This window comes from Salvelinus namaycush, chromosome 21 (genome assembly GCF_016432855.1).
Source record: "Salvelinus namaycush isolate Seneca chromosome 21, SaNama_1.0, whole genome shotgun sequence".
In the NCBI taxonomy this organism is placed as follows: domain Eukaryota; kingdom Metazoa; phylum Chordata; class Actinopteri; order Salmoniformes; family Salmonidae; genus Salvelinus; species Salvelinus namaycush.
In genome coordinates, this window is record NC_052327.1 from 6,857,336 (window position 1) to 7,001,514 (window position 144,179).

Sequence of the window (144,179 nt, forward strand, 5' to 3'; positions counted from 1 at the left end):
ACTCAAACTAGTGCGCCTGGCACCTACTACCGTACCCCCGCTCAAAGGCACTTAAATATTTTGTCTTGCCCATTCACCCTCTGAATGGCACACATACACAATCCATGTCTCAATTGTCTCAAGGCTTAAAGATCCTTATTTAATGTGTCTCCTCCCCTTCATCTACACTGATTGAAGTGGATTTAAATGGTGACATCAATAAGGGACCATAGCTTTCACCTCGATTCACCTGGTCAGTCTCGCGAACAAAACAGCAGTATAAATTATTTCGACATTGTTGAGGAATGTATACTCCACAGGAGGTTGGTGGCACCTTAATTGGGGAGGACGGGCTCGAGGTAATGGCTGGAACGGAATAGGTGGAATGGTATTAAATACATAAAACACACGACCTGTAAATAGCACACCCGACTACCTCATCCACATAGTAGTATTTATCCTCTTGCTCTTTTGCACCCCAGTATCTCTACTTGCACATCATCATCTGCACATCTATCACTCCAGTATTAATGCTAAATTGGTATTATTTTGCCTCTAGGGCCTATTTATTGCCTTACCTCCCTACATTTGCACACACTGTACATAGATTTTTATTTTCTTTTGTGTTATTGACTGTACGTTTGTTTATGTGTATCTCTGTGTTGTTGTTTTTGTCGCACTGCTTTGCTTTATCTTGGCCAGGTCGCAGTTGTAAATGAGAACTTCTTCTCAACTGGCCTACCTGGTTTAATAAAGGTGAAATAAAATAAAACATAAAAAAATATATATTTTATGCCATTCCATTGCTCCATTCCAGCCATTATTATAAGCCGTCCTCCCTTCAGCAGCCTCCTGTGGTACACTCCAAAAACAATGTTAAAATCTGTTGGTCATTCATTTCTCATCTTTATTCAGCACTTTGCATGTAACAAAACAGTTGTACAGTGAAGGACAATGTTAAGCACCATTCATACACAAATTGGAATTGTCCCTCAAGTCCCTTCTATCAACATTTTGAAAAGTGCATTAAAAACCTTGCAGGTTCAGACTAAAACCATTATCGATTGACAATGAAATAATGGGGCCATCCTTGAGTATGTAATGAGGTATCAAATGTTTGTCTCGAAAAAAGATATATTGAAGCTAAATTTCATATTCTGTTTTGAATGTTAACTTCAGATTTGTTCTGTATGACAATTGAAAGAGTGTCCGTCTGACATGTATTCTATCACTTTATATTGGAGATCTAATGGGCGCCGAAGACGTGGATGTCCATTAAGGCAGCCCTCCCCACCTCTCTGATTCAGAGGGGTTGGGTTAAATGCAGAAGACACATTTCAGTTGAATGCATTCAGTTGTACAACTGACTAGGTATCCCCCTTTCCTTTTCCCTTAATGTACTATGGCATTAGTTGTATAACCCTTATACGACTCATGCTTTTGCCTCTCAATATCAAACTCTGAAAGGGCAGAGAGAGAATAGTACATTGGTTATTACAACGCCTTTTGTATTGTTATGTTAGCGTATATTCATTATTTTCAAGAGGTAGCCTATGACAAATCTACGTATAAGTGTCCACCATGAATATCCAGAACGAACAAGAAGTATTTCATTTCAGATATGTCTATCTGTCTTCTTGATGTCTGAATTGTAATGTAAAAATGGACCGACACAGACTTTGCTAAAAATATCTGTTACGACTTGACACAGTGTCAGTGAGTTGACAATATAGTGCAATGCGGAATTGCAGAGAAAAAAAACAAGTTAAAAATGAACATATTGGCCATAGCTCTTATATAAAGACAACAATTAAATAACTGCTTTAGGGAGAGTCACCCTAGGAGATACAAGTGTAGAAAGGTTTCATTTCACTATGAATAAGACAACAACAGTCAAATGTCAAATGAAAGGTCACATGAAATTGACAATCAGTCAAAGTACCCAGTGAGGTCTGCAGAGCCACCTTGTCTGTCTTTTACCCCCCTACAGAAACACAACATGTGATATATACCATTTAACAGACATTTTTATCCAAAGCGACTTACAGTGCATACATTTTTTATGTATAGTTGGCTCTGAGAAATCGATCCCACTATGTTGGCATCACAAACGCCATGCTCTACCAACTGATGTCTTATTAAAATACAGAAATTATAGAACGCTTTTGACAAATCGAAAAGGTCATTCAATTGGCATTGTGCAATGTAAATTGTGACGGCGAAACCTGGCGCAGATGCGTTAAATGATGCATTATGCAATAGAAAACGGCAAAGAGAGGTCGTATTAATATAGCATTTTGTCTCAGAAAATACAATGTTTTGTTCATGTACATCAGCACACTATCTTTCACAACAATCGCTGTAAAATATTATAAATATAAAATAATACTCACAAGTTCTGTTAACAATACACCGCTAGGGTCCTGTGAGGTAATGAGAGGTACAGAATCATAGGTCACACTGATTAACTTATCACAACAAACCAAGACCAAGGATAGAAGAATGGATCTGAAAGTAGAGAAATACAAAAAGAGAAATGCCAACATACCAGTGTGGTAGTAGGTAGCCGATGGTGTGGGCTGGAGCTGGCATGGTGTGGGGACCACATGGCTGGTCATTCCTCGTCTCTTCATCTGGCATCAAAATGGAGTCAGGCTTGAGGGACAGAGTAGGCCGGTTCCTTCAGCAAAAATAAGGCAGAGACCTGGAACGACACACACATAAATCATTACAACCACATTGAACAGAGCAGAGAGTCTGTTTGACCCAGATACACACATTACAACCACATTGAACTGAGCAGAGAGCCTGTCTGACCCAGATACACACCCACCCAGAGACACACATACACAAACAAAAACACACAAACACACACAGTCACAAACACGTCCCAATGTCAGTACACCCAAAAACACACAGAATTGTTCTGAAACTACTAGTGAAAAAAGCCCAATAACAACAGCACTGTTTAAATAAGAGAATATTGCCAAGTCACCGGGCAGAAATCGAAGCAAAGACACTTTCTTTACCCCCTCTTTCCCTCTCCTGTCCCCCTGTCCTATCCTAATTTACAGGGGTACAAAACCCAAAACCCTCAAGATGGGGTTTGAAAAAAGCTACGGCGAGCTAGAGACGGCGTAAGGTTGAATGCAGACGGTGAGATATGGTCGAGGAGGAGCTGCTGTAGCTGCGCAGGGCTGGCTCCAGAGAAAGTGGAGTTTGTGACCATGCAAATTAAAGGGTGGTGTTTTTGGGGGGGGCCGCTGTGTTGTTCTGCCCAGGGATTTTGGGACACCAGCAGTGTCCTTGGCTGCGGTTCTGACTCTCCTGAGCCGTGCCAAAATGTTGGATGTTTCCCTTTGTCTTAAACTCCCCGAATCAAATCAAACAAGGGGATGACGAAAATACATTTCCTCGAACAGGCAGGGGGAAAAATGGAACCACAAACATTAAAAAAAGAGCGAAAGTCAGAGAAGAAAAGAGCGGGAGAGAAGGAGAGAGAGAGAGAGAGAGCGTGAGAGTGTGCAAGACTAAAAATAATAGAAGCTTAACAGAAGATTGAGGGGAAAAAACGACAGAAGATTCTTAGGAAAAGTGAAGACTGAAAAGGACTGCTTTTCGCAGCAGACTTTTCTCTGCTAACATGCCTCCTATCTCTCCCCAAACGCCAGCGAGCCAGCTGCCTAGTGAGTCTCCTCTCCTCCGCCTGCTCCATAACACAGCAGACCACGCCTCAGCCCCAGCCTGTCCAATCCATGCCGTGTAGTGAGAGACAGAGACAGAGAGAGAGAGACTTTCCAAAATGGCTGAGGGCCGAGGCCGAGTAGACACAGAGTGAGAGGCATAGCTACAGCTAGCAGAGAGGGATAGGGAGAGTAGCACTCCTCACACACCCCATCCTGCTCAAGAGATGGCTGGCCCAACCCGTCTGAACGCTGCCTCACCCCGCCTCACCCCGCCTCACACCGCTGCTGCTGTAAAAGAGCATCACTCTCTTTCTCCTTACTCTCCTCATACACCCTTTGTCCCATTCATTCACTTTCAGGCCAGAGCAATGGTGCACAGCTGTCGTCACCCCATAGGAAGAAGCTTTATTCAGCTCGGCCGAGCCCAAAATACATGGATGCTGCTAGTACTGCCAGGCTGTATGATGATGCTTGAGTCTGGCTCAATATTGTCTGTCTGGGACACAGACTGGCAGTTCCATGTAGCTACCCTACTCCCGATGCAGTGACATGGCTTTCTGGCTGTCTCACTATGTCTCTCTCTCTGTCTACGTGTATGACCCATATATTTAACGTTTCAAAACCAATGCAGGTTAGGAAAATCAAAGAGAGTCTGGATCCAGAGGGAATCGTTTCAGGGTTGCACATGCAGTAAGGCAGTGCAACACCGAATTTCTTCCCCATGGTCAGGGGGACATACAGTATTTACCAAGCATTTTGGATCACTCAACATTTTGGATCACTCTTTTGTTTTGAGAGTAAATCTGTACATACATGAAAACGGTAAATTTTTCAATGTCCAAAAAGGCAGACGAGGAGGCTAGGTTATTGTTCATCCACATTCTGTACATTTTCTTTCAAATCATACAAAAAATATATATTTTTTGTGAAATTATAGATTTTTTTTCTGAAGCCGAAAAAGACAGGACATTGTCGATCTAATTTGACCTATGCACTAACAAGGCTTTTCATCATCAGCAACTTGACTACTGCTAGAGTACTGTACCTTTGTTGATCTACTGTACCTCAACAACAGATGTACTCACATTGGATGGGTTGATTAGCATTCAAATCTCTCTAATACATACTCTTAGAGTAGGTTTAACCAATTAATGTACTTGGTTATGTAAATGTGTTTTTTTCATCTAAGACATCATCCCAATCTACTCATTAAAACATCATGGGGATGTTTTCCCAGACACAGATTAACCCTAGTCCTGGACTAAAAAGCAAGATCAAAGAAAAATCTCCAGCCAAAAAGATTTCTATTCTAGGACTAGGTGTAATCTGTGGTAATGAAACCACCACTTCACCCTACATTTGACCTAGCCTAACACATAAGCCTACTCAGACAATGTAGTTGACAGCTTTTGCTTTTTTAAAAGCTATACATGGTTCATGTTCCTGTTATAAACAATAGAGTAATGCAACCTTAAATTGAGTTATCAAATCAAATCAAACTTTATTTGTTAGATGCGCCGAATACAACAAGTGTGGACCTTACCGTGAATGCTTACTTACAAGCCCGTAACCAACAGTGCAGTTCAAGAAGAGTTCAGAAAATATTTACCAAATAAACTAAAGTAAAAAATAATAAAAAGTAACACAATAAAATAAGAATAACGAGGCTATATACAGGGGGTACCGGTACCGAGACAGGAGATGTGCAGGAGTACAGGTTAGTCAAGGTAATTTGAACATGTAGGCAGCAGGGAAAACAGTCTATGACTTGGGTGACTGGAGTTTCGTAAAAAAATGTGGGCTTCCTCCTGGATTGCAGGAAACTTGGCCCCAGTGATGTACTGGGCCGTACGCACTACCCTCTGTAGCGCCTTACGTTCAGATGCTGAGCAGTTGCCATACCAGCCGGTGATCCAACCGGTCAGGATGCTCTCGATGGTGCAGCCGTGAGTCTTAGTATGAAAGTCAGGAATCAGATTCTGACAGTGACAGTGAAGAGCTGCCCCCCCCCAAACTTCTTGCCATTGAGAACCCTGAATCTGAGGACCCCTTGTCCACTGACGAAGTCCCAGGTCCCTTTGAAGATATTGGTGATGGAGGCAGACCGACAGTGGATGAAGTACATGAGGCCTATGGTAGCTGGAAAGCCACCAGCCATTTCACCCCTCCTGGCCCTGCTGTTTGCTTTGATGAGTCCCAATCTGGAGTGCAAAGCCACTTACCATTTCCCTCTGAGGCAGAGTGTTTCATGTTGTTTTTGACAGAGGAGCTGGTGGGAGAGAGACCAATCACTATGCCTTGGAGCTACAGGTGAAGAGAGAGTCAGGAGTGAGGAGGAAATTCGCTAAATGGGTGACAACCACAATTAGTGAAATGTATACCTTCCTGGTTACAGTCCTTCTCATGTGAATAGTGAAGAACTCCCTAAGAGAATACTGGAGCACAGATCCTATGTTTGCAACTCGCTTCTCTTTTCCCAAGACCGCTTCCTAGTTCTGCTGTGATGCCTGCATTTCCTCAACAATGCTCCTGCCAACCTAAATGACCCAGTGCACAAAATAAGAAATGTTCTTACCAGCCTGACATCAGCATTTGGTCGGGTCTTTGTGCGATACAATGACCTATGCATTGATGAGTCCCTGATGTTATGGAAGGGTAGGCTGGTGTTCCGTCAATATATTCCCTCTAAAAGGCACAGGTTTGGGGTCAAGTTCTTTGTCATGTGCGACGTCAAGACAGGATTTGTCCAGGACATTATAGTTTACACAAGGTCCAACACTGACATCCAACATTATGAGGGGCTTGGGGTGTCCGGGTCCGTGGTGATGACCATGCTGGCTCCTCATCTCGGCAAAGGACACACTTTGTATGTGGAAAATTGGTACAGCAGTCCCACACTCTTCCAGCATCTGCTCTCCAACAGCACAGGGGCCTGTGGCACAGTCAGGTCGAACAGGAAGGGGATGCCGGCATTCGGAAGCAGGAAGATGCAGAGGGGGAGGTTGAGTTCAAGGAGAAATGTCAACAGCTGGCAGTAAAGTGGCATGACAAACGAGACATCCATGTGTTCTCCACTGTCCATACAGCAACCATGTCGGCCACAGGGAAGGTGGACCACCTGACGGGAGAGAGAGAAATCAAACCAGACTGCGTGCTTGACTATAACGTCAAAATGGGGGCAGTGGATAAGGCGGACATGATAAATGTGGAATGCGTTCAGAAAACTACCAAGTGGTATAATAATATATTTTTCTATCTGATTGAGACTGCTGTTCTCAATGGCCACATAGTTCACCGCCAACTAACAGGAGGGAGGAGGGCTACTGTCACGTCTACTCCCGCTCCCCGATGCTGGAGCTCGACGTTGCCGGTTTACTAACAAGCGGTCCTGGCAACTCTGTGACAACCCTCCCAATCTGTCTGCCGAATTTTTTCTCTTTGCTCTTGTTTTCCTTAATAGGATGTCGGTGGGCGGAGCCGGGAGGGTCGTCAGCGAAATGGGACACACCTGGGCTCGGGTGTGTCCCAGGATAAATGTACCACTTCCCCATTCATTGGGGAGACTCTCTCCATGCAGACACTGATAGATTTTGGTTGTGGCATTTTTGTGGCCATTTTTGTTTGTTGCGTTGGCGCCTTTCAACATCTTTCATTATTACATTTATGCACGCAACCACTCACTTACACTACTGATTACTGACTACACGCACCATTGTTAATTGTATTTAGTTTACTTCAGTTAATGAATATATTTTGTTATTCCTTATCTCCACGTTGTCTCCCTTTTTGTTACGAACTTCGAGCCAGTTCGTGACATTACGCACACCTGCGCCCCATCATGAGGCACACCTGGACTCCATCACTACCCTGATTACTCCCCCTTTAGCTAGCACTCCCTAGCATCACTTTTCAGGCAGTATTGGTTCTGTGTTCATGTCCAGACGCTTCTCTTGTGTTGTATCGCCAGACCACGTATTCACCCTGCACACCCTAATTGACAAAGGAACAGTCTTCTCATGCTTTGTTGATTTCAAAAAAGCTTTAGACTCAATTTGGCATGAGGGTCTGCTATACAAATTGATGGAAAATGGTGTTGGGGGAAAAATAAATATTATAACATCTATGTACACAAACAACAAGTATGCGGTTAAAATTGACAAAGAAACACACACATTTCTTCCCACAGGGCCTTGGGGTGAGACAGGGATGCAGCTTAAGCCCCACCCTCTTCAACATATATTTTTTATTTAACTCTTATTTAACTAGGCAAGTCTGTTAAGAACAAATTATTATTTACAATGACGGCCTACCCCAGTCAAACCCTAAAGAAGCTGGGCCAATTGTGCACCGCCCTATGGGACTCCCGATCACAGCCGGTTGCGATACAGCCTGGAATCAAACCAGGGTCTGTAGAGACTTCTCTAGCACTGAGATCCAGTGCCTTACACCGCTACGCCACTCGGGTGCCCTCGCCAATATCAACGAATTGGCGAGGGCACTAGAACAGTCTGCAGCACCCGGCCTCACCCTACTAGAATCTGAAGTCAAATGTCTACTGTTAGCTGATGATCTGGTGCTTTTGTCCCCAACCAATGAGGGCCTTCAACACCTAGATGTTCTGAACAGATTGTGCCCGACGTTGGCCCTGAAAGTAAATCTCAGTAAGAGAGAATTAGGCCGATACCCACTAGTTATCAAAATCCAGAAAAAAGCCATTCAATTCTACAACCACCTAAAAGGAAGTGATTCCAAAACCTTCCATAACAAAGCCATCACCTACAGAGAGATTAACCTGGAGAAGGGTCCCCTAAGCAAGCTGGTCCTGGGGCTCTGTTCACAAACACAAACAGACCCCACAGAGCCCCAGGACAGCAACACAATTAGACACAACCAAATCATGAACAAACAAAAAGATAATTATGTTCAATGTGTCAAGTAGTTAACAAAAAAACAGAGCAAACTAGAATGCTATTTGTCCCTAAACAGAGAGTACACAGTGGCAGAATAAATACCCGACCACTGTGACTGACTCAAACTTAAGGAAAGCTTGGAATATGTACAGACTCAGTGAGCATAGCCTTGCTATTGAGAAAGGCTGCCTAGTCAGACCTGGCTCTCAAGAGAAGACCGCTCTGGCACACTGCCCACAAAATGAGGTGGAAACTGAGCTGCACTTCCTAACCTCCTGCCAAATGTACGACCATATTAGAGACACACATTTCCTTCAGATTACACAGACCCACAAAGAATTTGAAAACAAAGCCAATGTTGATAAACTTCCCATATCTGTTCGGTGAAATACCACAGTATGCCATCACTGCAGCAAGATATATGACCTGTTGCCACAAGAAAAGGGCAACCAGGGAAGAACAAACACCACATTGTAAACACAACCTTATATTTATTTTCCCTTTTGTACTTGTAACTATTTGCACATAATCTGACATTTGAAATGTCTTTATTCTTTTGGAACTTTTCTGTGTGCAATGTTTACTGTTAATGTTTTTATTTTGTTTATTTCACTTGTGTTTTATTATCTACTACACTTGCTTTGGCAATGTAAACATATGTTTCCCATGCCAATAAAGCCCTTGGAATTGACATTGAATTGACATTGACATTGAAGTGTTGGAAATGTTAGGATTGGAGGCACAGAGAAAGAAAGACACAGAAAATGGTAAGAGACAGGGTTTCAGGAGAAGGGTAGCTAATGAGAGCATGTGTGGCCAATCTCCAACCCTTGAGCTGAAATTGAACCTGAGATTTCATTTCAGACAAAAGGAACACCGTCGTATGACAAACTGGCATCCCATTAAAGAGGAATGCACTCCTCTGCAAGTCCCAGGGACCCCCCACCTCCTCCTGCCCCTTACTCCCCTCCTCCCCTCTATTTTCTCATCTCTCCCCCTCCCTCTCCTCTATGCCCTTCTCCCATCTCCCCTGTCCCTCTCTTTCCACCTCGCATTCTTTCCCAACGTTCAGCTCCCTTGACTATATTATGCAGCTCCTCTCCCTCTCCCTCTCCCTCTCCCTCTCTCTCTCTCTCTCTCTCTCTCTCTCTCTCTCTCTCTCTCTCTCTCTCTCTTCTCCTCTCCCTGTCTGCCATGTGAAATGAGATGTGTTAATATCGCTGTAGTCTTGGCAGCAGCAGTAGTGTTTTCAGGGTGATTAGCACCAAGGTACTGCCACCTGTAGATGAATAGATATTGAGTAGAGCAATTAGGTATCCCCTTCCTACAGCCTTTAGTAGGCAGGAGTCAAGTGGAGAAGATTTTTACATCATTTCTCCACTTATACTCTTTCTGTCCTTCACATAGTTTCAGAGACAAAGCCATGTGAACATAGTATCGTTCTTAAGGTTTTAATAGCTTAAATGTATGTTTTGGTCCTAGCCAAGGGCAACTTGAAACGGACTAGATGTACAATTCCTCCTCTATCTATTGTCAACTCCAACTTCAATATTGGACTATGAGTTGATATCAGTGGAGGCTGGTGACTTGGTAAATTTAGGAGGACGGGAGACCCACGGTACAGGTGCGGAATGCACGCAGACCACAAAGTGTGTTTCAAAAATCATCAAAGACTAATTATTTAAACCTAAAGCATTTAATAAAGACATTTATAGTACAATATTATGGGGAAGGGGAATGAGAAGGCTACTTACAGTGTTGGAAAGGGATCACAGCAGTGATTGAATGAGGGTATGTGGCATAAGTTGAGGTGTTCAGAGCCTTGACCAGTGCAGGACAGGATTTAACTGGGAAGACAAAAAACAATAACACAAGACACTACGCAGTTCGACAAAAGAGCTAAGAATGAGTTAGTCCAAGCAAGGAGTAAAATCTTTGATGTGTAATAATGTGATTGTGTATGTGATTGCCTCTACATATAGTAATGAGAGGATATTGATAAGGGTACTCACAGTGCTTGGAAGGGAAACATTCAATGTGCCAGTGGATGAGCGGGCACATGAGACGTGGCTTCAGTTCATGTCAGGAGAAAGTTGACAAAGGTAGTGGAGTGGAGTAGTCATCACCTCTTAATCAGAGAACATGAGTGGACTTAGCTGTAAATACAAATAGCAGATACATTCCATTACAGCTGTGCCATCGTAGGTTTGGACAACGAGTTTCTATATGAAGTTAAACTCAGACATCTCAAAATTCATAAAGTCAAACACAGACTGCACATCTCACCCACTTGACACATCAAAGTAGCGCAATAAACGTTCCTGAATGAACCTGGGGTGGCAGGTAGCCTAGTGGTTAGCCTGTTTGGGCGCATGAACCGCTAGCGGGACACCTACGACAACATCCGGTGAAATTGCAGAGCACGAAATTCAAAATACAAAAATCCTAATATTAAATATTCATGAAAATACAAGTGTTATACATCATTTAAAAGCTTAACTTCTTGTTAATCCAACCGCGTTGTCAGATTTCAAAAAGGCTTTACGGCGAAAGCATACCATGTGATTATCTGAGGACAGCGCACCACATCAAAATACTTTTTCAACCAGCACAGGCGTCACAAAATCACAAATAGCGATTAAATAAATCACTTACCTTTGAAGATCTTCCTCTGTTTGCAATCCCAAGGGTCCCAGCTACACAATGAATGGTAGTTTTGTTCGATAAAGTCCTTCTTTATATCCAAAAATGTCAGTTTAGTTGGCGCCAATGATCTCAGTAAATCACTCGTTCAACGTGCATACAAATGAATCCAAAAAGTTACTGGTAAAGTTCATCCAAACAAGTCAAACAATGTTTCTAATTAATCCTCAGGTACTCTAATATCTAAATGAATGATAATATTTAAGACGGAGAATAGTATGTTCAATAGGGAAGATAAATAACGAAGAGCGCGCACCTCATTCACGCGCACCTCAACTACTTGCTCATTTTTCAAAAAACAAGCCTGAAACTCTTTCTAAAGACTGTTGAAATCTAGTGGAAGCCATAGGAACTGCAAGCTGTGTCCTATCTATTTGTAAATCCCATAAGCTTGCATTGAAATGGCCTGTGACCTAAAAAAAAAATGTCAGGATGGATTGTCCTCAGATTTTCACCTGCCATATCAGTTCTGTTATACTCACAGACATTATTTGAACAGTTTTAGGAACTTATATCTAATGCTACCAATTTAATGCATATCCTAGCTTCTGGGCCTGAGTAACAGGCAGTTTACTTTGAGCACGCCAGTCTTCCGAAATCCCGAACAATAACCAGTATGCTAAAGATGCTAAGAAGCCTTTTGGAACTCGATGTGGCGCTCCGGTACCACTTGCCGTGCGGTAACAGAGAGAACAGTCTATGACTAGAGTGGCTGGAGTTTTTGACAATTTTTAGTGCCTTCCTCTGACACCACGTGATATAGAGATCCTGCATGGCAGGAAGCTTGGCCCCAGTGATTTACTGGGCCGTACGCAATACACTCTGTAGTGCCTTGCGGTCGGAGGCCAAGCAGTTGCTATACCAGGCAGTAATGCAACCAGTCTGGATGCTCTCGATGGTGCAGCTGTAGAACCATTTGAAGATCTGAGGACCCATGCCAGTTTGCTCTGTTTGGATGTTGCCTGTAATTCATGGCTTCTGGTTGGGGTAAGTACGTACGGTCACTGTAGGGACGACGTCATCGATGCACTTATTGATGAAGCCAGTGACTGATGTGGTGTACTCCTCAATGCCATCAGAATAATCCCAGAACATATTCCAGTCTGTGCTAGCAAAACAGTCCTGTAGCTTAGCATCTGCTTCATCTGACCACTTTCTTACTCACCGAGTCACTGGTGCTTCCTGCTTTAGGCTTTGCTTGTAAGCAGGAATCAGGAGAATAGAATTTTGGTCAGATTTGCCAAATGGAGGGTGAGGGAGAGCTTTGTACGCATCTCTGTGTGTGGAGTCAAGGTGGTCTAGAGTTTTTTCCCTCTGGTTGCCCATTTAACATGCTGATAGAAAAGAGGTGAAACGGATTTGAGTTTCCCTGCATTAAAGTCCCCTGCCACTAGGAGCACCGCCTCTGGATGAGTGTTTTCTTGTTTGCTTATGGCCGTATGCAGCTCATTGAGTGCGGACTTAGTGCCAGCATCGGTCTGTGGTGATATATAGACAGCTACGAAAAATATAGATGTAAACTCTCTTGGTAAATAGTGTGGTCTACAGCGTATCATGAGATACTCTACCTCAGGCGAGCAAAACCTTGAGACTTCCTTAGATTTCGTGGACAAGCTGTTGTTTACAAATATTGATAGGCCGCCGCCCCTTGTCTTACCAGAGGCCGCTGTTCTATCCTGACGAAAAAGCTTAAAACCCGCCAGCTGTATGTTAATTGTTGTCGTTCAGCCACTACTCGGTGAAACATAAGATATTACAGTTTTTAATGTCCCGTTGGTAGGATATACGTGCTCGAAGTTCGTCTATTTTATTTCCCATTGATTGTACATTGCTAATAGGACTGATGGTAAAGGTAGATTACCCTCTCGGTGACGGCAAGGCACCAGGACCATCGTCCACGATATCTTCGTCTTTTCCTCCTGCGAATGACAGGGATGAGGGCCTTGTCGGGTGTCTGGAGTAAATCCTTCCCATCGAACCTGTTAAAGAAGAAGAATTCCTCCAGTACGGGGTGAGTAATCGCTACCCTGATATAAAGAAGCTCTTTTCGGTCATAAGACATGGTGGCAGAAACATTATGTACAAAATAAGTTACTGGTCACTGTCCAGTGCAGGGGTCTACAACACGTTCATCGCGAGCTACCAGAAGCTCGCAGCCCACCCATGAGTAGCTCACCAAACAATTCTGAAAGTGCATGTATTTTCACATGTTCCCATGCAAACTGTCATAAACAAATCTCACAAGTATCTGACACCTCAAGCTCCTGGCTACTATTCATTCAAATCCACATTGACATATCCCATTCCCCCTATAGTGCTGAACGTAACAAAAAATATATGCCAATTAATTTCCTGCAATATTGCCCCTGTATGTCTGTGTGGTGTGCACTTTGGTCTATCATTCACTTAGTGTAGCCAGTTAGCAATAATGCTAACTGTCTTCTGGGTAATAATAATAATAAATTACATTTAGACAGAAATACTTTCCCCAAAACCTTCTCAATTAAATGTTAACTGCAAAGTAGTCTTACCTGGCACAATTATATCATCATTATTTGGGTGGGCTTTGGTTTTGCAAACTGTTTTGACGTATGCAGCAGCAAAAACATTGCTAGACCAGCACATTCCTCTCTTGCAAAATGCGCAATTAATCATATTTTTTTTCCAGCCCTCAAATGGTCTTCTGATGTAATTTAAGCATTGACATGGACTCAGAACATCCTATTTCTTTGTTTCTCTATGAATGACTGGAATTTTGAGAGTGAAAAAATGAAAAAAAACAGGAATTATTAAACACAGAACTGAATTTTGGAAAATACAATTTGAAAGCTAGGACAAAAAAATCATGATTAGCTCGTGACATGTTTCATCATTTAAAAGTAGCTCACATGCTAGAAAAGGTAGGAGACCCCTGGTCCAGTGTGTTAGTGTGTGCGTGTGTGTGCGTGTGTGTGTGTGTGTGTGTGTGTGTGTGTGTGTGTGTGTGTGTGTGTGTGTGTGCATGGGTCTAGACCCAGGCCCTGGCCCAGACTGAGGGAGCTGGAGTAGAAGCATTGCATTGTGGGAGAGTCTGTCGAGACAGTGGCATCCCAGGCTGTCTGAGGAGTGAAGAAAGGGTGCCGCAGGAGTGCGTGAGCAGAATAACTAAATGAGAGAGAGAGAGGGAGGGGAGTGGAGAAGGGGTGAAAGAGATAGAAAGGAGGGAGAGAGAAAATAAGAATAAACATAGATGACAAAGAGCATGTCCGTGCATGCGGCCACACATGCATTCCAACACACTTACACACACATTATCGCTCAACTTTACTTATTGAGAAGTGCAAACTATTTGACTTTGATGTGCATGTTTTGCATATTGATGAGGAATTACTGAGATAAAGGCAATGCATTAACTCCCCATAGAGAAAGACTACAATGTCTACTCTGTCCTAATGGGTCCACATTCAGTATGTTATTAATGTCCGTCAGGCCTTTACATCTTTAACTTGGCCTAAACTGGAACACCTGGCCTCAGTCAGGTCCTTTAGCAAGTTGACTTCTCGAACCCAGTCTCCAGTCTCAGCTACAGGCAGTAAACTGTTCAAATGAAGGGTTTTGTAACACTAAAACTAGTGGCAACTGCGGAACCTTAACTTTGTAGTAATCCAAGACTGTGTCGACCCAGTCTTCGCTACAGGGTGTACAATGCTCCAAGACTGTGTCGACCCAGTCTTCGCTACAGGGTGTACAATGCTCCAAGACTGTGTCGACCCAGTCTTCGCTACAGGGTGTACAATGCTCCAAGACTGTGTCGACCCAGTCTTCGCTACAGGGTGTACAATGCTCCAAGACTGTCTCTCAGCTACAGGCAGCAGTGCTCAAAGACTTTCTGTCTCCAGGAGAGGCAGCAGATGAACAAGATCACCATGCAGAGAGAGCAGCTGTGTTATCCCTTCACTGACTTTCTACTGCCCTCTCCTCCCCTGTCTGTCTTCTCTCATTCACTTTTCTGTTAGAAGCGCTAGAGATTTGAAGAGTATGGCAAGTAACGGAAGAAGCAGAGAGAATCAAGCATGATTTCTAGGACTGATTTTTAAGTAGAAACACTTGGAACTTGTGGTTATATCAGTATCTATGTTCGGTGATTTTCTTAAATGACTGTCCTTCTCCCTGGTTGAGTGACGGTTTGATAGTCTTTGTGCATCTTTCAAAGTGTATTGGTCGCGTACACAGATATGCAGGTGTTATAGCAGGTGCAGCGAAATGCTTATGATTCTAGCTCCCACAGTGCAGAAAAATGTCTAGCAAATGCAATTCAAATACCCAAAAGTATCCGATACCTTGCGTGCCAAAGTCGTGATTGATGAGGGGGCGTGGGGATAGACATCATGTGTTTATACCATAGGGGTTCTCAGTATATGGTTTTGGGGTCTTAATTATTTTATTTGTGTGTGAGCAAGACACCCTTGTTTGTGTGTGTGTGTGTTGTGATTGTGGAAAATGGGTCCCAGCAAACACGGGACATCCTGAGAACATTTGGAGCGATGGTTATCCCACTGACATTCTGAGAACATTCTAAGAATGTTGCGTGATGGTCCCATGGGAACGTTCTCTGGGGTTCATTTGTCTCGATCCCTGTAAGTTCCCAGGACATCACTGAGGACCATGTCAGGACCTTTTTAGGTCGTTCTCAGGTCTTTCATTTTACTAGTCCGTAGGACGTCGCGTGATGCTCCCAATGGAATGTTCTCTGGGGGATCTTTGTATAGTTTCTGGTTTGTCTCGGGGAAGTCCCAAAGGACATTTTTAACAGTTTCTTGGGACGTTGTGTTATGGTCCCCTGAACGTTTTTGGGACATTGTGTCATAGTCCCCTGGAGGTTTTTGTCACGTGATGGTCCCAGGTGTCCCAAACCATTATGAGTGAAATCATGAAATGGTATAGGGGTTTTAAGGTAAGTGGTACGCTGTTCCGATAAAATAGTGTACAAATCTTTAATCAATCACAATAGGATTACATTTGACATGTTCACTTAGTACTGACTTTTCAATATGACCCCACCAGGGATTTGAACTCAGAACCTCTGGATGTAGTGTGTGCTGATCTTTCTGCTACTCCCCAAAGTCTGTAGACTTGGAAGTCCCCTACACATTCATTACCTTTAATACACCTGCACTGCTATATTAATTATCAGTTAATCTGACTATTCTCTCATTTATTTAATTAAATTGACTTTCAGCAATTTGAGTTTGGGTTTTCAATATAGCGGTCTAATGTTGGTGGGCATATTATTCTGTTTTTATGTTACTCCTGAATAAGTGTCATAAAAATAATCATTTGTTTTTTCAGTCACACTGTACTTCACCAATCAGGGTCTTGATGAGCTTGGCAACAGTAACAAGGGGTGATGTGTCATGAAACTAGGGTGTGCGTGCCCTGCGTAAAACATATTTTTTCCATCATCAGGTGACCATCAGGTGACGTCCCCGGGACAAATCTGGAACTACACAAAATCCTCCAGGGGACCATGACACAATGTCCCTAGAACATTCAGGGGACCTTCAGGAGATCATGACACAACATCACAAGAACGTCCTAAAAACATCCTTACGTAAGTATTCAGACCCTTTGCTATGAGACTCGAAATTAAGCTCAGGTCTTTCCTGTTTCCGTTGATCATCCTTGAGATATAACTTGATTTGGAGTCCACCTGTGGTAAATAAAATTGATTGGATATGATTTGTAAAGGCACACAACTGTATATATAAGGTCCCACAGTTGACAGTGCATGTCACAGCAAAAACCAAGCCATGAGGTGGAAGGAATTGTCAATAGAGCTCCGAGACAGGATTGTGTCGAGGCACAGATCTGGGGAAGAGTATAGAAAACTGGCATGGTGGTGACAGCATCATGCTGTGGGGATGTTTTTCAGCGGCAGGGACTGGGAGACTAGTCAGGATCGAGGAAAAGATGAACGGAGCAAAGTACAGAGAGATCCTCGATGAAGACCTGCTCCCGAGCGCTCAGGACCTCAGACTGGGGCAATGGTTCATCTTCCAATCGGACAACGACCCTAAGCACACGACCAAGACAATCAAGGAGTGGTTTTGGGACATGTCTCTGAATTTCCTTGAGTGGCCCAGCCAGAGCACTGACTTGAACCTGAGCAAACATCTCTGGCGAGACCAGAAAATACCTGTGCAGCGATGCTCCCCATCCAACCTGACAGAGATTGAGAGGATCTGCAGAGAAGAATTGGAGAAACTCCCCAAATACAGGTGTGCCAAGCTTGTAACATCTTAGAAGAGTCAAGGCTGTAATCGCTGCCAAAGGTGCTTCAACAAAGTACTGAGTAAAGGGTCTGAATACTTATGTAAATGTGATATTTCAAGGATTTTTTGGTAATAAATTGACAAAAAGTTCTAAAAAACTGATTTTGCCTTGTCATTACGGGTGTGTGTAGATTGATGAGGAAAAAAACAACAATTTAATCAGTTTTAGAATAAGGCTGTAATCTAACAAAATGTTGAAAAAGTCAATGGGTCTGAATACTTTCCGAATGCAGTGTATGAGGTGAGTGTGAAAGTGTGATTGTGTGTGGTTGTGTGTGTGTGTGTGTGTGTGTGTGTGTGTGTGTGTGTGTGTGTGTGTGTGTGTGTGTGTGTGTGTGTGTGTGTGTGTGTGTGTGTGTGGCATCAGTGAAGGTATGTGTGAGTGTGTGTGTGCATAGTCAGTGCAAGAGAGTTAGTTCAAAAAGAGTCACTGCAGGTACTCCAGTTAGCCATTTGATTATCTCCTCAGGTGTCTTATGGCTTGGGGGTAAAAACTTTTGAGAAGCCTTTTTGTCCTAGACTTGGCACTCCGGTACCGCTTGCCATGCGGTAGTAGAGAGAACAGTCTGTGACTGGGGTGGCTGGGGTCTTTGACAATTTTCAGGGCCTTCGTCTGACACCGCCTGGTGTAGAGGTCCTGGATGGCAGGCAGCTTTGCCCAAGTGATGTACTGGGCCATGCGCACTACCCTCTGTAGTGCCTTGCGGTCAGAGGCCGAGCAGTTGCCGTACCAGGCAGTGATGCATCCAGTCAGGATGCTCTCGATGTTGCAGCTGTAGAACCTTTTGAGGATCTCAGGACCCATGCCAAATCTTTTTAGTTTCCTGAGGGGGAATAGGCTTTGTCGTGCCCTCTTCACAACTGTCTTGGTGTGTTTGGACCATTCTAGTTTGTTGTTGATGTGGACACCAAGGAACTTGAAGCTCTCAACCTGCTCCACTACAGCCCCATCGATGAGAATGGGAGCGAGCTCGGTCCTCCTTTTCCTGTAGTCCACAATAATCTCCTTAGTCTTGTTTACGTTGAGGGATAGGTTGTTATTATGGCACCACCCAGCCAGGTCTCTGACTTCCTCCCTATAGGCTCTCGTCGTTGTCGGTGATCAGGCCTACCACTGTTGTCTTGTCTGCAAACTTAATGATGGTGTTGGAGTCGTGCCTGGCCATGCAGTCGTGGGTGAACAGGGAGTACAGGAGGGGACTGAGCACGCACCCCTGGGGAGCTCCAGTGTTGAGGATCAGCGTGGCAGATGTGTTGCTACCTACCCTCACCACCTGGGGGCGGCCCATCAGGAAGTCCAGGATCCAGTTGCAGAGAGAGGTGTTTAGTCCCAGGATCCTTAGCCCCGGTGCGTATGGGGGTAAAGAAAGACAAACTATCAAATTTAGAGAAACCCTTGCAAGAAACTCTGTATTCGGGAGGTTTCAGAATGATTGTCAGCTCAGACCTACATATTACATCATCAGGTTTCAATTTATTTGAAAAGAAAGAGTTATTATTCACAATATAAGCTCGCAATTTCAAATAAACTTGCGGACATGAGTGCTTAGTTCAAGGATACAATCATAGTTACCATAGAAGTATTCAAATGAAACCTGTGGAGGAGACCAAACAAATTTCTGTCAGATTCTCAAAAAAGTTTACGGCACAACACCTCTAAGGGTTAAAAAACGTTTGAAGTATGGGATATTGTCAGAAACTCAAAGATGAGAGGTGCGTTTACAAAAGGATATGAAAAGGTTATACTGATGAGTTCTTCACAATAGTAGAGCGTATACTGTACATCGAGTGTATACAGAATGAAATATTATAATTGTGATGAAATACTGTAGAGGGGACATTTTATGAACAGCAATTACAAAGAATTGTTGTTGGTAAGGATAGAACTTTTAAAGTAGAAAACCACTTTTTTATGTCTGAAAAAGGCAGAAGCGGAAGATAATACGTCTTGTAAAATGGCTGGGATGGCCCAAGAAATTCAACAGTTGGATACCTTTGAAGGAAGTTGTTGCAGAGACCTTAAAAACATTACAAGTTGATGGAATTTGTCATTTACTGAGAAAACACTCACCATGGGTGATGCAGGATTTTATATTACACTCCCCAGTAATTCAACATGTCACATCTATCCAAATAATACAAGTTCTAGTTATACGACAAAGTTTGTCAAGCTAGTAGATTTGAAAGGCGAATGGGAAGTGGCTTTGATAAAATTCCATTACCCACACACATGGCCATCGTTTTAAGACATGACAGTCAGTCAATCAGTCGCAAAAACCATGAAACACTACAATGAAACTGGGTCTCATGAGCACCACCACAGGAAAGGAAGACCCAGAGTTACCTCTGCTGCAGAGGATAAGTTCATTAAAGTTACCAGCCTCAGAAATTGCAGCCCAAATAAATGCTTCACAGAGTTCAAGTAACAGACACATATCAACATCAACTGTTCAGAGGGAACTGCGTGAATCAGGCCTTCATGGTCGAATTGCTGCAAAGTAACCACTACTAAAAGACACCAATAATAAGAAGAGACTTGCTTGGGCCAAGAAACACAAGCAATGGACATTAGACCGGTGGAAATCTGTCCTTTGGTCTGATGAGTCCAAATTTGAGATTTTTGGTTCCAACCTCCATTTCTTAGTGAGACGCAGAGTAGGTGAACAGATGATCTCTGCATGTGTGGTTCCCACCGTGAAGCATGGAGGAGTTGTGATGGTGTAGGGTGCTTTGCTGGTGACACTGTCTGTGATTTATTTAGAACTCAAGGCACACTTAACCGGCATGGCTACCACAGCATTCTGCAGCGATACGCCATCCCATCTGGTTTGCGCTTAGTGGGAGTATCATTTGTTTTTCAACAGGACAATGACACAACACACCTCCAGGCTGTGTAAGGGCTTTTTGACCAAGAAGCAGAGTGATGGAGGGCTGCATCAGTTGAGATGGTTTGGGATGAGTTGGACCGCAGAGTGAGGGAAACGCAGCCAACAAGTGCTCTGCATATCTGGGAACACCTTCAAGACTGTTGGAAAAGCATTCCAGGTGAAGCTGGTTGAGAGAATGCCAAGAGTGTGCAAAGTTGTCATCAAGGCAAATGGTGGCTACTTTGAAGAATCTAAAATCTAAAATATATTTTGATTTGTTTAATACTTTGTTGGTTACTACATGATTCCATATTTGTTATTTCATTGTTTTGATGTCTTCACTATTATTATAAAATGTAGAAAATAGTAAAAATAATGAAAAACCCTTGATTGACTAGGTGTGTCCAAACTTTTGACTGGTACTTTAACTGTGCTTATTCTATAACCACCTCCTTGGAGCACACTCTCACCCTGGGGGGCTGAACAAAGCAGGAAGTCATTTTGTAACGAGGGAACAAGAGAGAGAAAAAAGAGAGGAATGGAAATGAACATACGATTATGATTTTACTGAATCTCAAGACGTATAATTGAATTAGTGATGGTTCAGTTATTCAAACAGCTCACAGTACAATCTGTGTCCCTACACACACACACACACACACACACACACACACACACACACACACACACACACACACACACAATTTATGAATAGGAAGTAGGACGGTGTTCTAAGACTATGTTTCCAGACTAGAGAAATTAATGGAAACTTTATTCCTTATAGACTGTTTCCTCAGTGGAAGTACTGAGCCAGGTGTTCCAGCCAGGTCTAATTTTATTGCTTTTCTGACTTTCGTGACCATGCTAATTTGGGGCCAGCTGTTCTAGCATTGATTGATACATTCACAAAAACTTAGATTGCTTTCGCTGTAAAGCATATTTTCAAAATCTGACACGATAGGTGGATTAACAACAAGCTAAGCTGTGTTTTGGTATATTTCACTTGTGATTGCATGATTATAAATATTTTTAGTAATATTTTGCGCCCTGCAATTCAGCGGTTGTTTAGGAAAATGATCCCGCTAAAGGGATCCGTAGCGCAGAGAGGTTAAGACGGAGAATGGTTATTGTCTTTACTGGAGATAAACAACAAAGAACGCGCTCTCATCCACGTGCATGAAAACACTACAGCCAAAATGAGAGCCACTTAGGAAAAACTACAATTTCTAGCTCATTTTTCCAAAAACAAGCCTGAAACTCTTTCTAAAGACGGTTGACATCTAGTGGAAACCCTAGGAACTGCAATCTGTGAGGTTTTGGCCTCATAATAAACATGACAGCCATTGGAAACAGTGGTTGGCTGAATTATATATATTTTTTGATGGTTTGTCCTCGGGTTTCGCCTGCCATATCAGTTCTGTTATACTCACAGACATTATTTTAAAAGTTTTAGAAACTTTAGAGTGTTTTCTGAGAAATTGGTGCCGGAGGAGATGGCCGCCGTTTTACGGTCTCCTAACCAATTGTGCTATCACATTTTTTCCGCAATATTTGTAAATAATTTTGTACATAATGTTTCTGCAACCGTATCTTACGGAAGAAAAGAGCTTCTGGATATCAGGACAGCGATCACTCACCTCGGATTAGACAAAGATTTCTTCAACAACAACGGCAGCAAGCAGGACTCACACGATATTCTCCAAACACCCCACAGGGCAGACATCCCAATTATTCGCAAAAGGAAGCGACGCAGAGGACTAAGAGCCGGATGCCTCGTCCGGACCCGCAGAAGACAACTAGGAAAGCTGCCGTTACAGTCAATATTACTCGCCAACGTGCAAGCATTAGACAATAAACTAGACGAGGTAAGATCACGAATATCCTACCAACGGGACATCAAAAACTGTAATATCCTATGCTTCGCGGAATCGTGGCTGAATGACGACATGACGACATGGATATTCAGCTCGCGGGATACAAGCTGCACCGGCAGGATAGAACAGCACACTCCGGTCAGACGAGGGGGGGGGGGGGCGGTCTGTGCATATTTGTAAATAACAGCTGGTGCACGAAATCTAAGGAAGTCTCTAGATTTTGCTCGCCTGAAGTAGAGTATATTGTGATAAACTGCAGGCCACACTACTTGCCTAGAGAGTTCTCAGCTATACTTGTCGTGGCTGTTTATTTACCACCACAGACAGATGCTGGCACTAAGACCGCACTCAGTCAGCTGTATAAGGAAATAAGCAAACAGGAAACCACTCACCCAGAGGCGGCGCTCCTAGTGGCCGGAGACTTTAATGAAGGGAAACTTAAATCAGTTCTACCAAATCTCTATCAACATGTTAAATGTGCAACCAGAGGGGAAAAAAATCTAGATCACCTGTACTCCACACACAGAGAAGCTTACAAAACTCTCCCTCGCCCTCCATTTGGTAAATCCGACCACAACTCTATCCTCCTGATTCCTGCTTATAAGCTAAAATTAAAGCAGGAAGCACCAGTGACTCAGTCTATAAAAAAATGGTCAGATGAAGGAGATGCTAAACTACAGGACTGCTTTGCTATCACAGACTGGAACATGTTCCGGGATTCTTCCGATGACATTGAGGAATACACCACATCAGTCACTGGCTTTATCAATATGTGCATTGAGGACGTCGTCCCCAAAGTGACTGTACGTACATACCCCAACCAGAAGCCATGGATTACAGGGAACATTCGCACTGAGCTAAAGGGTAGGGCTGCCGCTTTCAGGGTGCGGGACTCTAGCTTACAAGAAATCCTGCTATGCCCTGCGACGAACCATCAAACAGCCAAAGCGTCAATACAGGGCTAGGATTGAATCATACTACACCGACTCCAACGCTCGTTGGATGTGGCAGGGCTTGCAAACTATTACAGACTACAAAGGGAAGCACAGCCGCGAGCTGCCCAGTGACACGAGCCTACCAGACGAGCTAATCGCTTCTATGCTCGCTTCGAGGCAAGCAACACTGAGGCATGCATGAGAGCATCAGCTGTTCCGGACGACTGTGTGATCACGTTCTCCGTAGCCGACGTGAGTAAGACCTTTAAACAGGTCAACATACACAAGGCTGCGGAGCCAGATAGATTACCAGGACGTGTGCTCCGGGCATGTGCTGACCAACTGGCAGGTGTCTTCACTGACATTTTCAACATGTCCCTGATTGAGTCTGTAATACCAACATGCTTCAAGCAGAGCACCATAGTCCCTGTGCCCAAGAACACAAAGGCAACCTGCCTAAATGACTACAGACCCGTAGCACTCACGTCCGTAGCCATGAAGTGCTTTGAAAGGCTGGTAATGGCTCACATAAACACCATTATCCCAGAAACCCTAGACCCACCCTAATTTGCATACCGCCCAAACAGATCCACAGATGATGCAATCTCTATTGCACTCCACACTGCCCTTTCCCACCTGGACAAAAGGAACACCTATGTGAGAATGCTGTTCATTGACTACAGCTCAGAGTTCAACACCATAGTACCCTCAAAGCTCATCACCAAGCTAAGGATCCTGGGACTAAACACCTCCCTCTGCAACTGGATCCTGGACTTCCTGACAGGCCGCCCCCAGGTGGTGAGGGTAGGTAGCAACACATCTGCCACGCTGATCCTTAACACTGGAGCTCCCCAGGGGTGCGTGCTCAGTCCCCTCCTGTACTCCCTGTTCACCCACGACTGCATGGCCAGGCACGACTCCAACACCATCATTAAGTTTGCTGACGACACAACAGTGGGCCTGATCACCGACAACGACGAGACAGCCTATAGGGAGGAGGTCAGAGACCTGGCCGTGTGGTGCCAGAATAACAACCTATCCCTCAACGTAACCAAGACTAAGGAGATGATTGTGGACTACAGGAAAAGGAGCACCGAGCACATCCCCATTCTCATCTATGGGGCTGTAGTGGAGCAGGTTGAGAGTGATAGTAAAGAATGATAGTAAAAAGCTTTGGGGCACCTTAAATGACATTTGGGAAAAAATCAAACTCGGCTCCTTCATTCATTGAATCAGATGGCTCATTCATCACAAAGCCCACTGATATTGACAACTACTTTAATGACTTTTTCATTGGCAAGATAAGCAAACTTAGGGATGACATTCCACCAACAAACGCTGACACTACACATCCAAGTATATCGGACCGAATTATGAAAGACAAGAATCGTATTTATGAATTCCGTAGTCAGTGCGGAAGAAGTGAAAAAATATTGTTGTCTATCAACAATGACAAGCCACTGGGGTCTGACAATCTGGATGGAAAATTACTGAGGATAATAGCAGACGATATTGCCACTCCTATTTGCCACATCTTCAATTTAAGCCTACTAAAAAGTGTGTTCCCTCAGGCCTGGAGGGAAGCTAAAGTCATTCCGCTACCCAAGAATAGTAAAGCCCCCTTTACTGGCTCAAATAGCCTACCAATCAGCCTGTTACCAACCCTTAGTAAACTTCTGGAAAAAATTGTGTTTGACCAGATACAATGCTATTTCACAGTAAACAAATTGACAACAGAATTTCAGCATGCTTATAGTGAAGGACACTCAACCAGCACAGCACTTACACAAATAACTGATGAGTGGATGAGAGAAATTGATGAGAAAATGATTGTGGGGGCTGTCTTGTTGGACTTCAGTGCAGCTTTTGGCATTATCGATCATAGTTTGCTGCTGGAAAAACGTATGTGTTATGGCTTTACACCCCCTGCTATAATGTGGACAAAGAGTTACTTGTCTAACAGAACACAGAAGGTGTTCTTTAATGGAAGCCTCTCAAATATAATCCTGTTAGAATCAGGAATTCCCCAGTGTAGCTGTTTAGGCCTCTTGCTTTTTAAATTTTTTACTAACGACATGCCACTGACTTTGAGTAAAGCCAGAGTGTCTATGTATGCTGATGACCCAACACTATTACACGTCAGCTACTACAGCGACTGAAATGACTGCAACACTCAACAAAGAGCTGCAGTTAGTTTCAGAGTGGGTGGCAAGGAATAAGTTAGCCCTAAATATTTCTAAAACTAAAGCATTGTATTTGGAACAAGAAACACTCACTAAACCTAAACTAAATCTTGTAATAAATCATGTGGAAATTGAGCAAGTTGAGATGACTAAACTGCTTGGAGTAACCCTAGATTGTAAACTGTCACGGTCAAAACATATTGATGCAGTAGTAGCTAAGATGGGAAGAAGTCTGTCTATAATAAAGCGATGCTCTGCCTTCTTAACACTATCAACAAGGCAGGTCCTACAGGCCCTAGTTTTGTCACACCTTCATTACTCTGCAGTCGTGTGGTCAGGTGCCACAAAAAAGTACTTAGGAAAATTGCAATTGGCTCAGAACAGGGCAGCACGGCTGGCCCTTGGAGAGCTAATATTAATAATATGCATGTCAACCTCTCCTGGCTGAAAGTTTAGGACAGATTGACTTCATCACTACTTTTATTCATGAGAGGTATTGACATGTTGAATGCACAGAGCTGTCTGTTTAAACTACTGCCACGCAGCTCGGACAACCATGCATACCCCACAAGACATGCCACGAGAGGTCTCTTCATAGTCCCCAAGTCCAGAACAGACTATGGTAGGCGCACAGTACTACATAGAGCCATGACTACATGGAACTCTATTCCACATCAAGTAACTGACACAAGCAGTAAAATTAGATTTTAAAAAACAGATTAAAAAAAACACCTTATGGAACAGTGGGGACTGTGAAGCAACACAAACAGGCACAGACACACACACACACACACACACACACACACACACACACACACACACACACACACACACACACACACACACACACACACACACACACACACACACACACACACACACACACACACACACACAGATTTAGTACTGTAGATATGTGGTAGTAGTGGAGTAGGGGCCTGAGGGCACACAGTGTGTTGTGAAATCTGTGAATGTATTGTAATGTTTTTTTTTATTGTATAAACTGTCTTAATTTTGCTAGACCCCAGGAAGAATAGCTGGGGATCCATAATTAATACAAATACAAATTAATGCCCGTGATTTTGGAATTGAGATGTTCTGTTTGTCTGTTGACAGTTCGTCTTGTCCTGTCAAGTCCTTCCAGCGTGTTCCTGTGTGCTAGTTTGTGCTTTCCTTAGTCTTCCCAGTTCTGACCTTTCTGCCTGTCCTGATCCTGCTGTCCTGTACCTGCCTGACTCTGATTTGGATTACGACACTTTGCCTGCCTTGACTTACCTATTGCCTGCCCCTTGAACTATAAAAAACTCTGAGACTCGTACTATCTGCCTCCTGTGTCTGCATCTGGGTCTTAGCATGAGCCGTGATACTGTCAGTACATTGAATTTTAGCCATATTATTTGCTGTAATATATATATTCTCTCTCGTCTGGGGGATGAAATTGGAATTGTAGCATACTCTGTATGGCTTCATTTTAAGGAGTGTGCTTCAAACAGGGTTCTATTGTCAATCCACTGGAAATTGATAGTTTTAATCTGTATAACAAAAAAGATCCCATTTTTAAACATTGGATGTGCCTCTCTTCGTAGCCTACTGGATTTAGATACAGTTTCGGTATAATAGCAGCTTTAAGAGGTTTAATGCCTTGATATTAAAACATTTTAGCCCTCCAAACTCATATTCCTTATCTGGTTTTCCATTCCATATTAAATTAATTACTTTTTTTGCTCACATTAATTAAAAGAATATTCTCTTGGAGTCGGTAGAATCATGAATAGATACTGTATGCAACCTGCGGTATCACTAGGGAAATATTCAGGGTCATTTCCCTATAGATGGTTTCAAGATCCTATCTATTTTGCAAATTATTCTACCAAAATTGATAGTTGCAAGATCATTCAACTTTTCTGGAATGTGTACACCAAGCACATCAAATGCACCATCTGCCCATTTAATTGGGAGACCTGATAGCAATTTTAAAGTTTGTCACTTTTAGAGACCCAATCTGTAATATTGCATTTATTAGAGATGGGTTTTAATACAGATAAACTGGAGAAATTATCCAAGTCTTCAATAAAACATTTCAGGGTTGAAGATTGTGGACTCAAGAGAAAGCTTAAATCATCGGCACACATTAATAGTAACTGGAATAAGTAGTTTCATAAATGCGTCAAGTGCAGCGTCTGGACGTTCCTCATTACACACCACAGAGCAGAAAATATTATTTACATCATCAACATGAATCACTACAAAACTTCTTGTATGACCTCTTATACACTATATTAGGCCCAGCCTTTGGAACTTCGGTTTTCCTAGATATGGCTATTATATTGTGATCACTACATCCTATGGATTTGGATACTGCTTTAAAGCAAACATCTGCATCGTTATTAAAGATGTGATCAATACATGTTGATGATTTAATTCCTGTGCTGTTTGTAACTACCCTGGTAGGTTGACTGACAACATTATCCATGTTGCAGGCACTAGTTACAGTTTGACGTTTTTTCCTGACTGGGCAGCTTTAATGCTAAAACCAGATCTTTAAAATCCATATTCAAATGTTCCGAGCTAGCCCTCCTGATGTCGTTTGACCCCACATGGACTACGACAGTGTCAGCTCCCGGCATCTGTGATAGAACAGTCGGAAGCAGCCTTGTTATGTCCTGTACTTGTGCTCCTGGGTAGCACATGATTTTTGCCTTGGAGACCGAGATGTTTCTCACCATAGAGCTGCCTATGATGACAGCTGATGATGTTGAATGGGCCATTCTCTCAGGCAGCCTTACGGTCTGGTGAGGCTGGGAGCTCTGAGGATCTGAACCCGAGGTTGAAGCCACCGGAGAGGGAGACAGAGCCGAGGAGGAAGACGCAGGTACCTCCGGATCCAGCATTGGGAAGCCACCAAGGACGAAGGCGCGGAACCTCTGGATCCAGGGCGGCAAAGCTGATTCTGGTCTGTGTCAGTTCCGGGCTCAACATCTCCATGGAGACCCCTGTTGCCAGAGGACCCCTTCTTCGACTTCCACGGCGAGTGACGTACCTCTATGGCTGGTTGGTTGGGTCGAGATAAGCTCCGGTCTCCAGGGAAGGGAGAGACCCCTTCGGGAATGGAACCCTGCCTAGCACAGGCCAGTCGCTGTGGAGAGCCAACACGGCGGCGAATCTTCCACCAGACCAGAGCGGTGTCCGGCTACTGGGGTAGAAGAAAAATAAAAAGTAGGTGGGCATAGGTTACCCAGTAGCTTATGTAGGTTTGCTACTTGCTTGCTAAGAGTAGCTCCTGTAGTCCTCCGTAAGCAAGCTGTTGCTACATTGAAAGTCAGCGCTGTCCACATTGTCCTGGAACAAAGCAGTAAACACAGCTCCTGCAGAACTGGAAAGGTTTAATAGCGGCCTCCATTTGAGACCGGCGAGCCAGCTAGGCTAGCTGGGCTTTTGCGTCTCTCCCCCTATACGGAATCTGTCAGGATCCCGGGACAGATAGCAGCGCTCACAGCAATTTAGCCCAACAGAGCCGCAGGACTCAAAATAAAATAAAAAAATATAAAAACACTTTCAGCTTTTAAACTGAGGTTCTTAGTTCAGGTTTCAGCGTTCGACAGGTTTCAGTTTCAGCGTTCGACAGCGTTCAACAACAACAAACATATATCGTGCTCTAATGACGTGTGATGACAGACAAGGGGTTGTGTCAAGATAAATTGAATAATAATATGGAGTTGGTCCCCCCTTTTCTGCTATAACAGCCTCCACTCTTCTGGGAAGGCTTTCCACTAGATGTTGCTGTGGGGACCTGCTTCTATTCAGCCACAAGAGGATTAGTGAGGTCAGGCACTGATATTGGGCAATTAGGCCTGGCTCGCAGTCAGCATTCCAATTCATCCCAAAGGTGTTCGATGGGGTTGAGGTCAGAGCTCTGTGCAGGCCAGTCAAGTTCTTCCACACCAATCTTGACAGACCATTTCTGTATGGACCTAGCTTTGTGCATGGGGGCATTGGGGCGGCAGCGTAGTCTAGTGGTTAAAGCGTTGGACAAGTAACCGAAAGTTTGCAAGATCGAATCCCGAGCTGACAAGGTACAAATCTGTCGTTCTGCCCCTGAACAAGGCAGTTAACCCACTGATGAAAATAAGAATTTGTTCTTAACTGACTTTCCTAGTTAAATAAAGGTAAAACATATAAATAAATTGTCATGCTGAAACAGGAAAGGACCTTCCCCAAACTGTTGCCAGAAAGTTGGAAGTAAATATACATCTAGAATGTCATTGTATGCTATAGCATTAAAATGTCCCTTCACTGGAACTAAGGGGGGCCTAGCCCAAACCATGAATGACAGCCCCAGACTAGTATTTATCCACCAAACTTTACAGTTGGCACTATGCCTTCGGGCAGGTAGCATTCTCCTGGCATCCGCCAAACCCAGATTCAACTGTTAGACTGCCAGATGGTGAAGTGTGATTCATCACTCCAGAGAATGCATTTCCAGTGCTTCAGAGTCCAATGGCGGCGAGCTTTACACCACTCAAGCCGACGCTTGGCATTGCGCATGGTGATCTTAGGCTTGTGTGCGGCTGATCAGCCATAAAACTCCCAATGAACATATATTGTGCTGACGATATTGTGCTTCCAGAGGCAGTTTGGAACTCGGTAGAGAGTGTTGCAACCGAGGACAGATGATTTTTACACACTACGCACTTCAGCACTCGGCAGTCCCATTCTGTGAGCTTGTGTGGCCTACCACTTCGCAGCTGAGCCGCTGTTGCTCTGAGATGTTTTCACATCACAATAACAGCACTTACAGTTGACCAGGGCAGCTCTAGCAGGGCAGAAATTTGACCAACTGACTTGTTGGACAGGTGGCATCCTATGACGGTGCCATGTTGAAAGTCACTGAGCTCTTTAGTAAGGCCATTCTACTGCTAATGTTTGTCTATGGAGATTACATGGCTGTGTGCTCGATTTTATACACCTGTCAGCAACGGGTGTGGCTGAAATAGTCACATCCTCTAACTTGAAGGGGTGTCCACATACTTTTGAATATATACTGTATAATAAAATACAAAAACACAGTCATGGGAAGCACAAGTAAAACATCACAAATCACTGAGAAAAATAGTTACATTCCTCCAGAAATTAATACCGAATCAAACTCTAAACTGCCCGAACGGCACCAGAACATTAAGATTAAATGTATTTAGAATTTGGTTCAAGCAATACGGTGCTTTAAAACTAAAAGCAGATTTACCTAGCTCGGTGGAGACCCTAGGAACCTCAAGAGTTAACCAATATAAGACATTTATGAAGTAGGGCCTTGTAAACAAAAAGGGAGTAATATAGAGATCTTCAGGTCTTTAGCTAAGTTCAGCAAACGTTTTGATATAGAATGCAGAGATGAGTATCAAAACTCTCACATGTAACAAAATTATGGGCACGATGATAGATGGCATCCAAAGGTTTGAGTAGTAGCAGCTGCACTTTAACCTTTACTTAACACCCATCCCGGATCCGGGAGCATCCTCATCAGTAAAAGCTGACTAGCATAGCCTAGCATAGCGCCACAAGTAAATAATAGCATATAAATATCATGAAATCACAAGTCCAATACAGCAAATGAAAGATAAACATCTTGTGAATCCAGCCATCATTTCCGATTTTTTAAATGTTTTACAGCGAAAACACAATATGTATTTCTATTAGCTAACCACAATAGCCAAAGACTCAACCGCATATTTTCACCATGTTTCTACCGCATAGGTAGCTATCACAAAACCGACCAAATAGAGATATAATTAGTCACTAACCAAGAAACAACTTCATCAGATGACAGTCTTATAACATGTTATACAATAAATGTATGTTTTGTTCGAAAATGTGCATATTTGAGGTATAAATCATAGTTTTACATTGCAGCTACCATCACAAATATCACCAAAGCAGCCAGAATAATTACAGAGAGCAACGTGAAATACCTAAATACTCATCATAAAACATTTATGAAAAATACATGGTGTACAGCAAATGAAAGATAAACATCTTGTGAATCCAGCCAATATTTCCGATTTTTTAAGTGTTTTACAGCGAAAACACAATATAGCATTATATTAGCTTACCACAATAGCCAAACACACAACCGCATTTATTCACCACATAGATAGCATTCGCAAAAACCAGCAAAAGATATAAAATTAATCACTAACCTTGACCAACTTCATCAGATGACAGTCTTATAACATGAGGTTATACAATACACTTATGTTTTGTTCAAAAATGTGCATATTTAGAGCTGCAAACCGTGGTTATACATTGTGAATATGTAGCATCGATTCACCAGAATGTCCGGAGCTATTTTGGACACTCACCTAATCTGACCAAAGAACTCATCATAAACTTTACATAAAAATACTTGTTGTATGGCAAATGAAAGATACACTGGTTCTTAATGCAACCGCCGTGTTAGATTTTAAAAAATAACTTTACCATAACAAACAGCTTGCGTTATTGCGAGACAGCGCCCGCCAAAACGGCGGAGAATAGAAATAACATTTTCCACAGAAATACGAAATAACATCATAAATTGTTCTTACTTTTGCTGAGCTTCCATCAGAAACTTGTACAAGGAGTCCTAGGTCCAGAATAAATCGTTGTTTGGTTTTAGAATGTCCTTTTCTCCTGTCGAATTCGCGCCACAATGCTAGCCAATGTTGATGACGTTCCCAATTTCTCTCGACGCAAAGAACGGAAAACTCCAAAAGTCCCAATAAACGTTGAATAATCTGATAAAACTCGGTTGAAAAAACATACTTTACGAGGTTATTATCACATGTATCAAATAAAATCAGAGCCGGAGATATTAGCCGTGTATACCGAGCGCTTATCAGAAGACAATATGGAGGTGCTTCGCGTGCCTAGGTAGAGAAAGGAAATTCCTGACCTGCCACTCCAAAAGCTCTTGTTCAACCTCAGATCAAGCTAGACACCCCATTCCACCTTCCACTGCCTGTTGACATCTAGTGGAAGGCGTATGAAGTGCATGCATATCGATAAATATTAGGCAATTGAATAGGCTGGCCCTGAAACAGAGCCTCGTTTTCAGATTTTTCACTTCCTATCTGGAAGTTTGCTGCAAAATGAGTTCTGTTTTACTCACAGATATAATTCAAACAGATTTAGAAACTTGAGAGTGTTTTCTATCCAATAGTAATAATAATATGCATATTGTATGATCTAGAATAGAGTACGAGGCCGTTTAAATTGGGCACGGTTTTTTCCAAAGTGAAAATAGCGTCCCCCTATTGACAAGAAGTTTTAATAAATAATATCACCATAATCAAGAACAGATAAAAGGTTGACTGAATAATCTGCTTCCTAATGCTTAGTGCTGTTAGGGTCAGTTGCGGGCCTCAGATTTTCACTTCATCACATATAATTGGGTGTTTGCGGATGGGTTATTAGCAATTGTGGGAGGGTGTGGCTGAACAAAAAGCTGACCCGCGCACCACTAATGGCAATATCTGACCAGGCATAGCCTCCCCTCCTCTCAATGAAGGCTGTTTTTGGGGGGACTAACTAGTCAAGACTAGGGCTGTTACGGTGACCGTATCACCGCCACATCGGCGGTCACGAGTTATGATGGCAATCAAATGCCAAGTTACCGTTTAGTCACGGTGATTAGGCTTCTCCAAGCTCTGATGCTGCTGATGGTCATTGGTAGCCTACCAAACATGCTAATTGTCTGGTACTCAGCACTCTATTGTCCGTCTTATCACTCTGACATCAATGCAAATGTAATCGAAAATCTAATTTAACACTTCATGAGAGCCCATGTGCTCATGTTGCGCAACATTTCTATATGCTATGCAATTGCGTGAGAAAACAGTGATGGCTTCTATTAAAAAGAGGAGGATCCCATCAGCTTTCTATAGGCTAGGCCCACTATATATTGCTTGTCTTTACAACAGGAGTATAGCCTACCTGGCTGGCATGAAAACAAACCAGGGGAAAAGTGTCGTCCATTTGCTACGTAACTGCATAGATTACATGTACTTTATTTCCCCTGCCCGTTTCGAGACAGGTGCATGACAATGGTCCATTCTAAATCAATACAAATGTAAAGACAAGATTAAATCAAGAATAGTCTGATGGGTGACAATATAATCCTATCACTTGTGAAGGAAGTCGAAAGTTTACATACACTTAGGTTGGAGTCATTAAAACTCATTTTTCAACCACTCCACACATTTCTTGTTAACAAACTATAGTTTTGGCAAGTCGGTTAGGCAATCTACTTTGTGCATGACACAAGTAATTTTTCAAACAATTGTTTACAGACAGATTATTTCACTTATAATTCACTATATCACAATTCCAGTGGGTCAGAAGTTTACATACACTAAATTGACTGTGCCTTTAAACAGCTTGGACAATTCCAGAAAATGATGTCATGGCTTTAGAAGCTTCTGATAGGCTAATTGACAACATTTGAGTCAATTGGAGGTGTACCTGTGGATGTATTTCAAGGCCTACCTTCAAACTCAGTGCCTCTGAAATCAGCCAAGACCTCAGAAAAAAAATTGTAGACCTCCACAAGTCTGGTTCATCCTTGGGAGCAATTTCCAAACACCTGAAGGTACCAATTTCATTTGTACAAACAATAATACGCAAGTATAAACACCATGGGACCACACAGCCATCATACCGCTCAGGTAGGAGACGCGTTCTGTCTCCTAGAGATTAATGTACTTTGGTTCATGAAGTGCAAATCAATCCATGAGCAACAGCAAAGGACCTTGTGAAGATGCTGGAGGAAACAGGTACAAAAGTATCTATATCCACATTAAAACGAGTCCTATATCGACATAACCTGAAAGGCCGCTCAGCAAGAAAGAAGCCACTGGTCCAAAACCGCCATAAAAAAGCCAGACTACACTGTGCAACTGCGCATGGGGACAAAGATGGTACCTTTTGGAGAAATGTTCTCTGGTCTGATGAAACAAAAATAGAACTGTTAGGCCATAATGACCATTGTTATGTTTGGAGGAAAAGGGGGGAGGCTTGCAAGCCAAAGAACACCATCCCAACCGTGAAGCACGGGGGTGGCAGCATCATGTTGTGGGGGTGCTTTGCTGCAGGAGGGACTGGTGCACTTCACAAAATAGATGGCCTCATGAGACAGGAAATTTATGTGGATATATTGAAGCAACATCTCAAGACATCAGTCAGGAAGTTAAAGCTTGGTCGCAAATGGGTCTTCCAAATGGACAATGACCACAAGCATACTTCCAAAGTTGTGGAAAAATGGCTTAAGGACAACAAAGTCAAGGTTTTGGAGTGGCCATCACAACACCCTGACCTCAATCCTATAGAACATTTGTGGGCAGAACTGAAAAAGTGTGTGTGAGCAAGGAGGCCTACAAACCTGACTCAGTTACACCAGCTCTGTCAGGAGGAATGGGCCAAAATGCAGCCAACTTCTAGTGTGACGCTTGTGGAAGGCTACCCGAAACGTTTGACCCAAGTTAAACAATTTAAAGTCAATGTTATCAAATACTAATTGAGTGTATGTAAACTTCTGACCCACTGGGAATGTAATGAAAGAAATAAAAGCTGAAATAAATCATTTTCTCTACTATTATTCTGACATTTCACATTCTTAAAATAAAGTGGTGATCTTAACTGACGTAAGACAGGACATTTTTACGAGGATTAAATGTCAGGAATTGTGAAAAACTGAGTTTAAATGTATTTGGCTAAGGTGTATGTAAACTTCCGACTTCAACAGAAGCCCAGCTTAAGGCAAGAAAATATACATACTGCGACACACGCAGTATGCAGTTTCAAGTTTGGGGAGTTTCAAGTTTGGGGAAGATCATTTTCACCATAAAAATGCACCTTTTTAATAAAAGCATTTCATGCATAATTGCATTTGCTGTCACTTTTCATAATGTTGTTTTCCAGCTAATGGAACATTTGCGGTTATAGCCTACTGCCATGTGCACATTGCTACGCTTATAATGTGAAGAGATAGCCTAATAGTTTATCAACATTTTAAGCTAAACGTTCTGATCTGTTGCTTCAGCCTCTTTGTGTATATTTTTTTTTATGTGGGGGGGGGGGGGGGGGGGGGGGGTGTATTCATTTGGGATCTATCACATCCCACAACTGTCCCAGACTATGTTTGGAATATTTATTTCTCGCACAGAATAGAATACGCCAACTTTTGTATTATGATGGATAGTAGACTGACATAGGCTAGTGGTTTTGCTGTTAGGTCTACTCATCTTGTTGGCTGACGAAAAGTAAATGTGGACAGTTCTTCAATCTCTTCAACATGTGCCTTGGATTTGGATAAGGAAGCGCGCAGTTGCGTCCCCGATGTGTCTGTCTTCACTTGTAGCCTCTGAGAAAGACCAGATCATGTGAAAGAGAGCCATGTGAGTGAGATGTGCTTTGAAGCACACAGAACGCAGAGAGAAAGGAATTCAAATTATTATATTCAACCCAAGGGTCGCAAAAGGCATGGATTTTTTAAGGGGGCATTACGGCCACACAAAGGGGATGCCACCAAGAAATTCAAGGCATTATCAAGTGCTTGTCAAATTGTGAATGTCAGACTGATGAAGTGTATACAGCCTGCACAAAAAAACAAAGCAGAACTCATGCCTTTCATGCTACCTTTTTCGAATCATCATCACGCAGCCTTAGAATGTATTAGAAATCAAAACATAGCCCAACGTTTGTATCACAAGTAAAGTTACATAAACAACAAAAAATTAAGCATATAGGAGTACCTGTTTCTTTGTTAACCGCTCAACACAGAATCGCCGCATGTGTGCACTCCCTCAAATCGTTTGGAGAAAATATCCTTTCAATTTTATTCAGTTTTGTTCAATTGTATTCTTCATACTATAAATTACTATAAAAAAATTCCACGGAATTCTAAGCAAATCTTGTCTGCTAAATCAGTGTATCCCACAGCCATATCAGGACCTAACATAAGGACAACTCAGAGTATGCTATTCTGGTCTTCTAAAATAGACAACATTTTCTTCATATCATGTTTCTCTAGACCTGTCTAAAATAAATAATGGATTTATTGTGATGTATTGTTGTAGGCTATATTAAATGGATTTATTATACTTTTTAAAATGTAGATGCTCCAAAGGTCTGTATCCGTTGCTTGTTGGCTATATGTGGAAGCCAGGAGATGCTAAATGTGTTTATGTTAATTAACGGTAAATTACCGTGAGACCGGCAGTTATTTGCGTGACAATCACCTGCTGACAAAATTTTGTGACCGCCACAGCCCTCGTCAAGACTCTCAAGAAAGGGTTTGGCTCGTTAGACTGTTTTGAAATAAATCTTAATCACCAAAGCTTCATTAAAATATAAATATTGGCAGTAGTAAAACAGTGAGCGGACAACCCCTATTAATCTATGTTGGCTATTACATTACTTTAGCAAGCTCCTGTTATTATTTTGGATGTGTGTAGAAACCCCTCTCTGTAGGCTATATTCCCATCATGGAAGGAGAGATGAGATAATCTGGTGACACTCCATTAGAAACATTACAGTTTTTTCCCTGTGACAATTGTTTGTTTTCATTTGAAAAAAAGAGCACTTATCAAATCAAATATTATTTGTTACACGGGCCGAATACAACGGGTGAAGACCATAACGTGAAATGCTTACTTACAAGCCCTTAACCAACAATGCAGTTCAAGAAATAGAGTTAAGAAAATATTTACTAAACAAACTAAAGTAAAATTTGTAATAAAAAGTAAGACAGTAAAAAAACAATAATTAGGCTATATACAGTGGGTACCGGTACCGAAGTCAATGTTTAAGGGTACAGGTTAGCCAAATGTTATAGTAGGCTACAATCTGGTTTCCGCTCAAGTTATGGATGTGTCATTTTGCAGGGCTCTGGCAGTGCTCCTCCTTGCACAAAGGCGGAGGTAGCGGTCCTGCTGCTGGGTTGTTGCCCTCCTACGGCCTCCTCCACGTCTCCTGATGTACTGGCCTGTCTCCTGGTAGCGCCTCCATGCTCTGGACACTACGCTGACAGACACAGCAAACCTTCTTGCCACATCTCGCATTGATGTGCCATCCTGGATGAGCTGCACTACCTGAGCCACTTGTGTGGGTTGTAGACTCCGTCTCATGCTACCACTAGAGTGAAAGCACCGCCAGCATTCAAAAGTGACCAAAACATCAGCCAGGAAGCATAGGAACTGAGAAGTGGTCTGTGGTCACCACCTGCAGAACCACTCCTTTATTGGGGGTGTCTTGCTAATTGCCTATAATTTCCACCTTTTGTCTATTCCATTTGCACAACAGCATGTGAAATGTATTGTCAATCAGTGTTGCTTCCTAAGTGGACAGTTTGATTTCACAGAAGTGTGATTGACTTGGAGTTACATTGTGTTGTTTAAGTGTTCCCTTTATTTTTGTTGAGCAGTGTATATATTCAGGTCAGAAAACACTCATTTGACACCCATTTTGAGGGTTTATTTTGTAGCCCTCTCCCTCTTTTTTTATTTTTTTATTTTTTTTATTTCACCTTTATTTAACCAGGTAGGCTAGTTGAGAACAAGTTCTCATTTGCAACTGCGACCTGGCCAAGATAAAGCATAGCAGTGTGAACAGACAACAACACAGAGTTACACATGGAGTAAACAATAAACAAGTCAATAACATGGTAGAAAAAAAGAGAATCTATATACAATGTGTGCAAAAGGCATGAGGAGGTAGGCAATAAATCGAATAATTACAATTTAGCAGATTAACACTGGAGTGATAAATCATCAGATGATCATGTGCAAGTAGAGATACTGGTGTGCAAAAGAGCAGAAAAGTAAATAAATAAAAGCAGTATGGGGGGTGAGGTAGGTAAATTGGGTGGGCTATATACCGATGGACTATGTACAGCTGCAGCGATCGGTTAGCTGCTCGGATAGCAGATGTTTAAAGTTGTTGAGGGAGATAAAAGTCTCCAACTTCAGAGATTTTTGCAATTCGTTCCAGTCGCAGGCAGCAGAGAACTGGAAGGAAAGGCGTCCAAATGAGGTTTTGGCTTTAGGGATGATCAGTGAGATACACCTGCTGGAGCGCGTGCTACGGGTGGGTGTAGCCATCGTGACCAGTGAACTGAGATAAGGCGGCACTTTACCTAGCATAGCCTTGTAGATGACCTGGAGCCAGTGGGTCTAACGACGAACATGTAGCGAGGGCCAGCCGACTAGGGCATACAGGTCGCAGTGGTGGGTCGTATAAGGTGCTTTAGTAACAAAACGGATGGCACTGTGATAAACTGCATCGAGTTTGCTGAGTAGAGTATTGGAAGCTATTTTGTAGATGACATCGCCAAAGTCGAGGATCGGTAGGATAGTCAGTTTTACTAGTGTAAGTTTGGCGGCGTGAGTGAAGGAGGCTTTGTTGCGAAATAGAAAGCCGACTCTAGATTTGATTTTGGATTGGAGATGTTTGATATGAGGCTGGAAGGAGAGTTTGCAGTCTAGCCAGACACCTAGGTACTTATAGATGTCCACATATTCTAGGTCGGAACCGTCCAGGGTGGTGATGCTAGTCGGGCGTGCGGGTGCAGGCAGCGAACGGTTGAAAAGCATGCATTTGGTTTTACTAGCGTTTAAGAGCAGTTGGAGGCCACGGAAGGAGTGTTGTATGGCATTGAAGCTCGTTTGGAGGTTAGATAGCACAATGTCCAAGGAAGGGCCAGAAGTATACAGAATGGTGTCGTCTGCGTAGAGGTGGATCAGGGAATCGCCCGCAGCAAGAGCAACATCATTGATATATACAGAGAAAAGAGTCAGCCCGAGAATTGAACCCTGAGGTACCCCCATAGAGACTGCCAGAGGACCGGACAGCATGCCCTCCGATTTGACACACTGAGCTCTGTCTGCAAAGTAGTTGGTGAACCAGGCAAGGCAGTCATTAGAAAAACCGAGGCTACTGAGTCTGCCGATAAGAATATGGTGATTGACAGAGTCGAAAGCCTTGGCCAGGTCGATGAAGACGGCTGCACAGTACTGTCTTTTATCGATGGCGGTTATGATATCGTTTAGTACCTTGAGCGTGGCTGAGGTGCACCCGTGACCGGCTCGGAAACCGGATTGCACAGCGGAGAAGGTACGGTGGGATTCGAGATGGTCAGTGATCTGTTTGTTGACTTGGCTTTCGAAGACCTTAGATAGGCAGGGCAGGATGGATATAGGTCTGTAACAGTTTGGGTCCAGGGTGTCTCCCCCTTTGAAGAGGGGGATGACCGCAGCAGCTTTCCAATCCTTGGGGATCTCAGATGATACGAAGGAGAGGTTGAACAGGCTGGTAATAGGGGGTGCGACAATGGCGGCGGACAGTTTCAGAAATAGGGGGTCCAGATTGTCAAGCCCAGCTGATTTGTATGGGTCCATGTTTTGCAGCTCTTTCAGAACATCTGCTATCTGGATTTGGGTGAAGGAGAAGCTGGGGAGGCTTGGGCGAGTAGCAGCGGGGGGGGCGGGGCTGTTGGCCAAGGTTGGAGTCGCCAGGAGGAAGGCATGGCCAGCCGTTGAGAAATGCTTGTTGAAGTTTTCGATTATCACGGATTTATCGATGGTGACCGTGTTACCTAGCCTCAGTGCAGTGGGCAGCTGGGAGGAGGTGCTCTTGTTCTCCATGGACTTTACAGTATCCCAGAACTTGTTGGGCTACAGGATGCAAATTTCTGCTTGAAAAAGCTGGCCTTTGCTTTCCTGACTGACTGCGTGTATTGGTTCCTGACTTCCCTGAACAGTTGCATATCGCGGGGGCTCTTCGATGCTATTGCAGTTCGCCACAGGATGTTTTTGTGCTGGTCGAGGGCAGTCAGGTCTGGAGTGAACCAAGGGCTATATCTGTTCTTAGTTCTGCATTTTTTGAACGGAGCATGCTTGTCTAATATGGTGAGGAAGTAACTTTTAAAGAATGACCAGGCATCCTCAACTGACGGGATGAGGTCAATATCCTTCCAGGGTACCCGGGCCAGGTCGATTAGAAAGGCCTGCTCGCAGAAGTGTTTTAGGGAGCGTTTGACAGTGATGAGGGGTGGTCGTTTAACCGCGGACCCGTAGCGGATACAGGCAATGAGGCAGTGATCGCTGAGATCTTGATTGAAGACAGCAGAGGTGTATTTGGAGGGCAAGTTGGTCAGGATAATGTCTATTAGGGTGCCCATGTTTACGGATTTAGGGTTGTACCTGGTGGGTTCCTTGATGATTTGTGTGAGATTGAGGGCATCTAGCTTAGATTGTAGGACTGCTGGGGTGTTAAGCATATCCCAGTTTAGGTCACCTAACAGAACAAACTCTGAAGCTAGATGGGGAGCGATCAATTCACAGATGGTGTCCAGGGCACAGCTGGGAGCTGAGGGGGGTCGGTAGCAGGCGGCAACAGTGAGAGACTTATTTCTGGAGAGATTCATTTTTAAAATTAGAAGTTCGAACTGTTTGGGCATAGACCTGGAAAGTATGACAGAACTTTGCAGGCTATCTCTGCAGTAGATTGCAACTCCTCCCCCTTTGGCAGTTCTATCTCTGAAGGCTGCTCAATGTTCTTTGTGCAGCTGCCCAAATCCTACTCTATTCCTTACATAGTGCACTACTTTTGACCAGAGCCCAATGGGTGCCATTTGGGAGGCAGCTTTGAGTTTGAAGTCTGAAGTCTAGCACACCATTAATTTGGGGATTAGACACCCTGAGAAGTTGTTCATCGCCACAGTCATTCACACTCCACACAGACTCACCGGCTCTGCCCTGGGCCCGCTCCTCTATGGGGTGGGGGATGGAGGCTGAGGATAGGGGGGCTGGGGCTGGAGCTGGGGGATACGGGTTACTGGGCTGAGAATGGGCGCCGTGGGGTGGGGGCTAGGGGAGACTGGGAGAGATAGACCTTTGGCTATGGGGGAGACAGGGGGGAGACTGGGCTGAAAGAGAGTGGTGGAAAGTGGACTAGAGACTGGGGAGAATAGGATGGTAGAGACTTGGGGAGAGTGGGCCTGTGCCTATGGGGCAGAGTGAGGGAGAGTCTGGGGCAGAGACTTGGGGAGACTGGGGAAGAGAGGGGAGAATGGGGGAGAGTGGTCCAGGTCTATTGGAGCCGATGGTTGTTAATTAGAGGGAAAGCTCTGCAGAGACTGATGGAGGAGAAAGGATGTGAGTCCAGGGTGAGAGGGTTCACACACAAAACATGACTCATTCAGTTTGTGTTGTATGTGTGTGTGTGTATTAGCATGCATGTGTGTGTGTGTGTGTTGCATGTGCGTACGTACTGACGTGCATGTGTGTGTGTTTGTGTGTGTGTGTGTGTCTTACCTCACTGCTCAGGCATTCCTGTAGAGAAAGCGATATGAAGTGAAAGACTGAGGCTCTCACAGTGTGGGTATTGATGGCTGTAGCCCCTTTGGGCAGGACCGGCCTCCACTGTTCACAGGACAAAGACTGTCCAGCAGGACCCAGACAAACTCACACAGATTCCCAGAGACAAGGAGGGATGGGGGAGAGAGTGAGAGGTGGGGAGAGAGTGGGGGAGAGGGACAACGTTGAGGGGGAGAGAGATGAGGGGGATGGGAGAAGGTCTGTGGGGAAAGAGATGGACACCGGAGAGGGGGGAGAGAGGACGGCAGAAGGGGGATAGGGAGGGGGAGAGAGGACAGAGATGGGAGAAGGGCTGTGAAGGGGAAAAGAGGGACATGGGAGCGAAGGGGAGAGGGGGAGGAGAGGAGGAGAGGGGAGAATGGGAGAGAGCAAGGTGAGGAGTGAAGAGGGCGATGGGAGGTCTGTGTGCAGAAACAGAGAGAGGGACATAGGAGAGGGGTAGACAGAGGAACGAGAGGGGAGAGGTCTGATAGGTGGTCACCTCAGAGTGGCTCAATCACCACACAATGACATGAGCTGGAAGACATTACTCAGATGAGTGAGGAGGAGGAAACATCAACTTGTAGCACTAGCTCTCAAATCCAGTGCAAAAAAATGAAGCCGAATTTTGCTGGTTACAGTATTGATTCTCCCATTACTGGAAAGAGATACATGTAGCTAGAGAAATTAAAATGTATTACTGTGTGTAAGTGTAACCCCCTTGTCTCTCTCCATCTCTCTTTCTCTCACTTATTTTCTTTTCCTCCATGAACCTATCCTCTGTCCCTCCTTTCACTGCCCCACCTCATGTCTCCTCCCCTTCTCTCTTTTCGAATCCCATCTCTCCCTCCCCTCTCCCACAAGCACAGGGTTGAGCCAGCCGGTCGGTTTTGGGTTTATAGGATTATTCATGTATTCCTTCCAGCTGGCCGTCCGTCCAGTCGTCGCTCCCCCTGCCCGGCCCCTTCCCTCTGAGATTGGGTAGCCTGGTTCACTGTGTCCTTAGACAACCCATATGCATCTACAGGAAAGGAAAGGGGTCCCAATCTGGGGAGGCCAACCTCCAGCACAGCACTCAGAGAGCTAAACTCGAAAAAATAAACCCTCAACGTCTGCTTTCCTTACTGTAGCAGCCTGGAACACTATGAGGAAAATAAAAAATGTCATGATAAACGAATAAACACAGGCACACGCACACACACAAAGTGAAAACATGTTTTTAGATTTGTTTCTATGTAATGAAAAGGAAATACAGAAATATCTCATTTACATAAATTACGTATTTACACCCCTGAGTCAGTACTTTGTAGATGCAAATTTGGCAGCAATTACAGCTGTGAGTCTTTCTGGGTAAGTCTCTAATAGCTTTCCACTACTGGATTGTGCAACATTTGCCCATTATTCTTTTTTAAATTCATCAAGCTCTGTCAAATTGGTTGTTGATCATTGCTAGTCAACCATTTTCAGTCTTTCCATGGATTTTCTGGTAGATTTAAGTCAAAACTGTAACTCGGCCACTCAGGAACATTCACTGTCTTCTTGGTGAGCAACTCCAGTGTAGATTTGTCCTTCTATTTTAGGTTATTATCCTGCTGAAAGGTGAATTCATCTCCCAGTGTCTGGTGGAAAGAAGACTAAACCAAGTTTTCCTCTAGGATTTTGTCTCCCCAGTCCTTAACAATAACAAGCATACCCAAAACATCATGGAGCCACCACTATGCTTGAAAATATGGAGAGTGGTAGTCAGTAATATGTTGAATAGCACTTTGTATTCTGACAAAAAGTTAATTGCTTTGCCACTTTTTTTTGCAGTATTACTTTAGTGCCTTGTTGCAAACAGGATGCATGTTTTGCAATATTTTTATTCTGTACTTTTTTTCACTCTGTCAATTAGATTAGTATTGTGGAGTAACTACAATGTTGTTGATTTAACTTCAGTTTTCTCCTGTCACAGCCATTAAACTCTGTAACTGTTTTAAAGTCACCATTGGCATCATGCTGAAATCCCTGAGCAGTTTCCTTCCTCTCCGGCAACTGAGTTAGGAAGGACGCCTGTATCTTTGTAGTGACTGGGTGTATTGATATGGCATTCAAAATGTAATTAATAACTTCACCCTGCTCAAAGGGATATTCAATGTCAGTTTTTTTACCCATCTACCAATAGATGCCCTTCTTTGAGAGGCATTGGAAAACCTCCCTGGTCTTTGTGGTTGAATCTGTGTTTGAAATTCACTGCTCGACTGAGGGACCTTACAGATATGTGTGGGGTACAGAAATGAGGTAGTCATTCAAAAATCATGTGAAACACTATTATTGCAGACAGAGTGAGTCCATGCAACTTATTATGTGACTTGTTAAGCACATTTTTACTCCTGAACTTATTTAGGCTTGCCATAACAAACTTGTTGAATAGTTAATACCTTTGTATCTAACCCATTCATTTCTAACCCCTTGATTTCATCATTGGATCAGAATCTTATAGCTAACAATTCAATGGCCATAATAAGTATTGTGATAGAGGGCAACCTTGTTTTACACTCTTGACAATAAAAAATGTTCAGAGAAATAACCATTAATTATAATTTTACATAATGGAGTGTTATACATAACTTTCATCCATTTAATGAGAGATTCTCCAAAGTTGAAATAATCTAGGCAGTTATAAATAAATTATAGCCATACTTTATCTAAAGCTTTCCTAAAATCTGCTGTAAAGATTGTGCCTGTGATTTCCCTGCATTCTCATAGTTTTCAATTATTTTGTATAATTATCTCAGTGTTCCGCTGTAAATAGTCAGATCACTAGTTGGTTGTTTTGTCTTGTTTCTACCAATGTAATTCATATGGAAATGGCCCAAGCTGCTTGCTCTAGCTAGCTAGCTAGTCTGTCATGCAAGAAAAGTTGTGTGTGGTGGTACATTTGGGCTGCGCTTTTGAAGCGTCAACCCCAGCTGTCACTTTCACTAGCTAGCCATACAGACAACCAGCCAACTAGCCACCATAATGGATATTAGAGTAATTTGTGTATCTATTGGGCTTAGGTCAGGGTTTGTTATGTTTGCTAGGTACCGATATTCATAGGCTACACATTGCCTCGTTTTCCTATTATTTGACAGCTTAGCTGTCATGTTAGGGCAGATGCCCACGCAGTGGAGCTCATATGACATTGAGTGGCAGTGTTATTGGAAGGGATTTGGGGTATGGGGCCGGGTTAGTTATATGTTTTTTTATTGAATTTTAAAACATACAATCTACCTGCAGTGAAGCCGCTCAACATTTATATTACATTCCAGTCATCTACAGACGCTCCCATTCAGAGCAACCCACAGGAGCAACCAGGGTCAAGCTCCCCGCCCAACGGCACCTAGACAGATCCCCGACCCAGTCGACTCGGGTACCCGAACCAGCGACCTCTCGGCCACCGGCCCAACTCTCCCAGTTCCACATCCCAACCCTCGGTTTCCCTCAGGCCATTCCACCTGTCTCTGCTGTCCACCGTCTTAATGATTTCTACGCGCCATATATCTTTCAACTATGGTCTGATGTTTAACATACAATTTGAATCTATCTAATCAAATAGAATCCACAGATTTCAAGTTGAAGATAAATACTTTTACTGAGAGTATTTGTGATTGACTAACCAGGTATTTTCAAATCTCCCAAAAATGCTATTTCTAAGGTCAATTTTAAATGAATGTTATGCTTTTTCAGCCATTCCTGAACCTGAGACCAGAAACAGGCTTAGGTGATATGTCTTTTTTCCCCTGTTCCGAAAGTTGCACGACAATGGTCCATTTTAAATCAAAACTAATTTCACACATAGGCCTATAATATTTAGTATATGTAAAGACAAGATTAAATTTAGAATAGTCTGATGGGTGACAATATTTGCCTATCAATTGTTAAAATGTTTTTGATGCGAGTGGTTGTATTAATATGAAATCTATTGCATCCCACAGCTATGTTTGGAATATTTATTTCTCACACAGAAGGATAGAATACGTCAACTTTTGTAGTATGGGAAATAGTAGATTGCCATAGGCTAGTGCTTTTGCTGTTCATTGGGCCTACTCATCTTGTTGGCTGAGGAAAGAAAATGTGAAAAGTTTTTCAAACATCTTCAATATGCACCTCGGAATTCAATAAGAAGGTCGCCCGCAGTTGTTTCCCTGATGTGTCTATCTTCACTTGTAGCTAACTTTGGAGCTGAGATGCCTGTGAGAAGGACCTGATCACGTGATGGGCATTGGCTAATAAGAATTGAGATATTATCTGAGAGAGCCACGTGAGTGAGAGGTGCTTCAGAAGCACAGCGATTGGCACCCACGACCAGGGAATTATAATTATTACAGTATATTCAGCCCAAGCGCAAAACGGACGCTTTTATTCAGCTATGCTCAATTGTATTCTTTATACTATGAAATAGTATTCTTTATTCTATGAAATCATTCTAAGCAAATCTGGTCTGCCAAATGAACTAGCGAAGCCCACAGCCACATGGCATAGCCAGATCAGGACCTAACATAAGGACAACTCAGCGTATGCTATTCTGTTCTTCTGAAAGACTACATTTTCTTCATATCATGTTTCTTTAGACTTGTCTAAAATAAATCATGGACACATGGTGATGGTTTAGGCTATGTTAAATGGATTTATTAGACTTTTTAAAATGTAGATGTTCTAAAGGTCTGCATCAGTGGCTTGTAGGCTATGCAATGGAAGCCAGGAGATGCTAAATGTGTTTATGTTAATTAACGGTCAATTACAGTGAGACCGGCAGTTATTTGCTTGACAATCACAGGCTGACAAAATGTAATGACCACCACAGCCTTCAAACTGATATTTTGGGAGCGGAATGGCGGCGAGTAGAAAGGATGTGGTGATGGAGAGATGGTTGGAGAAGCAACAGCTGGATGGAATCATGATGGAAGCAGAAGTGTTGGTTGATTCTGATGGCCTGTTGAGCAAGCTTGGCAAGAGTGAATGGAAGACTGTGGCAACGTAAAATAGAGCAACAATAGCCAAAGTTGTAACTGATCATCAGTTTGTTGTTGTCGTGCAAAGTGGTAATAATGAAGTATACTTTGGCAGATACATTTGAGGTCAGAAAGATGATAAATGATGCATCAGGAAAGGTAGAATCAGTCAGGGTTACCAGGAGTGTTTTTTTTCTGATTTCATGCATCTCCGAAGAGCAGATTGAGAAAGCTTTGCGGCTCCATAAATTGGTGACATTTCGAAGCGGGGCAACGGTTAAAGGTATGATATCAAGAGTATCCTGGACATTGAGGCTTCATGTCTTAAGAAGATGATTCCAGGCGGGCTCCTGCACTGTGTAGTGGATGGAAAGAAGGAAGAAAGTCAGGCTGTTTTAAGGTGAGTATCTGCCTACACATGTAAAGATGGGATACGTGAGATACGCTGTAAGAGCCTTCATAAATAAACCGTTACAGTGCCAAAATTGCAAAAAGTAGGGCTATGTCTCAAGTGTGTCAACGGAATCAACATGTAGTTGAAGAATCTGTTGCCAAATTCCTGGAGTGTCCTTCTAGTGTAAAGGAGTTTGAAGTTGCAAGGATTCTCCTACAGAGAGGTGCGGGAAATAGTTGAAGGAGCAAGTGGAGCTGAGGAAGCTATGGCAGTGGATGACCCACAGACTGTTCAGAATACCACTCAACAGTTGAGGGGTATGGATACATTGATTGTAAAGACGGTGGATTTTGTGGTGTTTATTGCAAAGGTGATAAATTGTACTGCCCAAACAAACACGAAGTCTAAGAAACTAGACAGAATTATAGTTGCGGCTGAAAGGTTTTGGAGTCTGCAGGAATTAATATAGGTTTTATTGTCACATACACCAGAAAGGTGGAGTGAAATACTGTATGTTGTTTTAACTTAGGGCTAGTGGTCCCGCTAGCGGGACAACTTCCGGTGAAACAATTCAAATAAATAATCATAAATAATATGGAATTTAAACATTTATGTACATATAAGTGTCTTGTATCAGCTTGAAGCTTAAATTCTTGTTAATCTAATTGCACTGTCCGATTTACAGTAGCTATTACAGCGAAAACATGCTATGTGATTGTTTGAGGATGGCGCCCCACATCAAAGTATTTTTCCACCGGCACAGGTTCCATACATTCACAAATAATGATTAAATATTCACTTACTTTTGAAAATGTTCCTCTGATTTGTCATCCAAAGGGTCCCAGCTATAACATGTAGTGTCATTTTGTTAGATAACATCCTTCTTTATATCCCAAAAAGTCAGTTCAGTTGGCGCCATCGATTTGAGTAATCCACTCGTTAAACATGCAGAGAAAGGAATCCAAAAATCTACACCTAAACTTTGTTTCAACATGTCAAAATAAGTTTCTCTATACTCCTCAGATGCCCTAAAATGTAATCAAACTATAATATTCTTACGGAAAGAAGTATGTTCAATAGGAAACCGATTTTAGCAGGTGCGTAATGTCTTCATAACGCGCGCAAACACAAATTTCCAAGACTGTGTCCTTCTGCTAAAACTGATATTTCTTATTCGTTTTGAAGTTAAAAGCTTGAAACCTTGAACATAGACTGCTGACACCCTGTGGAAACCATAGGAATTGCATCCAGGGTGCTAATTTTCAACATGACCTTTCTCTTGAATTCTGAGAGGATGGTCTCTCTCAAAAAAAAAAATTCCGGTTAGATTTTCTTTGGAAGTTCTCCTACCATATCTATTGTGTTCTATTCACCTACATTATTTTAACATTTCTACAAACTTCAAAGTGTTTTGTTTCCAATGATACCAATTATATGCATATCCTGGCTTCAGCGCCTGAGTAACAGGCAGTTTCCTCTTGGCCTTAACAAGGAGTTTGACTTGAAACTGTTTTATAGTTTCAAAATGTCCAAATAGTTTTTTGTTGTTGTTCTAATTGAATACTGTATGTGTATGTATATTGATCACATTCCTTGTGTATTATCATATATGTTGATACGTTGAATGTTAAAATTTGTGAACCTATGTTATACATTTTTTACCTCCTGTTTCAGGAAGTGATGTCACTGAGTACTGCCCCTATGTATAGGACCTTCCACCCACACCTGGGATATGGATGCCTGATGAAGACCTAAGGGTCAAAACGTTGTTATAAATAAATATTACCTGGGAGCATGAGCAGCAGGGTGCAGCGTTTTCCTTTCTGTTTTTCAGTGATTCAGGAGTAACGTAAAAACAGAATAATATGCCCAACCAACATTACACAACTATACTGAAACCCAAACTCAAACTGCTGAAAGTAAATTCAATGAAATAAATGAGAGAATAGTCAGATTAACTGATAATTAATATAGCAGTGCAGATGTATTATAGCTATTGAATGTGTAGGGAAATTCTACAGACTTTGCAAAGGGCCTGAATACTTATATAAATAAGGTATTTATGTTTTAAATGTGTAATACATTTGCAAAAATGTCTAAAAACATGTTTTCGCTTTGTCATTATGGGGTATTGTGTGTAGATCGATGAGGATTTAAAAAAATGTCAAATCAAATATCTTTTTATTTGTCACGAGTGTACAACGAGTGTAGACTTAACCGTGAAATGCTCACTTACAAGTCCTTCACCAACAATGCAGTTTTACGAAAATAGAGTTAAGAAAATATTGCACAATAAAATAACAAAGGGTCTGAATACTTTCCGAATACACTGTATATGTATCATTTTGTGATGAGACTCCAAATAATATCGGAGACATGGCCTAAGAGAAGCTAATACTGACTCTCAAACTAGACTGAAACCTAGCCACTCTCTAGTTTCCTAGCAACAGTATCTAGCTACACAAGTTTTGAGATGGCTAGCTAACGTTATAGCTAAGTCTATTCTTCCCTTGATCGTCAGTATTAGCTACCCAGCTAGCAATGAGGAATCGGACCTCTTCCAGGGGGCCAGAACTGATAGAATTGGCCCGGAATCGGGTCTCGGACTTGATTTACTCGGCCCGGAATCAAAATGAACGACTGCCCAGAATCGGCCCGAGTACATCGGCTCGTTTCAGTGTACCAGAATTCAGCCGACATTGACGGCATCTTACCAGAATCCCCCCAGAAGCGGCCCGATGCAAATTCAAATAAATGTATACGAAATGACCCAATTTAGTAATTTTAAATATTACTTTTATACATTTTGTACATACAAATTATACCCATCCACAAAAAAAACTTTATGTGATGGAGGAAACACCATACACCTGGTGGCCATGTGCATGCGCCTAGCCCGCCACAGGAGTCGCTACAGCGCGATGGGACAAGGACATCCCGGCCGGCCAAACCCTTCCCTAACTTGGATGACGCTGGGCCAATTGTGCGTCGCCTCATGCGTCTCCCAGTTGCGGACGGGTCTCGAACCAGCACCTGTACAACCGCAGTTTGCACTGTGATGCAGTGTCTTAGACCGCTGCACCACTCGTCAAGTTCCATCCACAAAGTTTTTAATGCTTATCAATTGCCTTGCACAAAGTATCAAAATACAAAAATACTACACAGGGCTCTTAAAGAATTACATTTAAATGTTAATTGTATTTTTTGATCACAGAAACAATGAGAAAATATGGAAAAATAAATAAATAGTGAAACGTTAATTATATAAAGCAGCCCATGTAATCACCTGCCAGAGAGTAGCCCCAATTGGCCCAAGCCACATTTGGGCCAGATAACTCACACCTGAATCAGCCCGAGCTCAATCCCCTGCATCCTAGCCATAAGTAATACTGCTGAAGGCGGTCCAGACTCGGGCCACATGACGTTGGCCGAGTTTGACTCTCAGCCGAGTGCCCCAACTCTCAGCCGCAATTGGCCCAGATCATACACATACAGTGCATTTGTAAATAATTCAGACCCCTTCACTTTTTCCACATTTTGTTACGTTACAGCCTTATTCTAAAATGGATTAAATGCATTATGCCATGTGGCAAAGTCCCTTTACCCCTACATACATGTACAAATTACCTAAATTACTAACCTGTACCCCCGTACACTGACTCGGTACCGGTGCCCCTTGTTCAAAGCCTCGTTATTGTTATTTTATTGTGTTACTTTTTTAAACTTTAGTTTATTTAATCAATATTTTCTTAACTCTATTTTATTAAGATTGAATTGTTGGTTAAGGGCTTGTAAGTAAGCATTTCACGGTAAGGTCAGCGACATCTTTTACTGGAGTTTTTCCCACTTCCTGCACTTTTTCCAAATGACTTTGTCTGTGTGATATGTTTCCTCTTTCTCTTTCGTTCTATCATCATTTGTTCTCTCTCTATCGCTCCCTCCCTCTCTCTGTTTGTTTGTTAGTGCCGCTGCATTCCTTGCTGCAGTGCAATCTGATTGGCTGAATGTCTGTCTCGAACCACTCTAACACTGGCTGGCTGAGAGGTGCTATTGGCTGCTGCTGTCCTCCCTGGTTGGGGAGGGCTGGTCTGGCTGGCAGGGTGTGCGGGAGGGCAGGCTGGCGGGCGAGGTGGGGCTGTGCCCCTCTGTCTGTACCAGAGAAGGAGAGCGCCAGGCAGCAGGGCAGGACAGGCCCAACCATTGCTCTGGCTCAGACCCTCCCAGTCCCACATTAACTTCAATTGAGGTCTGACATAGCCAGGACAAGAGGAGGAGGAGAGTGGTGGTTTTATACGTCATGATCTGTCTCGTGAAATCTTCCCTCCCTCTAACCCTCAGAGCCGACATTGTTTTTAGTGACTTGTGCATATTTTGTCATCATTTTGAGACACATCTAAATTTGACGCTCTGTTCATTCTTCAGAAGGTATGTATCACTAGGTGGTGCTGTGTTCCATAATCTTTGGCACACACACACACACACACACACACACACACACACACACACACACACACACACACACACACACACACACACACACACACACACACATACAGTGCATTCGGGAAGTATTCAGGCTTCTTGGCTTTTCCACATTTTGTTACGTTACAGCCTTATTCTGAAATTGATTAAATTGTTTGTTTTTTCCTTCAATCTACACACAATATCCCATAATGCCAAAGCAAAAACAGATTTTTATAAATTTTAGCCATTTAAAAAAATGTATAATAATATGACATTTGACATTAACATAAGTTTTCAGACCCTTTACTCGGTACCTTGTTGAAGCACCTTTTGGCAGCGATTACAACCTCGAGTCTTCTTGGGTATGACTCTATAAGCTTGACACACCTGTATTTGGGGAGTTTCTCCAATTCTTCTCTGCAGATCCTCTCAAGCTCTGTCAGGTTGGATGAAGAGCGTCGCTGCACAGCTATTTCCAAGTCTCTCCAGAGATGTTCGATCGGGTTCAAGTCCGGACTCTGGCTGGGCCACTTAAAGACATATAGAGACAAAAGGAACACTTATTTGAGAATGCTGTTAATTGACTACAGCTCAGTGTTCAACACCATAATACCCTCAAAGCTCATCACTAAGCTGAGGATCCTGTGACTAAACACCTCCCTCTGCCACTGGATCCTGGACTTCCTGACGGGCTGCCCCCAGGTGGTGAGGGTAGGTAGCAACACATCTGCCACGCTGATCCTCAACACTGGAGCTCCACAGGGGTGAGTGCTCAGTCCCCTCCTGTACTCCCTGTTCACCCACGACTGCATGGCCAGGCACGACTCCAACACCATCATTAAGTGGTGTTGGAGTTTGCAGACGACACAACAGTGGTAGGCCTGATCACAGACAACGACGAGACAGCCTATAGGTGGGAGGTCAGAGACCTGGCCGTGTGGTGCCAGAATAACAACAGACTTCTACAGCTGCAACATCGAAAGCATCCTGACTGGTTGCATCACTGTCTGGTATGGCAATTGCTCGGCCTCTGACCACAAAGCACTACAGAAAGTAAAGCGTACAGCCCAGTACATCACTTGAGCTAAGCTGCCTGCCATCCAGGACCTCTACACCAGGCGGTGTCAGAGGAAGGCCCTAAAAATTGTCAAAGACCCCAGCCACCCCAGCCATAGACTGTTCTCTCTACTACCGCATGGCAAGAGGTACCGGAGGGCCAGTCTAGGACAAAAAGGCTTCTCAACAGTTTTACCCCCAAGCCATAACACTCCTGAACAGGTAATCAAATGGCTACCCGGACTATTTGCCTTGTGTGCCCCCCCGACCCCCCACCAAACCCTCTTTTAACGCTGCTGCTAATGTCTGTTTATCACATATCACTTTAACTATACATTCAGGTACATGCTACCTCAGTTGGGCCGACCAACCAGTGCTCCCGCACATTGGCTAACCGGGCTATCTGCCGGGCTATCTGCACTTCTGACCATAACGCGCCAATGTAAACTGAGATTTTTGGATATAAATATGAACTTTATCAAACAAAACATACATGTATTGTGTAACATGAAGTCCTATGAGTGCCATCTGATGAAGATCATCAACGGTTAGTGATGAATTTTATCTCTATTTCTGCTTTTTGTGACTCTTCTCTTTGGCTGGAAAAATGTCTGTTTGGTTTTCTGTGACTAGGTGCTGACCTAACATAATCGCATGGTGTGCTTTCGATAATACTTGTATATTTGAGGAATTCTAATTATGGGATTTCTGTTGTTTTGAATTTGGCGCCCTGCAATTTCACTGGCTGTTGTCGAGGTGGGACGCTAGCATCCCACTTGTACCAGAGAGGTTATATAGACAGGTGTGTGCCTTTCCAAATCACCTGAGCTAAATTTCAAGTCTCATAGCAATAATACTTATGTAAATAAGGTATTTCTGTGTTAAACTTATTATAAATTTGTACAAACCTGTTTTCACGTTGTCATTATGGGGTATTGTGTGTAGATTGATCAGGAACATTTTTGTATTTAGTCAATTTTAGAATAAGGCTGTAACGTAACAAAATGTGGATAGAGGGAAGGGGTCTGAATACTTTCCGAATGCACACATACACACATACACACACATACTTCTGATGCTGCAGTGTGGCCTGTATGGTGAGGTGACTCAGAGCCCTGGTTGTCTGACTGAAGAGGGTTGGCATGATTCAGAGCACCTGTCATATCACACATGTGTGTGTGTCGTCGTGTGTGTGTGTGTGTGTGTGTGTGTGTGTGTGTGTGTGTGTGTGTGTGTGTGTGTGTGTGTGTGTGTGTGTGTGTGTGTGTGTGTGTGTGTGTGTGTGTGTGTGTGTGTGTGTGTGTGTGCCATAAAACCGCTCCCTTTTGCCATTTGTTTTTTTGACTATTTCCTCTCTAACTCACGTCTCGAGCATCCAACATTCTGCTGCACCATGTGTTGAGTAGGGATAGGGGGATGGAGGATATAGAAACTGATGAGATATTTTTCCACACCTGCTGGTAGTGCTGAATGCAGCACAGACTAAAACAGGCCACAGCTGCAGGAATTGGGGGTGTGACTGCCACCTGCAGACCAGAATTGTTAGGGAACAATTAGGGTTGTAATGCCAGTGGTAATTTGCGTTCAAGTTACTGGAATTTGCGTTCATTTTGGTAATTAATCTTTGGCAATCTTACAATATATTCGGTATTTTATACTTCAATAACTGAAACGAATATTTTGATTTATACAGACTATTCCTTTTTGTATACTGTATATGTGTCCATATTGTCCACATATGTTGGTTGAAAAACGAAAATAGCATCATTAATGAGAAAATCATCTAATCATGATCATCATAATGGCATTCTTTTCAATGAACTCTGTAACTCTTCCAACTCTTGACTTTTTTTCACAACTGCCACCAGTTTGGCACCAAAACATTTACAAAAAAGACATACTGACATAACCATAAAAAAAAGTGTATACAAATATAAAGGATATTTCATGCTGAAGCCCTCAGTTTAAACATTCACTAAGTGATGGGTTATATTTAGGATAATGTTTTACAACTTTGTTATTCTATTCTTTGTATAATTTTATTTTATTATTTTAGATATTGTACATGTGATAAGGCCACACAGAGGGCCAGAGATAATTTCAGACAACTGTGATAATCTGAAGTACCCAAAAAGATCACGAGATGTCTTGTGATAAATCCCATAAAATTCTTGAAAGTTACCACAATTCTGGTAGTTTACTGGTAAACTTTGACATTTTCCTGTAATATATCCTCCTTTTGTAACCCTAGTTACAATACACACAGCCTGTAAGGAAAGACAGAGAGAGAACACTTAAGAACACCATAAAGACCACTGAACATAGACCATCTCCTCATTAATAAGACAAAGGTTGACTCAGCCACCTACAGAGGACAAGACAAAGTGGGTAGGTTAGAGGCTACACTCGGTGTTGTCTGAGTAGTGTCTTCTGATAGAGGTAGTATCGATGTGGGTAATGAAAAAAAAAAAAAAGGAATAATTCCACTAAAACTGCCTGGCTAGCTAGCTAAACATACTGTGAAGACAGATCTACAAATGTAGATTGTTTAACACAATATTTGTGACCCGTTTCAGGAAACTAGGCATATGTCGCAAGTCACGACTTCGAAGGAGAGCCATTTGAACATTTAAAAAAACATTTTTTTTATAAAAATGTGTTTTTTTGGCAGAAATGCCTTCTGGAACACATTAAATTTCATGTGCCTTAATAACAAACTTGTATGCCATCTGTAAATACGAATACAATTGTTCAATTATGAGCCTTATTGGTTAAGCCACAGAAAAAGTCAGCAACCTTTCTACTAGTCATGATTGGCTGAGATAATGAGTGTGCTGGAGGTGCCGAGAGAAGAGTTCGGATTGGTCTATAGAAGGCTTCCGTCTATTTGAGCTGGTAATTCTGTGTTGGTAATCCTGTTGAACGCAGCTTTTTTTATGCGTCGTGTAGTGGAGCTGCATAAGTGTTGCTCTCCACTTTCTGGAGGATCAAGTTTTGAAATCAGTGGAATTAGTGTATGATGGCTAAAGAGATGGAGAAAACACCTGTCTCCGGATTACATCTTCAAACTAAGGGCATCCGTGGCATGGCATCCGTGAGGATGGAGACGCACCATCATGCATGATGATGTAAGATAGTCTAGCTAGCTACATATTCAGATATTACACGTTTCTAATTTTGACAGAAAGGGGTTTCATTTCAAGCTCAAGTGTAGTGTTAGCTAGCTGGCTCCCTAGCTAACGTTACGTGTATGACGTTATTATTTGTATCCCAGAGCCGTTTTCTTTACTTGATAGAGCCTAATGTTTGCTAGCTAACATTAAACCTGGTTGGTTAGCTCCTAGCTCCCAGCATGGTTAAACTGTTGTTTAACTAGCTAACGTTAGCTGGCTGGCTCGTTAGCTAACATTACGTGACGTGTGTGATCTTACACATAGTTTACTAAGCTAGGTTCATTGTTTACCTAGCTAGCTAGCTACATGTCTTAAGCTAAAGTGTACAACACCCGTTGAATATGACCGGTGTCAGTAAACATCTGCAAAAAAAGTGTAATGAAATTGTTGCCAGCAGAGCTGGATAGGCTGTTTTCATGTTATCCATAGGTAAACAAATCATTGGCGCTCTGAACGCTCCGAGAGCGAAACGAGATGGGTGGAGCTAAAGCTTAAGAGGGTGTGAACGATGCTGAATAGGTATAGACAAAGAAGAGCTCTTCACTAGATACCAAAACATTCAAAGGGACATTTTCTCAAAAGTGAGTTAACAAGTTGATCAACTTTCAAAGCAGAGTATGTTATACCATTTTGAAGCTCGGAGTCTCTACTTTTATCCAATGTAAAAAACACCATTTCACATTTTGCTACATAAGACCGAATCCAGGTGGTGAGTCACATTTTATGTCTATCTCCCATCTCCCTGCCAGTCTCTCTCTTTTTCCCCTGTCTCTTTGCCTCTCCCCACCTGTCTCCCCCTCCCCATCTCGCTCCTCTCACATGTACAGGGGCCAAACTCCAGTAGAGAGCAGTGTCTTTTCACTATGTCCGATCCTCCCCTCGGACACATAGCTCTCTTTTAAGATACAATATAACAAGAAAATAATATTACAAGATATTCCAAAAGATCACACATAGCTCTCATTCAGCAAACACCTCTAAATATCATAACTATATAATGAACTCTTCACCTGCACTCAAACGTCTCCTCCCTCCCTTCTCTATAAAGACTTCCTTTACCAAGATGGATGGATTTTCAAGCATGTTACTAGGACCCCAATGTCAATTCTAGAGTTGTAATATGTAATTCCATGGGTGATACAGGATGGTCCAGAGGGGAATTTTTACCCAATCAGAAGAACAGATTCAAGCATAGGACTGCATAATCAAGAATAACACAACTGTAAGTGTATCTATAGCATAATGTCTGTTTGTTGCAAGGCTAGCTGGTTTAGAATACTGCTCAGACCACATTATGCAGTTGATGTAGTGTTAGTCTCTCATGGACAGACTACAAGCATCAAATTACCCAAGATTGTAGTTCTGGGATGCAGAAATGAATGTAGTGTGAACTGAAGATAAATTGCAATTGTGCCTCGTCCCGTATTCGTAACGCTTCTCAGAGTAGGAGTGCTGATGTAGGATCAGGTATCCCTTTCAGATTATAATAAACAAGATTATATGGACAGGGGGACCTGATCCTAGATCAGCACTCATTCTCTGAGACACTTTATGAAAATGGAACCTGGTCTGGGTGATGCACACAGAGTGCTGCTGCTGTGTCTGATTGTCTGTCTGAGTTCACAGCCTCAATGCTCAGACCCTACCCAAGTCTAATAGCGGGGCTAGAGGTACCGTATATTAGGGTGCAGTAGACCTCCCAGTCATGGCGGACAACGAGGCCTGAGTGAGACTAATGCTGCAGTGTCTGAGTTCACAGTAGCCTGTAGTTTACTGAACAGCACAGTCATGAGGACAGAAAAAAAATCTGTGTCTGTGAGAGGCTGAGCAGCCTCTCTATCTCTCGCTGTTTCTTTCCCTCCCTTCCTCCCTTTGTCGCTGTTGCTCTTTCATCTCTATGTTTGCTCTTACTCTTCGGTCAGCCCTCTCTCTCTCTCTCTCTCTCTCTCTCTCTCTCTCTCTTTTTCTGCCTCTCTCCCCCCTCTCTCTGTCCTCTCTCCCCCTCTCTCTCGTTCGCTCTATCACTCTTTCTCTGTGTCCTCAGATGCCCTCAACATCTTCATTTCATCTCGTTCCTGTGTGTGTGTGTGTGTCTTTGTGAGTCTGTCTCTCTGTTTCTCTCTCACCTCTCTATCTCATTAGGTTCCTGTCATTCTGCCGTTGCCAATTCCTTTTTCTCTCTCCTCCTGATGGATATCCGCATTGGTTGCTATGGCACCAGACAGAACTCTCTCCCTCCTCAGACACAGGGGTAAGTGGGATTCTGTGTGTTTGTGAGTATGTCTGGCAGTTTGTGTGTGTGTTTGTGTGTCAGCGTCTTTGTGTGCCAGACAGACAGAGAGGTGGTTGAACTCATAACTGTTAGGTGCCTCCTAAGAAGAGGGAGGTGCAGGAGTCAGGAGCAGGAGAGCAAGGAAGTCCCAGTAGCACAATGTTAATTTGAAAGTCCCAACACAACAACAACAGGTGGGGAAACACACCCAACGAAGTCGCCACACACGGAAATAACGTCACACACGGAGGAGAAACCTCTACTCCTAATTACAGTCCAAACGGCACAACGACCGTGAGAAAAAAAAACCTGTGGCGCAAACACGCACCCCTAACAGAGCAACAACAGCAAATAATCCCGCACAAATAATTAGCAGGCAGCGGAGGTTGATAAACCCACCGAAATTAACTAATAGGACACAGATGTAAACAAAAGACAGACACAAACGAAAAGGAAAAATGGATCGGTGGCAGCTAGTAGACCGGTGACGACGACCACCGAGCGCCACCCGAACAGGGAGAGGAGCCACCTTCGGTGGAAGTCGTGACAATAACATTATAATCAAGTTAGAAAAGGAATGCAATATGCGGAAAAGGAAATCCAAAGGTCACTAAGCTAAAACGTAAAACTTTTTCTCTGCCTCCCCGTCTCTCTCCCTCCCTCCCTGTCTCCCTCTCCTTGTTTCTCCTCTCCTTGTTTCTCCCCCTCCATGTTTCTCTCCCTCCCGTCTCTCTCTCTCCTTCCCCATCTCCCGCCCAGTCTCTCTCTCCTACCCGTCTCCATTCTCCCCGTCTCTCTCTATCTCCCTCTGTCTCCGTGCCTCCCCCCGTCTGTCTCCCCCTCCCCGTCTCTCTCCTCATTCCGGTCACAACTTGTAGACTTGTTTTTGTGCTGCTGTGCGGTTTGTTGCTAACATTTTTTTGCTACCTGCCAACTTCACGGTTTTGACTTTTTAATGACTGTTTTATATGTTTTATTTTTCCCTCGCTCTACTTTTTTCATTCAACTTTTTCACCCAGGACGACCTCCACCAGCCGAAGCTAAGTAGTAACATTAACATTATGCCATTTAACTGCAGTCGCTGTACTCATAATATACAGGAGAACGATCGCATTATGGTGAGGATAGGCATGCTGCAAGCCCAGCTTCAGACGCAATCGTTAGGCAAGGGTAGCGTCTGTGCCACCAGTACAGATAGTAGTATAAATCCCCTCGCACGGTCCCCGCAGCCGGAAAATTTTCTCATGTCTTCTGGAAGAAAACGCTGTAGGAATGCTCAACCGGTGTCGCTCATTCAGCAAACAGAAACTTTCAACCGGTTCTCCCCATTAAGCAACGAATCCGAGTCTTCTCTGGTCTCTCCTCCACCCGTTACGTGGTCTGAGACGCCGAAGCCTCCCACAATTAGAATTGACAAATTGATAACCCTAGTCATTGGCAACTACATTACCCGTAGTATTAGACTTAAAAAGAATCATTCAGCGATCATACACTGTTTACCAGGGGGCAGGGCTACCGACGTTAAGGATAATCTGAAGATGGTGCTGGCTAAGGCTAAAACTGGCGAGTGTAGAGAGCATAGGGATATTGTTATCCACGTCGGCACCAACGATGTCAGGATGAAACAGTCAGAGGTCACAAAGTGCAACATAGCTTCAGCGTGTAAATCAGCTAGAAAGGCCCCCTGGCCCCCTTCCAGTTAGGGGGAGTGATGAGCTCTACATCAGAGTCTCACAACTGAATCGCTGGTTGAAAACTGTTTTCTGCCCCTCCCAAAATATAGAATTTGTAGATAATTGGCCCTCTTTCTGGGACTCACCCACAAACAGGACCAAGCCTGGCCTGCTGAGGAGTGACGGTCTCCATCCTAGCTGGAGGGGTGCTCTCATCTTATCTATGAACATAGACAGGGCTCTAACTCCTCTAGCTCCACAATGAGACACGGTGCAGGCCAGGCAGCAGGCTGTTAGCCACCCTGCCAGCTTAGTGGAGTCTGCCACTAGCAAAGTCAGTGTAGTCAGCTCAGCTATCCCCATTGAGACCGTGTCTGTGACTTGATCTAGGTTGGGTAAAACTAAACATGGCGGTGTTCGCTTTAGCAATCTCTGGAATAAAGACCTCCTCCATTCCTGTCATTATTGAAAGAGATTGTGATATCTCACATCTCAAAATAGGGGTACTTAATGTTAGATCCCTCACTACCAAGGCAGTTATAGTCAGTTATCTAATCACTGATCATAATCTTGATGTGATTGGCCTGATTGAAACATGGCTTAAGGCTGATGAATTTACTGTGTTAAATGAGGCCTCTCCTCCTGGTTACACTAGTGACCATATCCCCCGCGCATCCCGCAAAGGCGGAGGTGTTGCTAACATTTACCATAGCAAATTTTAATTTACAAAAAAAAAATACAGCATTTTTGTCTTTTGAGCTTTGTCGTGGAAAAATGCAAGATTATGTTATAATGCTTGTATTGCATTATAATGGCTGTTTTATTCGACAGAATAGAATATTCTGTTAACTATTGTGTGTGTGTGTTCTACTGAGGATGGGCCTCTATGAGATAACACTGACAGAGGAGATTTACGATATCTTTGGGTGATAAAACCTAAAGAGCATTCGAGAGAACATGAGCTAATGGTTCTGTTCTATGCTGTACCAGGGAGAGACGGTTTCTGTTTGGAGTAGGAGGGCCAGACACTGGTCTTTACAATGAAAACTATTGACACAGCAGTAACTGTCTGCTATGTTTTATAGATATTTTTCATACAAATCTTAACCTTTGTGAACTGTTCCTAAGATCTGTGGTTCGTCATGTAAGTTGAGAGGGGTGTATCTTGGCTATAAAATATCTTTGTACTTTTCTGTTGGTACTTTTCAATGATTCATTAGAGGTAGCGCATCATTGAAAGTCAAAAAGGCTATTGCAAAGCTCTTATTAAAGATGTAGTTTAACCTGTTTGGGCTGCAGGGGCAGTATTGAGTAGCCTGGATAAAAGGTGCCCATTTCAAACGGCCTCGTACTCAATTCTTGCTCGTACAATATGCATATTATTATTACTATTGGATAGAAAACACTCTCTAGTTTCTAAAACCGTTTGAATTATATCTGTGAGTAAAACAGAACTCATTTTGCAGCAAACTTCCTGACCAGGAAGTGGAAAGTCTGAAATCGATGCTCTGTTCTAGGGCCTGCCTATAAATGTGCTTGATATTTATTAGTATACATGCACTTCATACGCCTTCCACTAGATGTCAACAGGCAGTGAGAGAAGAAATGGAGTGTATGTCACGTTCCTGACCTGTTTTCCCTTGTTTTTGTATTTGTTTAGTATGGTCAGGGCGTGAGTTGGGGTGGGCATTCTATGTTGTGTGTCTAGTTTGTCTGTTTCTGTGTCCAGCCTAATATGGTTCTCAATCAGAGACAGCTGTCAATCGTTGTCCCTGATTGAGAATCATATATAGGTGGCTTGTTTTGTGTTGGGGATTGTGGGTGGTTGTTTCCTGTCTCTGTGTTTGTGTTCTGCACCAGATAGGACTGTTTCGGTTTGGCACACTTTGTTAATTTGTTCTTTGTAAGTGTTCACTGTTTTTTGTTTAATTAAACATGTTGAGCACTGGCTACGCTGCGTGTTGGTCCGATCCCTGTTTCACCCCCTCTTCTAGTGAAGAGAGGGAAGGCTGCCGTTACAGTGTATAACATGATCTGAGGTCGAATAAAAGCTCTTGGCATGACGTGACCCCAATTTCCTGTTTTCTGAAACGCGCGAGAAGGGACCTGGTATTGCCTTCTGTAAAGCTGTCGTTATAGACGACTAATATCTCCGGCTTTGATTTTATTTGATAAATGTGACAATATCATCGTAAAGTATGTTTTTTCAATATAGTTTTATTAGATTATTGAAAATTTTTCGGGACGTTAGGCGTGTTGCTTTGTCTGCGTTTGTTCACGAAGGAGAGCGTCGCGCCACTTTGCTAGCTTTCCGTGCTAATTGACTGGAGAAGAGGACATTCTAAAACCAAACAACGATTGTTCCCGACAAAGGACCCCTTGTACAACATTCTGATGGAAGATCATCAAAAGTAGGACCCATTTTATGATGCTATTTCATATATCTGTCGAACATGTGTACTAGTAGTTTGCGCCCAGATTTTGGGCACTCTCTCGCTATAACTAAGCTGGATGTCGTAATGAAGTTATTTTTAGAATTCTAACATGGCGATTGCATTAAGAACTAGTGTATCTATCATTTCCTATACAACATGTATTTTTTAGTAACGTTTATGAATAGTTATTTGGTCAGAATAGTTGAGTGTCATAAAAATATCCGCACATTCTGGGAAAAAGATGCTACGTTAGCACAATGTATAACCACTGATTTCAGCTCTAAATATGCACATTTTCGAACAAAACATAAGTGTATGTATAACCTGATGTTATAGGACTGTCATCTGATGAAGCTTATCAAGGTTAGTCAAAAATTATATATCTTTTGCTGGTTTGTTACGATCGCTAACTTTTGCTGCTGGTAAATGGCTTGTGTTTCTGGCTATTGTGGTAAGCTAATATAATGCTATATTGGGTTTTCGCTGTAAAACACTTAAGAAATCGGAAATATTGGCTGGAATCACAAGATGCTTGTCTTTCATTTGCTGTACACCATGTATTTTTCAGAAATGTTTTATGATGAGTATTTAGGTATTTCACGTTGGTGTCTGTAATTACTCTGGCTGCTTCGGTGCTATTTGTGACGGTAGCTGTGATGGTAGCTGCAATGTAAAACTGATTTATACCTCAAATATGCACATTTTTCGAACAAAACATAGATTTATTGTATAACATGTTATAAGACTGTCATCTGATGAAGTTGTTTCTTGGTTAGTTTGGTTGGTTCTTGGTTAGTTAGGTTGGTTTTGTGCATGCTACCTGTGCTGTGAAAAATGTCTGTCCTTTTTTGTATTTGGTGGTGAGCTAACATAAATACACGTGGTGTTTTCCCTGTAAAACATTTTAAAAATCAGACATGTTGGCTGGATTCACAAGATGTGTATCTTTCATTTGCTGTATTGGACTTGTTAATGTGTGAAAGTTAAATATTTCTAAAAAATATATTTTGAATTTCGCGCCCTGCACTTGAAGTGGCTGTTGTCATATTGTGCCCGGCTTCGGGCTTGCAGCCCAAAGAAGTTTTAAGTATAACTCTGACTGGTGTGTGAAGTTTGTAACTCTCCTCATTTGGTAATGCAGAAATATGCCACCACAGCATCTAGTTATGAATTCTATTCAGCCTAATCGATAACTTTTTATAGCACTGTTTACAGGTCTCCTGGGCCGTATACAGCGTTCCTCACTGAGTTCCCTGAATTCCTATCGGACCTTGTAGTCATGGCAGATCATATTCAAATTTTGGTGACTTTAATATTCACATGGAAAAGTCCACAGACCCACTCCAAAAGGCTTTCGGAGCCATCATCGACTCAGTGGGTTTTGTCCAACATGTCTCCAAAACTACTTACTGCCACAGTCATACTCTGGACCTAGTTTTGTCCCGTGGAATAAATATTGCGGATCTTCATGTTTTTCCTCATAATCCTGGACTTTCGGGCCACCATTTTATTACTTTTGCAATCGCAACAAATAATCTTCTCAGACCCCAAACAAGGATCCTCAAAAGCCGTGCTATAAATTCTCGGACAACCTAAAGATTCCTAGATAAGATGGCTTTCACTTCAGCAGTGATAAATTCACGACCTTCTTTGACGAAAAGTTAATGATCATTGGAAATCAAATTACGGACTCCTCTTGAAATCTGCGTATTTCTCCAAAGCTCAGTTGTCCTGAATCTGCACAACACTGCCAGGACCTAGGATCAAGGGAGACACTCAAGTTTTTAATACTATATCTATTGACACATTGATGAAAATAGTCTTGGCCTCTAAACCTTCAAGCTGCGTACTGGACCCTATTCCAACTAAACTACTGAAAGATCTGCTTCCTGTGCTTGTCCCTCCTATGTTGAATATAATAAACGGCTCCCTATCCACCGGATGTGTACCAAACTCACTAAAAGTGGCAGTAATAAAGGCTATCGTGAAAATGCCAAACCTTGACCGAGAAAATATTTTAAAAACATCGGCCTATATCTCCCACTCCTCTCCAAATTCTTTGAAAAAGCTGTTGCGCAGCATGTCACTGCCTTCCTGAAGACAAATAATGTATACAAAATGCTGCAGTCTGGTTTTAGACCCCATCATAGCACTGAGACTGCACTCCTGAAGGTGGTTAATGACCTTTTAATGGCATCAGACCAAGGCTCTGCATCTGTCCTCATGCTCCTAGAACTTAGTGCTGCTTTTGATACCATTGATCACCACATTCTTTTGGAGAGAATGGAAACCCAAATTGGTCTACACAGACAAGTTCTGGCCTGGTTTAGATCTTATCTGTCGGAAAGATATCAGTTTGTCTCTGTGAATGGTTTGTCCTCTGACAAATCAACTGTACATTTTGGTGTTCCTCAAGGTTCCGATTTAGGACCACTATTGTTTACACTATATATTTTATCTCTTGTTGATAATGTTAACTCTCACTGCTATGCAGTGAGAAACATGGTGAAGCCCCAAAATTGCCCTCCCTGGAAGCCCGTGTTTCAGACATGAGGAAGTGGATGGCGTCAAATGTTTTACTTTTCAACTTGGACAAAACAGATATGCTAGTTCTAGGTTCCAAGAAACAAAGAGATTTTCTGTTGGATCTGACAATTACGTATCTATTGCAAAAATCAGAAACTTTCTGTCCAAAAATGATGCAGAAAAATGAATCCATGCTTTTGTCACTTCTTGATTAGACGACTGCAATGCTCTACTTTCCTGCTAACCGGATAAAGCACCTAATAAACTTTAGTTCGTGCTAAACACGGCTGCTAGAATCTTGACTAGAACCAAAAAATATGATCATACTATTCCAGTGCTAGCCTCTCTACACTGGCATTCTGTTAAGGCTAGGGCTGACTTCAAGGTTTTACTGCTAACCTACAAAGCATTACATGGGCTTGGTCCTAGTTATCTTTCCGATTTGGTCCTGCCGTACATACCTACACGTACGCTATGGTCACAAGACGCAGGCCTCCTTACAGTCCCTAGAATTTCTAAGCAAACAGCTGGAGGCAGGGCTATCTCTCGTAGAGCTCGATTTTTATGGAATGTCTGCCTATCAATGTGAGAGACGCGGACTCGGTCTCAACCTTTAAGTCTTTATTGAAGACTCATCTCTTCAGTAGGTCCTATGATTGAGTGTAGTCTGGCCCAGGGTTGTGAGGGTGAACGGAAAGGCACTGGAGCGACGAACTGTCTCTGCCTGGCCAGTTCCCCTCTCTCCACTGGGATTCTCTGCCTCTTAGTCTGAGTCACTGGCTTACTGGAGCTCTTCCATGCCGTCCCTAGGAGGGATGCGTCACTTGAGTGGGTTGAGTCATTCACGTGATCTTCCTGTCCGGGTTGGTGCCGTCCTCAGGCTCGTGGGGTGGGGGAGGTCTTCGGGGCTATACTCGGCCTTGTCTCAGGGTAGTAGGTTGGTGGGTGAAGATATCCCTCTAGTGGTGTGGGGGCTGTGCATTGGAAAGGTGGGTGGGATTATATCCTGCCTGTTTGGCCACAGTGTCTCCCGACCCCTCCTGTCTCAGCCTCCAGTATTTATGCTGCAATAGTTTGTGTCGGGGGGCTAGGGTCAGTCTGTTATATCTGGAGTATTTCTCATGTCTTATCCGGTGTCCTGTGTGAATTTAAGTATGCTCTCTCTAATTTTCTCTCTTTTTTTCTCTCTCTCTCTCTTTCTCTCTCTCTCTCTCTTTCTCTCTCTCTTCTCTCGGAGGACCTGAGCAATAGGACCATGCCTCAGGACTACCTGGCCTGATGGCTCCTTGCTGCTCCCCAGTCCACCTGGTTGTGCTGCTGCTCCAGTTTCAACTGTTCTGCCTGCGGCTATGGAACCCTGAGCTGTTCACTGGACGTGCTACCTTATCCCGGACCTGCTGTTTTGGACTCTCTCTCTACCGCACCTGCTGTCTCTAACTCTGAATGATTGGCTATGAAAAGCCAACTGACATTTTCTCCTGAGTTGCTGACCTGTTGCACCCTCTACAACCACTGTAATTATTATTATCTGACCCTGCTGGTCATCTTTGAACGTTTGAACATCTTGGCCATGTTCTGTTATAATCTCCACCTGGCACAGCCAGAAGAGGACTTGCCACCCCTCAGAGGCTGGTTCCTCTCCAGGTTTCTTCCTAGGTTCTGGCCATTCTAGGCAGTTTTTCCTAGCCACCGTGCTTCTACATCTGCATTGCTTGCTGTTTGGGGTTTTAGGCTGGGTTTCTGTATAGCACTTTGTGACATCGGGTGATGTAAAAAGGGCTTTATAAATACATTTGATTGATTGATTGACCTGTACAGGGGGCAAACACCAGTAGAGGGCAGTGTCTTTCCACTATGTCCAATCCTCCCCTCGGACGCAAAACTCTCTTTTAATGAACAATATAACAAGACAATAATATTACAAGATATTCCAATAAATCACACATAGCTCTCATTCAGCAAACACCTCTAAATATCATAACTTTACAATGAACTCCACACTTGCACACTCTAATGTCTCTCCTCTCACCCATCTCTATAAAGACTTCTCTTATCTTCACCTTTCCTCCTCAAGCTCATCAGACCTCATTCTTCTTTTTGTCCCGTTAAGTAAAAACAACATACCACACAACGCTAATTGTGAAGGTATAAGGATGAAATGAACAGTCACCTCACGTCAACTCATGGAGAGAAAGCATTGTCTATTGATAAGTATATATTTGTGTAGGAAAGAAAAGAAAAACAAGTAGACTAAGATAAACTAAGGAGAATAAACAGTTGCAATGACAGAAGATTAAAGTGTCAAGACAGGTCAGGTAATAAAACCAGACAGGGAATAATTGAACTCTCTCGCTCTCTCAACGGTGATGGTAACAAGGCATTCGTCTGACAGTATGCAGTGCAGGTAGAGACCATTACTATTCACAGCACGGAAATATCACAACACACCACTAACTACTCAAAAGAAGTAGGGGAGGTTTTGAAACAGAATGCAGTGACAGGTCTGGTTAGTGCGCTAAAAAGGAATTAGCAGAACAATTGCAGCAATGTTCAACACCTCTCTCTAGTCAGTGGTGGATAAAGTACCAAATTGTCATACTTGAGTAAAAGTATAGATACCTTAATAGAAAGTTGCTCAAGTAAAAGTAAAAGTCACCCAGTAAAATACTAAGCAAAGCAGATGGCACCGTTCTCTCATTTAAACATTTACGGATAGCCAGGGATACACTCCAACACTCAGACATCATTACAGATAGCCAGGGATACACTCCAACACTCAGACATTTTTACGAACGATGCTTTTGTGTTTAGTGAGTCTGCCAGATTGATAAGTGAATGAATCTATGCCTCCTAAGCATTCAACATGAAACGAGTACTTTTGGGTGTCAGGGAAAATGTATGGAATAAAAAGTACATTATATTCTTTAGGAATGTAGTGAAGTAATAGTAGAAATTGAAATTACAAAAAACAACTTAAGTGGTACTTTAAAGTATTTTTACTTAAGTGTTCTACACCGCTGTCTCTGGTGTCTCCTAGCGATTGTTTGTCACAAAAAATCTGTACCCATGAACACAGTTTTAATAACAAACATTTATGTGCCAGCGACAGTACTTAGGCTACATCTATAGGTGTTTTAATTAGGAAACTTCTATAGTAATTTTTTTTAAGGTACCCCTAAACGTGTTTTAATGTAGTTAGGCAACTTCTATATGTGTTTTAAAATAGTTAGGCTACTTCTATAGGTGTTTTAAAGTAGTTATGGTACTTCTTTAGGTGTTTTAAAGTTGTTATGGTACTTCTACTGGTCTTGGTACAGTACAGGCTACTTCTATAGGTGTTTTGATGTAGCTAGGGTACTTCTATTAGTGTTTTAAAGTAGTTAGGGTACTTCTATAGGTGTTTTAAAGTAGTTAGCTTACTTCTATACGTGTTTTAAAGTAGTTATGGTAATTCTACTGGTCTTGGTACAGTACAGGCTACTTCTATACGTGTTTTAACGTAGTTAGGGTACTTCTATAGGTGTTTTAAAGTAGTTAGGTGACTTCTATTAGTGTTTTAAAGTAGTTAGGGTACTTCTATAGGTGTTTTAAAGTAGTTAGCTTACTTCTATACGTGTTTTAAAGTAGTTATGGTAATTCTACTGGTCTTGGTACAGTACAGGCTACTTCTATACGTGTTTTAACGTAGTTAGGGTACTTCTATAGGTGTTTTAAAGTAGTTAGGTGACTTATATTAGTGTTTTAAAGTAGTTAGGGTACTTCTATAGGTGTTTTAAAGTAGTTAGCTTACTTCTATACGTGTTTTAAAGTAGTTATGGTAATTCTACTGGTCTTGGTACAGTACAGGCTACTTCTATACGTGTTTTAACGTAGTTAGGGTACTTCTATAGGTGTTTTAAAGTAGTTAGGTGACTTCTATATGTGTTTTAATGTAGTTGGGCTACTTCTATAGGTGTTTGAATGTAGTTTGGGTACTTTCTATATGTTTTTAATGAAAGTTGGGCAACTTCTATATGTGTTTTAGAATAGTTTGGCTACTTCTATAAGTGTTTTAAAGTAGTTAGGCTACTTCTATAGGTGTTTTAACGTAGTTAGGGTACTTCTATAGGTGTTTTAAAGTAGTTAGGTGACTTCTATGTTTTTTAACCTCTAATTCCTCCCAAACCCGGATCCGGGAGCACCCCCATCAGTAAAAAAGCTGACTAGCATAGCCTAGCATAGCGTCACAAGTAAATACTAGCATCTAAATATCATTAAATCACAAGTCCAAGACACCAGATGAAAGATACACATCTTGTGAATCCAGCCATAATTTCAGATTTTTTAAATGTTTTACAGGGAAGACACAATATGTAAATCTATTAGCTAACCACGTTAGCAAAATACACCACTTTTCTTACTCCACCATTTTTTTACTGCATCAGTAGCTGTCACAAATTCGACCAAATAAAGATATAAATGACCACTAACCAAGAAACAACTTCATCAGATGACAGTCTGATAACATATTTATTGTATAGCATATGTTTTGTTAGAAAAATGTGCATATTTCAGGTATAAATCATAGTTTACCATTGCAGCCACCATCACAACTCTCACCAAAGCAACTAGAATAACTACAGAGACCATCGTGTATTACCTAATTACTCATCATAAAACATTTCTTAAAAATACACAGCGTACAGCAAATGAAAGACACAGATCTTGTGAATCCAGCCAATATTTCAGATTTTCTAAGTGTTTTACAGCGAAAACACAATATAGCGTTATATTAGCTTACCACAATAGCAAACATCACAACAGCATTGATTCAAGCCAAAAATAGCGATAACGTATAAACCACCAAAATATATTAATTTTTTCACTAACCTTCTCAGAATTCTTCAGATGACAGTCCTATAACATCATATTACACAATGCATATAGAGTTTGTTCGAAAATGTGCATATTTAGCGGCACAAATCGTGGTTATACAATGTGATTAGTGGCCAAAACTTCAAGCAATCTGTCCGGCGCCATCTTGGAGAGGCACCTAATCTAATCGAAAACTATTCATAAACTTGACTAAAAAATACAGATTGGACAGCAAATGAAAGATAAATTATTTCTTAATGCAATCGCTGTGTTATATTTTTAAAATTAACGTTACTGCGCAATACAGCGTGCGCTAAAGCGAGACCGCACCGAAATTCATGGCGGAATTATTATTTGACATTTGTCAACATAAATACGAATTAACAGCATAAAGACTGCTTACTATTTGCTGAGCTTCCATCAGAATCTTGGGCAAGGTGTCCTTTCTCCAGAACAATCGTCTTTTGGTTGAAAGATGTCCTCTTCTCCTGTCGAAATAGCCGCTAACGTTAGCTATGTGCCGGAAAGGTGTCCAACTCCTGATAGCGCGTCACAAAGAAATCCCAGAAAATCTCAATAAACTGCTATAAACTGCTATAAGTCGGTTTAAATTAACTACCTTGTGATGTCTTTAACAACTATAACGAATAAAAACATGACCGGAGATATAGAACTGCTAAAACGAAAGCTTTGCAGGACGCCATTGTGATGTCCCTCTTGCGCCAGGCGCCCTGTTGAAAAGAACGGTACTTCCGTTCCACGGTCTTATATAGGGCCCCAGATGGTGCAATCCACTCCATTCAAATTCTCACCGCTTACTGACATCTAGAGGAAGGCGTATGCAGTGCATGTAGCCCCGTAGCTTGCATGGGGACTTATAAACTGACCTCAGAACAGGGACCTCGATTTCAGAAATCTCACTTCCTGACAGGAAATGTGCTGCAGAATGAGTTCTGTTTCACTCAGAGAAATAATTCAAACGGTTTTAGAAACTAGAGAGTGTTTTCTATCCAATAGTAATAATAATATGCATATTGTACGAGCAAGAATTGAGTACGAGGCAGTTTAATTTGGGAACGAATTTTTACAAAGTCGAAATGGCGCCCCCCTATTGACAAGAAGTTTTAAAGTAGTTAGGTGACTTCTATATTTGTTTTATTGTAGTTAGGTTATTCCATAGGTGTTTTAAAGTAGTTAGGTTACTTCTATAGGTGTTTTAATGTAGTTATGCTATTTCTACTGGTCTTGGTACAGTACAGGCTACTTCCATAGGTGTTTTAATGTAGTTATGCTACTTATATAGGTGTTTTAATGTAGTTATGCTATTTCTACTGGTCTTGGTACAGTACAGGCTACTTCTATAGGTGTTTTAATGTAGTTATGCTACTTCTACTGGTCTTGGTACAGTACAGGCTACTTCTATAAATCTAGCAGGGCGTAGGGTGAGGGTAAGAGGAAACAATTTGAGCCTCAGGAGCTGGTAGTGTAGCTGCTCTGACAGCTGTGTTGAGGGAGGGAGGGAACAGTGTGTGTGTGTGTGTGTGTGTGTGTGTGTGTGTGTGTGTGTGTGTGTGTGTGTGTGTGTGTGTGTGTGTGTGTGTGTGTGTGTGTGTGTGTGTGTGTGTGTGTGTGTGTGTGTGTGTGTGTGTGGACGTGTTTAACTATTCTTGTGGGGACCAGAAGTCCCTACAAGAATAGTAAACGAACAAAAAGTTGACCAGCTGGGGACATTTTGTTAGTCCCCACAAGGTCAAATGCCTTTTCTAGGGGGTTTAGGGTTAAGGTTAGAATTAGGGTTAGGGTTAGAATTAAGTTAAATATTAAGGTTAGGAGCTAGGGTTAGTTGTAGGGTTAGGGTTAGGAGCTAGGGTTAGGTTTAGGGTTAGGATAAAGTTTAGGTTTTTGGGTTAGGGTTAAGGTTAGGGTTAGGGTTAGGGTAAGAGTACGGGTTAGGATTAGGATTAGGGTTAGGTTTAGGGTTAGGGGTTAGTGAAAATAGGATTTTGAATGGGACTGAATTGTATGTCCCCACAAGGTTAGCTGTACAAGACTGTGTGTGTGTGTGTGTTCCCTTGTGTGCATGTGTTTTTGTGAATGTGTTCGTGTGTGTCGGCGGTGTTGGATGAAGTAGGTGTGTTTTTTTCTGCCTTGATCGGCCTCTGCTCTGGGATGGCGGGCGGGCAGCGGCGGGGTGGAGGAGGCAGCTAGAGGCTGGAGAGCACAGCATGGGGCGGCCTTTGTACAGCTGAATCCATTTCACTGTAGCAGCACAGGGCGTGAAGTCACAGAGTCCAGCATTCCTCTGGAGCACTGTCTGTTTACACGACTAGTGGTTGCTGCGCGGAGGGGATGAGGAGGAGGGCTGGGAAAAGGAGGGAAAGGAGGGGGGAACACACACGCCAACACACAAACACAAGCTCAAACATGCACACACACATACATACACTACATAACTACAGCATCAGAAAACACAATTCAATAGTCATTTTAATGTATACTAGACAGGTGATGATTGTGCCTCTCTCTCAATTGAATTTGCTTTATTGGCATGACGTAACAATGTACATATTGCCAAAGCGTTCTCTCTCTCTCTCTCACTCTCACTGATTGTATTTGTATATATGTGCCCTTTGTTAACCATGGTGCTGTTGATTATTGTTACTATGTCCGTTGGTGCGTGTGAGTACTTGTGATGTGTGTTTTAGGCTTTTGTGCCATTGTGGATTGCGCAGATGATTACGGGTTTCGTCCTGTGGGTTAATCATTGGGCTCTCGTGTTATTTATTCAAAAATACTCCTCGCTCTTTTGTTTTGGGTTATACCCTGTGTTTTGTATAGTGTTTGTTTGGTCTTTGTCCTCGTGCCTTTAAATGGCACGCCGTAATTTGGGTAAGAAATTTAAAAAAATATTACGCATTTCTGCGCATGTCTCCCGAATCATTCATACCGACGTGACATACGGTGACCGTATTACCGCCACATCAGGGGTGACAAGTCATGACGGCAGTCATATTCCATGTGACCATTTAGTCACGGTAATCAGGCTTCTCCAAGCTCTGATGCTGCTGATGGTCATTAGCAGCCTACCAAACTTGCTAACTGCCTTGTACTCAGCACTCTATTGTCCCTCTAATCATGCCGACCTCAATGCAAATGTAATCGAAAATGTAGTCAAACACTTAATGAGAGCACATGAGCTCATGCTGCGCATTATTTCTATATGCTATGCAATTGCCCGAGAAAACAGAGTTTTGATGGCCTCTATTAAAAAGAGAAGACTCCCATCAGCTTTCTATAGGCTAGACCTACTATATTTATTTCTAAACTGTCCTACTTTACAACGGGGTATAGCCTACCTGGCTGGCATGAAAATTAACCATGGGAAAAGTGTCTTCTATTCGCTATTTAAATGCATAGATGACATGTGTTTCTTCCCCTTTGTCACGTTCTGACTGATCCCTGTTACACCTCCTCTTCAGACGAAGAGGAAGAAGGCTGCCGTTACACCCTTCCCCTGTTTCGAGAAAGGTGCATGATAGTTGTCCATTCTAAATAAAAGTAACACATATATTACATAGTATATGTAGACAAGATTAAATCAAGAATAGTCTGATGTGTGACGATATTAGCCTATCACTTGTGAATTATATATTATCACTTGTGAACGATGCCCAGCTTATGTGCAGTAAGGCAAGAAACAGTGCATGCTTTCTTTCATAGTCGCACACCTCATGTAGCCTAGCCGATAGTACACACGCAGCGTGATTTTTTATAATTTGGGCAAGATCATTTTCACCATACAATTGAACCTTTACAATAAAAGCATTACATGCATAATCGCATTTGTGGTCACTTTTGAGAATGGTGTTTTCCTGCTAATTGATAGCATTTTGAATAATTTGCGTTTATACCCTACTGTGTGAGGGGTGCTTCGCAATACGCAGCCGGGAGAAGGGAATTATAATTATTATGGGATGCCGCTGGAAAATTTGAGGCATTATCAAGTGCTTGTCAAATTGTAAATGAGAGACTGATGAAGTGTGTGCAGCCTGTGCAAAAAACAAAGCAGAGCTCATGCCTTTCATGTGACTTTTTTCAAATCATCATTAGAGTGGCATCATGCAGCCTTAAAATGTATTAAAAATCAAAACATATAGCTCTAATAACGCTAAATGATTTTTTAAGCATATAGGAGTACCTGTTTCTTTGTTAACCACTCAACACAGAATAGCCGCATGTGCGCACTCCCTCAAATCATTTGGAGAAAAAATACTTTCTATTTTATTCAGGTATGTTCAATTGTATTCTTCATACTATAAAATAATATAAACGGAATTCTTAGCAAATCTTGTCTGCTAAATGAACTAGTGTAGCCCAAAGACATTTGGCATAGCCAGATCAGGGCCTAACGTAAGGACGACACAGAGTCTGCTATTCTGTTCTTCTGAAAAGAAACTACATTTTTTTCATATCATGTTTCTTTTAAATAAATAATGGATTTAATGTGATGGTGTAGGCTATAGTAAATTTACTTTTTATAATGTAGATGTGTGGAAGCCAGGAGATGCTAAATCTGCTCATGTTAATTAACAATCAATCACGGCGCGACCGGCAGTCATTTGCTTGACAATCATTGGCTGACAAAAATGTCATGACCGCCACAGCCCTAGGTCTGACTCTAAACAGTGGCCTGAAGCCCATCCCTGGCCCCTTCTTTGGGATGTGTTTATCTAAAGTACCAACAGGGAGGCCCTTTTAAGCTGCAACAAGGATATGAAATCACCTCTGGGAAACCTTTTCTACTGTTGTCAATTCCTGATTGACCATACTACCATGGTTATATACTGGAAAAAAACTGAACAAAAGAGCTTCTCTGGTGGCCCAGAGGATAAAAGACCTAGCTTGGGACCTGACGATGCAGGTTCAAATCCCATATGTGCAGATTATCAATATAAAAGGTGGAAAAAGATGCATGCTGAGAATGTGCTGGTCATATTAGGTGCAACTTTTCAATTTATTTTTTAAATTTTCGGACGACCTCAAAGATTAGATCAAATGTATATTGTGTTGACATCAATGCAACATTATGTTAAACCTAAAACACATTTGCTATGAATGTCATAAAAACAGACTTATTTCATTCTTACAACATTCAGGGAATGTCCCGTGCAACCAAACTTAAACATTTCATGAATGTCATCAAAACTGTGCATATTTAGTGTTTTTGGGATCTCTTGTAATGTACCCACAACCTCATTCTGGGAACCTTCAAAGAACATACAAAATGGGTTCTGGGAATGTTCTTGCAAATATTTTTTGCAACCTAATAGAAACATTGTAATAATCAGTACACATGCAGTTTTTGTGTTTTGGAACGTATCTCTTGTCATGTCCACACCATGTTCCCCCAACCTAATTAAATATTCTGGGAACCATTAAAGAACAGATTAAATGTGTTCTGGGAACGTTCTTGTAACATCGGGTGAATGTTTTTTTTTCACCCTAAAATAACAATTGTAGGATAATCCGTACAACTGGAAAGTTTTTTGGTTTTGAGAACATATATTTTGTGATGTCCCCACAATGTTCTCTCCAGACTTTTCCTACAACCGAATGAAACATTCTGGGAACCTTTAAAGAACAGATTAAATGTGTTCCAGAAACGTTCTTGCAACATCAGCTGAATGTTTTATATAAACATTCCAAAATCATCACCATGACTGGACAGTTTTTGTGTTACGAGAACATTTGCCGCGACCTAACGAATGTTCTGGGAACATTCACAAAACCAATTTTGATTTGCTGGTAGTACTCTGACTGTACTGCTGGCAAGGGAGGGTGGGTGGGGAATGTAGGGGGAGGGGTGATGGCGGTCTTGAGCTCTCAAAGACTCCATTGTCTGACAGGCAGGGTGGCAGAGTGGAGCGATGGCTTCACGTGCAGCGCATGACTCTCCGGCTGCGTCCAAAATGGCACACCCATATTCCCTATGTAGTGCATTACTTTTGACCAGAGCCTCAAGTAGCCATAGGGCTCTGTTCTAAAGTAGTGCACTATTTAGGGTCTATGGGGACATTTCAGACAAAGACACTCTCTCTCTCTCAGCAGCCCATCCCTGCCCCCTAGCATGGCCTGTCCGTTGGATGGGAGGAATGCTGCAGTAGCTACCTGTAGGCATCTATCCCCAGGCAGGTTAAAGTGTAGCCATGTCCGTGTTTTCTGAAACTAAGTGGAGAGGCTCGGCCCACACACACACCACACACACACAGGCAGAGAATACAGACATCGGGTAGAAGGCCAGCATCCCGGAGTCGCCTCTTCACTGTTGACGTTGAGACTAGTGTTTTGCAGGTACTATTTAATGAAGCTGCCAGTTGAGGACTTGTGAGGCGTCTGTTTCTCAAACTAGACACCCTAATGTACTTGTCCTCTTGCTCAGTTGTGCACCAAGGCCTCCCACTCCTCTTTCTATTCTGGTTAGGGCCAGTTTGCTCTGTTCTGTGAAGGAAGTAGTACACAGCGTTGTACCAGATCTTCAGTTTCTTGGCAATTTCCCGCAAGGAATAGCCTTCATTTCTCAGAACAAGAATAGACTGACAAGTTTCAGAAGAAAGTTCTTTGTCTCTGGCCATTTTGAGCCTGTAATCGAACCCACAAATGCTGATGCTCCAGATACTCAACTAGTCTAAAGAAGGCCAGTTTTATTGCTGGCATAATTGCAAAATAGTTTTCTAATGATCAATTAGCATTTTAAAATGTTAAACTTTGATTAGCTAACACAACATGCCATTTGGAACACAGGAGTGATGGTTGCTGATAATGGACCTCTGTACGCCTATGTAGATATTCTACAAAATCAGCCGTTTCACGCAACAAGTCATTTACAATATTAACAATGTCTACACTGTATTTCTGATCAATTTAATGTTATTTTAACCTGATGAGAACAGAGGGCGCTGTTGTCACTTTGGGGGAAAAACGTGCCAGATTTAAACGGCCTCGTACTCAATTCTTGCTCGTACAATATGCATATTATTATTACTATTGGATAGAAAACACTCTCTAGTTTCTAAAACCGTTTGAATTATATCTGTGAGTGAAACAGAACTCATTTGGCACAAACTTCCTGACCAGGAAGTGGAAAGTCTGAAATCGAGGCTCTCTTCTAAGTCCTGCCTATAAATGGGCATGATACCTATTAGTATACATGCACGTCATACACCTTCCCCTGGATGTCAAGATGCAGTGAGAGAAGAAATGAGGTGATTATCTTGGTCTGAGATGGAATACGTCCTCTTGGAATGACGTGTCACCGATTTCATGTTTTCAGGAAGGCGCGAGGAGGACAGTGGGATTGCCTTTTGAAAAGCTGTCGTTATAGGCGACTACTATCTCCGGCTTTGATTTTATTTGATACATGTGACAATATCATCGTAAAGTATGTTTTTTCAATATAGTTTTATTAGATTTTTGAAATGTATTCGGGACGTTAGGCGTGTTGCGTTGTGTGCCCTTTGTTCAGAATGGAGAGCTTCGCGCCACTTGGCCAGTGTGCTTGCTAATTCAAGAGGGAAAAACGATGTTCTAAATCCAAACAACGACTGTTCTGGACAAAGGACCCCTTGTCCAACATTCTGATGGAAGATCACCAAAAGTAAGAAACATTTTATGATGCTATTTCATATATCTGTCGAACTGTGTACTAGTAGTTTTGCGCCCAGGTTTTGGCCACTCTCTCGCTATAACATAAGCCTTAAGTCGTAATGAAGATATTTTTAGAATTCTAACACTGCGCTTGCATTAAGAACTAGTGTATCTATCATTTCCTATATAACATGTATTTTTTTGTAATGTTTATGAATAGCTATTTGGTCAGAAAAGGTGAGAGTCTAATAGAAATATCCGCACATTCTGGGAAAAATAAGCTACGTTAGCATAATGGATAACCACTGATTTCAGCTCTAAATATGCACATTTTCGAACAAAACATAAGTGTATGTATAACCTGATGTTATAGGACTGTCATCTGAGGAAGGTTTATGAAGGTTAGTGAAAATTAATATCTTTTGCTGGTTTATTCGCTAACGCTAACGTGCCTATTGCTATCGCTAACGTGCCTTGATGAATGAATGCGGTAGTGTGGTAGTCTATTGTAGTAAGCTAATATAATGCTATATTGTGTTTTCGCTGTAAAACACTTAAAAAATCTGAAATATTGGCTGGATTCACAAGATGCTTGTCTTTCATTTGCTGTACACGATGCATTTTTCAGAAATGTTTTATGATGAGTATTTAGGTATTCCACGATGGTCTCTATAATTACTCTGGCTGCTTCGGTGCTATTTTTGACGGTAGCTGTGATGGTAGCTGCAATGTAAAACTGATTTATACCTCAAATATGCACATTTTTCGAACAAAACATAGATTTATTGTGTAACATGTTATAAGACTGTCATCTGATGAAGTTGTTTCTTGGTTAGTTTGGTTGGTTCTTGGTTAGTTAGGTTGGCTTTGTGCATGCTACCTGTGCTGTGAAAAATGTCTGTCCTTTTTTGTATTTGGTGGTGAGCTAACATAAATATACGTGCTGTTTTCGCTGTAAAACATTTTAAAAATCGGACATGTTGGCTGGATTCACAAGATGTGTACCTTTCATTTGCTGTATTGGACTTGTTAATGTGTGAAAGTTAAATATTTCTAAAAAATATATTTTGAATTTCGCGCTCTGCCTTTTCAGTGGAATGTGGGAGGAGTTCCGCTGGCGGAACGCTAGAGTCAGACAGGTTAACAGACAAAAAAATTGTTTTTATTTAAAAAACAAGGACATTTCTAAGCGAGCACAAACGTTTGAATGGTAGTGTGTGTGTATTTCTCAGGCAAACAAATCATACTACTCATACACATACAGTACCAGTCAAAAGTTTAAACACACAAACTCATTCAAGGGTTTTTCTTTATTTTGACTATTTTCTACATTGTAGAATAATGGTGAAGACATCAAAACTATGAAATAACACATATGGAACCATTTAGTAACCAAAAAAGTGTTATCCAAATGAAAATATATTTTAGATTTTAGATTCTTCAAAGTAGCCACCCTTTGCCTTGATGACAGCAATTGGATGATTGTGGAGGCCAGGTCATCCGATGCAGCATTCCATCAATCTCCTTCTTGGTCAAATAGCCCTTACACAGCCTGGAGGTGTGTTGGGTCATTGTCCTGCTGAACAACGTCCACTAAGCGCAAACCAGACGGGATGGCGTATCGCTGCAGAATGCTGTGGTAGCCATGCTGGTTTAGTTTGCCTTGAATTCTAAATAAATCACAGACAGTGTCACCAGCAAAGCACCATCACACCTCCTCCTCCATGCTTCATGGTGGGAACCACACATGCAGAGATAATCCGTTCAACTACTCTGCGTCTCACAATGACACGGCGGTTGTAACCAAAAATCTCAAATTTGGACTCATCAGACCAAAGGACAGACAATTTGACAATGAAGGCCTAATTCACACAGTCTCCTCTGAACAGTTGATTTTGAGATGTGTCTGTTACTTGAACTCTGTGAAGCATTTATTTGTATTTGTATTTATTATGGATCCCCATTAGCTGCTGCCAAAGCAGCAGCTACTCTTCTTGGGGTCCAGCAAAATTAAAGTTTATACAATTTTAAAAACTTTACAATACATTCACAGATTTCACAACACACGGTGCGCCCTCAGGCCCCTACTCCACCACTGCCACATATCTACATTACTAAATCCATGCGTATGTATAGTGCCTATGTATAGTGCCTATGTTATCGTGTGTGTGTGTGTGTGTGTGTCAATGTTTGTGTTGCTTCACAGTCCCCGCTATTCCATAAGGTGTTTTTTTCTGTTTTTTAAATCGAATTTTACTGCTTGCGTCAGTTACTTGATGTGAAATAGAGTTCCATGTAATCATTTGGGGTGCAATGTCTGAGGCTGGTAACTCTAATGAATTTATCCTCTGCAGCAATGGTAACTCTGGGTCTTCCTTTCCTGTGGCGGTCCTCATGAGAGCCAGTTTCATCATAGCGCTTGATGGTTTTTGCGACTGCACTTGAAGATACTTTCAAAGTTCTTGAAATTTTCCGCATTGACTGACCTTCATGTCTTAAAGTAATGATGGACTGTCCTTTCTCTTTGCTTATTTGAGCTGTTCTTGCCTTAATATGGACTTGGTATTTTACCAACCTTTACCTACCTTGTCACAACACAACTGATTAGCTCAAACAAAGGAAATAAATTAAAAATACATCAGGAAAATCATTTTAACAAGGCACACCTGTTAATTGAAATGCACTCCAGTTAACTACCTCATGAAGCTGTCATCAATGCAATGGTGGCTACATTGAAGAATCTCAAATGTAAAATATATTTAGATTTGTTTAACACTTTTTTGGTTACTACATGATTCCATATGTGTTATTTCATAGTTTTGATGTCTTCCCTATTATTCTACAATGTAGAAAATAGTAAACATAAAGAAAAACTACTGAGTAGGTGTGTCCAAACTTTTGACTGGTACTGTACAACTTAAGCTAGCTAACGGTACTAGTGTGTGAAAACTACTGATGGCGCCACTGATTATTTGCTCTTGAGTTCTCAGTTGTGACCTGTTTAGGCCTTAGGCCTGGAGACGTCACATTTTTTCTTTTTCGGTGCCACCCATAGCAAGTCAAAATGTGATTGGTTCATTCCAATGTCACTCCAAAATTCTTCCCTAATACAGTTAGATCACAGAGTTTCTAATCCCAGAGGCGCAATACATCACAAGACTTCCGGGAAACCTTGTGAAACAGACCAAACAGACCAGGCCAGGGTTTGGGGTTTGAGAAGTCAATGAGAGAAGTCAAAAAATTCTTCCTTTGTTGTTCATTTTCTCAAAATCGAATGGCACAACCTAGGTTCGAGCCAATGTCTTAAGTAGATGAACATGTTATTACTCCAACCTCGTGAAAGTCAAAAGCAACTTCATATTGAAGAAGTGCCTTTGATTTAATGTATACGAAATGCTTCAGTCTGGTTTTAGACCCCATCATAGCACTGAGACTGCACTTGTGAAGGTGGTAAATGACCTTTTAATGGCGTCAGACCGAGGCTCTGCATCTGTCCTCGTGCTACTAGACCTTAGTGCTGCCTTTGATACCATCGATCACCACATTCTTTTGGAGAAATTGGAAACCCAAATTGGTCTACACGGACAAGTTCTGGCCTGGTTTAGATCTTATCTGTTGGAAAGATATCAGTTTGTCTCTGTGAATGGTTTGTCCTCTGACAAATCAACTGTACATTTTGGTGTTCCTCAAGGTTCCGTTTTAGGACCACTATTGTTTTCACTATATATTTTACCTCTTGGGGATGTCATTCGAAAACATAATGTTAACTTTCACTGCTATGCGGATGACACACAGCTGTACATTTCAATGAAACATGGTGAAGCCCCAAAATTGCCCTCGCTAGAAGCCTGTGTTTCAGACATAAGGAGGTGGATGGCTGAAAACGTTCTACTTTTAAACTCGGACAAAACAGAGATGCTTGTTCTAGGTCCCAAGAAACAAATAGATCTTCTGTTGAATCTGACAATTAATCTTGATGGTTGTAAAGTCTCAAAGAAAACTGTGAAGGACCTCTGCGTTACTCTGGACCCTGATCTCTCTTTTGACGAACATATCAAGACTGTTTCAAGGACAGCTTTTTTCCATCTACGTAACATTGCAAAAATCAGAAATGTTCAGTCCAAAAATGATGCAGAAAAATGAATCCATGCTTTTGTTACTTCTAGGTTAGACTACTGCAATGCTCTACTTTCCGGCTACCCGGATAAAGCACTAAATAAACTTCAGTTAGTGCTAAATACGGCTGCTAGAATCCTGACTAGAACCAAAAAATTTGATCATATTACTCCAGTGCTAGCTTCCCTACACTGGCTTCCTGTTAAAGCAAGGGCTGATTTCAAGGTTTTACTGTTAACCTACAAAGCATTACATGGGCTTGCTCCTACCTATCTTTCTGAGTTGGTCCTGCCGTACATACCTACACGTACGCTACGGTCACAAGACGCAGGCCTCCTAATTGTCCCTAGAATTTCTAAGCAAACAGCTGGAGGCAGGGCTTTCTCCTATAGATCTCCATTTTTATGGAATGGTCTGCCTACCCATGTGAGAGACGCAGACTCGGTCTCAACCTTTAAGTCTTTACTGAAGACTCATCTCTTCAGTAGGTCATATGATTGAGTGTAGTCTGGCCCAGGAGTGTGAAGGTGAACGGAAAGGCTCTGGAGCAACGAACCGCCCTTGCTGTCTCTGCCTGACCGGTTCTCCTCTCTCCACTGGGATTCTCTGCCTCTAACCATATTACAGGGGCTGAGTCACTGGCTTACTGGTGCTCTTTCATGCCGTCCCTAGGAGGGGTGCGTCACTTGAGTGGGTTGAGTCACTGACGTGATCTTCCTGTTTGGGCTGATTTGTGCCGTGGCGGAGATCTTTGTGGGCTATACTCGGCCTTGTCTCAGGATGGTAAGTCGGTGGTTGAAGATTTCCCTCTAGTAGTGTGGGGGCTGTGCTTTGGCAAAGTGGGTGGGGTTATATCCTTCCTGTTTGGCCCTGTCCGGGGGTACCAGTGTCTCCTGACCCCTCCTGTCTCAGCCTCCAGTATTTATGCTGCAGTAGTTAATGTGTCGGGGGGCTAGGGTCAGTTTGCTATATCTGGAGGACTTCTCCTGTCTTATCCGGTGTCCTGTGTGAATTTAAGTATGCTCTCTCTAATTCTCTCCTTCTCTCTTTCTTTCTCTCTCTCAGAGGACCTGAGCCCTAGGACCATGCGTTAGGACTACCTGGCATGATGACTCCTTGCTGTCCCCAGTCCACCTGGCCTTGCTGTTGCTCCAGTTTCAACTGTTCTGCCTGCGGCTATGGAACCCTGTTCACCGGACGTGCTAAAAAAGCCAATTGACATTTACGCCTGAGGTGCTGACTTGCTGCACCCTCGATAACTACTGTGATTATTATTATTTGACCATGCTGGTCATTTATGAACATTTTAACATCTTGGCCATGTTCTGTTATAATCTCCACCCGGCACAGCCAGAAGAGGACTGGCCACCCCTCATAGCCTGGTTCCTCTCCTAGGTTTTGGCCTTTCTAGGGAGTTTTTCCTAGCCACCGTGCTTCTACACCTGCATTGCTTGCTGTTTGGGGTTTTAGGCTGGGTTTCTGTACAGCACTTTGAGATATCAGCTGATGTACGAAGGGCTATATAAATAAATTTGATTTGATTTGATTTGACATGCACATGCACAGTTTGGCGTGAGACAACCATTAGACCCAATGACATGTTTCTATGCATGAGCTTAACTAGCCAACGTCGTGATGACATTGCCTGCAAGTGTGATCAGGGATTTATGTTGGAGAAGCAGTTTTATCGTCATACTGTACTGTCTTTGGTTGAATGGAAGAGGCCATCTGTCCAGCTTCTGAAGGCCTAGACAATGGATGGCTGATCTAACTAGCTGCTTCTACCCAGAGACCACCATATCCTGATTGGATATTTCTTTCTCTTCAGTATTACGCCTTCTGGTTCCAACACATACTAAAGAGATGAAATCAGAAGATCACAAAAATTATTGTAAAGATTACATTAAATTAAAAGAGATTAACCTTGAGAAGAGTCCCCTCAGCCAGCTGGTTCCAGGGCTCAGTTCACATACAGACCCTACAGAGCCCCAGGACAGCAACACAATTAGACCCAACCACTTTACAAGAAAGCAAAAAATATAATTATTTGAAACACTGGAGAGAATCAACCAAAAAACAGTGCAAATTGGAATGCTATCTGGCCCTCAACAGAGAGTACACAGTGGCAGAATACCTGGCCACTATGACTGACCCTAAATTAATCCTTGAATATGTACAGACCCAGTGACCATAGCCTTGCAATTGAGAGAGGCCGCCATAGGTAGACCTGGCTCTCGAGAGAAGACAGGTTATGTGCCCACTGCCCACAAAATGAGTGGAAACTAAGGCTGACCCCATTTAGTCGATTGGTCGATAGGCTGTTGGTTGACCGAGATTTCTTCAGTCGATCAGTCGCCACAACATTTTTTTTCATGGTGCACAACACAACTGTCTAACTCGCGCATGTCTCAGCGGACTAATCACAGGTACAGTCCATCACTCTAAGACATGTGCTACTGAAATTGTGTAAGAATAACGGTGCAACACTAATAAATATAACATTATTTTATAAAAAAATCTGCGTCATTGAATTGACGTCTTTCCCTATATGTTGCTTTGTGCATAATAGCGACGTTACCCAGCATATCGGTGTTGAGAGCAATGCGGTGGAGGCAGCAGTGAAGTGAGGAGACGTGGAAACAGCCCTTGCCTTAATTGTCTAAGACAATTGAGTAGAAAGGAAACCCCAACTTAATTAGGTCTATAAGTAATAGCCTAACTGTTAAATGTGCCTGGCTTTATAAATCATCCATATATATCTACAGAAATAAGACAGATCCTGCTTATGTTGCCAGTTTTAGTTTCAGTTTTATAGCCTACTGATTCCGTGTGCACCAAGCCTCATGCAACAGCAAAATGTTGGATAAAGCAATTTCACAAATGCAGCTTTTAAAAAAAATCTTTGCTATGGTATAATAAATAGCCAGGTCACCCGTGATACAAGTCAGTATTCAACGTCCATCCATGTCTGAAAATTTTGTGAGATTATGTGGAAACCGGCCACTAGGGGCAACAGTGAGCTGCCTATGATTCCAAAGGTTGCAAGTTCGAATCCAGCTGAAGAAAGTAGTTAATGCCTATCCCAAACCTTAACCCTTACCTTAACCATTTGGAGTTAATTACAAACCTTAAGAATCTGGACTTAATGTCTGAACTTAACCCTAACCTTAAAAATTCAGATTTAATGCCTAAACTTAACCTTAATCACTTCGACATTTGACGTTTGGAAAGACTTTGAACTTTGACATTTGAGAAAAATGGATGAAAGTCTTAATTCTGATGTGAGACTATTGAGAGCTGGTAGGTTAAAAGGCTATGTCTTTTTTTCTTTGGTAGACCAGGCTCTGGTATTACTTATAATTTATTTAGTCTTGTTTACACTATTCTAAAAGGGTAGAAAAATGATATTGTAATCTAACAGCACCTGTTGTTAACACATAATATGCAACTCTTGCATCTATACCCTCCTTTATCTTGATCTCCTTCTTCTTATTGTTATTATAACAATTATTATTACTACATGTCATTATCATCAGTAGGCTTCTTATTGTAGTAGTAGCCTTGTTTAACCACCATCGAGCTGTAGGCCTAAGAGAGTGTCCAGCTAAGTCTTAATACCGTAAATTACTTATGCCTATATTTCACTATATAGTCTACAGTATCAATATATCAATCATTAATTTCTTCATGTTGTTGGATTCTAGCTTGAAATATATACTTATTCATGTTTCTATACTAGAACTACTTTACATGTACAGTTAAGTCCGGAAGTTTACATACACTTAGGTTGGAGTCATTAAAACTCGTTTTTCCACCACTTCACAAATTTCTTGTTGACAAACTATAGTTTTGGCAAGTCGGTTAGGGACATCTACTTTGTGCATGATCCAAGTAATTTTTACAACAATTGTTTACAGACAGATTATTTCACTTATAATTCACTGTATCACAATTCCAGTGGGTCTGAAGATTACATTCACTAAAATGACTGTGCCTTTAAACAGCTTGAAAATTCCAGAAAATTATGTAATGGCTTTAGAAGCTTCTGATAGGCTAATTGACATAATTTGAGTCAATTGGAGGTGTACCTGTGGATGTATTTCAAAGCCTACCTTCAAACTCAGTGCCTATTTGCTTGACATCATGGGAAAATTAAAAGAAATCAGCCAAGACCTCGTTTAATCTCCTAGAGATGAACGTACTTTGGTGCGAAAAGTGCAAATCAATCCCAGAACAACAGCAAAGGACCTTGTGAAGATGCTGGAGGAAACAGGAACAAAAGTATCTATATCCACAGTAAAACGAGTCCTATATCGACGTAACTTGAAAGGCCACTCAGCAAGGAAGAAGCCACTGCTCCATAACCGCCATAAAAAAGCCAGACTACGGTTTGCAACTGCACATGGGACAAATATCATACTTTTTGGAGAAATGTCCTCTGGTCTGATGAAACAAAAATAGAACTGTTTGGCCATAATGACCATCGTTATGTTCGGAGGAAAAATGGGGAGGCTTGCAAGCCGAAGAACACCATCCCAACCGTGAAGGAAGGGGGTGGCAGCATCATGTTGTGGGGGTGCTTTGTTGCAGGAGGGACTGGTGCACTTCACATAATAGATGGCATCATGAGGTAGGAAAATTATGTCGATATATTGAAGCAACATCTCAAGACATCAGTCAGGAAGTTTAAGCTTGGTCGCAAATGGGTCTACCAAATGGACAATGACCCCAAGCATACTTCCAAAGTTGTGGCAAAATGCCTTAAGGACAACATGGTCAAGGTTTTGGAGTGGCCGTGACCTCAATCCTATAGAACATTTGTGGGCAGAAATGAAAAAGCGTGTGCGAGCCAGGAGGCCTACAAATCTGACTCAGTTACACCAGCTCTGTCAGGAAGAATGGGCCAAAATTCACCAAACTTATTGTGGGAAGCTTGTGGAAGGCTACCCAAAACGTTTGACCCAAGTTAAACAATTTAAAGGCAATGCAACCAAATACTAATTGAGTGTATGTAAACTTCTGACCCACTGGGAATGTTATGAAAGAAATAAAACCTGAAATAAATCATTCTCTCAACTATTATTCTGACATTTCACATTCTTAAAATAAAGTGGTGATCCTAACTGACCTAAGACAGGGAATTTTTACGGGGATTAAATGTCAGGAAATGTGAAAAACTGAGTTTAAATGTATTTGGCTAAGGTTTATGTAAACTTCCAACTTCAACTGTATATACACCTGTTCTGAAATGCCCCAGAGTCTGCAACACAACTAAGCAAGGGGCACCACCTAGCAAGCAGCACCATGAAGACCAAGGAGCTCTCCAAACAGGTCAGGGACAAAGTTGTGATGAAGTACAGATCAGGTTTGGGTTATAAAAAAATATCCGAAACTTTGAACATCCCACGGAGCACCATTAAATCCATGATTAAAATATTGAAAGAATGTGGCACCACAACAAACCTGCCAAGAGACGGCCGCCCACCAAAACCGACGGATCAAGCAAGGAGGGCATTAATCAGAGAGGCAACAAAAAGACCAAAGATAACCCTGAAGGAGCTGCACATCTCCACAGTGGAGATTGGAGTATCTGTCCATAGGACCACTAAGCTGTACACTCCACAGAGCTGGGCTTTACGGAAGAGTGGCCAGAAAAAAAGGAAAACGCTATGTCTGGCGCAAAACCAACACCTCTCATCACCCCGAGAACACCATCCCCACAGTGAAGCATGGTGGTGGCAGCATCATGCTGTGGGGATGTTTTTCATCGGCAGGACATGGGAAACTGGTCAGAATTGAAGGAATGATGAATGGTGCTAAATACAGGGAAGTTCTTGAGAGAAACCTGTTTCAGTCTTCCAGAGATTTGAGACTGGGACGGAGGTTCACCTTCCAGCAAGACAATGACCCTGAGCATCCTGCTAAAGCAACACTCGAGTGGTTTAAGGAAAAACATTTAAATGTCTTGGAATGGCCTAGTCCAATTGTCTTGGAATGGCCTAGTCTAATCCAATTGAGAATCTGTTGTATGACTTAAAGATTGCCGTACACCAGCAGAACCCATGCAACTTGAAGGAGCTGGAGCAGTTTTGCCTTGAAGAATGGGCAAAAGTCCCAGTGGCTAGATGTGTCAAGCTTATAGAGACATACCCCAAGAGACTTGCAGCTGTAATTGCTGCAAAAGGTGGCTGATACAAACCCCCCAAAAAATCTATTTTAATTCCAGGTTGTAAGGCAACAAAATAGGAAAAATGTGAAGGGGGGTGAATACTTTCGCAAGCCACTGTACTTATGTAAATAAGGTATTTCTTTTTTTCAGTAATTATACTTTTGCTAAAATTTATCAAAACCTGTTTTCACTTTGTCATTATGGTGTATTGTGTGTAGATTACTAAGGATTTTTATTTTATTTAATCCAATTTAGAATAAGGCTGTAACGCAACAAAATGTGGAAAAGTCAAGGGATCTGAATACTTTCCCGAAGGCACTGTAATTGATACCATGCACCTGCAACAAGATAGCTCAGATGTGTGAGTGCGTTTTTTAATGTTTAAGGTAAAACACACCGTCACTTTTTTTTTATTGCAATTGAGAAACACTTTTCAATGAGAAAACCTGAATCAACTTTAGGTTTAAAAAAACCTAAAGTTAATTTCACCAAAACCACCAAAAACAGTAGAAAATGAATAAATCCATAGCTATAAATACAATACAAAATTCATAAAAGTATTTCTTAATCATGGCCTCTAAAATGGCCATAAGGCGCGCCTCCCTGGCAGTCGCCTCCTTCTCCTGCCTCCACATCAACATTCTGAGAGGGAGAGGGGCCCACAGCTGCAGGTTCTCCCACTTCTTTTTTTAACCATGAAGGTGACAGGCTGGCCCTCCAGCTCATACTCATTCATGTAGATCCTGAAAACACATAAAATGAGGTACAACATTAACCAAAACAAGCAAAGTAGAGTTGTGTGAACTTTCTGTAGCTACACTGCCACATACATATTAAATTGGAGTGCCAAGGGGAAACAGTAACGAGTACAGCTTACCATTACTTTCACCATAACAGGGGTGTAATCATTACTCCAAATGTTTTGCAACGAAAACTAGTGTTTCTATTGAACACGTTCAGCAAACAGGGAGGGACTTACCTGTATCTGTCCAATAGAAACACGAGTCTTTGTTGCAAAACAGAAAGTTTTGCAACTGTTTGTAGTAATGATTTCAGCCCTATTTGCAATGAAACTAGATAGCTAGGTAGCTAACTGGGCTAACGTTAATATGAAGTTGTCGCACAACAGCAAGTAACCATGTAGCTAACATTACTGTTTTACATGACTAATTTCAACGAAATCACGTTGAACAAACGTGGAATAAGTGTTGAACTGTGCCCAGTGGGAAGGTACAGCAGGCCGTTTTCAAAGATGTACAATGATATTGTCGTGATAATTTTAAGGAGAAAAAACAACAACTTACATTTGAACACCACCACAGAACCTTCGCTATTTGCAATCTTCCAAGTTGTTTACTTGAAAATATCAAGCTATCTAAAGTTTCAGCCCCCCTCTTGCAAAGCATTGTGGCTGTGAAATTCCCAAAAAGTCGGAAGCGAATTTTACTAGAGGAGAAGCCAAAATGAGTATAACATCCTGGCATTTACAGCATGCTAGATTTGTATTTTTTCAAATACCGAGAATGCGTCATACGCGATTGCGTTGTTTCCTGCTTTTGGTTCATTTCAGTAACACATCCCCATGTCTAATTAGTTGATTTCAGTAACACATCCCCATGTATAGTTGGTTGATTTCAGTAACACATCCCCATGTCTAATTGGTTGATTTCAGTAACACATCCCCATGTCTAATTGGTTGATTTCAGTAACACATCCCCATGTCTAATTGGTTGATTTCAGTAACACATCCCCATGTCTAATTGGTTGATTTCAGTAACACATCCCCATGTCTAGTTGGTTCATTTCAGTAACACATCCCCATGTCTAATTGGTTGATTTCAGTAACACATCCCCATGTCTAATTGGTTGATTTCAGTAACACATCCCCATGTCTAGTTGGTTCATTTCAGTAACACATCCCCATGTCTAATTGGTTCATTTCAGTAACACATCCCCATGTCTAATTGGTTCATTTCAGTAACACATCCCGATGTCTAATTGGTTCATTTCAGTGACACATCCCCATGTCTAATTGGTTCATTTCAGTAACACATCCCCATGTCTAGTTGGTTCATTTCAGTAACACATCCCCAAGTCTAGTTGGCTCATTTCAGTAACACATCCCCATGTCTAATTAACGTCGTGAAAGATGAAATGAGTATGACATCATTTAAAGTGTACACGATTTTCAAAATGTCACCTACTATAAAACGTTATTTTATTGCATACTCAAACAACCTATTATTTAGGGCGCAAGTATCGGTGTTCAGAGACTGCCATTGCGTCTTTGTTTGAACTGTTTGCCCTGGCTGCCTATATTCTGTTGTTCGTAACGTTGTGGTTAGCATCTCACCCCGTCAACCTCATTGTCGGCTGCGGCCCTTACGTCCACGTGCTGCTTCTTTATCTGCTCTGACTGGCGGGCGATTTGTATTGCCTTCTCCAGCATCAATTCAGACTCTAGATGTAAACTTTTGTGAAACATCACTGTCCATAATGCCAATCATAATACTGTCCCTTATTTGTTCATCCTTTGTAGTGCCAAACTCGCAGTGTTCGGCTAGTATATATAAAGATTCCTCACAAACAATTCAACAGTCTCTGCCTCTTTTCGAATCCGTTTCTGGAAACAGGCTCGTTAGTGAATCACGCTGCACCGCGTCACAAAATGTTCATTCAGCTTTTCAATCATCACATCAAAGTCGAACTTCATTAAAGTCATATCAAAGGTGAAGGCATTGTAAGACGATCTCGGCATCTTTTCCCATTACATAAAGTTGTGAATTCACATGCAGCACACTACTCTCCTTGTGTAGTTTTGATGCCACTCGAAAATTAGGATTTTTTTTGGTCTCTAGATCAGCCACGCCGACAGCGGCGAGAAATCAAATGGCTCCGGTGGGTGGAATTTCTCACTAATCTTTAGTGTGTGAGTTCTTTCATTCTGTCATAATGGAGACTAGGCAGACAGTAATCCAGTTTAGTTATGTTTACTGCAGTGGGTTAAATCAGGGTGACACAAAGTTTTTCTTGGTAGTCTTAAACAAATGTACTTTGAAACAAAAGTATACACCTAAAAAACATGGTTATGAGCTTAAAAAAAAGAAGACACCTTCACCATGTCAGATATAGAGTTGAAATGTATTACATTTTACATTTTGCATCCCAATATTACACTTTAGATACATCACAGAAAACTGAAATGATAAAAAAAAGAAACATTTGACATAGAAACAGCAGATTTACAGTATTTTTTTAAATAATGTCTATTAATTATGAAAAATATTAATAATATTCAACCCATGAGGCCACTAGGTAATTTAACTGCAGGAAATGACTCGTACAGTAGGTCATTTAACATGCAGTCCACAGAGCTAATTTCTGCTAGTACTTATTGCTAGGTTAGTCATGTTAGAATAGTCTTCTAGGTTGGTAACATCCAGTTAATGATGTTGCGCATAACTAATCAATCCCAGAGAGATCAGTCATCGTTACGCTCTATCTCTCTCTTTTTCTCTTTCTCTCACTCTCTCTCTCTTACCCTCACCCCCTTTTGTCTTTAACTCTTTTTCTCTTCCTCCTTCCTTCATTCCCCCTCCCTTCATCCACAGACAGCTCTCTTGTGTGTTAAATGGCGAGTAGCCGTCACATGTCGCTACCTGGGAAGGGAGGGAGGATCAGGGTAGAGGCAGACAGTGGAACTTCAGGATATGTTCTGAAAGCCTCTAGGAGCTCGCCAACACTCGTTTCTCCATTCAGGGCATTGTTTATTTAAGTCCTTTTCTTCGGTCATTAGGCTAAGGTCTGAGAACCGCTCATCATGTTACAGAGAATGACAACACCATGAGGGCCAGGTGGGAGGGCTTCCCTCTCTATCTGCTTTCACACACACACGCACATGTGCACACGCCTGCGCATACACCCACACACCCACATACACTGGCAAAACAGAAACAGATCTGTTAGGGAGTGTGGGGAATGTGCTGCTGTTGCAGGTAGTTTGCAGTTTTTTAATGACAGCAGTCATGGTTGGGTCTGGTCTGAATGCAAGCAGCAGATGCACTGAGACAGAGCACAGAGACAGTGATTCTAAAGGTTTGAATTTATCCCAAATGGCACCCTATTCCATATACAGTGCCACTTGGAACACATCCACAGTCACTGGAGGGTTGAGAAAGAGAGTGGGTAGATTTAAGAGACAACAGAGGTAGAAAGGAAAGGCAGGGAAGAGAGGCAGAGAAGGCAGAGAGAAAGGAAAGAGTAGGAAATGGAGTGGGACGAGAGGGAAGGGCAGAGGGAGAGAGAGGGGAGATAGATGCAACGGGAGAGGGGAGAGAAAATTGTCAGAGAGAAAGAGAGGAAGAGTGGGATATGGGAAGAGAGGCCAAGGGAGAGGGAGAGAAAGAGAAGGGGCCAGAGAGGGCATATTTTACTAGTGACAGCGAGTGTGTGGTCCGACAGGCGGGCTGGTGTTAATTTATTGAGAAGTTGCTTTTATGAGGGGCTGGCCTTCCCTAGCTAACAAAGCAGAGCCAGCAGGTTCAGATATACATTCTCTAGTCGGACCATAGGTACATGGACACACACACACACACACACACACACACACACACACACACACACACACACACACACACACACACACACACACACACACACACACACACACACACACACACACACACACACACACACACACAGAGAGAGGACTGGTGAGATGGAAGGTGTGTATGGTGAGACTTTGGAATAGACTGTTGGATATGCCAACTGACAGAATAGCTAGTAAAGTTTTTCAATGGGACAGAGGGAGCCTGGGCAACAGAAATATCTGACATTTTTCAACAGTCTGACTGTGAACATCTCTACGAAAACGAAATTAAGGGAGACATAGATATGATTAAAAAACAACTTGATGCAATATGAAAAGAAATGGGTGGAGGAGATTAATCATAAACCCAAATTGAGAACCTGTTGTTTCATTAAGGGTGAATTTGTGTGTGAGAGAAATATTATGTATAACCTACCTAAAAGCAAGAGATCGCTATGTGCACAGGTAAGATCAGGGATATTGCCTCTGTGTATTGAAACAGGTAAGATCAGAGATATTGTCTCTGTGTATTGAAACAGGTAAGATCAGGGATATTGTCTCTGTGTATTGAAACAGGTAAGATCAGGGATTTTGCCTCTGCGAATTGAAACAGGAAAGATCAGGGATAATGCCTCTGCGTATTGAAACAGGTAAGATCAGGGATATTGCCTCAGTATTGAAACAGGTAAGATCAGGGATATTGCCTCTGCATATTGAAACATGTAAGATCAGTGATATTGTAACTGTGTATTGAAACAGGTAAGATCATGGTTTTTTCCTCTGCGTATTGAAACAGGTCAGATCAGGGATATTGTCTCTGCGTATTGAAACAGGTCAGATCAGGGATATGGTCTCTGCGTATTGAAAAAGGAAAGATCAGGGATTTTGCCTCTGCGTATTGAAACAGGTCAGATCGGGGATATTGCCTCTGCGTATTGAAACAGGTAAGATCAGGGATATTTCCTCTGCGTATTGAAACAGGTTAGATCAGGGATATTGCCTCTGCGTATTGAAACAGGTCAGATCAGGGATATTGTCTCTGCGTATTGAAACAGGTCAGATCAGGGATAATGCCTCTGCGTATTGAAAAGGTAAGATCAGTGATATTGTAACTGTGTATACCTTTTCCGATACAACTTAGCCAAATATATTTAAACTCCGTTTTTCACAATTCCTGACATTTAATCCGAGCAAATATTCCCTGTTTTACGTCAGTTAGGATCACCACTTTATTTTAAGAATGTGAAATGTCAGAATAATAGTTGAGAGAATGATTTATTTCAGCTTTTATTTCTTTCATCACATTCCCAGTGGGTCAGAAGTTTACATACACTCAATTAGTATTTGGTAGCAGTGCCTTTAAATTGTTTAACTTGGGTCAAATGTTTCGGGTAGCCTTCCACAAGCTTCCCACAATAAGTTGGGTGCATTTTGGCCCATTCCTCCTGACAGAGCTGGTGTAACTGAGTCAGGTTTGTGGGCCTCCTTGCTCGCATACGCTTTTTCAGTTCTACCCACACATTTTCTATAGGATTGAGGTCAGACTTTGTGATGGCCACTCCAATACCTTGACCTTGTTGTCCTTAAGCCATTTTGCCACAACTTTGGAAGTATGCTTGGGGTCATTGTCCATTTGGAAGACCCATTTGCGACCAAGCTATAAGTTCCTGACTGATGTCTTGAGATGTTGCTTCAATACATCCACATATTTTTCCTACCTCATGATGCCATCTATTATGTGAAGTGCACCAGTCCCGCCTACAGCAAAGCACCCCCACAAAATGATGCTGCCATCCCCGTGCTTCACGGTTGGGATGGTATTCTTTAGCTTGCAAGCATCCTCCCTTTTCCTTCAAACATAATGATGGTCATTATGGCCAAACAGTCCTATTTTTGTTTCATCAGACCAGAGGACATTTCTCCAAAAAGTACGATATTTGTCCCCATGTGCAGTTGCAAACCGTCGTTGGGCTTTTTTATGGCGGTTTTGGAGCAGTGGCTTCTTCCTTGCTGAGTGGCCTTTCAGGTTGTGTCGATATTGGACTCGTTTTACTGTGGATATAGATACTTTTGTACCTGTTTCCTCCAGCATCTTCACAAGGTCCTTTGCTGTTGTTCTGGGATTGATTTGCACTTTTCGCACCAAAGTACGTTAATTTCTAGGAGACAGAACGCGTCTCCTTCCTGAGCGGTATGACAGTTGTGTGGTCCCATGGTGTTTAACCTTGCATACTATTGTTTGTACAGATGAACGTGGTACCTTCAGGCATTTGGAAATTGCTCCCAAGGATGGACCAGACTTGTGGAGGTATACAATTGTTTTTCTGAGGTCTTGGCTGATTTCTTTTGATTTTCCCATTATGTCAAGCAAAGAGGCACCAAGTTTGAAGGTAGGCCTTGAAATACATCCACAGGTACTACTCCAGTTGACTCAAATTATGTCAATTAGCCTATCATAAGCTCCTAAAGCCATGACATTTTCTGGAATTTTCCAAGCTGTTTAAAGGCACAGTGAACTTATTGTATGTAAACTTCTGACCCACTGGAATTATGATACAGTGAATTATAAGTGAAATTATCTGTCTGTAAACAATTGTTGGAGAAATGACTTATGTTTTGCACAAAGTAGATGTCCTATCCGACTTGCCAAAACAATAGTTTGTTAACAAGAAATTTGTGGAGTGGTGGAAAAACGAGTTTTAATGACTCCAACCTAAGTGTATGTAAACTTCCGACTTCAACTGTACAGTTGTGGTCAAAAGATTTGAGAATGACACAAATATTAATTTTCACAAAGTCTGCTGCTTCAGTTTGTATGATGGCAATTTCCATATACTCCAGAATGTTATGAAGAGTGATCAGATGAATTGCAAAGTCCCTCTTTGCCATGCAAATGAACTGAATCCCCAAAAACATTTCCACTGCGTTTCAGCCCTGCCACAAAAGGACCAGCTGACGTCATGTCAGTGATTATCTCGTTAACACAGGTGTGAGTGTTGACGAGGACAAGGCTGGAGATCACTCTGTCATGCTGATTGAGTTCGAATAACAGACTGGAAGCTTCAAAAGGAGTGTGGTGCTTGGAATCATTGTTCTTCCTCTGTCAACCATGGTTACCTGCATGGAAACAAGTGCCGTCATCATTGCTTTGCACAAAAAGGGCTTCACAGGCAAGGGTATTGCTGCCAGTAAGATTGCACCTAAATCAACCATTTATCGGATCATCAAGAATTTCAAGGAGAGCGGTTCAATTGTTGTGAAGAAGGCTTCAGGGCGCCCAAGAAAGTCCAGCAAGCGCCAGGACCGTCTCCTAAAGTTGATTAAGCTGCAGGATCGGGGCACCACCAGTACAGAGCTTGCTCAGGAATGGCAGCAGGCAGGTGTGAGTGAATCTGCACGCACAGTGAGGCAAAGACTTTTGTAGGATGGCCTGGTGTCAAGAAGGGCAGCAAAGAAGCCACATCTCTCCAGGAAAAACATCAGGGACAGACTGATATTCTGCAAAAGGTACAGGGATTGGACTGCTGAGGACTGGGGTAAAGTCATTGTCTCTGATGAATACCCTTTCCGATTGTTTGGGGCACCCGGAAAAAAAGCTTGTCCGGAGAAGACAAGGTGAGCGCTACCATCAGTCCTGTGTCATGCCAACAGTAAAGCATCCTGAGACCATTCATGTGGATGGTCTCAGGAGACCATTCATCCATTCACTCACAATTTTGCCTAAGTACACAGCCATGAATAAAGAATGGTACCAACACATCTTCCGAGAGCAACTTCTCCCAACCATCCAGGAACAGTTTGGTGACGAACAATGCCTTTTCCAGCATGATGGAGCACCTTGCCATAAGGCAAAAGTGATAACTAAGTGGCTCGGGGAACAAAACATAGATCTTTTGGGTCCATGGCCAGGAAACTCCCCAGACCTTAATCCCATTGAGAACTTGTGGTCAATCCTCAAGAGGCGGGTGGACAAACAAAACCCCCCAAATTCTGACAAACTCCAAGCATTGATTATGCAAGAATGGGCTGCCATCAGTCAGGATGTGGCCCAGAAGTTAATTGATAGCATGCCAGGGTGGATTGCAGAGGTCTTGAAAAAAGAAGGGTCAGCACTGCACATATTGACTCTTTGCATCAACTTTGTCACGTTCCTGACCTTATTTCCTTTGTTTGGTATGTGTTTAGTTGGTCAGGACGTGAGCTGGGTGGGCATTCTATGTTATGTATTTCTATGTTGGGTTGTCAACTAGCCTGATATGGTTCTCAATCAGGGGCAGGTGTTTTACGTTTCCTCTGATTAAGAACCATATTAAGGTAGGCTGTTCTCACTGTTTGTTTGTGGATGATTGTTGCTGTGTTTGTGTTTGTTCGCCACACGGTACTGTTTCGTTTCGTTCGTTCGTTTGTTCCTTCCTGTTCGTGCGTTCATTTTTATATGTTCTCAAGTTCAGGTCTGTTCACGTCGTTTATTGTTTTGTAGTTTGTTTAAGTGTTTTTCCGTCTTCGTTTACATAATAAATAAGTATGTATTCAAACCACGCTGCATATTGGTCCGATCCTTGCTCCTCCTCAGACGAGGAGGAAGACGAGCGTCACAAACTTCATGTAATTGTCAATAAAAGCCTTTGACACTTATGAAATGCTTGTAATTATACTTCAGTATTCCATAGTAACATCTGACAAAAATATCTAAAGACACTGAAGCAGCAAACTTTGTGGAAATTAATATTTGTGTCATTCTCAAAACTTTTGGCCACGACTGTATGTACAGTATGTATGTACAGTATGTGTATATATGCTTTCTGTATTTATGTATGTGTGTATGTGTATGTATGTATCTTATTTTACTGCTTTAGGGATGTAATTATTGTTTGGATAATCTTATTGACTTATGTATTGTTTTTTTGTTGTTTTTTTTCACTCATTATGTGATGCGCAATGCAGAGAACACCGGAAAAATAATTATCATTTTATTACTACAGTGAATTATTGTAATGTTTGTTTTTGTGTCAATTAATCCCATAAGGGATGGGTTGCCAATTGGTGATTTGACACGAAAATAAAATGTCATTCAGTCATTCGTTCAGGCAGTCTGCATTCTCACACAAACACACAATGTGATTTGCACATCCACTCCCTACTGTGCACATATGCATGCAGTATTGAGCTGTTCCCGATGGGTCATAAAATGTATGAAGAGGATTACTTGCCCTCCAATTTCACCGAATGTTGTCGACTGGTGTCCCGCTAGGAGAGAATACAAAGATAAATGGGAGGAGAGGAGCTCAGAGAACTTAGAGAGTGCAAAACATAACCATTTGAGCTGTTGTCCTGGGTAACCGTCACTTGTTTACTACAGTGGGAATCTGACATTTTTATCCCTCCCCTTCCGCCTTTGTTCAGGGCCAGCTGTTGTTTGCACCAATGTGCCACTCAATTCATGAACTGTTCTCCATTTTACACTTCTTGAGTCAAAGTATCACTCATCTAAAGCATACTTTATACAGTAAAAAAAAAAACGACTTGAAATGTCAGTAGGTTGCAGTGGTTCCTAAACTTTTTATAGTCCCGTACGCCTTCAAACATTCAACCTCCAGCTGCGTACCCCCTCTAGCACCAGGGTCAGCACACTTTCAAATGTTGTTTTTTTGCCATCATTGCCTGTCACACACACACTATACGATACATTTATTAAATATAAGAATGAGTGTGAGTATTTGTCACATGGCATCAGTGTCTCAACAGCGCAATTTGCCAAGGCAGGATACTCTGAGTGCAGCCTAACCCAGAAATCTGGCAGTGGCTTCTGACTAAATTCAATTTTCACAGAACCGCTTGTTGCAATTTCGATGAGGCTCTCCTGTTCAGATATCGGTAAGTGAACTGGAGGCAGGGCATGAAAGGGATAAGGAATCCAGTTGTTTGTGTCATCCGTTTCTGGAAAGTACCTGCGTAATTGCGTACCCAACTCACTCAGGTGCTTCGCTATATCACATTTGACATTGCCGTAAGCTTGAGTTCACTTGAACACGAAAAAATCATACAATGAAGGAAAGACCTGTGTGTTGTCCTTTTTAATGCAGACAGACAAGAGCTCCAACTTCTTAGTCACAGCCTCAATGATGTCCAGAACATTGAATATAGTTGCGGAGAGTCCCTGTAATCCTAGATCAGATCATTCAGGTGAGAAAAAACATCACCCAGATAGGCCAGTCGTGTGAGAAACTCGTCATCATGCAACTGGTCAGACAAGTGAAAATTATGGTCAGTAAAGAAAACTTTAACTTCTAGTTCCTCCCAAACCCGGATCCGGGAGCACCCCCATCAGTAAAAAAGCTGACTAGCATAGCCTAGCATAGCGTCACAAGTAAATACTAGCATCTAAATATCATTAAATCACAAGTCCAAGACACCAGATGAAAGATACACATCTTGTGAATCCAGCCATCATTTCTGATTTTTTAAATGTTTTACAGGGAAGACACAATATGTAAATCTATTAGCTAACCACGTTAGCAAAAGACACCACTTTCTTACTCCACCATTTTTTTACTCCATCAGTAGCTATCACAAATTCGACCAAATAAAGATATAAATAGCCACTAACCAAGAAACAACTTCATCAGATGACAGTCTGATAACATATTTATTGTATAGCATATGTTTTGTTAGAAAAATGTGCATATTTCAGGTATAAATCATAGTTTACCATTGCAGCCACCATCACAACTCTCACCAAAGCGACTAGAATAACTACAGAGAGCAACGTGTATTACCTAATTACTCATCATAAAACATTTCTTAAAAATACACAGCGTACAGCAATTGAAAGACACAGATCTTGTGAATCCAGACAATATTTCAGATTTTCTAAGTGTTTTACAGCGAAAACACAATATAGCGTTATATTAGCTTACCACAATAGCAAACTTCACAACAGCATTGATTCAAGGCAAAAATAGCGATAACGTATAAACCACCAAAAGATATTAATTTTTTCACTAACCTTCTCAGAATTCTTCAGATGACAGTCCTATAACATCATATTACACAATGCATATAGAGTTTGTTCGAAAATGTGCATATTTAGCGGCACAAATCGTGGTTATACAATGAGAAAAGTAGCCAAGCTGCAAAGAAAATGTCAGGAGAAATCTTGGGAAAGGCACCTATTCTAATCGAAAACTATTCATAAACTTGACTAAAAAATACAAGTTGGACAGCAAATGAAAGATAAATTAGTTCTTAATGCAATCGCTGGCTTACATTTTTAAAATTAACGTTACTGCGCAATACAGCGTGCGCTAAAGCGAGACCGCCCCATAATTCATGGCGGAATTATTATCTAACATTTGTCAACATAAGTACGAATTAACAGCATAAAGACTGCTTACTATTAGCTGAGCTTCCATCAGAATCTTGGGCAAGGTGTCCTTTCTCCAGAACAATCGTCTTTGGGTTGAAAGATGTCCTCTTGTCCGGTCGAAATAGCCGCTAATGTTAGCCACCAACTGGAGAGGTGTCCAACTCGTGAAAGCGCATGACAAAGAAATCCCAGAAAATCGCAATAAACTGCTATAAACTGCTATAAGTCGGTTTAAATTAACTACCTTATGATGTCTTTAACACCTATAACGAATAAAAACATGACCGGAGATATAGAACTACTAAAACGAAAGCGTTTGCAGGACGCCATTGTGATGTCTTCTTGCGCCAGGCGCACCGTTGAAAAGGACGGTACTTCCGTTCCACGGTCTTATATAAGGTCCCAGATTGCGCAATCCACTCCATTCAAATTCTCCCCGCTTACTGACATCTAGAGGAAGACGTATGCAGTGCATGTAGCCCGATGGCTTACATGGGGACTTATAAACTGACCTCAGAACAGGGACCTCGATTTCTGAAATCTCACTCCCTGACAGGAAATGTGCTGCAGAATGAGTTCTGTTTCACTCAGAGAAATAATTCAAACGGTTTTAGAAACTAGAGAGTGTTTTCTATCCAATAGTAATAATAATATGCATATTGTACGAGCAAGAATTGAGTACGAGGCAGTTTAATTTGAGAACGATATTTTACAAAGTTGAAACAGCACCCCCTATATTGACAAGAGGTAAGCTCGTCTCTCAATTTAAAAAAACATGTCAATACTTTGCGCACTTCTGTATGCTGTAAAAGCGTCACATGGTCGCTGCCCATATCATTGCATAGTGCAGGAAATACAGGAGAGTTCAGGGACCTTGCTTTAACAAAGTTAACCATTTTCACTGTAGTGTCCAAAACGTCTTTCAAGCTGTCAGTCATTCCCTTGGCAGCAAGAGCCTCTCGGTGGATGCTGCAGTGTACCCAAGTGGCGTCGGGAGCAGCTGCTTGCATGCGAGTTACCACTCCACTATGTCTCCCTGTCGTGGCTTTTGTGCCATCAGTACAGATACCAACATGAGAAGCAGCTACGTTTGGTTAAATTCGGACCGTTAGTGGAATTCCCGTGAGAGAGTAACGATTAATGTAATTGGATGCTCATTATTTAACTAGGCTACCTGTATTTGACGTCGTGTTGTTATTTCGCTGAACACTAGATGGTTAAATTTTATTTTTAGCAGTGAATCGAGGCTACTCAGGTGAGGAGAAGAAAAAAACACTCACCCAAATGTATAGCCCCGTTGGAAAATATAAATGGACTGTTTGAAAATGTGAAGAGTTATAAAAATAGATACATGTGAATGACATTGTTATTTGGCGTACCCGTACCCCAGTTTGGGAATACCTGGGCTACACCACGGCTTGGGCACAAAGTGTTCCTATTTACCAGAATCCCAACAGTACAAAATATATGCCATTTAGCAGACACTTTTATCCAAAGCAACTTACATTTTACGTTTGGGTGGTCCCAGCGGGAATTTAACTCATGACACTTGGTATTGTAAGTGCGATGCTCTACCGTCTGAGCCACACAGGACCACAAAATATACGTTTTCCCCACGGTGGTGCTGCTTTAAAAGACAGATACACGACACCCACTCCCAGGCCTACAAACGGTGAAATAGTATCATTAGACAGAGTCACCATGGCCAGTCATTCTAACTCTGAAACCACCTGTGTTCTGTCGCCTTCTTCCTTTCTCCAGTCCTCGCACTCTTTCCACTGAGCTGAGATGAGTGGAGCTGAGGGTTGGGATAGGAGGGGAGGCAGCCTTTCATTGCCAATGTTGCCTTCAACCTGTTTCTTTAGACGTGAAACATTTGTTAAATGGTCCACGTCCACACATATCAAATGTCCTTTTCGGATGTAAGCCACATGTCACTACTGGCTCAGAGACGGAATATGGATCAGCCTACATGGCCTCACCTCGTTTCTCTCGACTGACTGACTTTTATATGGGCAGATGTCTTTCAACATATCAATAGTGTATGAATCCAAAGAAAATAGCTTGTGGATCCCCTTCCATTTAGGAACAGTGTACGAATCCAAAGGACTCAAATAGTGTTATTCCAAGTACACACATGTTTAACATGACACTATTGTATTTCTCTTTTCAGTAATACAGGTGTGTCAGGTATGAATTCTCTTGACTCAGAACTTGAGTGAGTCTTTTACATTAGATCTTATTATAAGTCCATCTTAACCCTTTGAGCCCTTCAATGGTTCTTTGCAGTTCAGAAAAGGGTTCTTTAATCTGAATGAACACAATAATAACACCTATGATTTTTTTTTTTTTATAAAATGGCTAACCAGAATAAAAAAAACTGTATGGTTCTTCAAAACTTTCCTTGTAGAACCTTTGAGACTTCTATAAAGAACCTTTCTCACCATTCTCCATAAATGTTCGACAAAGAATCATTAACCCTTTACACTCGTGGGGAATTGGCATATGTGGATAGGGTTAAATGTAAATGCTTCTTACAAGAGAAATATGGAAGTCATATGTGTAACCATGGTAGCAATTTAAAGGGAACAGTTTGGAGATTATAGGAAAATTATTAGACAAAAGGTGAGGACACAACAGTTCACCTGACACAAGACTGAATCCAAACATTACACGGTTGATTTTATGTGCATTTCACACAATGCTGGATACATTCAGTAACATGATCAGAATATTCTGGGAAAATTTGGAGCAGGTGCAACATAAGACAAAAAAATGACAGGGGTTTGAGTGAGAGGTGCTTCCACACCTGCATTGCTTGCTGTTTGGGGTTTTAGGCTGGGTTCCTGTACAGCACTTTGTGACATCAGATGATGTAAGGAGGGCTTTATAAATACAATTGATTGTCTCCAAGAGGCCACCTCTCCAAAGTGTGTGAAAGTAATAACAATACATTTTTATGACTCAAAAAAAGAGTCTTTAACTTTTTAGCTCCCCTAGCTGTGCTGTTGAAGAACTAGATCAAGGACACTGACAGTTGTTTTGAACACAGCCCCGAATCCCCACTATCACACAATTACTGTTAGTGTTTACACAATCCAAAGACAGTCCATTTTAAATCACAATCTGTGTCAGTTGGGCATCATTTGAAAGCTTGTTCTACTGCAAACATGACCAGCTAAAGTATAAACTACAATCTTACAGTGTTAGGATTTCACAAGGCAATTCGGGAAGCAGACGGTCAATTTAGCGTGCATAGAATGGAGACAGGAATGCATTCTGGTGTGTGGTCCGCTGCTAATTCTCTTCACAATCCAACAAACATAGGCTCATTCTGTCCAGGACAACCCAGAGTATAACGTCATGTCGTCTCGTAACTGTAAATTGAACATAGTGAGCATAAATGTTGACACTGTATGTTACATAAGTTTTATTTTATGGAAATGTGAAGTGCACATTTGGACTTGATTGTATGACATCAAAGTGGTATTGATTATAATCCTCTGTGTAACGTCTCTCGTCGGAAGGCATGGACCAAAGCGCAGCAGGTGTTCATGATATTATATTTCTCAAAAACAATCGAACAAAATAGCAAAGTGAAAACCGAAACAGTTCTGTCAGGTGCAGACACTAAACAGAAACTAACTACCCACAAAACCCAACGGAAAAGGACAACTTATATATGATCCCCAATCAGAGACAACGATAGACAGCTGCCTCTGATTGGGAACCACACAAACATAGAAATAAAGAAACTAGAATGCCCACCCTAATCACACCCTGGCCTAACCAAAATAGGGAATAAAAGCCTCTCTATGGCCAGAGCGTGACAGTAACCCCCCCCCCCCCCCAAAGGTGCGGACTCCGGCCGCAAATCCTGACTCTAAAGGGGAGGGTCCGGGTGGGCATCCCTTCACGGCGGCGGCTCCGGTGTGGGACGTAGACCCCCCTCCGCCCGCAGATCCCTCCGCTTTGGTGGCGGCCCTGGTGCATGGACCTTCACTGGAGGAATCGGGCCGCAGATCATCGCCGGAGGAACCAGACCACCGATCATCGCTGGAAGCTCCGGACTGGGAACCGTCGCTGCAGGCTCCGGACCGGGAACCGTCGCTGCAGGCTCCGGACCGGGGACCGTCGCTGGAGGCTCCGGACCGGGGACCGTCGCTGCAGGCTCCGGATAGGGGACCGTCGCTTCAAGCTCCGGACCGGGGACCGTCGCTTCAGGCAATGGATAGGGGACCGTCGCTGGAGGCTCCGGACCGGGGACCGTCGCTGCAGGCTCCGGATAGGGGACCGTCGCTTCAGGCTCTGGACCGGGGACCGTCGCTTCAGGCTCCGGATAGGGGACCGTCGCTTCAGGCTCCGGACCGGGGACCGTCGGTGGAGGCTTCGTGCCATGGATCGTCACTGGAGGCTTCGCGCCATGGATCATCACTGGAGGCTTCGGGCCATGGATCATCACTGGAGGCTTCGTACGTGGAGCCGGAACAGGTCTCACCGGACTGAGGAGACGTACTGGCAGCCTTGTGAGTGGAGCTGCCACAACACATCCTGGCTGGATACCCACTCTAGCTCTGTGAGTGTGGAGAGATGGCACAGGACGCACTGGGCTATGACGGCGCACTGGAGGCATAGTGCGTAGAGCCAGCGCAGGACACATTGGACCGTGGAGGCACACCGGAGGTCTGGAGCGCAGAGCTAGCACAACTCGTCCTGGCTGGATACCCCCTGTAGCCCAGCAAGTGCGGGGAGCTGGAACAGGCCGCACTGGGCTGTGCTGGCGAACCGGGGACACATGTGTAGAGCTGGCACATGATAACCTGGGCCGAAGAGATGCACCGGAGGCCAGGAATGCTGAGCCGGCACAATCCGTCCTGGCTGAATGCCCACTCTAGTACGGCCACTGCGGGGAGCTTGCACAGAGCGCACCGGGCTGTGGATGCGCACTGAAGGCATGGTGCGCAGAACCGGATAGCACGGTGCTTGACCGGTCACTCGCTCCCCACGGTAAGCACCAGGAGTTGGCTCAGGTCTGAACCCTGACTCTGCCAATCTCCCCGTGTGCTCCCAATTTGTTTGGGGGGGGCTGCCTCTCGTTCTTGCCTCGTTGCTCCAACTCCTCGTAATGTCACCATTCCGCTTTTGCTGCTTCTATCTCCTCCTTCGGACGGCGATACTCCCTGACCTGCGTCCAGGGTCCTTTTCCGTCCAGGATCTCCTCCCATGTCTACTCGTCCTTTTTACCACACTGCTTGGTCCTTTGGTGGTGGGTAGTTCTGTAACGTCTCTCGTCGGAAGGCATGGACCAAAGCGCAGCGTGGTAAGTGTTCATGATATTTTATTTCTCAAAAACAGTCGAACAAAATAGCAAAGTGAAAAACCGAAACAGTTCTGTCAGGTGCAGACACTAAACAGAAACTAACTACGCACAAAACCCAACGGAAAAGGACAACTTATATATGATCCCCAATCAGAGACAACGATAGACAGCTGCCTCTGATTGGGAACCACACAAACATAGAAATAAAGAAACTAGATTGCCCACCCTAGTCACACCCTGGCCTAACCAAAATAGAGAATAAAAGCCTCTCTATGGCCAGGGCGTGACACTCGGTGTCATCTTTCAAAATACATAGAGTTGTCTTCATTTGTAGCATTTCCGTCAGACGAGAAAACATTTTCAAAACTTGCCCAATTAATGAAAGGGATAGAAGCCACTTCTTGCCACGCGTGGTACTCAAGTTCAGAATGGCTGTCAGTCAAAACCCATACAGAACAGTGAAGCAGAGAACCCTGAGCTCTGATGTCATGTATAGGATGTTAATGTAAAGCCAATGAGTTCCAATTTAGGTAGTTAACAGTGTCCAAATCTGCCATTTTCAACCTGTATACGGATACGAGTGTAAAGGATTAAAAAGGGTTCTATATAGCACCAAAAGGGATTGTAACCACAGTGGAAGCGTATATGACCTTTTTTTATGTTTCTTTTGTATAACCTTAGGAAATGGTTCTTTATAGCACCATTAACGGTCCATTTTGAACCTGATGAGCATGGCTCTTTATAGAACCTTCAAAAAATGGTTCTATATTGCACGAAAAAGGGATCTGCTATGATTACAAGCCAAATAACCATTATTTGGCACTATATAGAACTTTTTTTATGTAAAGGACAGTCTTTACTGTAGTTATATTTTTACAGTAATGATATCAGCTCCTATTAAAAGAGCATCCAGACTGAACAAATACAGTAGCCATGGAGTAAGTAACCAACAATCAATCTGATTAACTTTATTGACACACAACAGCAACAACAACACCAGACTGTTCACGTCGGTTGGAGACCTTTTCGAGTTGGATACTGTTCACGTCAGTTGGACACTTGATCACAACTAATAAACAATTTTATGGACGCACAACAGCACCAATAGTTGTGGACCGGAGTGACACAAGTCAAGTAGGTCAGAGACTTTTCTAGTCGGTTGGCAACGTTTTAGTGAATGATAAACAGCGTTATTTTATATCCAAACAAAGTTATTGATACCAACAGCACCAAAGTGACACAAGTCATGTCGGTCAGAAACGTTTACACTTGAGCACCTCCATGGAAACATCAGTGGTCATCCAGAGCCAGTGGCAGAGGTGAGGTGACCTTGAGACATGCCTGTTGTTATTTTCCATTGAGTTAAGAATGTATGGCATTGCAGTCAGAGCACTGAAACATCCCTCTCTCTCCCTCAATCTCTCTCTTTTTCAGTCTCTCACTCTCTCTCACACCCTTTGTATCTCTCTCAACACACACACACACCCACCCCCACCCTCCTTTTCCTACATATCCTATGCCTTTTGTCTCGCTTCCCCTATCTCTGTCTATGTCTCTCTTTTTCTCTTTTTACTACACAATTTAGGCCTAGACAATTAAGTCTCGGTATGTCTCTCTCCTGAACTGTACGACTCTCTGTCTTTCGCACTCTCTCTCTCCCTCTTTCTCTCTCTGCCTCTCCTCTGTGAATGGGTTAGCTGGGATGTGGTTCCAGGGCCGTTACACCTTTCACATAGGATTCACAATATGTTGCCCGTAAAAACAATCTGACAACGTGTATATGATCCCCTTTCAAACAGCACGTTTACTTCTTTCTAGGTGGCGTTCACCTTTTGTACTGCTATTGCTTAGCCAGCAAGGAGCAAGATGCATTTAACGTTTACCCTGTTGTCGCATCGTTATCATGTTAACCTGACATGACAGCAGCGTGTTATAAATTCCTCTGACAGAATGCACTGCTTTTCGTTTCTTCACATTCCCAATAGTAAGTTAGTAGCTCACTATACTTGTGAATACTTACCTAGTAATGTGTTAATTTTCCTGTTATGGTGAATAGAAAGTTGGCTACAGTTAAACTCTTTAAACAAAATATCGTCTAGAATGTTGCTTTTCGTTGCCTGGCTTGTCAGACTGACAGATACTAAATCCATTGGTGACAAAATGATTGCAAGTAACGTTGCTATTTGGACCAGGCTACTGTGATGTCATGTCGTTTAGGTGTTTATACTTTTTCATCATGACTAGGACATGTTTGATATCAGGCAACAACAGTAGAATGTTCACGATTTACTGCGTGCAAAAGCCGGTAAGTTGGCAGGACATTTAAACATTTTACTGCATGTCTACCTTGGTAGAAATAAAAGTACAAGGCGGGGAAAAAAGTTGGTAAAGTTGCCGGCTTTCGTCTTGGTTTGAAAGGGGGGTTTGTGTGAGGCTCACATTGGTTAATATCCCCCAGCTGGACCTATCTTTGCTCAGATATGTGAAAAACGAGTTGCAAGGGGAGGGACAGACTATTTGAGTATTTTTCCCACGCAGGATATCCTTTTGGACACCATGTGGGTTTTCAACCCCTCTGGTACACAGACACACATAGACATACTGGGGTAGGTGGATGATCAAGCCACTCGATCTGTTCTGTGTGTGATCCGAGGAAACTCTGAAGAAAAATAATTCAGTCGTGTTATGAAATATACATTCAAGCAGTGTTGCACGGTATACCAGGGTAATATCACGGTACCAAAACGTCATGATTACTTATGACACCAACCGTAGTCCCGCTTCAGATGATACTACCAAATGTTTCGTCCTTACTGATCTGAAGAACCCGCTGGCACTTCTTATAAACTTTTTGTTCAGTCATTTTTCTTTATAAATGTTTTAATAAGCAACATTATCTCGTCTCTTTTATGCACTTGTCCAATAACATCCACTTCACTTTTTTGCGCATATCACGAGTGGCAGCTATAATCATCCAGCTGCATCCCCTTCTAGCCATCACTCACCTGCTTCGCTTTGTACGCTCTTCCTGGGCATTTATTTCTGAATTAGTTTTCCTGAATCAATATGATTTACCCGTGATGACGAGTGGGTCTGCAGACCCTGATGAATCTTTTGTTGTTACATTTGTACATTTTATACATTGGAGCAGCGTGCAGAGCGAGCTAAGTTGATACATCGCATCAGGCCAGTCAGAGGCGGCTTTGCAACTTCGCTGTCAAGCATCCTCTGAGAGCTAGAGAGGAAAGCTTCGCAACAGATACGCTTCAAATTATTTGTTGGGAAGTTGAAGTTTATTTACTGCATTTCCACACAATTTAAAAACTCTGAAATGCTATTTGGAGAACAGCAAAAACAAACATAATTACCCCAGTCATCAATTATCACAACAATATTAGGATTAAAGGTCTATGGAGTGGCATATACAATTGTCATGACGTTGCCCTGTTGGTGAGGTTTATGACCCCCATAAATACCTTTCCCCCTTTTCTCTCTCTTCTCTACAGAATGGACGCTTGGAAAGCCCTTTGTTAACATAGAGAGAGTCTGGTAACATCAAAAGGTTGGGAACGGAACAATATTTCGGTAATCCAACCAGTTGAAAATATCCGTTGGTACTTAAAGAATATGATGTCAGATCAGTTGTCGTCTGAGACATTATTACTGATGATAGGATGACATAAACTGTATCTTGGAAAGTGTTTAACATTTTTAAATATGAAACTATTTGTGAAAAGATGAAATGTAATTTTAGCTTCTAAATGAGAGAATTGTTTTCATAAGTGAACTATGCTCACACAGTGGCCCCGCCCAAGTGAACAGGCATTGGTTGTGAACTATGAAACACGCCCTTCTCTCCCCCACTACAAAAGCCCATTGACAAAAGTCAACCTTGTCTTCCCGATGTCGTGAGGATTGCTGTCCATACGTTTAAAAGGGATAATATCAACTACAGAACTAAGCCAACCGCAACGTGAGCTTTGGTTGCGAATGGTTGAACGACTACAACCTAATGAAATTAACATTGTGTTCCCGATGACGTGAGGACTGCTGTCCATACGTTTAAAGGGCGAATTTCAACGTGGAGGTGACTATCGCCAAGCTGGAAGGATGAATGTGACTATACCAGCCAGAATATAGCATGAGCTTATAGCTCAAGGACAGAACTAATTGCATACATTTTTTAAAAGGCACACGTTGCGTACATATCAATGCATACACACAAACTATCTAGGTCAAATAGGGGAGAGGCGTTGTGCCACGATGTGTTGCTTTATCTGTTTTTTGAAACCAGGTTTCCTGTTTATTTGAGCAATATGAGATGGAAGGAAGTTCCATGCAATAAGGGCTCTATATAATACTGTACGTTTTCTTGAAATTGTTCTGGATTTGGGGACTATGAAAAGACCCCTGGTGGCATGTGTGGTGGGATAAGTGTGTGTGTCAGAGCTGTGTGTAAGTTGACTATGCAAACAATTTGAGATTTAACACATTTAACTTGTTCTAGAGCCACACCATTCATTACCCGATTTAGCTGAGGTCTAGCGCTTAAGGAATGATTTGTATCAAATACAATGCTCTCAGTTTTAGAGATGTTCAGGACAAGTTTATTACTGGCCACCCATTCCAAAACAGACTGTAACTCTTTGTTAAGGGTTTCAGTGACTTCATTAGCTGTGGTTGCTGATGTGTGTATGGTTGAATCATCAGCATACATGGACACACATGCTTTGTTTAATGCCAGTGGCAGGTCATTGGTAAAAATAGAAAAGAGTAGAGAGCCTAGAGAGCTGCCCTGACATTAGAGATGCTTCCATAAAAAAAACCTGAGTCCTAATAAAGATAGATAGCTCTGAATCCACCATATGGCAGAGGTTGAAAAGCCATAGCACTTAAGTTTTCTGAACAACAGGTTATGGTCGATAATATCAAAGGCTGCTTTGAAATATAACAGTACATCTACCACAATCTACTTATTATCAATTTCTTTCAACCAATCATCAGTCATTTGTGTCAGTGCAGTACATGTTGAGTGCCCTTCTCTATTAGCATGCTGAAAGTCTGTTGTTAATTTGTTTACAGAGAAATAGCATTGTATTTGGTCAAACACAATTTTTTTCAACAGTTAGCTAAGAGCTGGCAGCAAGTTTATAGGTCTGCTGTTAGAACCAGTAAAGGTCGCTTTACCACTCTTGGGTAGCGGAATTACTTTGGCTTCCCTCCAGGCCTGAGGACAAAGACTTTCCTCTAGGCTCAGATTAAAAATATGACAGATAGGAGTGGCTATAGAGTCAGCTACCATCCTCATTAGCTTTCCATCAAAGTTGTCAATGCCAGGAGGTATGTCATTATTGATCGATAACAATAATTTTTCCACCTCTCCCACACTAACTTTACAAAATTCAAACTTGCACTGCTTTTCTTTCATTATTAGTTTTTTTATACATGAATATAATTGCTCACTGTTTGTCGTGGGCATTTCCTGCCTAAGTATGCCCACTTTGCCAATGAAATAATAATTAAAATAATTGTCAACATCAAATGGTTTTGTGATGAATAAGCCATCTGATTCGATGAAAGATGGAGTTGAATTTGTCTTTCTGCCCATAATTTCATTTAAAGTACTTCAAAGTTTTTTTCCATCATTCTTTATATCATTGATCTTGGCTTCATATGTCACGTTCCTGACCTTATTTCCTTTGTTTAGTCTTTGTTTAGTTGGTCAGGACGTGAGCTGGGTGGGTATATTCCATGTTATGTGTTTTCATTGGTTTAGGGTTGTCTAACTAGCCTGATATGGTTCTCAATCAGAGGCAGGTGTTTTACGTTGTCTCTGATTGGGAACCATATTTAAGGTAGGCTGTTCTCACTGTTTGTTTGTGGGTGATTGTTGCCGTGTCTGTGTTTGTTCGCCACACGGTACTGTTTTCGTTCGTTTGTTCACGTCGTTTATTGTTTTGTATTTTGTCAAGTGTTTTTCGTCTTCGTTTAATAATTAAAGTATGTATTCAAACCACGCTGCGCTTTGGTCCGACGACGAACGTTACATCATAATACATTTTATTCTTCTTTTTGCTGAGTTTAGTCACATCATTTCTCAATTTGCAGTAAGTAAGCCAGTCAGACGAACAGCCAGATTTATTAGCCACTCCTTTTGCCCCATCTCTTTCAACCATACAGTTTTTCAATTCCTCATCAATCCATGGAGCCTTAACAGTTCTAACAGTCAGTTTCTTAACAGGTTCATGTTTATCAATAATTGGAAGAAGCAATTCCATAAATTCATCAAGTGCAGTGTCTGGATGCTTCTCATTAATCAGATCAGACAAACACATATTTTTAACATCATCCACATAAGAGTCACAGCAAAGTATTTTGTATGATCTCTTATAAACTATTTCAAGCCCAGCTGTTGTAACTTTGGCTTTCCTGGATATAGCCAGTATATTGTGATCACTGCATCCAATGGGTACGGATACAGCTTCAGAACAAAGTTCTACAACATTAGTAAAAATGTGATCGATACATGTGGATGATCTTGTTCCGGTAGTGTTTGCAAACACCCTGGTAGGTTGATTAATAATCTGAGCGGACTCCTCTTGAGCAGACAGCTTGATTAAAAACCAGTCAATATTCAGGTCCCCAAGAAAGTAGACCTCTCTGTTTACATCACATACACTATCAAGTATTTCACACATATTATTTAGATACTGACTGTTAGCACTTGGTGGCCTATAGCAACACCCCAAAAGAAAAGGATTTAGATGTGCCAAGTGAACCTGCAACCACAACACTTCAATAACACTTGACATAAGATCTTCTCTAAGCATTACAGGGATATGGCTCTGAATATATACAGCAACTCCTTCCCCATAAGCATTTCTGTCTCTTCTATAAATGTTATATCCTTGTATTGCTACTGATGTATCATCAAATGAATTATCTAAGTGAGTCTCAGAAATGGCTAATATATGAATGTTATCTGATGTTAGCAAGTTATTGATTTCATGAACCTTGTTTCTAAGGCTTCATATATAAATATGGGCTATTTTCAGCCCTTTCCTGGGTAGCTGATCAGAGATAGACATAATATTGAAAAGAGCAGACAAAGCAAGAGAAGAAATATACATTCAGCAGCCCATTAATCAATTGTTGTGAGTGTGTGCTGCGAGGTTGAGGCAACGAACCCATAGGCTTGGCTCTCTCATCCCTTCCAGGCTTCTGGGAGGGAGGACAATGAGCCTGTCGTAGCGGATGTATGCAATGTCCCCAAGCGCTCTGGCAGCTTTCATGACTGGGATCAGTTCTTTCCTCTTCTGGCTCACAGCTTCAGGGTAGTCCTCGTTGAGGAAGATATACGTTCCTATCAAGTTCTTGGCTCTTTCCAGACCAGCTACCTTGTCCTTGAACCTCAGGAACTTGACCACTATCGGCCTGGGCCTATCACCTGGGCCGGTGGTGGGTTGTCCAGTCCTGTGGGCGCGCTCCACCTCTATCTTCCTGTGGTCCATTTCCCTCACTTTGTCCTCAGACTCCATCCAGGTCTCATGTGGAGATTCTGCAATTCCGTCCACAACCATGTTGTTTCGCCTTCATTGTCCCTCGAGAGTCTGATTTATCTGTCATTGTTTTCATGGATTCACACACAGAACTGATGTCCTCTCTCAATGACTTACAGATTGCTGTCTTCTTGCCATTCTCTTGTTTAAACTCGTTGAGCTGACCCTGGGAGAACTGCAAACTGTTCTTCAGGTCCTGGACCTCTCTGGTCAGGTCGGCCATTCTTTTATTAGTAGAATCCACCAGTATTTGAACAAAACACTTGAAACTATTTTATTGTAGTTGTAACAACTGCTTATAGGTCTCTTTTTGTTAGTTTAAAAGATCCTTCACGTGTGATAGAGAGACACCACTGGCACTGTCCATAACGGTACATCTCGCCGGCTTTGGTCTTCGTCATGGTAGCTAGCAACATATGTTAGGCTGTTACTCCTCGCAGTTCCAGACAGGGCAGGTTACGGGGAAAATTGAAAACAACAAACAGCAGGGATCTAGACAGCCACAAACCCGGGAATATCCGCGGTCCCAGCCACAATGGCTAACCGCGTCGCGGGTTGCGTTCAAGAACACCTCGCTAGCTTGATGTCCAGCTAGCTAGCAGCTAGGCTAGCTGCGACGCCAAATACCTCAGACCTGTCCTTGGTCAGCAGGATCACTGGAAAGATACAAGCAGTTCCAGCAACTGATGCCAACTGCGTTGCGGGATCCAACATAAGAAGCTAGGTAGCTACCAAGAACTTCCAATATAATTTAAAACAACAAACTTCCCAAACAAACAAAACCGAGCTCTTCCTCGTTCCACGTAAAATAGGAAGTTGTCAGAGTCGTGTGTATAGGTGGCAGGGAAGTCAGGCGCAGGAGAGTCCAACGGAGTGTAAAATGGAGTCTTTTAATGAATGTCCAAATACATGCTCCATAACACTAAAAAGAAACGAACATAAACAAATATGGGTACGAAGACCCGTCGCGCACCTATACACATAAAAAACAATACTAACAAGAAACAATCTCTGACAAAGACATGAGGGGAAACAGAGGGTTAAATACACAAGAGGTAATGGATGGGATTGAAAACAGGTGTGTGGGAAGACAAGACAAAACCAATGGAAAATGAAAAATGGATCGATGATGGCTAGAAGACCGGTGACGTCGACCGCCGAACACCGCCCGAACAAGGAGAGGCAACGATTTCGGCAGAAGTCGTGACAGTACCCCCCCCCCCCCCTGACATGCGGCTCCAGCAGCGCGTCGACACCGGCCTCGGGGACGACCTGGAGGGCGAGGTGCAGGGCGATCCGGATGGAGGCGGTGGAATTCTTTTAACATGGAAGGATCTAAAACGTCCTCCACCGGAACCCAGCATCTCTCCTCCGGCCCGTACCCCTCCCAGTCCACGAGGTACTGAAGGCCCCTCGCCCGACGTCTCGAATCCAAAATGGATCGAACAGAGTACGCCTGGACCCCCTCGATGTCAAGAGGAGGCGGAGGAACTTCACGCACTTCAGCCTCCTGGAGCGGGCCAGCCACCACCGGCCTGAGGAGAGACACATGGAACGAGGGGTTAATACGGTAATTAGTGGGCAGTTGTAACCTATAACATACCTCGTTCACTCTCCTCAGGACTTTAAACGGCCCCACAAACCGCGGACCCAGCTTCCGGCAGAGCAGGCGGAGGGGCAGGTTTCGGGTCGAGAGCCAGACCCTGTCCCCTGGTGCGAACACCGGGGCCTCACTGCGGCGACGGTCTGCGCCAATTTTCTGGCGCCTCCCAGGTTTCCTCAGCGCGCCGAAAACCAATTGTCCACCGCAGGAGCCTCGGTCTGGCTCTGATGCCAAGGAGCCAGAACCGGCTGATACCCTAATACACATTGAAAAGGAGTGAGGTTAGTGGAGGAGTGACGTAGCGAGTTCTGGGCCATCTCTGCCCAGGGCACGAACTTCGCCCACTCCCCCGGCCGGTCCTGGCAATAGGACCGCAAAAACCTGCCCACATCCTGGTTAACCTCTACTCAATAGGGGGAGCTGTTAGCACTTTTTTTTTCTGGACGTTGCCAAATTAAACTGCCCAGTACTCAATTCTTGCTCGTACAATATGCATATTATTATTATTATTGGATAGAAAACACTCTCTAGTTTCTATAACCGTTGGAATTATGTCTCTGAGTGAAACAGAACTCATTCTACAGCACTTTTCCTGACAGGGAGTGAGATTTCAGAAATCTTGGCCCCTGTTCCCAGGTCAGTTTTAAGGTCCCTGTGAATGCTATGGGGATACAAACACTGCCTACGCCTTCCTCTAGATGTCAGTAAGTGGTGACAATTTGAATGGAGTCGATTGCGCAATCTGGGACTGTATAAAAGACCAAAGGGCGGAAGTACATTTCTTTTCCTCCCTGCGCCTGACGCACGATGGACGTCGGACTGGCCTCCTTCCAAGCTTTGGTTTAGCCAGTAATATATCTCCGGTCATGTTTTTACTCGTTATAGGTGTTAAAAACATCATAAGGTAGTTAATTTAAACCGTTTTATAGCAATTTATATCCGTTTAGTGCGATTTTCTGGCATTTCTTTGTGACGCACTTCCAAGAGCTGGGCACTTTTCCAGTACATGCCGAACGTTAGTGGCCATTTCGACAGGACAAGAGGACATCTTTCGACCAAAAGACGATTAGACCGGAGAAAGGATACATTGCCCAAGATTCTGATGGAAGCTCAGCTCATAGTAAGAACTATTTATGATGATAAATCGTTGTTCTGTTGAAAAATGTTAAACGCATATATCGCCATTTTTTTTTGTGTAGCTTCGCTTTGGCGCACCCTGTATTGCACAGTAAGGATAATTTTAGAAATGTAATTCAGCGATTGCATTAAGAACTAATTTGTCTTTCAATTGCTGTCCAACTTGTATTTTTTTAGTCAAGTTTATGAATAGTTTTCGATAAAAATAGGTGTCTTTCCAAGATGGCGCCGGGCAGATTGCTTGAGTAGTTGGACAGTATTTCCATTGTGTAAGCACGATTTGTGCCGCTAAATATGCACATTTTCGATCAAACTCTATATGGATTGTGTAATATGATGTTACAGGAGTGTCATCGGAAGAATTCTGAGAAGGTTAGTGAAAAAATTAATATATTTTGGTGATGATAACGCTATCGCTCTTTTTGCCTTGAATCAATGCTCGGGTAACGTTTGCACATGTGGTATGCTAATATAACGATTTATTGTGTTTTCGCTGTAAAACACTTAGAAAATCTGAAATATTGTCTGAATTCACAAGATCTGTGTCTTTCCATTGCTGTGCGCTGTGTATTTTTAAGAAATGTTTTATGATGAGTAAATTGGTAATACACGTTGCTCTATGTAGTAATTCTAGTCGCTTTGGGGAGATTTGTGATGGTGGCTGCAATGGCAAACTATGATTTATACCTGAAATATGCACATTTTTCTAACAAAACCTATGCTATACAATAAATATGTTATCAGACTGTCATCTGATGAAGTTTTTTCTTGGTTAGTGGCTATTTATATCTTTATTTGGTCGAATTGGTGATAGCTGGTGATGGAGTGAAAAAATAGTGGAGTAAGAAAAATGGTGTCTTTTGCTAACGTGGTTAGCTAATAGATTTACATATTGTGTCTTCCCTGTAAAACATTTTAAAAATCAGAAATGATTGCTGGATTCACAAGAAGTGTATCTTTCATCTGGTGTCTTGGACTTGTGATTTAATGATATTTAGATGCTAGTATTTACTTGTGACGCTATGCTAGCTATGCTAGTCAGCTTCTTTACTGGTGGGGGTGGTGGGGGGTGCTCCCGGACCCGGGTTTCTGAGGCGGTAGAAGTTAACGCTCTCCACCTGCCCATTACTCTCGGGGTGAAAACCTGAGGTAAGACTAACCGAGATCCCCAGACGTTCCATGAACGCCTTCCAGACCCTTGATGTGAACTGGGGACCCCGATCAGACACTATATCCTCAGGCACCCCATAGTGCCGGAAAACGTGTTTAAACAGGGCCTCTGCAGTTTGTAAGGCCGTAGGGAGACCGGGCAAAGGGAGGAGACGACAGGACTTCGAAAACCGATCCACAACGACCAGGATCGTGGTGTAACCCTGTGAAGGTGGAAGATCAGTCAAAAAATCCACCGACAGGTGCGACCACGGCCGTTGAGGAACGGGTAAAGGTTGAAGCTTACCTCTGGGCAGGTGTCTAGGAGCCTTGCACTGGGCGCACACCGAGCAGGAGGAAACATAAATCCTCACGTCCTTGGCTAAAGTGGGCCACCAGTACCTCCCATCAAGACAGCGCATCGTCCGACCTATCCCAGGATGACCAGAGGAGGGTGACGTGTGAGCCCAATAGATCAATCGGTCGCGGACAGCAGACGGAACGTACAGACGACCAGCTGGACACTCAGGAGGAGAGGGCTCTGCACGTGACGCCCGCTCAATGTCCGCGTCCAGCTCCCACACTACTGGCGCCACCAAACACGAAGCTGGGAGTATGGAAGTGGGATCCATGGACCGCTCCTCTGTGTCATACAGCCGAGACAATGCATCTGCCTTGACGTTCTGGGAGCCTGGTCTGTAAGTAAGGGTAAACACAAAACGAGTGAAAAACATGGCCCACCTTGCCTGGCGAGGATTCAGTCTCTTCGCCTGCCGGATGTACTCCAGATTGCGGTGGTCAGTCCAGATGAGAAAAGGGTGTTTAGCCCCCTCAAGCCAATGCCTCCACGCCTTCAAGGCTTGTACGACAGCTAACAGCTCCCGGTCCCCCACATCATAGTTTCGCTCCGCCGAGCTGAGCTTCTTCGAAAAGAAAGCACAGGGGCGAAGCTTCAGTGGCACACCCGAACGCTGAGAGAGCACTGCTCCTATCCCAGCTTCGGATGCGTCCACCTCCACTATGAATGGCAAAGAGGGATCCGGATGAGCCAACACAGGCACCGAGGTGAATAGAGTCTTCAGGTGTCCAAAAGCCCTGTTCGCCTCAGCCGACCACTGCAAGCGCACCGGGCCCCCCTTTAGCAGTGAGGTAATGGGAGCAGCCACCTGACCAAAACCCCGGATAAACCTCCGGTAGTAATTGGCAAACCCTAAAAAACGCTGCACCTCCTTTACCGTGGTTGGAGTCGGCCAATTACGCACGGCTGTAATGCGGTCGCTCTCCATTTCCACTCCTGAAGTGGAAATCCGATGCCCTAGGAAGGAGATGGATTGTTGGAAGAACAAGCATTTCTCAGCCTTGACATATAGATCATGCTCCAACAGGCGACCAAGCACCCTGCGCACCAGGGACACATGCTCGGCGCGTGTAGCGGAGTATATCAGAATATCATCGATATACACCACTACACCCTGCCCGTGCAGGTCCCTGAAGATCTCATCTACAAATGATTGGAAGACTGATGGAGCATTCATCAACCCATATGGCATGACAAGGTACTCATAATGACCTGAGGTGGTGCTAAATGCCGTCTTCCACTCATCATCCTTCCGAATACGCACCAGATTGTACGCACTCCTGAGATCCAATTTTGTGAAGAAGCGTGCCCGTGCATTGACTCAATAACTGTATTTATCAGAGGTAACGGGTAACTATATTTCACCGTGATTTTATTGAGACATCGATAATCAATGCACGGGCGTAAACCGCCATCCTTCTTCTTCACAAAAAAGAAACTCGAAGAGGCTGGTGAAATGGATGGCTGAATGAACCCCTGACGCAGGGATTCAGAGATATATGTATCCATAGCCTCCGTCTCCGCCTGTGAGAGGGGATACACGTGACTCCTGGGATATGCAGCGTCTACCAGGAGATCTATCGCACAATCCCCCCGTCGATGGGGTGGTAATTGAGTCGCCTTCTTTTTACAGAAGGCGAGAGCCAAATCGGCATATTCGGGGGGAATGCGCACGGTGGAGACCTGGTCTGGACTTTCCACCGTAGTAGCACCAACGGAAACCCCTAAACACCTACCTGAGCACTCTCGCGACCACCCTGTGAGAGCCCTCTGTGGCCAAGAAACAGTGGGGTTATGACAAGTTAACCAGGGTAGGCCTAGCACCACAGAATACGCAGGAGAATCAATAAGGAAAAGACTAATCTTCTCCTTGTGACCCTCCCGCGTTATCATACACAAAGGTGCGGTGACCTCCCTGATAAACCCTAAACCTAATGGTCGACTATCTAAGGCGTGAATAGGGAAAGGCATATCCACAGAAACAATAGGGATCCCTAAACTATGAGCTAAATCTTTATTAATGAAATTCCCAGCTGCGCCTGAATCTACTAGCGCCTTATACTGGGAATGCAGGGAAAAATCCGGAAAAGTGACAGAGACAAACATTAGTGCGACAGAGGGCTCTGGATGAGAATGGTGCCTACTCACCTGGGGTGATGCCAGAGTGCCCTGCCTGCCTTCTCTATTCCCAGAGGAACCAACCCGGCACCGACCAGCAGTGTGATCTCTGCGACCATAGATGGTGCTCGAGCGGGAACCCCCTCCGGTCTCCCTGCGCACCATCCCTCCCAATTCCATAGGTTCGGGAGAGAGGGTGCGGGAGGATGGAACAACCAGACCCCGATCTAGACGTCCACGAGTAGCCAGCATGTTGTCCAGCCTGATGGACATGTCCACCAGCTGGTCGAAGTTGAGGGTGGTGTCTCTACAGGCCAGCTCCCGACGGACGTCCTCGCGTAGACTACAGCGGTAATGGTCGATCAGGGCCCTGTCGCTCCATCCAGCGCCGGCAGCCAAGGTTCTAAACTCCAAAGCAAACTCCTGTGCACTCCTCGTCTCCTGCCTCAGATGATAGAGGCGCTCACCCGCCGCTTTGCCTTCGGATGGGTGGTCGAATACCATCCGGAAATGGCAGGTGAACTCCTCAAAATGGTCCAACGCCGCATCCTCCTCTCTACACACAGCGCTGGCCCACTCCCGGGCTTTCCCGGTGAGGCATGAGACGAGGGCGCAACTCTTCTCACGGTCCGATGGTACTGGGGAGACCGTGGCCAGATACAACTTCAGTTTAAGGAGGAAACCCTGGCAGCCGGCAGTATCTCCGTTGTATCCAGTGGGTAGGGGTAAATGGATTTTGTTCGGTTCAGGAGGGGAGAAAGTGTTCAAGGAATACCCTGGTTGTGGGAGTGGAGGCGCTGGAGAAACTCCCTGTCTCTCCCAGCGGTCCATATTCTGGACAATGCGATCCATGACGGCGCTCAAACATTCAATCTCCTCCGTTTGTTCCCGGACGCGTTCCTCCACCTCCATGAGCATAGTGTCCTCTCCTGCTGACTTCATATTATGGTCAGAGATTCTGTCAGAGTCGTGTGTATAGGTGGCAGGGAAGTCAGGCGCAGGAGAGTCAAACGGAGTGTAAAATGGAGTCTTTTAATGAATGTCCAAATACATGCTCCATAACACTAAAAAGAAACGAACATAAACAAATATGGGTACGAAGACCCGTCGCGCACCTATACACATAAAAAACAATACTAACAAGAAACAATCTCTGACAAAGACATGAGGGGAAACAGAGGGTTAAATACACAAGAGGTAATGGATGGGATTGAAAACAGGTGTGTGGAAAGACAAGACAAAACCAATGGAAAATGAAAAATGGATCGATGATGGCTAGAAGACCGGTGACGTCGACCGCCTAACACCGCCCGAACAAGGAGAGGCAACGACTTCGGCAGATGTCGTGACAGAAGTGACGAAGTTCAATGGCTGTGACGAAGTTATAGGCTACATGTGCACCACCAAGTCAGAACAGTAGGTGAAATTAAGAGGGGTAAATATACCAAATTATTAGGGTGAGGCACATGGGCTACTAACAGCTTACTACACAACATACACTTAGTATTACTTTCTTAGCTACAGTATACATATCTCCCTGGCATATTACATTATTTCTGAAGCAGCATACAATACATTTTTGGACTCACCTTGTTGTGCTGTTCTCACTTGAACAGGGCGGTCCTTCGCAGGAAAATTTTGTCATCAAAGTCTGGATTTATGGTGCTTTCAAAACCACTGGGAACTCGGGAAAAACAAGGTCAAATCATGATGATGTCATTGATCTTCAGGTCATAGCTCTAGAAAGAGGCTGGATTTACAATTCCAAGTTGGATGACTGTCCAAAACTTCCCAGTTATCTTGAACTGACTGAAGTCAAGTTTTCGCAGATAACAGTTGTTTTGAGAGCGACACAACTCTTGCTTCATTGACAGCATGGCCAATGTTAAATGTTTGTCATTTTAAACTTGGAGAAGAGCCCCTTAATCCCAGATTTGGGACCACACAGCCACTCCACTGAATAGCAGGCTAGTGATTGCTTTGCAATGCTTGCAGTTAGCCACTGTCACTGATTCCTTCCAAACCACTCATTGTTGAATTTGTGATTCCAACTTGTGGTGTAATGTTTATGTCCAACGGCCGATGAGCACCGATACGTTTTAGCTATAATTTCTCTTCATTATTTTTCTTCATATAACAAGGATTAAAAAGGATTTGCCAGTAGATTGTTGACTTGATTCATGATGATGACTGCTAGCTAAGATTTTGAAAGTATGATGTTGACATGATCAGTCCAATCAAAGGTACTGTACATATAACGTGATTTCACATCATTTTATCTGTGGCCAATGACCTTGAACCTTCTTGGTTGGGCACTTCTAATCTAACTCTACGGCAGCACCCAAGGGACTAGAATCTTCTAGCTCTACCCTTTGACTAGGCGGTGACGTAGTGTCCACATGAGTGACAGAACACTGAGCCATTCACAATGAAATGCTCCGTATTTTCTGAAAGCACTGAGCTAGACTGAAACACTTGCATTTTGGAGCTGCCTTTCTCAAGAAAACAAAAAAGAGACCATGTCTGTATGCAGCTTTATTAACTCAATGATATATATATTTTTTGTACATTGTTTGCAAACTGATATGTGACACGTATTAATAACCTCTTGAGAATATAGGGGGTGCTGTTTCGACTTAGTGAAAATTGGTCTCCAAATTAAACTGCCTAGTACTCAATTCTTGCTCGTACAATATGCATATTATTATTATTATTGGATAGAAAACACTCTAGTTTCTAAAACCGTTTGAATTATGTCTCTGAGTGAAACAGAACTCATTCTACAGCACTTTTCCTGCCAGGGAGTGAGATTTCAGAAATCTTGGCCTCTGTTCCCAGGTCAGTTTATAAGTCCCTGTGAATGCTGTGGGGCTACAAACACTGCCTACGCCTTCCTCTAGATGTCAGTAAGTGGTGACAATTTGAATGGGGTCGATTGCGCAATCTGGGACTTTATATAAGACCAAGGTGCGGAAGTACCTTTCTTTTCTGCCCTGCGCTTGACGCACGATGGACGTCGGACTGGCCTCCTTCCAAGCTTTGGTTTAGCCAGTAATATATCTCCGGTCATGTTTTTACTCGTTATAGGTGTTAAAGACATCATAAGGTAGTTAATTTAAACCGACTTATAGCAATTTATATCAGTTTATTGCGATTTTCTGGCATTTCTTTGTGACGCACTTTCAAGAGTTGGACACTTTTCCGGTACATGCCGAACGTTAGTGGCCATTTCGACAGGACAAGAGGACATCTTTCGACCAAAAGACGATTAGACCGGAGAAAGGACACATTGCCCAAGATTCTGATGGAAGCTCAGCTAATAGTAAGAACTATTTATGCTGATAAATCGTTGTTCTGTTGAAAAATGTTAAACGCATAAGCCGCCATTTTTCTTTGGGTAGCTTCGCTTTGGCGCACCCTGTATTGCGCAGTAAGGTTAATTTAAAAAATGTAATTCAGCGATTGCATTAAGAACTAATTTGTCTTTCAATTGCTGTCCACCCTGTATTTTTTAGTCAAGTTTATGATTATTTATTGATTAGACTAGGTCACTCTCCAAGATGGCGCCCGACATTTTCTGGCCAGTTTGGCTACTTTTCTCATTGTATAACCACGATTTTTGTGGCTAAATATGCACATTTTCGAACAAACTCTATATGTATGTTGTAATATGATGTTACAGGAGTGTCATCGGAAGAATTCTGAGAAGGTTAGTGAAAAAATTTATATATTTTGGTGGTGATAACGCTATCGCTCTTTTTGCCTTGAATCAATGCTGGGGTAATGTTTGCACATGTGGTATGCTAATATAACGATTTATTGTGTTTTCGCTGTAAAACACTTAGAAAATCTGAAATATTGTCTGGATTCACAGGATCTGTGTCTTTCAATTACTGTAATACACGTTGCTCTCTGTATTTATTCTAGTCGAGTTGTGATGGTGGGTGCAATTGTAAACTATGATTTATACCTGAAATATGCACATTTTTCTAACAAAACCTATGCTATACAATAAATATGTTATCAGACTGTCATCTGATGAAGTTTTTTCTTGGTTAGTGGCTATCAATATCTTTATTTGGTCGAATTGGTGATAGCTACTGGTGGAGAGAAAAAATGGTGGACTAAGAAAAATGGTGTCTTTTGCTAACGTGGTTAGCTAATAGATTTACATATTGTGTCTTCCCTGTAAAACATTTTAAAAATCAGAAATGATTCCTGGATTCACAAGAAGTGTATCTTTCATCTGGTGTCTTGGACTTGTGATTTAATGATATTTAGATGCTAGTATTTACTTGTGACGCTATGCTAGGCTATGCTAGTCAGCTTTTTTACTGGTGGGGGTGCTCCCGGATCCGGGTTTGGGAGGAACTAGAATTAATGCCAAAATAACATGCAAAACAGGCAAGCCCATTTTTGCTAAATGCATTGGCCTCCTGAATGACGGGCCGCCACTGCATCTATCATCAGATGCTGAGTGCATGTATCGAAGAGGTACTACAAAAATCATGGGCTATCAGTCCATGTTGTCGTTTGAGGCTTAGTTCTAACGGTTCAGTTCTAGGCAATCTTGTATCTATTCCAATTCAAGCCAACCCAACGGTACTTTCTAATAGGGGGTTACCTGCTGAGGGTTACCTGCATGTTTGTATTAGAGACTACGTCTTATCTGAAATCCAGCAGCTGTGGTATTGGGCTGATTCATGTAAATGCCATAACTCTGATTTCAAAAATATATTTTATTTTAACTCTGGCTTTTCAAACCAACATGGACCTTCTGGTTATAACTGAATATTGGTTTTAAAGAAGTCTATGTCGGACTCTGATGTATCTCTGACTGGTTATGTTTTTAGATCTGACGTACACTACTGGTCAAAAGTTTTAGAACACCTACTCATTCAAGGGTTTTTCTTTATTTTTTAATATGTTCTAATAATATTCAAGACATCAAAAGTATGATTTTGTATGATGATACTGGTTGTATTCATTTATTTGATATTTTGCAATTATATTTTGCAATCTCTTGAGATTCATCTTGTTTTCAGGAGTGTCCAAATAAAATAATAATAATAATACTTAGTAACAAGAATAATATGGCAACTAGTTTCTAATAATAATAACAATGAAATAATAATTATAATACAAATAAAAACATACATGAAAAGAATAACCTCTTTGTTGTACAACTACTAATAGGCTTACAACTAATAAAAACTACTGCTACAACTACTAATACAACTAATAAAACTAAGTGTATAGAATATATGATACATTAGTTATTTAGCTAACTAAACTCTAAAAAGAAACGTTCTCTCACTGTCATCTGTGTTTATGTTCAGTAAACTTAACATGTGTAAATATTAGTATGAACATAACAAGATTCAACAACTGAGACATAAACTGAACAAGTTCCACAGACATGTGACTAACAGAAGTGGAATAATGTGTCCCTGAACAAAGGGGGTGGGGGTCAAAATCAAAAGTAACAGTCAGTATCTGGTGTGGCCACCAGCTGCATTAAGTACTGCAGTGCATCTCCTCCTCATGGACTGCACCAGATGTGCCTGTTCTTGCTGTGAGATGTTACCCCATTCTTCCACCAAGGCACCTGAAAGTTCCCGGACATTTCTGTGGGGAATGGCCCTAGCCCTCACCCTCCGATCCGACAGGTCCCAGACGTGCTCAATGGGATTGAGATCCAGGCTCTTCGCTGGCCGTGGCAGAACACTGACATTCTGTCTTGCAGGAAATCACGCACAGAACAAGCAGTATGGCTGGTGGCATTGTCATGCTGGAGGGTCATGTCAAGATGAGCCTGCAGGAAGGGTACCACATGAGGGAGGAGGATGTCTTCCCTGTAACACACAGCGTTGAGATTGCCTGCAATCACAACAAGCTCAGTCCGATGATGCTGTGACACACCGCCCCAGACCATGACGGACCCTCCACCTCCAAATCGATCCCGCTCCAGAGTACAGGCCTTGGTGTAACGCTCATTCCTTCAAAAATAAACTCGAATCCGATAATCACCCCTGGTGAGACAAAACCGCGACTCGTAAGTGAAAAGCACTTTTTGCCAGTGCTGTCTGTCCATCGATGGTGGGTTTGTGCCCATAGGCGACGTTGTTGCCGGTGATGTCTGGTGAGGACCTGCCTTACAACAGGCCTACAAGCCCTCAGTCCAGCCTCTCTCAGCCTATTGCGGACAGTCTGAGCACTGATAGAGGGATTGTGCATTCCTGGTGTAACTCGGGCAGTTGTTGTTGCCATCCTGTACCTGTCCCGCAGGTGTGATGCTTGGATGTACCGATCCTGTGCAGGTGTTGTTACACGTGGTTTTCCACTGCGAGGACGATCATCTGTCCGTCCTGTCTCCCTGTAGCGCTGTCTTAGGCGTCTCACAGTACGGACATTGCAATTTATTGCCCTGGCCACATCTGCAGTCCTCATGCCTCCTTGCAGCATGCCTAAGGCACGTTCACGCAGATGAGCAGGGACCCTGGGCATCTTGCTTTCTGTGTTTTTCAGAGTCACTAGAAAGGCCTCTTTAGTGTCCTAGGTTTTCATAACTGTTACCTTAATTGCCTACCGTCTGTAAGCTGTTAGTGTCTTAACGACCGTTCCACAGGTGCATGTTCATTAATTGTTTAAGGTTCATTGAACAAGCATGGGAAACAGTGCTCAAACCATTTACAATGAAGATCTGTGAAGTTATTTGGATTTTTATGAATTATCTTTGAAAGACAGTGGCCTGAAAAAGGGATGTTTCTTTTTTTGCAGAGTTTTGTTATTTTTTTGGACCCACTTGTTGCATGGTAATAGTGGTTCTATCTTGAATTCAGTGATATAGTGCCTGTTATGCAATGGCTAGTAATAATAACATCAGGTAAGAAGTCACCCTGGATCCCAATGTGTGTGAATGAGATGACCAAACTCAGGAACCTGTACATCTTCATGGGTCTGCTGAAGGCCAACGCTGTCCATATACACTTGAGCCAGGCTGGCCTTTCCTGCATCCGTCATGCCCAGGACGAGATTCAAGGTTTTGAGCTGGACCGTGCAAATGAGCGACTTAAAGGGAGTCGTCGAGAACGACCAAAAGAAGGGCACCAAGGGCTAAGACCGCCTGTTCCACCTCCGTCCACTCCTTGAAGACATTATTGCGGCATGCGGGGCCAACTACCACCCTTACCAGAGTCTCTCCATCGATGATCGCATGGTGGTGTCGAATAATTTCTATCAGTATAAAACAGTACGTGGTTACAGCTGCGACTTTAACCTCTAACACCTCCCAAACCCGGATCCGGGAGCACCCCCATCAGTAGAAAAGCTACTAGCATAGCCTAGCATAGCGTCACAAGTAAATACTAGCATCTAAATATCATTAAATCACAAGTCCAAGACACCAGATGAAAGATACACATCTTGTGAATCCAGCCATCATTTATGATTTTTAAAATGTTTTACAGGGAAGACACAATATGTAAATCTATTAGCTAACCACGTTAGCAAAAGACACCATTTTTTTTACTCCACCAGTTTTTTACTCCATCAGTAGCTATCACAAATTCGACCAAATAAAGATATAAATAGCCACTAACCAAGAAACAAATTCATCAGATGACAGTCTGATAACATATTTATTGTATAGCATATGTTTTGTTAGAAAAATGTGCATATTTCAGGTATAAATCATAGTTTACCATTGCAGCCACCATCACAACTCGACTAGAATAACTACAGAGAGCAACGTGTATTACCTAATTACTCATCATAAAACATTTCTTAAAAATACACAGCGTACAGCAATTGAAAGACACAGATCTTGTGAATCCAGACAATATTTCAGATTTTCTAAGTGTTTTACAGCGAAAACACAATATAGCGTTATATTAGCATACCACAATAGCAAACATCACAACCGCATTGATTCAAGCCAAACATAGCGATTACGTATAAACCACCAAAAGATATAAATTTTTTCACTAACCTTCTCAGAATTCTTCAGATGACAGTCCTATAACATCATATTACACAATGCATATAGAGTTTGTTCGGAAATGTGCATATTTAGCGGCACAAATCGTGGTTATACAATGAGAAAAGTAGCAAAGCTGCCCAGAAAATGGCAGGAGAAATCTTTGAAGAGGCACCTATTCTAATCAGTAACTATTCCAAAACTTGACTAAAAAATACAGGTTGGACAGCAATTGAAAGACAAATTAGTTCTTAATGCAATCGCTGGCTTACATTTTTAAAATTAACGTTACTTCAAGCATACAGCATGCGCTAAAGCGAGACCGCACCATAATTCATGGCGGAATTATTATCTGACATTTGTCAACATAAGTACGAATTAACAGCATAAAGACTGCTTACTATTAGCTGAGCTTCCATCAGAATCTTGGGCAAGGTGTCCTTTCTCCAGAACAATCGTCTTTGGGTTGAAAGATGTCCTCTTGTCCGGTCGAAATAGCCGCTAATGTTAGCCGCCAACTGGAGTGGTGTCCAACTCGTGAAAGCGCATGGCAAAGAAATCCCAGAAAATCGCAATAAACTGCTATAAACTGCTATAAGTCGGTTTAAATTAACTACCTTATGATGTCTTTAACACCTATAACGAATAAAAACATGACCGGAGATATAGAACTACTAAAACGAAAGCGTTTGCAGGACGCCATTGTGATGTCTTCATGCGTCAAGCGCACCGTTGAAAAGGACGGTACTTCCGTTCCACGGTCTATATATAGGGCCCAGATTGCGCAATCCACTCCATTCAAATTCTCCCCGCTTACTGACATCTAGAGGAAGACGTATGCAGTGCATGTAGCCCCATAGCTTACATTGGGACTTATAAACTGACCCCAGAACAGGGACCTCGATTTCTGAAATCTCACTCCCTGACAGGAAAAGTGCTGCAGAATGAGTTCTGTTTCACTCAGAGAAATAATTCAAACGGTTTTAGAAACTAGAGAGTGTTTTCTATCCAATAGTAATAATAATATGCATATTGTACGAGCAAGAATTGAGTACGAGGCAGTTTAATTTGAGAACAATATTTTACAAAGTTGAAATGGCCCCCCCATAGGCTCAAGAAGTTATCATCTATCAAGGAAAGCTGTTCTCTACCACAGGGAAGGGTTTGAGCCATGATGCAGTCATGGGCCTTCTCTCAGAAGAGTGGCATACCTTGGAATAGGGTTTCATGTGTATGTCAACAACTTCTACACCAGCACAGCCCTCTTCCGCTACTTGCACAGGCTGAGGTATGGAGCCTGTGGCGCTGTCAGGTAGGTCAATGTTGGATTCACCCCCGAAACCAAGAAATCCCATGCCCAAGAAGGCAGACAGGGGGGCCGTCAGGTGGATCTGCGATGGGCCACTCCTGTGCGTCCAGTGGATGGACACTCGGGATGTTACCATGCTCTCCTCCATCCAAAAGGTGTTCAATGGAGACTCAGTCCAGCAGAGAGTCAGGAACCATGACGGGAGATGGACCAGCTTCATGGGGGAGTGGACATGTCCGATGACCACCTGAAGTGTTACAATGTGGCCTAGAAGACGCCAAAGTGGTACAAGAAGCTGTTCTACCACTTTGTCGACATTGCAGTGGTGCACAGCTTTATACTGCACAAGGAGATGGCCCTGGAAAAGAGGAGAAAGCCCCCGACACAGCGGCTGTACGGAGAGGTCCTCTGCATGCAGCTGGCTGACTGTAGTGTGGAGGAGGTGGAAGAGATAGGTGTGTGTATATTGTTCTATTACTTGCTGACGATAATGAATTTCCCTGTGGTGATCAATAAAGTATTAATCTTTATGTTCATCCATCTATCTGTCTATCCATCTGTCTAGGACGACAAGGAGGAAGAGGAGGCTACAGCTTCAGCGGCAGTAGTGGGGGCTCGAGGAGGGTCATTGGCTGCCGGGTGGACTGCAACCCCATCCCAATGGTGGACACCTCACTCACCACTGCCTACCTCAAGGCCACCAAGGGCAGGCTGTGCTGTGACCTGTGTGCGGAGGAAACGCTAGAAAACAAGACCCCTTGGAAATGTGAGTCTTGCAATGTGCCACTCTGTCTTACAGTAGACAGGACCTGTTACCAGGCATGGCACAAGAGGAGAAGAGAAGGGCCAGAAGTGTTAACACTTGAAACACAGACACAAACACATGTTCCTTTCCCCCACACAGATATAATCAGTTTTCTTGTAAATACTAGTTCATGGTTCACTTTATTAATGTTCAAATATCAATTTCTAACTTGTAACATATTACGTTTTGAGAGTGGTTAATTGTTTTTCTAATGTGTTGGGTAGATATTCAATAAAAGGCTAAACATCGAATGGCATTTTTGCTTTTGCTTTGTACTTTTCTGGTTGATTATGTAAGGCTTGTGTGTGCCTGATTGATTTATTTATTAACTGATTTATTTGACCATCTTATCAAAAGTACAGGGGTGCTCTTCAAATATAATATTCAACCATGTCCGTGCACTTTATACTTTTTGAGATATTCACATTTGTATGAGATGAGTAAGAACTAGACCTGAATTATAACAACAAAAAAACAAAAATAGGCCAACATTTCCACCATGGGGCACTTCATAAAAAAACATGTAAAACTTGAATGGCATCAAATATCAACTTGACATCTTTACCACATGGTAACAACATGTGTAGGGACCACGGAACGAAGAGTTTATCTTCCTATATATCTGTATTGGTGATATATTCCACAAAAGGCTAAACATTACATGGTGTTTTTTCTTTTGTGGTATTTTCCGATTGATCATGCAAGGCTTATGTGTGCCTGCTCAGGTATAACTGATTTATTAGACCATAGTATGAAAGGGTAAAAGGTTTGCTCTTCAAATATAATATTCAACCATGTTCTTGCACTTTATACTTTTTGAGATATTCACATTTTTACGAGACGAGTAAGAACTAGGCCGGAATTACAAATACAAATTGGCCAATGAAAACCATGTGTTTGATACCATTCCATTCACTCCATTCATTACTATGAGACGTCCTCCCCTCAACAGCCTCCTCTGATGTGTAGATACCACTGAAAGAAGAGTTTAGATTCCCACATGTTTGTATTGCTGATTATACAAGGCTTAATTTTGCCTACTCAAGTATAGATGATTTATTAGACCGTATTATGACAATTACAGAGGTCCCCTTCAAATTGAATATCCAGCCACGTATGTGCAGACTATACTTTTTGAGATATTCACATTTACATGACATGAGTAACAATTCGCCGGAAATTGACACATGGAGACATGGCGTTGAAAGGGTTAATCTGACTAGTCTCTCATGTATTTCATTTAATTTACTTTCAGCAATTTGAGTTTGGGTTTCAGGATAGTTGTGTAATGTTGGTTGGGCATATTATTCTGTTGTTACGTTATTCCTGAATCACTATGATAAATATAACCGTTTTAAAAATATATTTTTTTAACAGACGTGAAATTAACGTTGACGCGCACAGTGTCGAAATACAGGTGAAATCAGTCATTGACACAGACATGGTGGCGTAGCAGGAAGGTCAGAATGCTGTGAACCAAGAGGTTGTGAGGTCAAATCCCAGCTGAGGACATGTTGAATAATAGTTTCTGTATATTTAAATATACACAATGTTATCATGTATATAAAAGTGTGTCAAATATGTAAGTTGAAAACACTGTATCTTAAAAGCACTGTGTGTGTGTGTGTGTGTGTGCCTCTAACATTGCAAAAAGACAAAAAGATGTGAATGGATCAGTGGTTCACCAATCAGGGCCTTGGCAACAGTAACAAGGGGTGATGTGTAATGAAACTAGGCTGAGGGTGTCCTGGTAGAACGTGTGGGGGGGTGAAAATGTTTCTGCGACCATCAGGTGTCAAATATCAGGTGACGTCCATGGGACAAACCGGGAACTAGACAAAACTACCAGGGGACCATGAAACAATGTCCCAAGAAAGTCTTAAAAAACGACCTCGGGGGCAAAGATCTGTGTGACAAACTGGAAACTAGACAAAACCTGTGAGACAAACCGTGAACTAGACAAAACCTCCAGGGAACCATGACACAACGTCCCGAGGACATCCGAAACATTTCCTCTCGGACATCCCCCTGACAAACCGGGAACTAGACGAAACCTCAAGGGGAACATGACACAACGTCCCAAGGACATCCTAAACATTTTCTCGGGAACATCCCCCTGACAAAACGGGAACTCTACGAAACCTCAAGGGGAACATTACAGAATGTCCTTACCACTTTAGGCAACCATTTCATGACTTTTCCGTCCTAACGACAAATGTTTCTTTGCAGTGTTATATCTATAAAAACATTGCATATCAGTCAAGATTTTAGTAGTAGTTTGCAAAAAAAATGGTGCATGCACAAACATACACACACACACACACACACACACACACACACACACACACACACACACACACACACACACACACACACACACACACACACACACAATCTCTCTCATTTCCCTCATTTACACAGACAGACTTACTGACTGGGGTTGTGGGCATGTATTGTGGGGTCAATTGTGGGTAACACTTTATTTGAATAGTCCATCTGTAGATGCTCTACAGACTATCGAAAACATTTCAACAGACTATCTACTAACTCTAACCCTTAACCTAACCCTAGACCTAACCCTAACCTTAACCATTACCCTTATTCTAAACCTAACCCTAACTGTAACCTTAGCAAGCAGTGGCTTATCAACAGATAGTTTGGTGGTAATAGGACCATCTGTAGAGCATCTACAGATATATTCTGTATCTATGGACTCGACCAAGTCGTTTGTTCTAAATGTTCCATTGCCATACTGGCTGGCAACATTCTTAGCCCTTGCTTGCTAGCTAGCCAACTGCGTCTAACTTACAGTCACGTCAAACAGTGCAGAGCGCATGATGTCTGTCTCGTCCCAACTCCCGACCCCTACACGTTCATTACTATGGGACAGCTGGAGATCGAATTTGAATATTGAAACAATGTTGCAAATGTCGGAGAAACAGACGGCAAGGTTTATACAAAACTCCGCTATTGAAAACTAAATGTTAGTATAAAATACATTTGAAATAATGTCTAGATGCTTTTTATAGTAGAGATCGTTTATACCTTGCCTGGCTGTGCTGATAAGACAGATGGAACAGAGTAAATAGGCATTTTAATGTCATAGATTTAGCCGGTGGTAAGTTGTGGAATAGACACCGGCTGGAATGCGCTTTTAACCAATCAGCATTCAGGATTAGACCCACCCATTGCATGAAATGCAATAATCAATGCATGATGTTATTGTCATTATTTCATTATGTGCAAAAACGTTATTACGTTACTCTATTCCATCTCACTGCACAATCCACTGTCTCATCAACCCAGCCAGGCGATTTATAAACTTTATATCCACTGTGAAAAGCACCTAGATATAATCTCCAATTTCTTTTAAAATAGCAATTGGTTTTCAACAGCTGAGATTTGTATAAACCTTGCTATTTGTCTCTCTAACATTGCATCATTGTTTCAACACTGAAATTCAATCTCCAGTTGTCCCATAGTAATGAACGTGTCGGGGTAGGGATTTGAACGAGACAGACAGGCAGCTTTCCTGGGCCAGTTGAAATCATGAGTCAGCATAATTTGTATGGATATATGCAAAGAAATACCAATACAAAAACACAAAATGCAGATCGTTTGCTGTCGTTACAGCTTCAGTTTGAAGTGATTGTTTTAGCTGTGCAGTTGGCTAGCTCCTCTGAACAGTGTCCTGGCGAGAGAGCACATTTCCTATACCAAGCGAAATCGCACATCATTAGCTCATTGTTATGAATGTATCCCCAAAAAATCACTAGAAACAGCTTAAACAAATGGTAACGCAGCTACTTTCCTGTTATTCTGGCTGCACTGTTTGAAATGACTGTGTTAGTCGAAATTGGCAAGCTAGCAAGCAAGGGATAAGAAGAACGTTGCCAGCCTTCATGGTAATGGAACATTTAGAACGAACAACTGGGTCACGTCCATAAATTTAGAATACAAAGACAAGAACTGGGTCGTCTCTGGCAACCAAAACGATAGAACGAACAACAAGCAAGCTTAGGTAGCAACCCTAGATTTGTGTCAGGACTATATCTTGTGAAAGGATGAAATCGTATGAATAAATTCATCAAAATAACGTTTTTAATGAAAATATGTCAATCATTATTTGAATATGTTGGTAACCCGTTGTATAAAAGTGATAATATCCTCAAAGCTGGTGTTTGGAGGATATATTGGCACAGTTTGCCATACCAGTACATCCTCCTAACACCAGCTTCTTGGGCATTATCACTTCATTATTACATTATCAGTTGCTACAGGGTGCATCCCATCACCTGGTGATATTTCAAGGGGTGTGGCGTAAGGCAGATGAATTTCATAGTCTTGTAATGTGTGTTTTGGTACTGACAGCAAAAGGTGGGACAGCATGATTCAGTGAAAGATGTTTGAAAACAAACACAACTACTAATCAGATCAGTATCTTCAAATGTAATCATATAACAACTCAAGGTGTTGTACAGAAATAATAGTGTTACATTTTTTTTACTTTATTTCCAAAAATACATTTTTAAGTCAGGGTGTGGGACAGCCACCTCAATAAAAATGGGTATATAAACAATGACTTTACTGTTAATGTAACATTATGTTTGTTATTGCCTTGGAATTAACTAGAATGTAAATAATTAGATGTAAATAAATTTGACAACTTCTTTAGAAAAACCCATATACACTGAGTGTATGTAACACCTGCTATTTCCATGACATCGACTGACCAGGTGAATCCAGGTGAAAGCTATGATCCATTATTAATATCACTTGTTAAATCCACTTCAAATCAGTGTCGATTAAGGGGTTAAAGAAGGTTAAAGGTTTAAAGAAGGATTTGTATGTACCATTCAGAGGGTGAATGGACAAGACTAAATATTTAAGTGCCTTTGAACTGAGTATGGTAGTAGGCGTCAGACACGGGAAGCATTGGAGTCTACATGGGCAAGAAACTCTGTGGAAAACCTTCGCCACCTTGTAGAGTCCATGTCCGGAAAGAATTTAGGCTGTTCCGAGGGCAAAAGGGGGAGCAACACAATATCAGGAACGTGTTCCTAATGTTTTGTACACTCAGTGTATATACACTACCTTTACAGGTATCTTCCAGTGACACTAGCTAGCCCAACATTCCAGTTACAGATTATACGTCATACACTGTATATGCAAAAGTATGTGGACACCCCTTCAATGTGTCGATTTGGCTATTTCAGCACACAGCAATGCCATCTCCATAGACAAACATTGGCAGTAGAATGGCTTTACTGAGGAGCTCAGCGACTTTCTACGTGGCACCGTCATAGGATGCCACCTTTCCAACAAGGCAGTTCGTCAAATTTCATCCCTACTATTGCTGCCCCGGTCAACTGTAAGTGCTGTTATTGTGAAGTGGAAACGTCTAGGAGCAACAACGGCTCAGCCGCGAAGTGGTAGGCCACGCAAGCTCACAGAACAGGACCGCCGAGTGCTGAAGCGCATAGCATGTAAAAATCGCCTGTCCTCGGTTGCAACACTCACTACCGAGTTCCAAACTGCCTTTGGAAGCAACGTCAGCACAATAACTGTTTGTTGGGCGCTTCATGAAATGGGTTTCCATGGCCGAGCAGCCACTCACAAGCCTAAGATCACCATGCGCTATGCCAAGCGTCAGTTGGAGAGGTATAAAGCTGGCCGCCATTGGACTCTGGAGCAGTGGAAACATGTTCTCTGGAGTGAAGAATCACGCTTCACCACGAATCTGGGTTTGGAGGATGCCAGAGGAACGCTACCTACCCGAATGCATAGAGGCCAACTGTAAAGTTTGGTGGAGGAGGAATAATGGTCTGGGCCTCTTTTTCATGGTTCGGCCTAGGCCCCTTAGTTCCAGTGAAGGGAAATCTTAATTCTACAGCAAACAATGAGATTCTATACGATTCTGTGCTTCTAACTTTGTGGCAACAGTTTGGGGAAGGCCCTTTCCTGTTTCAGCATGACACTGCCCCGTGCACAAAACGAGGTCCATATAGAAATGGTTTGTCGTGCCCTAACCTCAACCCCATCGCACACCTTTGGGATGAATTGGAACGCCGACTGCGAGCCAGGCCTAATCGCCCAACATCAGTGCCCGACCTCACTAATGCTTTTGTGGCTGAATGGAAGCAAGTCCCCGCAGCAATGTTCCAACATCTAGTGGAAAGCCTTCCCAGAAGAGTGGAGGCTGTTATAGCAGCTAAGGTGCGTCCAACCCCATATGAATACACATGATTTCATAATTGTGGAATTAGATGTTTGACGAGCAGGTGTCCACATACTTTTGGTCATATAGTGTATCCTAATTATTAGTTATTAAAGCACTAAAATAATATCATAATAAAAAACATTTGTTTCGAGATTGATGACTTCTCAGCCACCAAAAAGCCTAGAGCAAGACTAAGGAATGTATTCATGCTTACGTCATCTCACATCCTTGCACCATAATTTATGGCTGGTGCTGACTGAAAACAAGACCAAGGAGTTCAGAAACCCCCTGAACCTCTGTGAAATACCAAGGCACCACAATAATAATATGAAAAAAAAATATCAACACAATATTATAAATATGAATAATATTTGAATATATCAATACTAGCCTTATGGACTGCTGAATGTTATTTCTATCTTATAGTCATCTAATTGAATGTATTTGTGTGTCTGTTAAAAACTGTCTTTGGAGACAATGCCGATGTTCTCTCACCCAGCAGGCAATTATGTTGTCCAACCAAAATCTTCCCTGAGGGTTTCTTCCCTGGATTTCACTCAGTACAGCGTGGACTGACTCGAGAGACAGTGGTGCTGTGTCCTCTGCCTGCTGCTTCTCCCGTGTGTGTGTGTGTGCGTGTGCGTGTGCGTGTGCGTGTGTGTGTGTGTGTGTGTGTGTGTGTGTGTGTGTGTGTGTGTGTGCTTCTATTTCTGGACGTGTGAGACGTCTGAACGTCTGACCACAAAGAGACACAGACATGCCCTGGGAGAAAGAGAGCAATGCAGCTGAGCCTTTCCAACACACACACACCCACACCCACACCCACACCCACACACACACACACTTTAACATAGTAATGTCCATACACAAGTAACCGTAGAGACTATACACACGTGAATACGAGGAACTCATTTGAACATCATTTTAAACTTTTCTCAGATAAATGAATATTCTGAAGGAAATGAAAATAGTCGAAGTCTCCACAGTTCCAATGCACTTCCTACCTTGTTCGTTGCAGGTTGTACCTTTCCGTCGCTCTCTGTCTTGCCAATGACGTTTGTTCCTCAGATTTCTCTCCTCCTAAGATGGAAGACACACGTGTTCCAAACTCATCTCTTCTCTCTGCATTTCTCTTTTCTATGTTTGTTCTCTTCTCTTCTTCCCCTTCTTTCTTGTTCTTTAGTTCAAATCCAGTTCTGCCGTTCTCCTGCCAGGTCTACTCCTCAACCAGCTCCTAACAAAACAGTCCTGATAAACAAAGACTGAATAAAGAAAGAGCGAGCACAGAAAGAGCAGAGAGCACATAAAGGCCTGTGCCTGCAAACACTCTGGAAGTAATCTGAAAACAGAGCCAGCCACAGAGAGCAGAGCGCCCTCGTAACAGAGAGGCGCACTGAAATGAACACAGTTTTTTTTCCACTGGCTAGCTCCCCTGTGTGGGACTCCAATCCTGGCTGTTCCCCCTCCTCCTCCTCTGTAATCCTCCCCCTTCCATCCCAGCCGCTCCAGCTCCAACCAGCGACTCTCTCGACAGAGCAGCCACCAGTGAGAGTGCAGTCAGACTAAAGTCCAGCATGTGTGCTTGTCTGCTTGTGAACATACTCTAGGTTTATGAGCATGTACTATATACGCGCACTGCACTGCACAGGAGGCATACATGTATGTGTTTTATATATGTTCTTAGATTTTTTTATACCATGAAATGTATGCAGTAGTCATATTAATAATATGCACCGAAGATGTGTGTGTATAATACATGTGTGTCACGCCCTGACCGTAGAGATCCTTTTTATGTCTCTGTTTTGGTTGGTCAGGGCGTGAGTTTGGGTGGGCATTCTATGTCTGGTGTTCTATGTTGTCCTTGTGTTGTATTTCTGTGTGTTTGGCCTGGTGTGGTTCCCAATCAGAGGCAGCTGTCTATCGTTGTCTCTGATTGAGAATCATACTTAGGTAGCCTGTTCCCACCTGTGTTTGTGGGTGGTTGTTTCCTGTTTAGTGTTTGTTTCACCTTTCAGGACTTTTCGTTTGTTGTTTTTTTTTGTCTTGTGTTGCGTATTTTATTAAAGAATATGAACACTTACGACGCTGCACCTTGGTCCTCTTCTTCTCCTCCAGACGACGTGTGTTACAATGTGAGTCGTTCTACATTTCTCAAAGGTGAATATGGTGCGATGTCTGGGTCTGCCTCCCTAATGGCACCCTATTCCCAATATAGTATACTGCTTTTGACCCGGGTCCATAAGGCTCTGGCCGAAAGTAGTGCACCATACAGGGAATAGTGTGCCATTTGGGATGCAGCCTAGAAGCGCAAGACTAGTGACTACGCATTATTGGTGCAGCGTCTTACTGCCCTTCAAAGTGCCCTTAAAATATTTAGTGGACTGTGAAATTGAGATTTTTTTTTGTATGGGGGCACTGAGTTTTTCAATCTTAAAACTTTGTCATAAAAAAGGCCTCTCCCTAATTGCAAGAGAGTATATTTCTCAATTCTCTTTTTCTGTTTGATTAGATGTCTCCAATAAAACCAATAAACCAATAAGGTACCTCTGTAAATATAATGTGTTGACTGGGAGTCGGGAAGCAAGTTCAGGGAGTGAATCATTTAATAAATAAACGAAACATAATACAAAACACGAAACAACACACAGACATGAAACTGAAACAGAAACAATAATGCCTGGGGAAGGAACCAAAGGGAGTGACATTGTCACGTCTGCTCCCGCTCTTCCCCCCTGGCGCTCGAGGGTGCCAGGCTGCCCTGCATTACGCACTCCTGCCACCATCATTACGCACACCTGCCTTTCCTCGTCACGTGCTTCAGCGATATTGGACTCACCTGGACTCACTCAATCACCTGTTAATAACCTCCCCTATATTTGTCAGTTCCCCAGCTCTGTTCCCCACTGCTGCATTGTTTGTCATATGTCCGTGTTACCAGTGTGCTGACTCTGTTCCTGTCTTGTTCTATGTCTGTTCCCGAATAAATGTCTGACTCCCTGTACCTGCTTCTCCTGTCCGGCACCGGACCTTACAGACATATATAGGGAAGGTAATCAGGCAGGTGATTGCATTTATTTTGGGCAACAGACATATATACAACAAAATGTACAATGTGGACCCAGAGGTTATCACTTGAAAGTATTAATTAAAACGCTTTTTTGCAAAGTGGTCCTCGATGGAGTCCAGGTGAGTCTGATGAGGCGCTGGTGGTGACAGGTGTGCGTAATAATGAGCAGCCTGGTGACCTAGAGCGCCGGAGGGGGAGTATACGTGACAGTAAATCAGATTTCTTTATCAAAACCTCCAATCTCTAAACGTTCACCGTATTCAATCAACTCTGATCAGTACGCCAGGATGTTATTAGACTTAAGTAACTGAAACCGTTTTGGTTTCGTACCACAAATAAAATGTGTGGTGTCCTCTCTGAAGACTCAACATACTGAGGGCGTGTTATTGTGTGTGCGTGTGTGTGCATGCCCTGCTGTACTTGTGTATGAGTGTGCACGTATTGCCATAAAGCATAATAGCTGCACCGAAAGTGCAGGGACAACATTTGTGGTCGATAATATTATTGTGATCTACAGTCCAACGAGAGATAGGTAAGCACACGGAAGGTCAACTACTTCACACGATGAGTAGGTGTGGCCTTTTTATGACTACAGGAGAAACTGAACCTCCTTTCATAAACGACCTTCAGAGTATTCAAGATTCAAAGCGGTATGCAATGTTGCTAACAGACGTTTTGATCCTGAAATGTCAAACTCATTCCCTCAAATTGTTTGCGAGGAGAACCAATACAGAGAATGTATTGTCAATAAAGTTAAATTCTACTATTTTCTATTCAACACATACTGTGTATTTATCAGTATTCTAGAAACAACATCAACTGCTTTTAATGCACCAAGGGCCCAATTTTGACTGAGAAATGTACGCTTTTCCTACACACTTCTCAGTAGTTGGTATTCAGACTGATCCTATGAAGGTGCATAACAGGCTTTGCAGGCATGGTTCCCTTGCGCGAGATGAATAAATATAGTTCACCCACTGAAAACCCTCCAACTTGAGTTTTCATTCAATAGGGTTTTCAGCACATTTATCTTAAGCCATACCATTAAAGACGGTGTACCTTTTAGTTTGAATTCTGTTGACAGACTCAATAGAATATATAGAGAGAACGGGTTCACAATATTAGAGATCAACGAAAGAAATACATGCATATTCATCTCCGTTTCAGCACCAATTGGTAGATTTAAAATACTCTTGTCGATTTATTTAGGGTTAGAAAAGTATTTATGAATCATAAAAAACATGTTTGTAGAGCCTTTACGCATGAAAGAAAGAAAACGGTGGTTTAATTAATTCTGAAAATTGCCACATTCATTTCTTTAACCCATGGTAATGTTAGACGGTTAGTGTAGAGTAAAAAATTTATAAAAATATAAAATTTAGAAAAAGCTGTTGCGCTATAACTCACTGCCTTCCTGAAGTCAAACAATGTATACAAAATGCTTCGGTCTGGTTTTAGACCCCATCATAGCACTGAGACTGCACTTGTGAAGGTGGTAAATTACCTTTTAATGGCGTCAGACCGAGGCTCTGCATCTGTCCTCGTGCTCCTAGACCTTAGTGCTGCTTTTGATACCATCGATCACCACATTCTTGTGGTGAGATTGTGAGATTGGAAACCCAAATTGGTCTACACGGACAAGTTCTGGCCTGGTTTAGATCTTATCTGTTGGAAAGATATCAGTTTGTCTCTGTGAATGGTTTGTCCTCTGACAAATCAACTGTAAATGTCGGTGTTCCTCAAGGTTCCGTTTTAGGACCACTATTGTTATCACTATATATTTTACCTCTTGGGGATGTCATTCGAAAACATAATGTTAACTTTCACTGCTATGCGGATGACACACAGCTGTACATTTCAATGAAACATGGTGAAGCCCCAAAATTGCCCTCGCTAGAGCCTGTATTTCAGACATAAGGAAGTTGATGGCTGCAAACGTTCTACTTTTAAACTCGGACAAAACAGAGATGCTTGTTCTAGGTCCCAAGAAACAAATAGATCTTCTGTTGAATCTGACAATTAATCTTGATGGTTGTACAGTCGTCTCAAATAAAACTGTGAAGGAACTCGGCGTTACTCTGGACCCTGATCTCTCTTTTGACGAACATATCAAGACTGTTTCAAGGACAGCTTTTTTCCATCTACGTAACATTGCAAAAATCAGAAACTTTCTGTCAAAAAATTATGCAGAAAAATTATTCCATGCTTTTGTTACTTCTAGGTTAGACTACTGCAATGCTCTACTTTCCGTCTACCCGGATAAAGCACTAAATAAACTTCAGTTAGTGCCAAATACGGCTGCTAGAATCCTGACTAGAACCAAAAAATTGTATCATATTACTCCAGTGCTAGCCTCCCTACACTGGCTTCCTGTTAAGGCAAGGGCTGATTTCAAGGTTTTACTGCTAACCTACAAAGCATTACATGGGCTTGCTCCTACCTATCTTTCCGATTTGGTCCTGCCGTACATATCTACACGTACGCTACGGTCACAAGACGCAGGCCTCCTAATTGTTCCTAGAATTTCTAAGCAAACAGCTGGAGGCAGGGCTTTCTCCTATAGATCTCCATTTTTATGGAATGGTCTGCCTACCCATGTGAGAGACGCAGACTCGGTCTCAACCTTTAAGTCTTTACTGAAGACTCATCTCTTCAGTGGGTCATATGATTGAGTGAGGTCTGGCCCAGGAGTGTGAAGGTGAACGGAAAGGCTCTGGAGCAACGAACCGCCCTTGCTGTCTCTGCCTGGGCGGTTCCCCTCTCTCCACTGGGATTCTCTGCCTCTAACCCTATTACAGGGGCTGAGTCACTGGCTTACTGGTGCTCTTCCATGCTGTCCCTGAGAGGGGTGGGTCACTTGAGTGGGTTGAGTCACTGACGTGATCGTCCTGTCTGGGTTGGCGCCCCCCCTTGGGTTGTGCCGTGGCGGAGATCTTTGTGGGCTATACTTGGCCTTGTCTCAGGATGGTAAGTTGGTGGTTGAACATATCCCTCTATTGGTGTGGGGGCTGTGCTTTGGCAAAGTGGGTGGGGTTATATCCTGCCTGTTTGGCCCTGTCCGGGGTATCATCGGATGGGGCCACAGTGTCTCCTGACCCCTCCTGTCTCAGCCTCCAGTATTTATGCTGCAGTAGTTTATGTGTCGGGGGGCTAGGGTCAGTCTGTTATACCTGGAGTACTTCTCCCGTCTTATCCGGTGTCCTGTGTGAATTTAAGTATGCTCTCTCTAATTCTCTTTCTCACTTTCTTTCTTTCTCTCTCTCGGAGGACCTGAGCCCTAGGACCATGCCTCAGGACTACCTGGCATGATGACTCCTTGCTGTCCCCAGTCCACCTGGTCGTGCTGCTGCTGCTATATAAATACATTTGATTTGATTTGATATAATTATAATAGGGAGAATAGAGTACAATAGTATGCTATACCCTTATCTATTACCTGCACTAACCATAGATCTGTGTAATGACACAGGCAAGTATTTGCCCATTCGTAGGGTTCAAACTGTTATGGCGTGGTCTGTCCATAACGATTGAATTAGCCTACATGTCTGTTTTATATATTATCAGCTGTACCTAATGATCCTCAGCAACAACCGTGGATACAGAGAAATCAAATGAAGGGAAACGAAACAATGTAATTCAATTGGAAAATGATGTAGGCTACACCACGGTCGACACTCATAGTGGCTGATATTTAACATGATAAAAATAGGAAACAGAGAAGCCTATAATTAACACATTCGAGAGTGCCCATCTCTGCAAGTTAAAAGACTCTATAATTTAAATGATGCATAATGGCACACCGTTCCATTTCAACTCTATGAAGGTAAAATATATCTAAAACACGTGTAATTTATGTTTACAATTCCCTTATCCAAATGGATGACTAGTTTACCTCGCTCTTATCAATAGCTCTTATCTAGTTGTAAATTACAGTGCATTAGGAAATGATGTTATTTCTATGAGAAAAAATTAAGTAAATGCTTTTCCCACTTGGAACCAGTAGGTTCGCTAGACCTTATTCGTGGTTTCCTCACCGTAAAGGTGGGGGAATTAAGTCAAGGTCAGAATAGGATCTGGAGACACACATCCGTCACACCGCAATTTATTCCATCTCCACCCTAAATGAATTGCAGGTGAATACAGGGAGGATTTCTGTATTTTGAAAGTTAGATATCTTGAAAACTTGATTCCTGACTATGTCGACATTGGACTAATGAAACAAATACCTAAAGATTGTTGTTGGGTGGACTTTTCCTTCAAGGTCAGAATACACATAGAGAGAAAAGTGCGTAAGAAGGGAAATACCTTCCATTTACTCGTGCTTAACTCGGGTCGGAATCTGGCCCTAGGAGTATAGGGTAGCTACACTGAGTCTATACCTCACCATTCAGCCTGGTCTCATAGACTAGAAGTAACATAGTAGATGGAAATTCAACACACTGAAATTAGTATGATATGTTACATTTGGTATGGCAACTTAAGACAAATGGTTACTTAAGACAGAAATGAAAGTAGGGTGCTTGGTCAGGTGTATAACGTGAACGTCTGGCATCCCAAAGGATGCGAGTTCAAATCTCATCATGGACAACTTAAGCTAATTAACAACTTTTCAACTACTTACTACTCTTTTAGCAAAAATATGTAAAGTGTTGGTCCCATGTTTCATGAGCTGAAATAAAAGAACCCCAAAAAATTCCATAAGCACAAAAAGCTTATTTCTCTCAAATGTTGTGCACAAATTTGTTTATATCCATGTTAGTGAGCATTTATTCTTTGCCAAGATAATCCATCCACCTGACAGGTGTGGCATATCAAGAAGCTGTTTAAACAGCATGATCATTACACAGGTGCACCTTGTGCTGGAGACAATAAAAGGCCACTTTAAAATATGCAGTTTTGTCACACAACACAATGCCACAGATGTCTCAAGTTTTGAGGGAGCATGCAATTGGCATACTGACTGCAGGAATGTCCACCAGAGCTGTTGCCAGAGAATTGAACATACATTTTTCTACCAACATCGTTTTAGAGAATTGGGGAGTACGTCCAACTGGCCTTACAACCACAGACCATGTGAATGGCATCGTGTGGGTGAGCGGTTTACTGATGTCAACGTTGTGAACAGAGTGCCCCATGGTGGCGGTGGGGTTATGGTATGGGCAGGCATAAGCTACAGACAACGAACACAACTGCATTTTATCTATAGCAATTTCAATGCACAGACATACCATGACGAGATCCTGAGGCCCATTGTGAGGCCCATTTTTTGAGGTATCTGTGAACAACAAATCCATGGATTAGGCCCTAATGATTTAATTTCAAGTGAACGATTTCCTTACGTGAACTGTGCAATCTTTGAAATTGTTGTATGTTGCATATATATTTCTGTTCAGTATACTTTGGAACTACTTAGCATGTTAGCTAACCTTTCCCCTAATCCTAACCCATTTAGCTAATCCTTCCCCTAACCCTGACCTTAACCCTTTACCTAACTCCTAAACTTAACCCTAACCCCATAACCCTAACCCCTAGCCTAGCCTAGTTAAAGTTAGCCAGCTAGCTAACATTAGCCACCAAGCGATGTTTCTTTAATTAGGAACCATTGTACATTTTGCAAATTCGGAACATATAATACGAACACATAACATAACGAACACATAACATAACGAACACATATGTAATTGGTAGCATATCATACGACATGGGAACACACAACAATACGAACACATAACATAACGAACACATATGTAATTGGTAGCATATCATACGACATGGGTGATGGACATCCACAAATGAATACATACCATCTGAAACGTAATATATCATTACAAATGGAGTGTCTAGGATTTATGTATAGAATAATATGATATGCTCTGAGACCAGGTTGCACTATTCCATCTAAAGGCTGCACTGAGAAGAGTCTACCTCACAGTCTATACCACACTGTTCCCCCTAAAGGTTGCACTGAGAAAAGTCTACCTCACAGTCTATACCACACTGTTCCCCCTAAAGGTTGC